The sequence below is a fragment of the Lutra lutra genome, chromosome 18 (genome assembly GCF_902655055.1).
Source record: "Lutra lutra chromosome 18, mLutLut1.2, whole genome shotgun sequence".
Lineage (NCBI taxonomy): Eukaryota > Metazoa > Chordata > Mammalia > Carnivora > Mustelidae > Lutra > Lutra lutra.
In genome coordinates, this window is record NC_062295.1 from 23173256 (window position 1) to 23309975 (window position 136720).

A 136720-nucleotide genomic window follows, 5' to 3' on the forward strand; every position below is an offset into this window, starting at 1 on the left:
ACCAACCCAGATCTGTCTCCCCCTGATCAACTTCCAGGAGGGCTGTACTAAGATTCCAGGGATCTGAAGAGCCCTCCATACCCGAAATGCAGAAAGCCCTCATCCCCCTGCTTCAGTCCCATTAATACAAGTGAGCAGTTGGAGACCTTATTCACAGCCTCATGGTGACATTTCCTTTGGTACTTTGTAGTTTGGTTTTACAAGCTGCAGCACTTAGGACCACAGCAAGCAGGTCTTAAAATGTTACTGAGTAACTGCCAAAAAGACCTATTACTCAGGAAGCGATTGGAACAAAGTACAGAGGTACTGAAATATTTATGGAATTTTACCTACCATATTGTCTTGAAGGGCTAGCAATAAATTAATACATGTGTCCACACCACATAATACCACAGTGGGATTTTTTTTTTTTTTAAAGATCCAAAGCTGAATTGCTTTCAGATACCAAGAATGCCTTGCCATTTTTAAATGCTTTCCGTTTTTAACTCGGATTGGCACGCTCCGACCCAATGCCCACTGAGTTCACGGACTCTGTCAAGCTGGTTTGACCTCTTGCCTTCCCGACCCTCTGGATCAGGTGCCCCAGTCGGTGGGTGGCAGGAGCTGGGAAGAGGAACGAATAGACGGCAGGGGGTGGGCAGTTGGGTACATGGAGGTCCGTGCGTGAATATGAACCTGGGTATCTCTGGAGCACGCGGGGCCTTAAAAAGTCAGAGAGACCTGGAGCAGTTGGATGGGGACCTGGTGAGGGGATTAAGCTGGAAAAGTGGGCGGGAGAAGGAACCGCAGCACAGCTCTCCTCAGTTCTCATTCCTGAGCAGATGCCCTGGGTACATTCATGGCCTCCCTGGCTGCTGTCTTTGGAACCCAGAAAGGAAGACGGAAGCCGAAGAAAGGCGGTAGGATCGCAGTGCCCTCTGGTGGCCACGAGGGGACTTGACATTTGGTTAGTCTTAGGTACAATTATTTTTATTGTCTATTTCTCCCAACCCTGCACCCCCACTAGACTATAAAGTCCATGAGGACAGGGACTTGTGTCTGTTTACTCATTGTTGATTATCCAGTGTCTAGAATAGTGCCTGGTACATAATAGGTGTTCAATGCATATTTATTGAACGAGTGGCTGGTAGATTTCCAACCCTGCTCCACCACTTTATGGATGTACGAAGCTGAGCAGTTCTCTTAACTTCCTAAGTCCTAAGTTTCCTCATGGGAAAGATGGAGATGCTCACCCCCACCCCTCATGAGCATGGAGGGAAAGAGACCTACCCGGACTGAGCAAGGGTGCTCAGTCAATGGGCGTTCCCTTCTCACCCACCAGCAAGCGCTGGTGAAGAATTATATGCTGACTGCGGCACCCAATTTGATGGGCACATTTGCCATAATGAGCATGGGCCTCCGCTGGGCACGGGGCAGCTTGGGGAAATCACCCAAACCTAATTCCGGGCTGGCCAGGGAAGAAGGAAGTGTAGCCGGCTAGAGTGATATCAGGTAAGGTATGAGATTCCTCCTCTTCCTATCCTACTCTCAACCTCTGGCCCCCACCTGCACATCCACACCCAACTCTTCCTACTGCCCTGAACCCATGGGGCTCCATCTGCCCTCTGGGCCTTTGCACACACTGCTTCCCCTGCCTGCATTCCCTCATCTCCAACCCCATTGCCACGACCCACATTTGAGGCTCTGAGGGGCAGCATCACCCTCATCCTGGGCTCCCTGAAACCGCCGTGGCCCCCTCACATGCATCCTTGTGCAGTGGACTCGGTCTACACTGCAAATATGCTTATCTCACTTTCCAGCTTTAGTCTGATTGTTCTCGGAATAGAGTCCAAGTCCTCCGACCTACCATCTTGTGGTCTGGACCCAGCCCAGCTCCTAGCCATCTCGTCTCTCTTGATCCCATCTTCAAATCTTCCACCAAACAATCCAAGCCATTTCCTACCTCTGAGCCTTGCAGTCCCCTCTGCCTGGAAATCCACTCCCTTGCAAGGAAGGCATGTGTTACTTTTGCCTGCCCAGGATCCCTTTCCTTTTCCTCTGATAATGGGAACCCCTCGCAGCTCTTGGATCTGGAGGTGCCAATAGGGCTGACCCATTTCTGCCTTTGAGGGTGAGCTTGATCCCCAGCCTTCTAGAGTTCTTTTCTTTTTTTTTTTTTTTTTTTTAAAGATTTATTCATTTATTTGAGAGAGAGGCAGGGAGGGAGAAAACACAAGCTGGGGGAGCAGCAGAAGGAGAGAGAGAGAGGCAGGCTCCTTGCTGAGCAGGGATCCTGATGCGGAGCTGGATCCCAGAACCCCAAGATCATGACCTTGAGCAGAAGGCAGCTGCTTAATGGGCTGAGCCACCCAGGCACCTCTAGAGTTCTTTTTCCTTTCTTAATTGGGATGCTGTGGGTGCAGTACACATTCCCCAGTTGGCCGCAGCCCACTTCTCTTCATCTTATTCCAGCTTCTTCCATTTATTTTATCTGCTTGGGTCCTGGAGGCATCTGGATTTGAGATTCCTGGTACACTTCTCCCTTCTGCCTCTGTCAGGCTCTGATTCCCTCCTAGATCCCAAGTGTTTTGCTTTCCCATTCCTACTGTGTCCGTGAATCCTGATTTGCTTATCTTGATGCCCAGAAGTACCCCTGGTTCTGTGAGCATTCAGTTATGCCCCTTGGGGGCTGAGGAGCTGAGGCTCAGAGATCTAACTAAGTTCCATGGAGCCAGGAAGTCTGTCTCACTGAGCATGACTCTTTTCCCTGGAGAAAGGACAGGAGGCCCCAGTGTGTATTAAAAGAGCACAGGTGCAGCCCCAGGGGGTGTCTCTGGGCTGTGTCCTGGGAGAATGGTCCCTTCAGGTCAGGGCATCACCAAAGGCAGTGGCTTACCACTTCTACCCAGTATCTTTGCTAGATTCATCCCCACTGTGTGCTCTGAGCCTGCCCACAGCTGTGGCTCACACGTAATTGCTGTGTGAGGGATGGTCTTGGCTTGTCTGCACTTTTCACATCTGAGATGAGCTCATTGCTTTCTTGATCTGCCCCATTCCTGGCAAGGGTCCGTAGGATTGAGGAAGGGGCCAAGGGATAGTTTACGTCCATTAAGGCAGACTGGGACCCGCAGCCTCCCCCTGGGAAAGGAGCTTTGTGGATGAGCTGTTTTCCTCTCCTTCTGGCAAAGGGCAGAGAAGACTGTCGGTTCTGGGAGGGGAGTACCTCTCCAGACTGGACCCTTTCCGGGAAGAGTCACCTCAGTGACCATTTGTCCTGGGGAGCTCTCCTGTCACGTTTCCTCCCGGAGACAGCCGAGAAGGGTAGGGAGGCCAGACAAAGGAGCAAGTGAGCACTCGGGTGTGTAGGAGTGGGGAGGCTGGATCTAGAGCCTCCGTTTAGACCCTTGAGTCCTGACTTACCATGAAAGGAAGTCTGACATCTGAATGGGGACCTCCATCTGCCCTATCCCTTACTCCCTCAACTGGCCTTTGCTCTGGCCCACGCTACCCTGTGTCCACCTTCTTCTCCCAACTAATAATAGCACTATGGAACCAGAACCGAAAGAGTACCAAATGGATGGTGTATGGTAGTCTGTTTGGGACCCCAGAAGTGAATGGGCAGCTTCTCACCTCCTGCCAGAGGTGAGAGGCAGAACACTTAATAACCAGTACAACATGGGCACCAACCATGTAGAATGTTCCAGCTGAATCTCAGACCTGATGCCACGAATGCTCAAATATAAGATATCATTGACCATAAAATGTATTTACTATCACTGGAAAAACTTGTCAGTGGAATTATGACTAATGCCTGCTTTCTTTCTTTCTTTCTTTCTTTCTTTCTTTCTTTCTTTCTTTCTTTTTAAAAGATTTTATTTAAGAGAGAGCATACCCATGGGCAGGGCAGGATTAGAGGGAGAAGTCGATGAGCTAAGGTAAGGCAGGGTACACTGGAGCAGTCCCTTCAGCAAACAGCTTGAGGGAGAAATCCAGGGCGGGGGCAGCCTGGGTCAGCATCCCCAGAGAGATGACGTCGATGTGGGGCCCGCAGAACCGAGGGAGGTTGACCAGCGTGATGCCCCCGCTGGCCTCCACGCCCACACCCGGGAAGCGAGCCTTCAGCGCTGCGGCCGTGGGGTGCAGCTCCTGCGGGGACACAAGCCAAGGGGAAGTGAGGGTTCCCCCACGCAGGCGCTTTCTGGGAAGCAGAGCCTGCCTCACCTCCGGCTTGAAGTTGTCCAGCAGAACGAGGTCCGCTCCCGCCTCGGCTGCCTCCACAGCCTCCTGCAGACTGCCGCACTCCACCTCCACCTTCAGGGCGAAGTCGGCCACCTGCCGCGCCCCCCGAACCGCCTGCGGGGTAGGTAGGGGAAGGGGACAGTGAGGACAGCGGCCCTGGGGTGGATAGTGAGAAGACCAGGCAGGCTGGTGGTTTCTCTCACAGGAGGTGAAACCACATGAAATGACCGCTTGGGTGGATCAGAAAAATGGCCAAACACCAGCCATATTCGGCAGCTGGACGGGAGTTCGGTTTGACTCGAGAATATGGAAACTGGAAAGGGGCTCTTTCTGCCCAGGGGTCCTGTCCTCCTGCTATAATAAAAACGCCTTCTTGCACCGAGAAAAAGATAAAAATAAATAAATAAAACTGGAAGGCGTCTTCGAGAACATTTTTACCTAGGAAACCAGTCCAGAGAGCTAGGGTGACCTGCCCAAGGTGCCAGCGCCACCAATACCAGGTTCCCTGGAAGCATGCCCTTCGCTTTTGAACATCAGAGCAGGACCCCGAGTACCAGTAGAGAAGAGACGGCCACTCGCCCATTTGGCAGATAGAGCTCCCGGATAAGAGGGATCAAGGGAGTCCAGCAGCCCTGACTCCCAGGCCATTACTGTTCCCCAGGGCGTGGTTGCGGGGGCGGGTCCCCAGTAGAGAAGGGCTGCGGCGGGGAGATTGGTGGGGAGATGGGAGCGGGGCTGGGGCAAGACCTCGGCTGGGCACATACCTTTTCCACGCCTCCGGCTGCCACCAGGTGGTTGTCCTTCACCATCACTAGCCCCCCTAGGTCATAGCGGTGGGCCTTGGCCCCGCCCACCAGGAGCCCGTACTTCTCCACCATCCGGAAGCCAGGCGTGGTCTTCCTCGTGCCCGCCACGTGCCCGGCCCAGCCCGCCTCCCTGGCGGCCTCCACTGCGGCAGCGGCGGCGCTGGCCACCCCACTGCAGCGGGCCAGCGTGTTCAAGGCCACCCGCTCCCCCAGCAGCAGGCAGTGGGCGGGGCCCCGGACCTCAGCCACCCTGGCCACGGGCACCAGCTTTGAGCCTTCGGGGAGGAACCAGGAGACCTGGCAGTTGACTCGGGCAAAGATGGCATCAAAGAAGGGCCTTCCAGCCAGTACCCCGGGGGACTTGGCCCACAGGACCGCCTGCGAGGGGGCCGCCCCCGTGACCAGAGCTGTGTGGTTGGGACCCGGGCAGTCCTCTCGGAGCCAGCTGTCTGCCAGGGCGGCCAGAGTGGTGGGGGGCAGCAGCAGCGCCAGGCCTGGGAGGGAAAGACGGAGACGGGGGTTACATTTTGGCTGCCGCTCTGGGAGTCAGGGGTGGTTGTCGAAACATTTAAGGACCAGCGAAACTGGGGGCTAGCCCATCAGGGTCAAGATCTGGGGGTCCCGGGAGAGGACCTTGTGGACTGCACGAGGTTGTCAGATTAAGTAAATAAAAACACGGGACACCGAGGTAGATTTAAATTTCTGGTGAACATCAAAGGTTTTTGTTTTTGTTTTTAAGTGTAAATGATACTTACAACATACTTACACTTAAAAATTACCTGTTGAGTATCTGAAATTCAGATTTAACTGAGTGGCCTATAGTCTGTGGTAAACCTGTACAGATACTGACCGACTGAAGGAGAAGACCAGTCACCTGCTGCCTTTGCCGCTGGCCAGGCAGGACGCCAGTGTGTCTGCTCCATAGCTGTGGAGACTGAGTAAAGGCAAGTAGGCTGAGGTCACACAGCAAATGGGTGGCAGAGTCCGACCCACCAGGCTGCATGGCCGTGGCCGTTGGTTCTTCTGCCTTTGCACCTCTTGCGTGGAGCACCCCGCCCCCCACGCCTGATGTTTCAACGAACTGTCCTCTCTCTAGAGATGGGGTCTGTACAAGGAACGTGCAGGGGTTAACTGGGCTTGAGCCATTGCTCTGTGAGGCACAGCTTCAGGAGCGTGGGCGAGTCCTTTCCCGGTAAGAAAAAGAGTAGTGCCGGGGCGCCTGAGTGGTTCAGTGGGTTAAGCCTCTGCCTTCCCCTCAGGTAATGATCTCAGAGTCCTGGGATCAAGCCCCGCGTTTGGCTCTCTGCTTCCCCTCTTCTCTCTCTACCTGCTGCTCCGCCTACTTGTGATCTCTCTCTTTCTGTCAAAAAAAAAAAAAAAAGAGTTTAAAAAAATAAAAGAAAAAAAAGAGTAGTGCCCACGGTGGTCTTTTCCGCGGGCATATAGCGGTCAACCCGCTATTAGGTCTGTTGAACGGATGGGTGAGCTCAGACACGGTGCAACATCTCCATCTATCGGCCAGGAGAAGACCTGCAGCCCCATGTGCTCGAGCCCTGGATGGACGCGGCGCCTCTGTGGAGGAGGGGGAGATCATTGGATGGCATGTTGGGGGATTTCAACTGGTTACTATGTTAGGCGGTTTTGTTTCGCTTCCTCACTTTTGCTCCAAGCTGAAGTTAAGACCAGGCGTTCTGGCTTGTTCTACTCTCAGAATAGGGCCCTTCTTGCCCAGCCTTTCTCCCCCAAAGCCAAGCACCCAATTTTCACCTCCCCCACCACCGGCGATTGTACCTGGGCCTCCTTTCCCACATTCTGCTCCAAGTGGCTTCCATTCCTGGCCCAGAGCCAGCTGTGCCCTGGCTGGCTGCTGGGAACAGTCAGTAAAAGTGACAAAGTCGTAGTTCCTATCTCCACTGTTCACCAGCCAGCCAGGGAAAAGGCCCCGGATATACAGCAGAGATGCAGAAGCTCCTACTCCATCCACACCAGGTCCAGTGATGTTTACTTTTTTTTTTTTAAGATTTTATTTATTTATTTGGCAGAGAATGAGAGAGCAGTGGGAGCAGGAGAGGGAGAAGCAGGCTCCCCGTTGAGCAGGGAGCCTGATGTGGGGCTCCATCCCAGGACCCTGGGATCATAACTTGAGCTGAAGGCAGACTTCAGCTGCTGAAGTCGCAGACTTCAGATTGAGCTGAAGGCTTAACCCACTGAGCCACCCAGGCGTCCCTGATGTTTGTTTTTTAAAGTGAACGTGAATCCTTCAACTGGTGAGACCATGAGAAACAAACTGTGGGGCACCTCTACAATGAAATTCTACTCAGCAATAAAGGAACCAACTACAGACATACACAATAGGGACACCTTTCGAATGTATTATTCTAAATAAAGAAGCCTGATTCTAAAGGCTACGTGCTATTTGAGTTCGTCATCCATATGACATTCTGGAAAAGGCAAAAAACCACAGCAAGAGATGAGACTAGTGGTTTCCTAAGAGTAGGGGAGGGGCTGGCCACAAGGAACGGCACCAGGGAGTCTGAGGTTGGGGCCAGACTATTCTGTATTTTTCTCTAATGGTGGCTACACCATTGATGTGTTTGTGAAGACCCACAGAACTATACACAGAAAAGGGTGAATTTTATTCCTTGTAATTATACCTCATTAAACCTAACCTTAAAATAAGACGATAAAAACTAAATCACTCTCCTGCCTAAAACCCCACATTCATCCTGTTAGCTCCAGCTGATCCTTCTCTCCATTTTTCATTGATTCTTTTGACAAATCATTCTTTTTTTTTTAAGATTATTTATTTATTGTGACCGAGATCACAAGTAGGCAGAGACAGGCAGACAGAGAGGAGGAAGCAGGCTCCCCGCTCGATCCTAGGACCCCAAGACCATGGCCGGAGCCGAAAGCAGAGGCTCCAACCCACAGGGCCCCTTGACAAATCCCTCTTGAACGCCTGCCCTGTGTCAGCTACTAATTGCTGGGGGACAGAGTGGGCAGCTCTCCCTCTTAGCTTTCAGGCCTTAGCCTATACTGTTCCAAGGCTATGCCTCTGCCCAGAAGTTCCTTCCCTTCCCCTCACCCCAGACGCTCCCATTCACCTCCACTCCTCTTTCAGGTCTTCTCTCAGATATCACTTCCTTGGCAGGGGGCTCTCGGAGACCCCCTATCAGGCCACGTGCTCAGTCAGCTCCTTGTTCTTCACTTATGCTCTATGCTAGGGGCCAAAATGAGTCATCCCAAGAGAGTTTTCTGCTCCATCCCGAGCGCTAACACACAGAACCACATAAATGTGCTCCTTTGATAGGTCAAGAATGGCCAAATATTGGTGATTTTGTATTGTTTTGCTTAATACTTGGTGTTCAGAGATACTTATCCAGGCAGAGAGACTGCACAGTGGAATGAATCAGAACCCAGACTCCGGGGCCCTACGGTCTGGGCTCGGCCACCTTCAGCTAAATGATCTTGGGCAAGGGACTGAAAGTCTCCGGGGCTTCGAAGGTGCCTCCTTTGTAACAGGGATAAGGAAAACAATCAGTTCACAGGGTTTTATTAGAATTAAATGAGTTACCATCAGCAAAGCTCTCGGGAACACGGGCGCTGGGTAGATGTGTTTGCTAAAGGATGACGGAGCCTTTACCAAGGGTCGAGGGAGCACAGAGGAAGAAATGACTAAGTGTCTGTGAGGAAGGAGGAGGTAGTTTTTGTGGCCTTGAAGGATGAGTAATCTTTGCCAGGCAGAGTTATGAGGTGATGGCGTGTGTGGGGGGGTGGCATTTTGGGCTGAGAGCAGGTGTTTGAGACAAAAAAGCAAGAACATAGAGAAATGCTGTAGGGCGGGCTTCTGGAGAACAATGGGATGGCCAGAGTGAGAAAAGCCTAAATTATTTAGCTGAGCAATTTGGACAGATCTTAGGGGCCATCGCAGAATTTTAACCACAAGGGAATTTTTTTTTTAAAGATTTTATTTTTAAGTAATCTCTACACCCAGAGTGGGGCTTGAACTTACCACCCTGAGATCAAGAGTCCCAAACTCTACCGACTGACCGTCTGAGCCAGCCAGGCACCCCAAGCAAGGGAATTACAGAATGATGATTTTGTTCTGGAAGGGTCACTTTAGCCACCCACTGGAGATAGGCTGGGAGGCAAAAGGAGGCTGAGGCAATCGGCCAGACAGAGACGAAGCCCTGAACTTGGGCAGGAACCGTGGGAATCGCAAGCAGGGGCAAAAGTGAGAGCTGTTTCTAAGGCAGGGTCTGCCGGAATGAGCATCTTATGGGATGTGGAAGCCTTGGGTCTCTGCCATGGGTTTAGCTGCAAACCTCCACAAGGCAACAGTCAGGGCAGAGGATGGGGGCAGACGGAGGCAGCAACCTGCACGCTTCTGGGGTGCCAGCCGTGGGCTCCGTGGTTCTCTCTGGTTTTCTCATCTGAAACTCACCACAGGGGATTTCTCCCATTTACAAGCACAGTAAGTGAATGTCAAGGAGGCTAGTGCACCAGGATGCAGCTAGGAAGCAGCAGAGCACGGGGGTGGGAGAGTGGGGAGGGGTGGGGAGAGACTTTGGCTCTGCAGATGTTAGGGCTGAAATGCCAGCAGGAAAATGTGCACTGGCTGTGCCCTGAAGGTGGGTGCTGGTGTCCAGACAGACAGTGGGTGAGGAATGGGGATTTTGGAGCCACTGGCAGACACGGGTGATGACTAAGCCCAGCGTCGGGTAAGATCAGCAGGTCAGGTAAGAAGAGGAGGGTTCTGGGAAGCACCAGTATTTATTTATTTATTTATTTATTTATTTATTTTTAAAGATTTTATTTATTTATTTGACAGAGAGAGATCACAAGTAGACAGAGAGGCAGGCAGAGAGAGAGAGAGAGAGGGAAGCAGGCTCCCCGCCGAGCAGAGAGCCCGATGCGGGACTCGATCCCAGGACCCTGAGATCATGACCTGAGCCGAAGGCAGCGGCTTAACCCACTGAGCCACCCAGGCGCCCCTAAGCACCAGTATTTAAAAAGAGAAGCAGCACCAGGACAGAGTGGGTGTCTGGAGCCGAGGGCTTCAAGAAGTAGGATGGGAGCAGACACAAGTAGAAGGAAGGCTGCAAGTGGGCATAAGCCTTAGCAGCGGGGAAGCATTGCTGGAGCAGTCTTAGTGCTGTGCGGTGCAGGCAGAAGACACAGTGTCATGGTCAAGGACTAGTACATGGGAGGAGAGGAAGTGGAGGTGGTGGGGGTGATCACTCTTCTTGGCAGAACCGAGAAAGCAGGGATCCACCTGAGATTTTCAGACTCTCTGCTGCTCAGCCCCAGCCCAGAGCCACTGAATCAGAATCTTTCAGGGGGTGGTTCCCAGGCATCCAAGGTTTGGGACACATCTCCTACCCCCGTGATTCAGATGCCCATGAAGGTTAAGAACCAATGCTCCCGGGGCGCCTGGGTGGCTCAGTGGTTAAAGCCTCTGCCTTCGGCTCAGGTCATGATCTCAGGGTCCTGGGATGGAGTCCCACATCGGGCTCTCTGCTCAGCAGGGAGCCTGCCTCCTCCTCCTGTTTCTCTCTGCCTGCCTCTCTGCCTACTTGTGATCTGTCGGTCAAATAAATTAAAAAAAAATCTTAAAAAAAAAAAAAAAAGACATATGTATGGGGCGCCTGGGTGGCTCAGTGGGTTAAGCCGCTGCCTTCGGCTCAGGTCATGATCCCAGGTCCTGGGTTTGAGCCCCGCATTGGGCTTTCTGCTCAGCGGGGAGCCTGCTTCCTCCTCTCTCTCTCTGCCTGCCTCTCTGCCTACTTGTGATTTCTCTCTGTCGAATAAATAAATAAAATCTTTAAAAAAAAAAAAAAAAGAACCAATGCTCCCGGGTGCCTGGCAGGCTCAGTTGGTACAGCGTGCAACTGGTGATCTTGGGGTGGTGAGCTCAAGCCCCACATTGGGTGTAAAGATTACTTAAAAAAAAAAACAAAAACCAGTGGTCACATAAGAAACACATATTGTGCCTTCGTTTACGTGAAATGTCCAGAAAAGGCAAATCAAGGAGGCAGATGTCAGAACAGTGTTTGCCCGGGGTTGGAAATTAACCTTAAATGGCATGTTGTTGTACTGGAGTGATGGAAATAATCTGTGGAGATGGGCGTGCAACTTAGCAAATTTACCAAAAATCATTAAACTGTTCACTTAGACAAAGGAAGCAAGAACCGATGAGCGGCCAGAGGCAGGAGCCATCTTGGAACACCAGTAAACCAATCAATCCAGACACTGAACAACAAAACTCAACGTCAATAAGAAAGACAAGCAGATACTGGGCGCTCCACCAACACCCAGCAATTCTCTTGCCCAAACAGCTAAGCCAGAGTTGGATGAGACATCCAGATGCAACGGCCAATTTGTAAGAAAACCAGAGGACGGAGGAACATGTTAAACTCTACCATGGGAACATAGCCAGCAAAGTTCACACCACAAGAAACTAACAGGACAACCTCATTTTTCCAACGAACATATTGCAAGGAAAACAAAAGATTAAAAGAATCTCAAAACAGGGGCACCTGGCTGGCTCAGTCAGTAGAGCATGAGACTCTGGATCTAGGAGTCGTGAGTTCGAGCCCCATGCTGGGTGCAGAGATGACTTGAAAATAAAATCTTTAGGGGCACCTGGGTGGCTCTGTTGGTTAAACGTCTGACTTCCTTTGGTTCAGGTCATGATCTTAGGGTCCTGGGAGGGAGCCCTGCTTTGGGTACCCTGCTCAGCATGGAGTCTCCTCCCTCTGCCCAACCTCTCTGCTTGTGCACATTCTCTCTCAAATAGATAAAAATCTTTGTAAAAAATAAGTAAAAATTAAAAGGAATCTTTTTTAAAAAGAGTTATTCATTTATCTGAGAGCAAGTATGCTCAAGAACACATAGGGGAGAGGCAGAGGGAGAGGGAGAGAGTCTCAACCAGACATGGGGCTCGATCTCACAATCCTGAGGTCACTACCTGAGCCAAAACCAAGAGTCAGAAGCTTAACCGACTGAACCACCCGGGTGCCACCCACCATCCCGCCACCCCCCGCCTAAAGAATCTTAAGACACGTGCTAACCAATCACAACATATGGATCCCATCTGGATCCTAATTCAAACAAATTGAAACCAAACTAGAGCATTTATGAGACAACTGGAAATCTGGACACTGATTGGATGTTTAATAACATCAAGGAAATTTTTTAAAAAATTTGGATGTAGGGGCGCCTGGGTGGCTCACTCGTTAGGTGTCCACCTTCAACTCAGGTCATGATCGCAGGGTCCTGGAATGGAGCCCCGCATTGGGCTTTCTGTTCATTGGGAAGCCTGCTTCTCCCTCTCCCACTCCCCCTGCTTGTGTTCCCTCTCTCGTTGTGTCTCTCTGTGTCATATAAATAAATAAATAAATAAATAAATTAGTTTTTAAAAATTTAGGTGTAAAAAAAATTTAGCTGTGATCATTGTATTGTAGTTGTAACAAAAAGAAAAGTCCTAAGGGTGTCTGGGTGGCTCGTCGGTTAAGCTGTCTGCCTTCAGCTCAGGTCCTGATCCCAGGGTCCTGGGATCGACTGCCTGGTCAGTCTCTCTGCTCAGTGGGAAGCCTGCTTCTCCCTCTACCCTTCTCCCCTAGTCGCGATCTCTCTCTTTCTTAAATAAATAAAATCTGGGGCACCTGAGTGGTTCAGTGGGTTAAACCTCTGCCTTCGGTTCAGGTCATGATCTCAGGGTCCTGGGATGGAGCCCCGAATCAGTCTCTCTGCTCAGTGGGGAACCTGCTTCCTCCTCTCTCTCTGCCTGCTTCTCTGCCTACTTGTGATCTCCGTCTGTCAAATAAATAAATAAAATCTTAAAAAAAAAATAAATGAAATCTTAAAGAGAAAAGAGGGAGGAAGGAAGGCAGGCAGGAAGGAAGGAAAGAAGGAAGGAAGGAAGGGGGAGGGGGGAGGTTGAGAGGGAGGGAGGGAAGAAAGAGAGAAGGAAGGAAAGGAGAGCGAGGACCCTCATTTGACAGAGGGTCAAGGAGAATTTTCCTTAAGATGAGCAAGGCAGCGATTCTCAACCTTGGCTGCACAATGGAATTCTCTAGGGGGCTCAGCAAAATGCTGATGCGGGGCCCCAATCCCAGAGATTCCAACGTAACTGGTCTGCACTGTGGTCTCTAGTAGCAGAGCCGAGAGCTTCGGGGCTGCAGAAAGGGAATCGTCACTGCCATCCACAGGCGCCTACCATATGCCAGGCCCTTGCCACATGGCCTCAGACTTGGCATTTCATCACAAATCCTACCCCCCGTTCAACCCGTGCATACCCACGTCATCCTGTCCACACCCCCCACACCCCACCCCGCCAACCTGCCAAGTGGCTCCACCAGCTGGGGTTACTCTCTTGGAGCTTTGAGACCCACTGCATGGCTTCTCTGTTGTGGAGTCAGAATGTTATCCGCTCCCTGTTCCATTTGTGAAAAATAAATTCGTCCGGTTGGCTTCAGGCCCCCACTCTCCCGCATTTCCAACAAAAGGGGAGCTTTGAAAATACATATCTTCTAACTAGCAGCTGCTACTGACAGGAACTTCCGAGAAGGGAGCGCTGTTTTTGCAGGAACCTGAGGAGATCTCGTACTGAAACTGTCATCTGGAGGGGACAGCTGTCACGCCCTGTCCTGTTCCCTCCCTTGTCGTTGTTATATGCAAAAGTTCTCTCAAGGTGCCTACACTTCACAGATTAACGTTTTACCCTGTGGGATGTACCCTTGATCTCTTAGTTGGCTGTCCAGAGCTTACTGAAATTGGCATCTCTGGAGGAAACCCTCTTACCCTGTTGGTGAGAAGGCAAGCTGGTGCAGCCACTTGGGAAAACAGTAAGGAGGTTCCTTAGAAAGTTAAAAATAGAGCTACCCTACGACCCAGCAATCACAGTACTAGGTATTTGCCGCCAAAGATACAGATGTAGTGCCCTGAAGGGGCACCTGCACCCCAATGTTTAGAGCAGCGATGTCCCTAATAGCCGAACTCTGAGAAGAGCCCAGATGTCCATCGACAGAAGAATGGATAAAGAAAATGTACACACACACACACACACACACACACTGGAGTATTTTTTTTTTTTTAAGATTTCACTTATTTATTTGACGCAGAGAGAGAGATCACAAGCAGACAGAGCAGCAGGCAGAGAGGGCAGGGGAAGCAGGCTCCCTGCTGAGCAGAGAGCCCAATGTGGGGCTCGATCCCAGGACCCTGGGATCAGGACCTGAGCCAAAGGCAGGGGCTTTAACCCACTAAGAGACCCTGGAGCCCCCACACACTGGAATATTACTCAGCCATCAAGAAGAATGAAATCTTACCATTTGCAACTATGTGGATAGAAAAAGGATATTATGCTAAGTGAAATAAGTCAGTCAGAGAAAGACAAATACCATATGATTTCACTCATATGTGGCATTTAAGATGCAAAACAGATGAACATAGGGGAAGGGAAGGAAAAATAAGATGGGAGGCAAGCCATAAAAGACTCTTTTTTTTTTTTAAGATTTTATTTATTTATTCACGAGAGACATGGAGAGAGACAGAGAGAGAGAGAGGCAGAGGCAGAGACAGAGGGAGAGGCAGGCTCCCCACAGAGCTGGGACCCCAATGTGGGGCTCCATCCCAGGACTCTGGGATCACGACCTGAGCTGAAGGCAGACACCCAAACCAACTGAGCCACCCAGGTGCCCTTCTTTTTCTTTTCTTTTTTTTTTTTTTTAAGATTTTATTTATTTGACAGACACAGCACAAGCAGAGGGAGTGGCAGGTAGAGGAAGAGGGAAAACCAGGCTCCCGGCTGAGCAGAGAGTCTGATGTGGGGCTCGATCCCATGACCTGAGCTGAAGGAAGACACTTCATTGACTGGGCCACCCAGGTGCCTCATAAGAGACTCTTAACTACAGAGAATAAACTGGAGGGGAGGTGGGTGGGGGTTGGGGTAATTCGATGACGGGCATAAAGGAGGGCACTTGATGTAATGAGCACTGGGTATTATATGCAACTGACGAATCACTGAATTCTAACCCCTGTTAATAATCATCACGTTAATATTATGTTAATTGACTATGTTAATTATATGTTAATCAACTTGGATTTAAATAAAAATTTAAAAATTGGCATCGCAGTTTCTGAGGGGATGCAAAGGATCTTGGGATCTTTCTCACACTTCTTTCTTTCTTTTAAAGTTTTATTTATCTAAGTAATCTCAGGAGGCTTGGGTGGCTCAGTCAGTTGAGCGTCTGCCTTCAACTCAGGTTGTGGTCCCAGGGTCCTGGGATGGAGTCCCGCATCAGGCTCCCTGCTCAGCAGGGAAGATGCTTCTCCCTCTGCCACTCCCCCTGCTTGTGCTTGCTCTCTTTCTTTCTGTCAGACAAATAAATAAAATCTTTATCTAAGTAATCTCTACCCGCAACATGGGGCTCAAACTCATGACTCTGAGATCAAGATTCGCATTCTCTTCCAACTGAGCCAGCCAGGCACCCCTCCTGCCCTTCTTTCTTTTCTTTTCTTTTCTTTTCTTAAAAGATTTTATTTATTTATTTGACAGACAGAGATTACATATAGGCAGAGAGGCAGGCAGAGAGAGAGGAGGAAGCAGGCTCCCTGGGGCTTGATCCCAGGACCCTGGAATCATGACCCGAGCTGAAAGCAGAGGCTTTAACCCACTGAGCCACCCAGGCGCCCCGTACCCTTCTTTCTTTACAAATAATGTAAAAAAAAAACAGATAAATTGATGATTCTGGAAGAATATAGGAAAATTTCCCCTCATGTCCACTTTTGCTGTTCTGTCTGGATGGCTGACTGATGTTTACTGTGTTTCCATGTGGCCCTCCCTGGATGGTGGCTCGGGGCCATGAGGGACTGGGCCAGAATCAAAACCCCCACACCTTCCTCTTTACATCAGTCACTTATCTCGTTCCTGTCTGGGATGGACGGGCCTACGCGGAGGCTCTATGAACGCCCCCAAGATGAGTATAGCAAGTGTTTGCTCTTACTTCTGTGTGTGATGACGTGGCCTGTGCGCGTGGCTGTGGGGCTGGTATGTTTTCCAACTAAAACCGAGTCAGCAAGGGGGTGCCTGGAGGGCTCCGTCGGTGCAGCATGCAACTCTCGATCTCGGGGTCATGAATTTGAGCCCCATGGTGGGTGTAGAGATTACTAAAAATAAATACATAAACTTAAAAAAAAAAAAAGATGGTTCTTCCCAATTTACATGAAAAAAAAATCAACTCAGAAGTTGTCCATTTTAAAGGTTTCACATTCCTAAAATTTTCTTAAAACAGGTGTCTGCTACCATTCGTCTAGGATAGAGTCTGGAAGGACATAATGTCTAATAATAATTATGGCTAACACAGGGATGCTTGGTGGACTCAGTCGAAGTGTGCGACTCTGGATCTTGGGATTGTGAGTTTGAGCCTCACACTGGGGGCAGAGGTCAGACAGATAGATAGATAGAAAGCAGCTGACACTTTCGAGGTCCTTCTGAAATCCTGTGCCAAGCATCTTACATATATTGGCACACCCGATCCTCACAACAACCTTAAGAGGTGGGTCCCATTGCTTTCCTCATTTTACAGATGAGGAAGCTGAGACATGGAGAGGCCACATAACATACCTGAAGTTCACAAAGTTCACACAGCTGGTAAGTGGGGGGTCAGGTCATGAACTCAGGCAGGATGGCCCCAAAGTCCCCTCACTGACCCCACCCCTCCCACCGCCATCATCTAGCACTAAGTGGTTTTTAAAAACTGCTATGTGCTTATCATGTCAACATTTGCAGAGTTCGGTGAGCCTCACCCATGGTTCCAGGGCTCTTGCCCTGGTGTATGGGAACATCGGGGTCGGGAGTCAGAAACACCTGGGTTGGGGGACAACCTGGCTGGCTCAATCAGCAGAGCATGTGACTCTTGATCTCCGGGTTGCGAGTTCAAGCCCCATGATGGGTGTAGAGATTACTTTAAAAAATAAAAGAAAAAAGAAAAAAAGTCTTAAGAACAATGTTTGGGGGCGCCTGGGTGGCTCAGGTGGTTAAGCATCTGCCTTCCGCTCAGGTCATGATCGCAGGGTCCTGGGATCGAGCCCCGCATTGATTCCCTGCTCAACGGGGAGCCTGCTTCTCTCTCTCCCTCTGCCTTCCACTCTCTCTCTCTCTCTCTCTCTCTCTCTCTCTCACTTTCAAAGAATAAATACATAAATAATTTTTCAAAGAAGAGGAAAGGAAAGCAATCACAGGGCCACAATGAGGAGGGAAAGAGGTGACTCGCCCATGCCTAGACAGATGTCTCTAAACCCCAGTGTGTGACCCTTGCCGCCCTGTTCTTCCTGCTATTTATTTGTTGATCCATTGGGCTGACACCAGATGGAGACAGAGGCTGGTAAGCCCCACAGCTTCCAGCTAAAGTTCTTTTCTTATCTACCCTTCTCTCCCCAGAGAGGAGAAATGACCTCCAAATAGGGCCCAACGGGACTGCCCATCACGCCAGTGGTAAACCGATCTACAGAATTTCAAAGCGGATTGCTTCATTAGAGTAGCCAGAGAGAGGGCTGAGCCACAGGATGAGGCCAGATGGAGTGGGCCCTGAATGACAGGAACAAGTGAGGGTTTTGTTCAACAGGCAATGGGAAAATCACGAAAACTTTTGGTCAGAAGTCACTTGGAAGTTTAGATATTTAAACTGTGACTGATGTTCTTGAAAGATACAAGATGGGAGGCTGTCGCCATAGCCAGGGCAAGGAGCAGTGGGCCTGGGGAAGGGTGGTGAGGGCCTCGCTCCCAATGTTGTAAAAGAAAGAGCACAGTACCGGCGTGCACACGCGCGCGCGCGCGCACACACACACACACACACACACACACACAAGACCAGACTGGCCGGCGCCTGCCCCGCCCCACTCACACTTTGGCCAAGTCTGACCTCCCTGTCTTTGCCCACCTGCCTGCCATCTGCTTCTGCCCCAACTCTGCCCTCTCCCCTCCCTTGGCCCCATGTCCCCAGCTTTCACTTCATCCTTTTGACTTGTCTACTCTTACCCAGGCTTAGTTCCTGTGGGGTCAGCGACCCAGTGCCTGCATGGAGTTACACACACATCCCCCAATGAAGCAAAGGAAGCCTCCGCCAGGCTGTTCCCCCAGAGGGAGGAGGGAACAGAAAACAAAGAGGTTTTGGTGGCGCTCAGGTGATGGGAAGTGCAGACCACAGGGCCACTGTTTGGATATTGGGGTATGAGGGAGAATGGACCGTCAAAGATGACCCTGCGGTTTCCTGTCCAAGTAGGAGGACGGTGAGGCAGGGACAGAAACAGAGCGGGTACGGGGGCCGGTCTTTGAGTCTGACACCCCAGGGAGATGTCCCGGTGGAGACGGACTCGCAAGGCTTCCAAAGATGGAAGTGGGATCTGGGCAGCGCTCATCGCTGGAGAGCTGGACGCAGGGAATCCGTATCAGGAGAACGACGACACCGAGGGATTTCTGTGCAGCAGGCTCTTTAGGTGTATTATCTCACTTAACCCTCCCCACAACCCAAGGGGAGGCAATGTTTTCACTTCGTCCCTGAGGGAACCTACGCACAGCGGATGGCGAGAAGCATTTTGTCCCAGGTCACACGGCAGCAGGTGGCAGGGATCGGACTTGAGCCCAGGCTCTGACTCTGAGGTCATTTCTATACCAAGAGCTCCTTTGAACCCCCCTGAAAGCTGCTTCCACAGGCCAGCCCGATGTTCCAGATGTGTGGGGCCAGCAGAAGCCCCAAGCAGGGGAGGCAGGTCAGAGCTGGGGAAGCAGCAGCCCAAGGAGGGGAAAGGGAAAATGCAGAGAGCTTAAGAAAGGGCTTCCTGTCCTCCAGGCACTGGCCAGATAGTCTGTCGTTTGTCCTCCCCACAGCCCTGAGAACTGGGAACTAAAACTGTCATTTTACAGATGCACGGAGAGGAGGCTCTAAGAATTCAGGTGACTTGCCTGAGGTCACACAGCAGGTTCATGGTGGAGCCCGGATTCAAACATGAGCCTTTTGACTCCAGACCCTGGCCCCTATCATCACACATAGGACCTCCTTAGTGACATCTCTCCCACCCCAGGCAGTGTCCCTGGGCTCAAGCCCCCTCCCCCACCGGGCTGCAGGAGGGACAGGACTTTGCCTCCCCTCCTCCCCTCCTGCTAGCAAGGGGCAAAGTCCAGAGCTGCTCCCCAGACAGGGCCTCCTCTAGACCACCCGGACCTTTCTTTTCCTGGGATTCAAGCCCCTTTCTCCCCAGAACTCACTGGGGACTATAGAAAGAGAAGAAGCTTTCTGAAGACAGAAGAAGTTCTTAGGGTTCAGAGAGGTTGGAGGGTGATAGAGGGGCAGAGAGTAAGTGGGAAGGAGGAGAATGGGTTTTCTGATAATGGGGGAGAGGGGTAAGGGACCCTGATTACTGGGGATTGGGAGGGAGGCAGGATAGGGGAGATGGTGATACAGGCAGGGACAGAGAAGAGAGGCCTGGGAAGCTCTTTTACCTTCAGGGTCCATGACGGCTTGGAGGCGCAGGGCTGGTGTGTCCACCGCTCAGATCCTGTGTTCCCAGAGGCCCAGAGTGGGGGTGGGGCTGCCAGAGGAAGGAGGAAGGGGCCGGCCTAGCCCGCCCTTCTCCAGTTCTCTGGAGCTCCCTCCTGCCCACTCCCAGGACCCCTGGTGGCTAGACATGCTGGACATATCTCCTCCTTTCGCTTTCTATACAGCACAGGAGGAACTCGCGCTTGTCTAACTCGAAGTCCCCTCTTCCCTGAGCCAGAAGCCCAGTTCCCTCCACACACCCAGCCTTCCAAAGGCCGTGAGGCTGCTGGTGTCAGCTGGAAAGCTTCTGGGTGCACTAGGAGAATCATGGGCCTTAGCCCTGGGTTCAGACTTTAATTCCATCCTTTTTGATCTTGAATACCTTTTTACCTTTTCTGAGCCTCAGTTTCCTTAGCTGTAAGATGGGATAATTCCTTCTTCATTGGCTCAACAGATAATCAAATGAGAAAATTCTGTGAATGACGGAGTAGAAAATCAACACTTCCTTTCCTTTAACTCCTCTTCCCAAGGTCCATCTTGCATCCCGAACTTTGCTTGCCTCAGTCTAGCCTAGGTCTCCAAACTATTTTCTCCTCGATGCCATTTTTACTCTGGTTTCTCTCTCTCTCTCTTTTTTAAGATTTTAAAAATTTATTTGACAGACAGAGATCACAAGCAGGCAGAGAGGCAGGCAGAGAGAGGGGAGGGAGAGAAGCAGTCCCTGCGGGGCTTCATCCCAGGACCCCGGGATCACCACCTGAGCAGAAGGCAGAGGCTTTAACCCACTGAGCCACTCAGGCGCCCTTACTCTGGTTTCTCTCTTAAAAGCTCTTTGCTGACTCTTGCAAGTCCTTCTTCCTACATCCAACCTCGAATTTCAGTGTCCCCTGGGTGAAGTGCGTCGTTTCTCTTTTCCGCCTCTGCACACAGATAAACTACATTTCCCAGCCTCCTTTGCACTGAGGCCACCACGTGACTGAATTCTGTCCAGTGGAATGTGAGCAAAAGTGATACCGCCACTTCCAGACCAGGCTCTTGAAAGCCTTCCCAAGATGCTGCCCTCTCTCCCCACTGGAAACCACAGAGCTTCAAAGTAGAAGGAGCCTGGGTCCCTGATTGACCTTATGGAAGGCTTGCTTCCAATACCAGCACTGGACTGTCACATAAGCAAGGAAAAAAACTTCTCCTGAGTTATACCCCTGAGACTGGGGTGCTGTTGGTTACAACAGCTCACCTGCTCCAGCTCCTAAGATTCTTGTCACGGTGCCCTTCCCATGCTGCACAGTGCAGGATATAATTTATGCATCGATGCTATTATTTAAATTGCTATCTAAAATCAGATGACTCTCAAATCTCTCTCTAGCTCCGCCTTCCCTTCCAAGTTCTAAAAATGAACTCATCATGTTCTCCCCCCAAACTGCTCATCTCTCTGCATTTCTATGTAATGTCATCCATATCTCCTCCACCTCCCAAGAAAGAAATCTTAAAGTCTGACCTCATTCTTCCCTCCGGCACCCAATAGCCAGTTAGTCTAAAATCTGGTTTTCTGAATAAGTGTATTTCAAACTTGACCTTCTTTTTCCCCTTAGGTCTGACCCCCCGCTATATCCAAATTGTACTGGAATAATATTCTCCCCTTGGGTTGTATTACCTTTAGGGCATTCTTCTAGATGCTAGGTTCACTCAAAAGACAGATCCAAGGGGCTCCTGCGTGGCTCAATTGAGAGTTAGACTTGATTTCAGCTCAGGTTGTGATCTCTGGGTTGTGGGACTGGGCCCTGCATTGGGCTCCATGCTGGGCCTGGAGCCTGCCTGGGATTCTATCTCTCCCTCTGCCCCTCCCAGACTGAGTGCATGTGCATTCTCTCTCTCTCTCTTTCTCTAAATAAAGGAATAAAATCTTTAAAAACGAAAACAAAAACAAACCAATACAGATCTAAGCTTGCCACAAGTTTACTTAAAACCATCATTCGTTCTTTCATTAATTCCTTTATCCCTCCATTCAGGAAACACATATTAGTGGGTACTGTGTGCGAGGACCTGGACCCTGGAATCACAAAGATGGGCTGTGGATTTGGAGGGGCTCCACTCTAATGAGTGAGGGACACTGTGCCATAATTACAGCCCAGTGTTGTGTGGTCACACGACACCCTATGGAAGAAATGCTGAGTCTAGGGATGCTTGGATGGCTCAGTCAGTTAAGCCTCTGCCCTCAGCTCAGGTCATGATCTCAGGGTCCTGGAATCGAGTCTCCCGTTGGGATGCCTGCTCAGCAGGGAGTCTGCTTCTCCCTCTCCCACTCCCCCTGCTCGTGTTCCCTCTCTTGCTGTGTCTCTGTCAAATAAATAAATAAATCTTTGAAAAAGGAAGTGTCTGCCGGGGTGGAAGCAGCAAGGGCGGCTTCACAAAGGCTGTGACATTTGAGCTGAATCTTGACGGTTGAGGAGTCTGGCGAGGAGTCAAGATATGTGTCCAGGGCATGCGGGGGGTGGGCTGGCTTCAGGCAGAGGCCTACAATGTGAGACTGAGGAAGTGCCTCTCTTCGTGGCCGACCTCCTGGGATGGACCGGTCCATAGTCCAGCCGGCCATCCACAAAGTCGGCAGGCAGGTACTGAGCACCCGAGGAAACTGAGGCACACAGACGCCCACTTGCAGCACACTGTCTGGAGCAAATAGATTGTCTTCACAGTGCCCTGGGCTGCTTCTGTCTAATGATTCTACCCCAGGTCTCCCCCAGAACTAGACAGCCGCCCACCTCATAGCATCCTCAAGCAATACCCTGTTAGGGTTTGAAAGTTTTCTCTTGGGTGCCTGAGTGGCTCAGTGTGTTAAGCCTCTACCTTTGGGTCAGGTTGTGATCCCAGGGTCCTGGGATGGAGCCCCGCATTGGGTTCTCTGCTCCATGGGGAGCCTGCTTCCCTTCCTCTCTCTCTGCCTGCCTCTCTGCCTACTTGCGATCTTTCTCTGTCAAATAAATAAATAAAATTTTTAAAAAAATTAAAAAAAGAAAGTTTTCTCTCTACTTTTGGCTGGGTCTGCTCTTGCTACTACTTTGGGAATCTTAGACTCTTCTGATTAAATTCCTTTCTTCTTTTGTTGACAGTTCCAGCTTAATCTGCCTCCAGGCACGGCCCCTGAGTTTTGGGGCTCAAAGATGGGGTCTGTTTCACACTCCCTCAGCAGAAGGGCTTGGAAGACTCAGAACTGACTGGCATCCTTTCTTGCCTGCCGCCCACACTTCACAGGGTCTGCCTGCCAAATGGAACATGGTCCGGGGTCAGAAATAGGGATGCAGAGGACACTTAGGTGTAAATATCCATTTTCAGAAATGAAATGTCCTTAGAATCATGCATGGACGCCCTTTCCCTGTCTGTAAAAATGAATTGTACTAATAGATTTCTCATGACCTTCTCTATCTAAATCCTTTTACCCTCTGGAATGTTCATTTTGTAGGACAAAGCTTGATTTGGAACCATAATCATAATGTGTACTTTTTACTGTCTGGACAGAATGAATTTTTTAAAAAAGATTTTATTTATTTATTTGACAGAGAGAGAGACAGCAAGAGAGGGAACAGAAGCAGGGGGAGTGGGAGAGGGAGAAGCAGGCTTCCCACAGAGGAGGGACCCCTATTCGGGGCTCGATCCCAGGACTCTGGGATCATGACCTGAGCCGAAGGCAGACGCTTAATGACTGAGCCACCCAGGCACCCCTGGACAGAATAAATATTTTTAACATTTTAAACTATATACACTCTCTGGGGCACCTGGGGCACAGTCTCCCCCCCCCCCCACCCCATTCCCCGCACCAAGAAAATAACATGGCATATTCAGGGAGTTACCAGGACTTTGATGAGCCTGGAGGGCACAGTGTTTGCACTGAGGACTGACCAGGCAGGGTCCAGATCCTGAAGGGGTCTTACCCTGCAAGGTCCATCTTGACTGCCGTAAGAGGTGCAGGGATAATCGGGACAGAGTGGCCTTTTAGAAGGATCACTGGGACCATCATGGGCAGAAGATGGAAGTGACTGGGGGGTCAAGAAACCCAAAGAGAAGACTGGGCAGGATCCAGGCAAGATGTGTTAGGGCCTGGGAGAAGGAATGGCTCCAAGGGATTATGGAAGAAGGGTCAGAGAACTCGGCACCCAAGAAGAAATGACAAGAAGGAGTGGGGGTTCGTGATGGTTCTGAAAAGCCCTGGAAAAGTCTAGAACAGACTTAGGTTTGGTGACCTTCCCAGTTCTTTCAGAACTGAACTCAAACTCCCTCACCCTTCAGAGACGGGCTTCAACCTGCCCTTCCAGCCTCCTCTCTTGAACCAGACCCCATCCCCTCAGTAAACACCTTCTTATTAATCTTTTGTCTAATTGTAAAAGTGATAGGCATTTATTATATAAAACTTGGAAATACAGAAAGGTATAAACAAAAAAAATTGTTCATAAATCTATCACCTGATGGATAAGCACAGTAACCATCTGAGAGATTCCCTTCAAATTGTTTATATAAATGTCTTGTTTTTGCATTTTATTTCCTTATTTTTTTAAAGATTTATTTGTTTATTTGAGAGAGTGAGAGCTCGAACATACGAGGGCAGAGAGGGGCAAAGGGAGAGAGAGAATCTCAAGCAGACTCCTCACTGACTGTGGAGCCCGACACGGGGCTTGATCCCATGACCCTGAGATCAGGACCTGAGCTGAAATCAAGAGTTGGACCAACGGGGCGCCTGGGTGGCTCAGTGGGTTAAGCCGCTGCCTTTGGCTCAGGTCATGATCTCAGGGTCCTGGGATCGGGTCCCGCATCGGGCTCTCTGCTCGGCAGGGAGCCTGCTTCCCTCTCTCTCTCTCTCTCTGCCTGCCTCTCTGTCCACTTGTGATCTCTCTCTGTCAAATAAATAAATAAAATCTTAAGAGTTGGACCAACTGACTGAGCCACACAGGCACCCCTATGTTTTTGCATTTTCATTACAAAATTAGATTCATACTTATTTACAGATTAGTAACTAGCTTTCGTTCCCAGGTAATGTTATATTGTAGACATTTTTCAAAGTCATTGCATAGGTTTTTGAGAACATGGTTTTTAGCACCATTCATTCATTCAAATGAATATTTACTGAGGCCCCACCACTTGCTGGCACCATGGCCACTGGAGCATAGCGGTGCCTCAAAGTCCTTGAACAAGACTCTCAACTAAGTCAGCTCTTGGGTTTTGGAGGTTCCTACCCTTCCCCCAGAAGCAGTGTCTCACTCCCTTTTTTGGGTGCACTCACAAAATTTTTGTCTGTACCTCTATTTGAACACTTTTCACATATCGTGTTGTTTTCCGGGCTGTCAGAGCCCTTTTGGGAGCCGTAACTATCCTCCCCCGCACCATTTCCTTCAGGATCTGCCCAGGACCCAGAAACCGGTAATAGTTCAGAAAAGTGATTGCAGGGATGCCTGGGTGGCTCAGTTGTTAAGCGTCTGCCTTCAGCTCAGGTCATGATCCCAGGGTCCTTGGATGGAGTCCCACATGGGGTTCCATCCTTATAGGGAAGCCAGCATCTCCTTCTCCCACTCTCCCTGCTTGTGTTCCCTTTCTCGCTGCGTCTCTCTCTCTCTCTGTCAAATACATAAATAAAATCTTGGGGGAAAAAAGTGATTGCATGTGTCCATTAAGAGGAGGTGGAGCTGATGGCTTTGGAGTTCGTGACAGTATTTTCTAAACCTGAAATCGGGGCACTTGGTTTGGCAAATCAGAAACAACAGTTGCCGTGTGTCTAAGGGACTTTGGGAACTCTCCCCTGTTGCTGGGGATAAGGCCTGTCCAAATAGCTCCCAGTGAACAGCTGTGAAAAGGCACTCAGCCCCATGTTCCCCAGCTTGGCTGGTGAGGGCTGCACTTTCGTCCCAGCTCAGCCTGTCTGTAGACCAACCACAGGTGGCACAAACCATGGTGGCTGTGTGGACCCATGGCCACCATTCTGTCCCTTCATCCCCTCCCCTCCACTCCCATTTGGGAACAGATGCACCCAGGCTGTTTCCAGATCCCTGCCCCTCAGGACCGGCATGGGGTAGTCACACTCTCCCCCTTCCCAAGGACCTCTCTTACTGTAGGTCAACCTATCCCTCAGCCACTGAGCCCCTCTGAGTCAACAACTTCCTCTTTGTAAATTTCCTCATGTCCTGGGGAAGTACCAACCGCCTCTGGCGCATGTGGGCCCCCAGGCTCTGGCCAGGGGTGGGGTCTTGTCCCTCTGCCCCCCCCATTGCATTCCACCCCAGAGCCATATGGGGAGCTCCTGGTTCTGGGGGCCTGCCAGTCTCACCGATTGCCCTTGAAGAAGGGAAGGAGCTCGCCCTCTCCCTGGGGAAGATGAGATACAAACACGGTACCTGGGTAACAGTAAACTCCCTGTCTTCAGTCTCTCCCCCTTCCTGGAGAGCAAGCAGACAGGGGCGGGGGAGGCTGAGCAGGACAGACCTGAGCCGAAGAACCACACTTGGGTCACACACGTGGACTTTCTCTCAGCCCCACCGTCTTTATTGGGCTGCAGACAAGTAAATCTGCTACCTCCACCCCACCTGAGCAAAGACGAGGCCCGATGTTCTTAGCGGTTCCTCAGGGTGGCCCCTCGGACAGCCCGTCCTGCGCTCCTCCCCACCCCTCCTCACGCCGCTGTACTCACCCCCACAACTTCACACATAGAGCCAGCCCGGCCTCTTGCACACCAACTGCACCCATGCCTGGACCCAAGCAGGCGCCGGGGTTTCTTAGAACTTGACCTGCCCGGAAACCCTTCTCACCCTTGCCCTTGGGAGGAGTAGCAGCGGCCGTCTCTGGCCGCCTCCGTCCGCAGGTGGAGGGAGGGTGGCATCGTGAGCCAAGGGCACACCTGGGAGCACAGCTGGGTGACTCCAGGCCCCCCCCCCCCCACAGAGCACGCAGTTAAAGGAGGGTCCTGGCCTGACCCAGCAGGACTGTCCTAATCTATGGGGCCAAAAAGTACTTTTCAGAGTGATCCGAGGTGGGAGTTTGCTTCCACCCTCCTCCCTACACTCTGGGGTCCCTGGGGAGTCCTCCGAGAAATCATTGATCTCAGAAGTTCATTACCGTGGAGACTCAGCAGGACTAAACATGGGGAGGGCGGTGGGGAGAAGTCAGAGTGGATGAGGAAGGGTGATGGATTCAGTCTGGAAGTGTCCCGTGGGTATAGGGCCCTGGGCTCCCGAGGTGGGCGCTGGCAGGAAGACTCCCACGGTTCAGAAGCTGGATGGGGTTCAGATGAACATGCTGGTGACAAGATGATTGGAAGAAGATGGAAGGTGGGAACTGGCCTCCGCTCTCGGTCCTCACAAGCACTGAGGGGCCTCGGCCTCCCCGGCTCCCTGGCACTCTGCAGCCTCATCATCCTTGCTGCCCACCAGCGGCTCCTCCTCCCCCTGCAGGCGCGGGGCTGAGCTGGCCTTCAGCTCCCCCAGCTCCAGGCAGCCCTGCTGAGACTTGCGCCTGTCGAAGAACGTGGTGAGGGTGGGCTGCCGGCCAGCCCCGTCCCCCACAGATGCTCCAGGGCCCTTCTCGCCCCCAGAGCCTCCTGAGGGGCCCACCATCAGGGCCTCCTCGTCGGGCACCGGGGCCGGCCCAGCCCAGGCATCCACCACCCCGTTGCGCTTGCCACCCCCACTTAGCGTCAGGGCTCCCGTCCTCCTCTTCTGCCGCTGGTGCCACAGCAGGATTAGGGCCAGGAGAAGGACTATCCCCAGGGCCACAAGCACAGCCACCAGCAGGGTGCCCTTTGTCCCCTGATCTGAAAGTTGGGTACTGCTTGTGTCTTTGAGGGACGCTGACGTAGTCACAGCGAGTATTTTTACCGTGGAAATGGGGGAGCTATGGGTCCCCTTGGGGATCCTCGGAGAGCCGGTTGCCACGGTGCCAGGGAGTCCACTGGTTCCGTCAGAGGGCTCCAGAGAGCTGGTTGCCATGGTGACAGGGGGTCTACTGGTTACATCAAAGGTCTCCAAAGTGCCAGTTGCCATGGTGACAGGGGGTCCACCAGTTACATCAAAGGTCTCCAGAGAGCTGGTTGCCATGGTGACAGGGGGTCTACTGGTTACATCAAAGGTCTCCAGAGAGCCTGTTGCCATGGTGACAGGGGGTCCACCAGTTACATCAAAGGTCTCCAGAGAGCTGGTTGCCATGGTGACAGGGGGTCCACTGGTTACATCAAAGGTCTCCAGAGTGCCGGTTGCCATGGTGACAGGGGGTCCACCGGCTCTGTCAGAGGTCTCCAGAGACCCAGGTGTCACGGTTCCATCAGTCACAACGTGGAGTGCCAGAGAGTTTCCTGGTGTTTCAGCAGGGTTACCGGTCGCATTAATTTCCAGGCTTGTTGACTCCGGGATGGGGTCCCTGGTGGCAGCAGTGGAAGCCTCAGGAAAGGACACCTCATTGGTTGTACGGAGGTCTGAGGAAGGTGGGGAGACCTCGTGCATGGTGCTGTTGCCCTCCTCAGGGACCTTTGTTGTCACAGGGTTGGGGGTTGCTAAGTCGAGGTTCTCGGCCTCAGAGAAAGTTGAGGCCAGAAAAACAGAGGACCCTCCCGGTACAGGCTTCTCTGAAGTGGCTGTGATGTCCTGAGGCTGTGGAATCACCTCTTGAGTCCAGATGCCCCCAAGGAGGAGGAGAAACAGGGTCACCCTCATGGCAGCAGGCGTGGGCAGGAGGGGGAACTGACGGTGGGTAAGCTGGAGAAATACACACATAGAAAATGCTGAGGGGGAGAACCTGGCCAGGCCCTCCCCTTCTGCCCACTTCCCTGCTAACTGCCAGGCCTAACTTGTGGTTTAACGGCTTTTTCCACCCTTGCTTTTACTATTATCAGAAAGAACAGGGGACAGACGCTGGCAGATCTGCCATCCCCTCAGACCCACAGGCCCCCTCAGGCCTGGGCTGCTTGTGCTCCAGCAATGGCCACCCTTCCCGCCCCTTCCCTGACCCTATTTGGCCCCGATAGCTCCTGGTCCTCTCTTCCCATATCTACAAGGGTCTTTCCAAGCCGAAGCATATTCCCAGGTCCGCAAAGGCCCCTGGCCCCCAGGTTGTACCCCTTACCAGCTCACACGGTGAGGGCATAAGGTTGGGGCCAGGCCAGCTCCAACTCCTCCTGAAGCGGGAACAGGACTGGGCAGATGGGCCCCAGGGGGAAAGGAAGTAGCCCTGGCTCCACCCACCCCACCCCAGCATCCTGCCCCACCCACAGTGCTCCCACAGCTGCCGTGATGATGGCTCCATCACTTGCTCTTTCTAGGTCTGAGACGGTGCGGGGGGAGGGTGCTCTGGGGTCTCAGCCGAGGCAAGAGGGGTCTGTGGCGGGTGGATCTGGAACGGGTACTTGGCCGGGAATTGGGATGGCCAGGGGTGAAGCGGGATAGGGATGAGGGTCAGAGCTGAGGTGATGCGGAGGCATGCTTGACAACAACGGGGTGCGGAGGAGGAGATGGGAGGGGAGGGTGGTTTCCTTTGCATCTGTGGTCCCCAAGCTGTTAGGCCCAAAGCCAGGGTAGCACCGTTTCCTGCCCCGAGAGTTCCCAGGAAGTACCAGGGCAAAAAGAGGCCCTGACTCTAGCTGGGGGACAGCAAAAGCCTTCGTAGACTGGCAATCCCTGGTGGGTCCAAGAACTGGGGGGGGGGTTCACCACCATGGCCCCCAGTCTGTGGGGTGCTTAACTAGACCAAGGTGGTTACTAAGCTCTCATTAGGTTACAATTTTATTTTTATGGAAGACTAATAAAGATATAGGACTCTATATGGAAAATATAGTCTGGAAAAATATCTATTGGGGCATTAATCTCGTTTCTTTAGACAAGTGTGAATAGGCTTCTTTATTTTCTTCTTTGGATGTCTGCTGTTTTCTGAATTTGCTTTAAATTTTTTTCTCCTCCTCCTTTTTTTGGGTATGTATGTGTATATATATTTATTTCATTTTTCTTTCTTTTTATTTTTTAAAAATATTTTATTTATGGGCGGCTGGGTAGCTCAGCTGGTTAAGTGTCTGACTTCGGCTCAGGTGATCCCAAGGTTCTGGGATCAAGTCCCATGTTGGGCTCCTTGCTCTGCAGGATGTCTGCTTCTCCCTCTGCCCCTCCCCCAACTCGTTTTCTCAATCCTTCTTTCTCTCTCTCGCTCTTTCTCTCAAAGAAATAATTAAAATCTTTAAAAAATATACATATTTTATTTATTTATTTGAGAGAGAGAATGTACATGTGCGTGTGAGAGGAGGAACAGAGGGTGAGGGAGAGAATCCCAAGCAGACTCCATGCTGAGTGCAGAGCCCAATGCAGGGCTTGGTCTTACCACCCTGAGATCATGACCTGAGCCAAAGTCAAAAATCTGATGTTCAACCAACTGTGCCACCTGGGCAGCCCTCTTTTTAATTTAATTTAATTTTTTTCTTTTCTCTTCTGATTTTTAAATGATTTTTTAAAAAGATTCTATTTATTTATTTATTTATTTATTTATTAACGAGAGAGAGTGAGCATAAGCAGGGGAAGAAACAGAGGGAGAGGGAGCTCCCGCTGAGCAGGGAGCCCGATGCTGGGCTCCATTCCAGGACCCTGGGATCTTGACCTGAGCTGAAGGTAGACCTTTAACCAACTGAGCCACCCAGGCACCCCTACTCTCTTCTGGTGTGCAAGATTTGACTTTCTGTGTATGTCTGGTTTTGCTTTGTTTTGCCTTTCTTTTTAAAAAAACAAAACTGATTTTCGTATTCTAAAGGCAATAGTATATGTATGTGATAAGTGATTGAACAGGGTCCTCTCAGGGCCCAGGGTTATACCCTTCTCTCAAGCTAAAGAGTTAGTCTGACGCAGATGCATGAGACCCCTGTGTCTGAGACAGAGGAATCTATTACTCACTGCAGAGCAAACAGCAGGAGCAAAATATTTGCATCAGTTCTCCTTTCCCTCAAGTCCCAAGGGGGTGACACAGAGAAGCTTGGCCTGCAGCTGAGGAACACTGAGCTGGGGGCATTTGCCTCTACTTGAGCAGGTGGAAAGCTAGCCTTCATCCCTCAGAGTTACTCACCACAAACACAGCCCTGAGAAATTGCTGGGAGGTAGAATGGCCGGAACTGGTGGTCTGGGCGTGCTCTTGGGAGGGCGCAGGGATGCTCAGGGCTTCCGGGGATCGCCTCTCCTGACAGTGGAGGATGGAATAAGAGGAAAACCTCCAAACTCTGCCTCGGGAGGAGCCTTCATTACAAAGTCGTGTTTTGTGTCTGTGTTTACGCAAACATATATGCTTGTCATCTGTCATATTAAATCTTTGGTACATCCTGTTCTGTACTTGCTGAACAAAAGAGAGAAGAAAAGAAGAAAGAAAGGGAAAGAGGAAGGAAAGAAACCATTCCATTGTCAGACACTTAGGTTATTTCAGCATCTTGCTGTGGCAAACAGAAAAGTACAAATAATTGGCTGGAAAGTAATTGAAGGTTAGATTTCTTTTTTAAATTCTAAAAAGTCAACAAAAATATTTGTAAGACTACACAAAGATTCCCAATTTTTCTCAATCTTCGAAAAATTACTAAGGTTGGGGGTGGGGAGCCTGGCTGGTTCACAGAGGGGCATAGGGCTCTTGATCTCGGGGTTGGGGGTTCGAGCTCTGCATTGGGCATAGAGATTACTTAAATAAACAAATAAAATAAAATAAAAAGAAAAAAAGGAAAAAAAACCAAAAAGCTCAGAGGAAAAGACATTTTAAAAAATCATTTAAAAAATAAGAAAATTACTGTAGCAAAAGGCATTTAAAAAAATTTTTTTAGGGGCGCCTGGGTGGCTCAATGGGTTAAAGCCTCTGCCTTCGGCTCAGGTCATGATCCCAGGGTCCTGGGATCAAGCCCCGCATTGGGCTCTCCGCTCAGTGAAGAGCCTGCTTCCCCCGCTCTCTCTCTGCCTATCTCTCTGCCTACTTGTGATCTCTGTCTGTCAAATAAATAAATAAAAATCTTCTAAAAAAATTTTTTTTAAAGATTTTATTTATTTATTTGACAGAGAGCGATCACAAGTAGACAGAGAGGCAGGCAGAGAGAGAGAGAGAGAGAGAGGGAAGCAGGCTCCCTGCCGAGCAGAGAGCCCGATGCGGGATTTGATCCCAGGACCTGAGATCATGACCTGAGCCGAAGGCAGCGGCTCAACCCACTGAGCCACCCAGGCGCCCCTAAAAAAATTTAAAAAAAAAAAGATTTCATTTATTTATTTGAGAGTGAGAGAGAGATGAGAGGGGAGGTCAAAGGGAGAAGCAGACTCCCCGCAGAGCTGGGAGCCTGATGTGGGACTCGGTCCCAGGATTCCCGGATCACAACCTGAGCCGAAGGCAGTGACACAACCAACTAAGCCACCCAGGCGCCCTAAAGCGAAAGGTATTTTTGACAAAATGTCATTCCAACCAGATTACCGCTGACAAAGTTGTGTGGGGCTCCATGTGGGGCGGCCATTCTGGGCAGAGTAGAAAGGAGGATGGATCCAGGCTCCAGCCTGAACGCTCAAGAAACAGGGCCTATCCCCACAAGCTGTAGACAGTGGGGTGGAGGGAGAGACGATGAGAATCTGAACATGGCGTGTTCACTGCCCTCAAGATATCCCAGGAGAGCAATACTGAGAAAACTCTGGGAGCAGCTCTTCGCCGGGGACAGAACCAAAAGTCCTCTGGTCAGGGTTCTAGCTGCTCCTCACTGCAAGCCCATTTTACAAATGAGGGGGTCACAGACAGAGAGATTACGTAGCCTGACCCAGAACAGGCCCGACTCAGTGCCAAGCACTTCCCATTGACAGAAACTTCGCTCCTCACAACCTCTCTGTAAGATACATATCATTACCCTCATCTCCCAGGTGAAGAAAGAGAGAAACATAACAGCTCAGAGACTTTTCAAGGCTCAGACTACCAGCAAGTGCTAGAGATGAGCTTCAAAACCAAGTTAGGGCACCTGGGTGGCTCAGTTGGTTAAGTGTCTGCCTTGGCTAAGGTCACGATCCTGGGATCCTGGGATTGAGCCCTGCGCCGGGCTCCTGACTCCTCAAGGAGCCTGCTTCTCCCTCTCCTTCTACTGCTCCCTCTGCTCGTTCTCTCTCTCAAATAAGTGAATAAAATATTAAAAAAACAAAAACAGGTTGGTCTAAGGATTCAAGGCCCAAGATAAAGATGACCCAGGTAGTACCAGGGTCGGGTACTTAATTACTACACTGCATTTAGAGACATGAACTCAATTAATGGAAGGAACAAGGACTTTAAAAAGGACTAGGGGCACCTGGGTGGCTCAGTGGGTTAAAGCCTCTGCCTTTGGCCAGGGTCCTAGGATCAAGTCCCGTATCGCATTGGGCTCTCTGCTCAGCAGGGAGCCTGCTTCCTCCTCTCTCCCTGCCTGCCTGTCTGCCTACTTGTGATCTGTCAAATAAATAAATAAAATCTTTAAAAAAATAAATAAATAAAAAGGACAAATCTAGAGCCACCACATAATTGACTCAAGTAAGAATGAGTGTTAGAGTTGTTGAGTAAAATTGAGACAGCAGTGCATGTGTAAATAATCTCTACAGCAGGCGTGAACTTACAGCCCTGAGACCGAGAGTTGCACGCTCTACCAACTGAGCCAGCTGGGCGTCCCAAACAAGTGATCAAACTTAACATCACCAGTAGTGGGGCAGGCCAACATCAGGAGACTCTAGACATGAAGCACCCAGAAGGACATCAGGACATCAGGAAGGACAAAGAAAGTCCTGGGACATTCCTCCAGATCTTTTTTAAAATTTAATTTTATTACTTTTTATTTTATTGTGTGTTTTTAAAAAAATATTTTATTTATTTATTTGACAGAGAGCATGAGCTGGCAGAGCAGCAGGGAGAGAGAGAGGGAGTCCAATGTAGGGCTCCATCCCAGGACCCTGGGATCATGACCTGAGCCAAAGGCAGGCTTTTAACCGACTGAGCCATCCAGGTGCCAGTATGTTCATATATTTTAATATTTTTCTAAGTCATTATTTCCCTCATTTCTTTAGCGCCTGACCTGAAATTTGAGAAGACTTCAACTCTGGAATATAAGAGCAAGAATGAATGTCTTCCAGATCTTTTTTTTTTTTTTTAAAGATTTTATTTATTTATTTGACAGAGAGATCACAAGTAGGCAGAGAGGCAGGCAGAGAGAGAGGAGGAAGCAGGCTCCCTGCCGAGCAGAGAGCCCGATGCGGGGCTCCATCCCAGGACTCTGAGATCATGACCTGAGCCGAAGGCAGCGGTTTAACCCACTGAGCCACCCAGGCGCCCCTGTCTTCCAGATCTTAATTCTCTTCTCAGTTGAAAGAAAGAAAGAAAGAAAGACAAGAAAAAGGCTTTAATTAGGGGCCTTTAACAAAAATGCTGGGTGGGGTCGTCACGCCTGAATTCAAGAACAAAGAAGACCCAGAAGGGGCTTCTGAGAACCACAAAGTTTTAAAGATGTACCCAAATGCCATACTGAAAATTCCATCACCAAACTGTCATTTGCTTAGGCATACAGCAGGGGACATGTTTAAAAAATAAAATAAAATATAAAATAAACTGGTAGTAAAGCCATGCAGAAGGTAGATGGATGTTCATTGTTTTATCCTTGCAACTTTTCTGAGTTTGAACATTTTCAAATTAAAACAGCATAGAAAGATCCAGAGTCTGGCTACTCTTGCTCACCTTCACTGAGCCTCCCTGGGCCAATCTCATCGCTGCTCCAAACCCTAAGACGGCTCCCTCCAGACTCCAGTCCTCAGAATGGTCAACAAGACCACTCCCTCCCTCTCCCGCCAGGATTCCCTCTGCTCCTGCCGCCCATTCTTGCTTCTGAAGAATGTCAGCCTTGGGGTCTTGGGACCGCAGCGGCCCCACTTGGAAGGCTCTTCACCCAGGTAGCTGGACGGCTCCCTTCCTCACAAGTTTTGGCTCAAATGTTACCTTCTCTGGATGGCTTCACCCTGCTTAAAATTCTACACCCCACCAATTCCCCTTCCCTCCATCCCACCCCTCCTTTCTCTCTGCCACACTTCACACCCTGTCATTTGCTGTACCTACCTTTTTTTCTTTTTTAAGATTTTATTTATTTATTTGACAGACAGAGAACACCAGTAGGCAGAGAGGCAGGCAGAGAGAGGGGGGGAGGCAGGCTCCCTGCTGAGCAGAGAGCCCGATGAGGGGCTTGACCGAGGGAGCAGGGCCTGAGCCAAAGGCCAAGGCTTCAGTTGAAGGCAGAGGCTTTAACCCATTAAGCCACCCAAGTGCCCCGCTGTATCTATCTTCTTATCTTGTTTCTGCCTTTCTGCCCCCAGGACGTAAGGTTTGTGGCAGGACAAGCCTGTCCTGTTACCAGCAGCCCCTGGAAAGTGCTTCTACACAGCAGGTGCTGGGGATGGGGGATGGGCAGTTGCCTGGCTGAGAGAAGGAGAGGTCATCCAGCAGGCCAGAGGGAGTGGGGCGAGGAAGGGGTGGAGGGGTGGGAGCCCCGGAAGGAGCTGGTGGTGGTGGTGGGGTGTGGTTTGAAGGCCCTGCCCAGCACCCACCCAGACTTCCTGGAGGCCATCCCGGGTGGCTGAAGGCTTTAGAGCTTTGGAGCACTGCACCACTTGTGTTCTATGAAGATATCTGCCCCCCACCCCCACCTCCACCCACATTCCTCACCAGGGTCTGGACTTGCAGCTCTGACCTTCAGCAGGTCCTTGAAGAGCCATTTCCTGCCAGACACCGCATCAGATAGGTTTGGCACAGGACAGCCTGTCCCCCCCCTCCCTGCTTTGAAGTGGAGTGCCAGAAGAGCCACAGGAGAAGGGACCGGGGCACCTGTGTCACCTCCTCTCTGTGTGACCTAGGCTCAGTCATTTCATTCCTCTGCCTCAGTTTCCTCATCTGTAAAATAGGGATAATAATGCTATTTTTCCAAAATTTGGGGGAGGATTAAATTAAGTTAGTGTGGGGCCCTTGGTGAGAACTTAGTGTCTAATAGCTGATGTAATAAGAACTGAATTGATAAGTCCGATTCTGATCTTCCAGGTCGGGTGGGGGGGGTGGTGTCCAGGGCGCCAGGATGTGGGCTTGCTTTGGGGCCCTGGGGCCCTTTCTTTGCATCCATAACCCTATCCAGGGACAGGACAGGCAGGCAGCCCTTGTTCTCCAGGGAATTTCCATCTGGACAGAGATGTCTATGTACTAATTATTCATTGGACAAAATTGTTGGTATTTTAAAGCAAAGTAATGATATTATAAATACAGAGGATTTATCACCAATGACCAGTCTTCCTCCCCAAGTCACGGTCTGGGAAAAAAAAAAATGTTTTTAACTATTCTAGTTTTAGTTCTTCCGATGGGTCCATATCCCTAAACAGGCTGCTAATTCAGCTAGTTCTTACCATACCCCCATTCTGCCTGCCATAATGTACCAGCTTCCAGCTTAGTGGCTGAACATTTGACCCACTGGCCCTGTCCCACTTCTCAGATCAGCTACATCCTTTTTTCAGGCCCTTTGCATCTGTAACTGAAGTTGCGTTATTTTATTTTATTATTTTAAATATTTTATTTATTTATTTGACAGAGAGACGCAGCAAGAGGGAACACAAGCAGGGGGAGTGGGAGAGAGAGAAGGAGGCTTCTCACTAAACAGGGAGCCTGATGCGGGGCTCGATCCCAGGACCCTGGGATCATATCCTGAGACGAAGGCAGACACTTAATGACCGAGCCACCCAGGTGCCTCTAAAGTTGTGTTATTTCAGATAGTAGCGCTGGCTATGGCCATCTGGTTAAGCTCCACAGTACAGTGGTTAAGGAAGTGGACTCTGGGGCCAGAGTTTCTGAGCCAGACCCAAGCTCAAGCACCAGCTGAGAGTGTGTGATCCTGGGCATCAATGTGGCCTTCCTGTGTCTGCCGTTGCTCATTCATGAGAAGAGGTTGACCAGGGCATTATCTGCCAGGCAGCCCTGTCCTGAGGGCTGAATGAGCTAGGACGTGGGCAGTGGTCAGAACAGTGCCAGCACTGTACACGTGGGCTGTAATGAAGCTGCCATTGTCACTTCGCAGCTTCCCTTCCCTTAGCTCTCTTCCATCCAAGATCTGTTATGTGTATGTTTGCTTTTATAGGGCTCTGGGTAGACTGTACTCGCGTTCTCTTCTGTTATTGTCTAGAGCTGTCCTACCCAAAACGGCAGTGACTAGCCACATGGGTTATTTTAATTTAGATCAGTGAAAATTAAATAAGATTTAAAATTCAGTTCCTCTGTTGCAAGTTACCTGCTACATTTCAAGTACTTGAAAACCACGTGTGGCCAGTGGTTACCTGACTGGATACAACCCAGTAACCTATTTGCAACCCAGTAATATATTTGCTGCATCTCACTGGCTGGTCCAGAATTTCAGTCTAACAATAAAAAACCATTAATTGTCTTTCCTTTTAAAGGTTATATAATTTGGGAAGCATCTGAGTGGCTCAGTCCGTTAAGCATCTGCCTTTGGCTCAGGTCATGGTCCCAGGGTCCTGGGATTGAGTCCTGTATCAGTCTGGGGAGTCTGCTTCTCTCCTCCCTTTGCCCTTCCCCTTGCTTATGTTTTTTCTCTCTCAAATAAATATAAATAAATAAATAAAATAATAATAAATAATAAATAAATAAATAAAATCTCTTATTAAAAAAAGTTATATAATTTTTTCTGTGCACAGCCAATACTTTACTATGATTATCCTGAATTATCCATCTTTCCATTTTTCCTAGAGTTTCTTCTTTTTTTTTTAAAGATTTTTAATTTATTAATTTGACACAGAGAGAGAGAGATCACAAGTAGGCAGAGAGGCAGGCAGAGAGAGAGGAGGAAGCAGGCTCCCCTCTGAGCAGAGAGGATGCGGGGCTCAATCCCAGGACCCTGAGATCCTGACCTGAACCCAAGGCAGAGGCTTAACCTACTGAGCCACCCGGGAGCCCTTTTCCTGGAGTTTCTAATTGCTTTTCATAATTCCTTTTTCCAAGAGGAGGCCTACCTACCCCCTGCCTCTTCCTGTTGCTACACAGCTTTATCCTAGAACCAGTGGTTATTTCTCTCCCAGGTGGGATCCCCCATTTCCTGTGCCTAACATCCTCTTCTTTCAAGGCTTAACCTCCCATTTTAATTTTTATTGTATTTGTTCATTTATTTTAAGTAAGCTCCACGGCCAAGTGGGGATTTACTCACTTTTGATCACAGAGATCAAAAGTTGCATCCAGGCACCCTCTCATTTTTGCTAGAGCACATCCTCAAACCATTTCTTAATGAAGAGACCTTCCTAAGAAGAAGGTAAACTTTTTGATTAATCTTTCCCCTAAATATGTCTTTATTTTATTCCTACACTTGCCTGATATAGAATTCTAAATTTAAAATTATTTATTTTCTAGTAGGATCTGAACACTTGATTTTACTGAGGAATAGTTTGGTGCTAATCCAAGAGTTTTTCTCAAAATAAAAAGGGTGGGGGCACCTGAGTGGCTCAGTGGGTTAAAGCCTCTGCCTTCGGCTCAGGTCATGATCCCCAGGGTGCTGGGATCCAGCCCCTGCCCCGCCCCCACCATCGGACTCTCTGCTTAGCAGGGAGCCTGCTTCCCTCTCTGCCTGCCTCTCTGCCCACTTGTGATCTCTCTCTCTGTCAAGTAAATAAATAAAATCTTAAAAAAAAAATAAAAAGGGTGTGGAGGGGGACTTGAAAATCCAATCTCTAAGTTAGAATGCCCTACTCCAGTACTGAAAGCCCCAATTAGTGTTTTAGTGGCTCACTCTGAAGGATGAAAGGACTTTGAAGAAATACCAGACATTCAAAGAAGCCTGGCAAAGTGGAAAGAAAGCACCAAAATGAAACTATCCCATCAACCATTCTGTCTCCCTCCCAGCTAAAGAACCCCAATTTGTTCAGAGATCTACCCTCCATGCATATCGAGAATAGTGAGCCCTCCTTCAGCCCCAGAGAAAGCCTGGTTAGGGGCACCTAGCTGGCTCAGTCAGTGGAGTGTGTGACTCTTGATCTTGGGGTTGTAGGTTTGTTCTTCATGTTGGATGTAGAGATTCCTAACAGAGGGAGAGAGAGAGAGAGAGAGAGAGAGAGAGGAAGAAAGAAGGAAGGAAGGAGAAAGAAAGAAAGAAAGAAAGAAAGAAAGAAAGAAAGAAAGAAAGAGTTTGATTAATTTAAAGGAACTACCTTTTAACCCTTGCCCATGATTAGAAAGGGAAATGTGACCCAGTTATAGCCAGTGAAATGAAGGAAGGGAGGCTTCTTGGAAAGTTCTTTACTTTTATTATTTTTATTTTTTAAAAGATTTTATTTGTTTATTTGAGAGAGAGAGAGAGAGAGAGAGAGCATGAATGGGGGAGTGGGAGAAGGAGAAGCAGACTCCTAACTGAGCAGGGAGCCCAATGCAGGGCTCCATCCCAGGACCCTGGGATCATGACCTGAGCCAAAGGAAGATGTTTAACAGACTGAGCCACCCAGGCACCCCAGTTCTTTGCTTTTAAAAGAAAACAAGGGCTACTGATTTCTCTCTTCCACTAGAGATGATTAAAGACACACCCAACAACTCTGGAAGGAACCAGCCCTTAGATGGTGATGTGAGTGGCAGAGCAGGGAGACAAAGAGCATGGGATCCCTGAGGCATTGTAAAAGCTGGATCAGCAGGCCCTGAATACCACCTGTCCCCTTCTGTGTACTTCCTAGAAGCTGGATCTCTAGTTATTCATAGTTAAGAGCATTGAGGCACCTGGGGGGCTCATTTGGCTGGGTGTCTCACTCTTGATCTCAGCTCAAGTCTTGATCCACAGTCATTGTGAGTTTAAGCCCCACATTGGGCTCCACATTGGGTGTGGAACCTACTTTAAAAAAAAAAAGAATGTAGTAAAGATTTATTACATGTATATAACAAACTGAAAAATAATCCTTGAGGAAACAGTAGAAGTTATATAAAGAAAACGGAAGGAAAGAAGGAAGGAAGGAAGGAAGGAAGGAAGGAAGGAAGGAAGGAAAGTTGGTCTGATATTCTTGGAGAAACTGAGAAGATATTGCTTCCTTAAAATATGAACAGGATGCTATTAAAAGGAAATAGCATGCAAGATTGAATTCTTAGAAATTAAAACTGTGATACTGAATTAATAAAAGTATTAGAATATAAAATCAAGAAACCATCCCCCAAAATAGAACCCTCCAAAAGTGGAAAATGGGGGAGAAAATATGAAAGACAATATGTAAGATCAAATTATTTTAGACAAAGCTATGTGTTATAACAAAGAGGTGGCCAAAAGAACAAAGTAGATTATTTGTCTTTAATGTAAACAAGTCCAAGTTAAGTGGTGGTGCTGGTGAGGCAGCTCTGTATTTCACATCACTCAGGGACCAGACCACTTCCTCCTCACTTTTTTTTTTAAATTTTATTTATTTTTTATTTATTTGGCAGACAGAGATCACAAGTAGGCAGAGAGGCAGGCAGAGAGAGAGAGGAGGAAGCAGGCTCCCCGCTAAGCAGAGAGCCCGATGCGGGGCTCGATCCCAAGACCCTGGGATCATGACCTGAGCCGAAGGCAGAGGCTTTAACCCACTGAGCCACCCAGGCGCCCCCCTCCTCACTTTTGTACCATCCACTGGTGCTTACATAAATCTACTATCTTGAGTTTTAACTGGCAGGAAGAAAAGAGAGTATGGAGGAGACATGCCTTGCCCACCTTCTTAGATGTATGCCTAGAAGTCTTTATTTTTTAAGATTTATTTATTTAGGTAATCTCTACACCCAACATGGGGCTTGAACTCATGACCCTGAGATCAAGAGTCACATGCTCTACTAAGCCAGCCAGGTGCCCCTGTTTGCCTGAAAGTCTTTTTTTTTTTTTAATTTTATTTATTTCTTTGACAGAGACAGATCACAAGTAGGCAGAGAGGCAGGCAGAGAGAGGAGGAAGCAGGCTCCCCGCTGAGCAGAGACCCCCCCCCCCCCGATGCGGGACTCGATCCCAGGACCCTGAGATCATGACCTGAGCCGAAGGCAGAGGCTTTAAACCACTGAGCCACCCAGGCACCCTGCCTGAAAGTCTTAAACATCAATTTCAAAACATTCTGTTGTTGAAAACGTACTCAGATGATCACGCCTAACTGCAAGGAAGGCTGAGAAATTAGGTACAGCCATGTTAGCAGTGGGAGAGGGGATGATTGGATTTTGGTAGAAAATGAGTAGTGCTCACCACAGAGAGACAGAAAATCAATTCAAGAGGCTCAAGCTAACCATACCAGGAGGAGACCACAAAAAAAGGGGGGGGGGCACCTGGGTGGCTCAGTGGTTAAGCCTCTGCCTTCAGCTCAGGTCATGATCTCAGGGTCCTGGGATCGAGTCCCACATCGGGCTCTCTGCTCTGCGGGGAGCCTGCTTCCTCCTCTCTCTCTCTCTGCTTGCCTGTCTGCCCACTTGTGATCTCTCTCTGTCAGATAAATAAAATCTTTAAAAAAAAGAAAAAAAAGGAAGAGGGTTAATTATCAGAGAAATAACATCAGACACTCACTCAGCTGAAAAACATGCACTTTCAGACAGATCCCAATAAAAGACTCCTTGGCTAAATTTATTCCTATGTATTTTATTTATTTATTTTTTTAGAAGAATCGGTAGAAAGTCATTTATTTATTTATTTATTTATTTATCTGAGAGACAGAGAAAGGGCATGCTGAGGGGCAAAGGGAGAGGGAAAGAGAGAATCTTTTTTTTTTTTTTAAAAGATTTTATTTGTCAGAGAGAGAGAGGGAGGGAGAACACAAGCAGGCAGAGAGGCAGGCAGAGGCAGAGAGAGAAGCAGGCTCCCCACTGAACAAGGAGCCCGATGCAGGACTCGATCCCAGGACCCCGGGATCATGACCTGAGCCAAAGGCAGCGGCTTAACCAACTGAGCCACCCAGGCGTCCCGGAAAGAGAGAATCTTTAAGGAGGTTCCACACCCAGTGTGGAACCCAACATGGGCTCGATCTCATGACCTGGAGATCATGACCTGAGCTGAAATCAAGAGTTGGACACATAACTGACTGAGCCACCCAGTTGCTCCTTCTTATATATTTTAAATTTTTTGATGCAATTTGTTCTTTTTTTTTTTAAGATTTTATTTATTTATTTGACAGACAGAGATCACAAGTAGGCAGAGAGGCAGGCAGAGAGAGAGAGGCAGAAGCAGGCTCCCTCCCAAGCAGAAAGCCCGATGCTGGGCTTGATCCCAGGACCCTGGGATCATGACCCGAGCTGAAGGCAGAGGCTTTAACCCACTGAACCACCCAGGCACCCCACAACTTGTTCTTTTTGATGGATATTGAAACATTTGTCCAATAAAAGAAGACTCATGCCCAGACACTTCACAATTCCCAAAGATGCCAATTGTGACTTCTCTTTCCGAAGGCATAGAAGGCACCTGAGTCCAAAAAACACAGGATGAAATCAGAAATGAAAAAAGAGACATTACAACTGATAATACAGAAATAACAAAGGATCTTGAGAGACTACAATGAACAATTACATGCCAACAAGTTGGACAACCTAGAAGAAAGGGATAAATTCCTAGAAACCTACAACCTACCAAGACTGAACTGTGAAGAAATAAAATATCTGACAGATTGCTCACTGGAAGGAGATTGAATCAGTGACCAAAAATCTCCCAACAAACAAAAGTCCTGGACCAGATGCTTTCACTCATGAATTCTACCAAACATTTAAAGAAGAATTAATACAAATTGCTCTCAAACTCTTCCAAAAATAGAAGAGGAGGGAATACATCTGAACTCATTTTATAGAGTGAAAGTTACCATGATACCAAAATCAGACAAAGAGACTACAAGAAAAGAAAATTATAGACCAATATCCCTGATGAACATAGACAAAAAAATTCACAACAAAATATTAGCAAACTGAATTCAACAATACATTAAAAGGTTCATATGCCATCATTAAGTGGGATTTATTCCAGAGATGCAAGGATGATTCAACATCCACGAATCAATCAATATGATACCACATTAACAAAATGAAGGGTAAAAATTACATGATCATTTCAATAAATGCAGAAAATGCATTTGACAAAATTCAACACTTATGACTAAAAAAAAAACTCTCAACAAAGTGAACATAGAGTCTAATATCTCAACATCATAAAGGCCATATATGACAAGCCCACAGCTAACATCATACTCAATGGTAAAAAGCTGAAAGCTTTTCCTCTAAGGTCATGAACAAGGTAAGAATGTCCATTTTCACCACTTTTATTTAACATACTATTGGAAATTCTAGATGGAGCAATTAGGCAAAAAAAAAAGATTTAAATAAAAATAAAATAGGTAAAAAATTAAAAAGGCATTTAAATCAGAAAGGAAGAGATAAAACTTTCTATTAGCAGATGTCATGATATTATATATAGAAAATACTAAGACCACCAAAAAACTGTTAAAACTAATAAATGAATTCAGTAAATTTGCAGGATACAAAATCAATATACAAAAGTCAATTGTGTTTCTTTCTTTTTTTTTTAAGATTTATTTATTTATTTATTTGACAGAGAGGGATCACAAGTAGGCAGAGAGGCAGGTGGAGTTGGGGGGAGCAGGCTCCCCACCGAGCAGAGAGTCCGATGCGGGGCTCAATCCCAGGACCCCAGGATCATGACCTGAGCTGAAGGTAGAGGCTTTAACCCACTGAGCCATCCAGGTGCCCTGTCAATTGCGTTTACTATACACTAACAGTGAATTATCAGAATGAGAAATTAAGAGAACAATTTATAATTGCATCAGAAAGAGTAAAATGCATAGGAATTAATTTAACCAGTAGATAAAAGACCTCTACACTGAAAACTATAAGACAATGATGAAAGAAATCGAAGAGGACACAAATAAATGGAAAAAAAAAAGTCCATGCTCATGAATTGGAAGAATTAATATTGTTAAAATGTCCATACCAACCAACATAATCTACAGACCCAATAATCAATTTAATCACATAGGAAAATTCCAATGGCCTTTTCACAGAAATAGGACAAACAATTCTAAAATTTGTATGGAACCACAAAAGACCCCAAAGAGCCAAAGCAACCTTGGGAAAGAACAAAGTTGGAGGCATCATCCCATCATGATTCCTATCTCAAACTATATTGTAAAACTGTAGTAATCAAGTATGATATTAGCATATTAGTATAAAAACAGACACACAGACCAACTGAACAGAATAGAGAGCCTAGAAGTAAACCCACACATATATGGTCAGTTAACTCATGACGAAGAATCTAGACTATACAAAAGAAGAAAGGTTAGTCTCTTCTATAAGTGGTATAGGGGGAACTGGGCAGCAATTAAAAAGAAAGAAAACAGACCCTGATCTTACACCATATACAAAAATCAACTCAAAATGGATGAAACATTTGGACATAAGACCTGAAATCATAAAGCTCTTAGAAGAAAACATAGAGGGTAAACTTGATATGGATCTTGGCAAAGTTTTTTTTGGATTTTACTACAAGAGCAAAAATAAACAAGTGGGAGGACGTCAAAAAGCAGAACCTAAAAGCTTCTGAACGACAAAGGAACCACTGGCAAAATGAAAAAGCAACCTACCCAGTGGGATAAAATTTTTGCAAATCACATATCTGATAAGGGATTAATACCCCAAATATATAAATAACTCATACAACTCAATAGCAAAAACAATTTGATTAAAGATGGGCAGAGGAGGGGCGGTGCATGGGTGGCTTGGTGAGTTAAGCATCTGCCTTTGGCTTGGGTCATGATCCCGGGGTCCTGGGATTGAGCTCTGCATTGGGCTCTCTGCTAGCGGGGAGCTGCTTCTTCCTCTCCCCACTGCTCATGCTCTATCTCTCACTCTCTTTCTCTCTCAAATAAATAAATAAAATCATTTTTTTAAAAATGGGCACAGGAGGGGCACCTGGCTGGCTCAGTCAGTAGAGCGTGCAACTCTTGATCTCAGGGTGGTGAATTTGAGCCCCACGTTGGGTGTGGAGCCTACTTTAAAAAAATGGGCAGAGGATTTGAATAAACATTTTCCTGAAAAAGACATACAGATGGTCAACAGATTCATGAAAAAGTGCTCAACACCACAAATCATCAGGGAAATGCAAATCAAAACCACAATGAGATCTATGAAATATGACCTTACACCTGTTAGAGTGGCTATCATAAAAAAGAAAGAAAGAGGGAGAAAGAGAAAGGAAGAAGAAAGAAAGAAGGAAAGAAGGAAGGACAGAAGGAAGGCAAAAAAGAAAGAAAGAAGAGAAGGTGAGGGAGAGGGAGGAGAAGGAGAAGAAGAAGAAAGAAAGGAAGGGAAAGATAGAAAGAAAGGGAGGGAAGGAGAGAGAAAGAAGGAAAGAAAAAGTGTTGGTAAGGATGTGGAGAATAGAGAATGCTGTGTGCCATTGGTGGGAATGTAAATTGGTGACGCCACTATGGAAAACTGTACAGAGATTTCTCAAAAGCTTAAAATAGAAATATCATGATTTAGCAACTCTACTTCTGGTATTTATCTGAAGAAAATGAAGACATTAATTTGAAAAGATATCCACACTACCATGTTTATTGCAGCACTGTTTATAATAGGCAAGGCATGGAAGCAGGCTAAGTGTCCATCAGTGGGTGAATGGAAAATACACATACACACTTAGACACACACACACACACACACACACACACACACACACACACACACACACTGGAATATTATTCAGCCATCAAAAAGAATGAAATCTTGCCGTCTGTGACAACATGGATGGACCTTGAGGGCATTATGCTAAGTGAAATAAATCCAAGAAAGACAAATACTGTCTTGGTCTCACTTGGTCTCACTCACTCTTGTTTTGGACTCTAAAACAAGACAAAACAAAAAAATGAATTCACTGATACAGAGAATAGATAGGTGCAGGTCAGAGGGGAGGAGAGGAGGGAGTTGGGCAAAATGGGGGAAGGGGGTCAAAGGTACAACCTTCCATGTGTGAAATAAGTAAACCCTGGGATGTAATATAGAGTTTGATGACTATAATTCATTATGCTGTGCTGTTTATTTGAAGTTGGTTGGAGAGTAGATACTAGTTCTCATCACAAGAAAAAAAAATAACTGTGTCACAATATATTTTCAGTAGACTATTGTGGTGATCTGCAAATATTAATACACTATATTGATACAAATACATTATGCTATATACCTCAAACTGATATAATGTTGTATGTCAATTTTGTCTCTATTAAAAAAAAAAACATAGATGATGAGTTAAAATAAAAATAAGAGAAAAAAAATCCGAGCCTAATAAAGGGCTAATAGAGGGACCAACTTCACATTTGACTTGGAGCTTCCTGGGGCTAACCCCGGAAGGGACAATTTACATGAAGAGATCCCTTAGTCAAAAAGGAGAAACAGGGTAGTTAGTTCCTCTGAGGAGTCCAGAACTCACTTCTAAAATTAGTTTTCATGACAGACCGTACCTCTTGCCAGTTGATGTCATGGCTGTGTTGCAGGTGGACAATGTGTCAGTTATGAGAGAGGGTCTGGGGCTTGGAGACAGACAAACAGGCTTGAAGGTGACTCTGCCAGTCATTAACTGAGTGCTCCTGGGCACATTTCATTTCTGGGCCTCAGTTTTCCTGCCTGCCCCCACTTTCTTGGAGATGTGGGGAGGGGCAGAGTGAGAGAGAGAGAGAGAGAGAGAGAATCCCAAGCAGGCTCCACACTGAGTATATAGCCCCACCCAGGGCTCCATCTCACAACCCTGAGATCATGACCTGAGCTGAAATCAAGAGTTGGACGCTTAACTGACTGAGGCACCCAGGCTGTCCTTCTTGCCCTTTAAAATGGATGGTGAGGGCGCCTGGGTGGCTCAGTGGGTTAAGCCGCCGCCTTCGGCTCAGGTCATGATCTCAGAGTCCTGGGATCGAGACCCGCATCGGGCTCTCTGCTCAGCAGGGAGCCTGCTTCCTCCTGTCTCTCTGCCTGCCTCTCTGCCTGCTTGTGATCTCTCTCTGTCAAATAAATAAATAAAATCTTAAAAAAAATAAATAAAATAAAATAAAATAAAAATAAAATGGATGGTGATGGGACGCCTGGGTGGCTCAGTTGGTTAAGCGGCTGCCTTCGGCTCAGGTCATGATCCCAGCGTCCTGGGATCGAGTCCCACATCAGGCTCCTTGCTGGGCAGGGAACCTGCTTCTCCCTCTGCCTCTGCCTGCCTCTCTGTCTGCCTCTCTGTCTGCCTGTGCTCGCTCGCTCTCACTCCCTCTGTCCCTGACAAATAAATAAATAAAATCTTAAAAAAAAAATAAAATCGATGGTGATGTCACTGTTCTTTGGTCACTCTCTCTCTCAAGTAAATAAATAAAATCTTTTTTTTTTTAAAGGGCACAGGAGGGGCACCTAGCTGGCTCAGTCAGTAGAGCGTGCAACTTGTGATCTCAGGGTGGTGAGTTTGAGCTCCATGTTGGGTGTGGAAACTACTAAAAAAAAAAAAAAAACGGGCGGAAGATCTGAATACACATTTTTCTGAAAAAGACATACAGATGGGCGACAGATTCATGAAAAAGTGCTCAACATCACAAATCGTCAGGAAATGCAAATCAAAACCACAATGAGATCTATGAAATCAGTCCTTACAACAGTTAGAGTGGCTATTAGAAGTAAAGAAGGAAAGGAAAAGAGTCACATAATCTGTTCATTTTTTCCACAAATATTTGTTGCACACTAACCACAGGCATGCGTTATAATAATGAACCAAATCAAGCACCAGTCACCCGTCTTCTTGAAGGTTACCTTCTCCTGAGGTGAGACAGACTCCAGAAAAGTACAAAATGTTAAGTATCGTGGAAGGTCATCAAGCAGGATAGGGGTGACAGGAATTGCCCCCTCCTCCAGGAAGGCCTCTCTGAGAAGGTGACATCTGAGCGGGGATCTGCAGGAAGTGAGGCAGCCCACCGTTACGATCCCTGGGGAAGGAAATTCCAGGAGAGGAGAAAAACCAAGTCAAAGGCCTTTTTTATTTTTTATGTATTTCTTCTAAGGTTCTTTTTCTTCCCCCCACTAAAGGTTTATTTAGGGACGCCTGGGTGGCTCTGCCTTTGGTTCAGGTCATGGTCCCCGCATCCTGGGATCGAGTCCCACATCAGGCTCCCTGCTCAGCAGAGAGCCTACTTCTCCCTCTCCAGCTCCCCTGTGCTTGTGTTCCCTCTCTCGCTGTCTCTGTCATAAATAAATAAAATCTTTAAAAAAATAAAAAATAAATAAAAGCTTATTCATTTATTTTAGAGGGGGAGGGGGAGGGGCAGAGGGATAGGGAGGGAGACAATCTCAAGGAGACTCACCACTTGCACAGAACCAGAGGGGCTCCATTCCAGGACCCTGAGAGCATGACCAAAATCAAGAGTCGGACGCTTAAATGACTGAGCCACCCAAGTGCCCCAAGGCCCTTGTTAAAAGTGGGTCACTCTTGGTGTTCTCTGAGAACCTCAAGGAGGCCGGTGGCTTGAGCAGAGCTCACCACAGGTAGAGGGTGGGAGGGGAGGTCAGAGAGGGAACAGCCATGTCCTGTGAGGGGATCTTAAGGACTTCTGCTCTGGGTCAAAGGACTGCTGTTGATGGACTCCGTCTTTGAAATGGCCCCTTCTGGCTGCTGCATGGAATCTGGGGGGAACAGGGAGGGGATGGTGGGAGCAGGGAGACCAGTAAGGACACTCCTGGACCTGGCCAGGACGGAGACCACCAGGTCTGAACCAGGATGATGGGAGACACGGAGAGAAGTTGCAGTTGTGAAACATCTTTTGAGGTGGAACCAACAGGGTTGTTTAATAGATTGGATGTGGGTGTGCAAGAGAGAAGATCAAGGACAACACCAAGGTTTTGGCCTGACAGACTGTAGGGATGGAATTGCATTTTCTGATATGGGGAGGCTGGGGTGGAGCGGGTTTGGGGAGGAAGATAAAGAGTTTATCTTCGGACTGCTTAAAGCTGGGAAGCCCTAGTAGACAGCCACGTGGGGGTATCAAGTGAGCAGTTCTGAAGCTCACAGAGGAGGTCTTCACTGAAGACATAAATTTGGGGGACATCAACATTTGGATGGTGTAAGGTTTTTTTGGTTGTTGTTGTTAGATTTTGTGTATTTATTTGACAGAGAGAGAGACAGAGAGAGCACACAAACAGGGGGAATGGCAGGCAGAGGGAGAAGCAGACTCCCCAATGAGCAGGGAGCCCGATGTGGGGCTTGATCCCAGGACCCTGGGATCATGACCTGAGCCAAAGACAGATGCCCAATGACTAAGCCCCCCACATGCTCCTGGATGGTGTTTAAAGCCATGAGTCTAGACAGGTTCACCTCAAGAGTGAGTGCGAAGAGAAGAGGCCCAGCACTGACATGTGAGATGGGTACTACTTCAATTACAGAGAGAACCATAGGGGCTCAGAGAGGACACACAACTGGTAAGGGGTAGAAGCCTTGGGGCTTGTTGGCCTGAGCTGGTTGTGATCTACCTTCTACCCCCCAGATCCATCCTCTGCTCTGCTCCATGACTTGAAGGTTCCTTTGCACTCTGGCTTCCCCTTGGGCTTGGCTAAAGGGAGGACAGGTTGGAGAGCAGAGGGAGAGGCAGAGCGAAGGCAGTCAGGACATTTCTTCCTTGCTCCCTTCCTAATGTGGGTCGCACCTCTGGCAGTGGCTTCATCTCTACACCCTTGTCTAGCATCTGTCAGGTGGCCCCTTGTGATAGTGGGACTTATCATAAGAACTATATATTTGGTCTCTGTCCCCATTTCTGACACAGAGTTCTCCACCTCATACACACACACACACACACACACACACACACACACACACACACACTTTCTCTCTCTGGAATTGGTGATCAGGATTTTAGCCCTCCTCCGCATCTCCAGCTTTCCCCTAGTTTCAGTGACAGCATTCTGTCCCCTTCCCCGACACTCCTGTCCCTTGTTGCTGGCCCCTGAGTGCTTCCACATTCCTTGTGGGTCCTTTCAACCATCCCCACCTCTACATGGAGTCCCTATAGTAAAGTCTCTAGAATTGGTTTGTGTGTATGTGTTTTTTTAAGATTTTATTTATTCATTTGGCAGAGAGAGGGAGAGAGCACAAACAATGGGAAGGAGCAGAGGGAGAAGGAGAAGCAGACCCCGCACTGAACGTGGAGTCCAACGCAGGGCACGATCATCAGACTCTGAGATCAGAACCTGAGCCAAAACCAAGAGTCAGATGCTTAACTGATGGAGCCAGCCAGGAGCCTGGGAATTGCTTTTTCTTTTCTTTCTTTTTTTAAGATTTTAATTATTTATTTGATAGAGAGAAAGAGAGTGAGCACAAACAGGGGGAGGGTCAGAGGAAGAAACAGACTCCCCGCCAAGCAGGGAGCCCCCAAGGGGTTCGATCCCAGGACCCTCAGATCATGACCTGAGCCGAAGGCAGATGCTTAACTCACTGAGCCACCAAGGCACCCCTGCTTTTTCAATATAAGCCTTGGAAAGCTATTTGAATTCTTTTTTCTTAAAAAGATTTTATTTATTTATTTGACAGAGGGAGAGGGAGAGGGCACAAGTAGGCAGAGCGGCAGGCAGAGGCAGAGGGAGAAGCAGGCTCCCCGCTGAGCAGAGAGCCTGATTCAGGGCTTGATCCCAGATCCCTGGGACCATGACCCAAGCGGAAGGCAGATGATGCCTAACCAGCTGAGCCACCCAGGCGCCCTGCTATTTGAATTCTTAAACTATGTGCAGTATTATCTTGATGGAAAAATAAACCATAATTTTAAAATAAAAAGAGACTTGGGGAGCCTGGGTGTCTCAGTGGGTTAAAGCCTCTGCCTTCAGCTCAGGTCATGATCTCAGAGTCCTGGGATAGAGTCCCACATTGGGCTCTCTGCTTAGCAGGGAGCCTGCTTCACTGCCCACCGCACCCCTCCCCCCACCGCCTGCCCCTCTCTCTACTTGTGATCTCTCTCCCTCTGTCAAATAAATAAATAAAATCTTAAAAAGATAAAGTAAAATAAAAAGAGACTTTTAAAAGGAGGAGTTTGCTGTAGAAAACAACTACTTTAAGAAGTTAGTTTGGAAAACAGTATTGGGATTCCTCAAAAAATTAAAAATACAATTATATATGATCCAATAATTCCACTCCTGGTTATTTACACAAAGAAAATGAAAACATTAATTTGAAAATATGCATGCACCCCTATGTTTATTGTAGCATTATTTACAATAAGCCAAGATATGGAATCAACCCAAATGTCCATCAATAGATGAATGATGAAGAAAACATGGTATAGATAGGCAATGGAATATTACTCAGCCATCAAAAGGAATGATATCTTGCCATTTGCAACCACATGGATGGATCTAGAGTATATTACACTAAGTGAAATAAGTCAATTAGAGAAAGACAAATATGATTTCACTCCTATGTAGAATTTAAGAAACAAACAAATGAACAAAGAAAAAAAAAGGACAAACAAAAACAGACTCTTAAATACAGAGAACAAACTGATGGTCTCCAGAGGAGAGGTGGGGGGAGGGGGAATGCAGGAAATGAGGGACATGTACTAAGAGCACATTGTCCCAAGACATCCTTCTGGTATGGTGGGTATGCCAGTCACTCTGGCCTATCCTTCAGGAAACTCCTCTGGACACGGACTGGCCTTGCCAGTGGAACGTGTGACTCTTGATCTCAGGGTTGTAAGTTCAAGCCCCACGTTGGGTGTAGAGATTCCTTAAAAAGAAAATCTTAAAAAAAAAAAAAAAAAAAAAACCAAAAACCAAACCCCCCCAAAACCCCAAAAAACAAAAAACAAAAACCAACTTCAGAAAGCCCCATTTTCCAGGTAGTGACAAGTTTATACCTGGATAATAATAGCACCCCTCAGCCCGTGTTCTAACGTGTATAGCATGTATATACACACCCATCCGTGTAACACATAACACCTTTGTCATCAGGTAATTAATATGTACGTCACGAATACATCACGTATATAAAAGTTAGCCTAGAGTCTAAGTGCACGTTACAGGGCTTAATAAACTGGCAAGTCTGGACTTCTCCAGTGCGCTCCCGGTTGATGTCATGTATCCAGCCTCCTCCTGGATCCTGGATTAGCTGGCAGCCGTAGGATCACAGGGAGCCCACGCCCCCGATATTAAAAGCCAGGTTCTTTCCTCCACCCTGCTCTCCCTGGCCTGCCTCTGCCCCACGTGGCTCGGGTGCTCAAGAACACAGAGAATAGCGCCCTCTGCTGACTTCCACGGAGAACTTTGGGTACGTTTGTGGAAAACCAGAGGCTGCCCGCTACCGTCTCTCTACTACCACTAATATTGGGGCACAGCATAGTGTAACCAAAAAGCCTGACCGGGGCTTCTGATCAGAATGAAGAAACAGGGGCTATATATACCTGATGTGGAGAACAGAGGCAAAAGAAAAATATTCAATTTCCTTACAACCTACTGCCCATTGACAAGTCTCTGGGACAGGCAGGGGGAACTTCCTCTAGGAACTCAACGTCCTTGATGTTAATACCTTGCTAAGGGCAAAAGGCAACATTGGCTTAACATTAGCCTGACCTCCAGGATCCTGTAAGTCTCTTTTAACATGTAAAAAATTCCTTTGGAAATATCCTTTATCTCTACTCCCCAAGATATATGGTAGCAATCATATTCCAAGCATATGACCCACCAGATACATCTGAAGGGTCTCATGACTAAGATTTTACTAGACAGTCATAAATGACCTTTTTCTAACAACAGCTATCCCCTCAAGGTCCTGGAAACCTTGCTTCCAAATTCCTTAGCAACTTCTAACCCCCTCCCAACCTGAAAGTCTATAATCAGTCCTTCCTCACAACCCTAGTGGAGCTCTTTCGGCCCATGGGTACTATCCCTGTGCTTTAATAAAACCACCTTTTAAAAAAATTTATTTTTTAAAATTTTATTTTATTTTTTCAGTGTTCCAAGATTCATTGTCTATTTTTTTAAAGATTTTATTTATTTATTAGACAGAGAGAGATCACAAGTAGGCAGAGAGGCAGACAGAGAGAGAGGAGGAAGCAGGCTCCCCATGGAGCAGAGAGCCCGATGCGGGGCTCGATCCCAGGACCCTGGGATCATGACTTGAGCCGAAGGCAGAGACTTTAACCCACTGAGCCACCCAGGCACCCCTCATTGTCTTTTTTTTTTTTAAGATTATTTATTTATTTATTTGACAGAGAGAGGTCACAGGTAGGCAGAGGGGCAGGCAGAGGTTGGGCGGGGGGGAAGCAGGCTCCCTGGGGTGGCTCCCTCTGCCCCTCCCCCACTCCCTCCCCTCCAAACCCTCAGTTTGTTTCTCAGAGTCCACAGTCTCTCATGGTTCGTCTCCTCCTCCAATTTCCCCCAACTCACTTCTGCTGTCCTTCACCCAATGTCCTTTGTTATTGCTTTATTCTCCACAAGTAAGTGAAACCATATGATAATTGACTCTCTCTGCTTGACTTATTTCACTCAGCATAATCTCTTCCAGTCCCGTCCATGTTGCTACAAAAGGTGGGTATTCATCCTTTCTGATGGAGGCATAATACTCCATAGTATATATGGACCACATCTTCTTTAAAACCACCTTTTTTGCACCAAAGACACCTTAAGAATTCTCTCTTGACCATTTGCTCCCAAACCCCAACATTTTCACATCTTAAACAAGAAAAAGAACTTTCGGTCCTTGGACAACAGGCAGTGCAGGATGGAGAGCCATATATCTTCCTTGGCTTCCTGCCTGGAGAGAATTTCCAGGCTGTAGCCCAGGAAGAGGGAACTCAGACAGACTCCAGCAGTCTCCCTGGGGTGAGGAGACCAAGTTCCACAGGGAGAATCCCCAGGACAGAGAGAGAGCGCTAGGCCTGGGCAGAGGTTGCCACACACCTTCAGGTGAGCACCAAGGGGGTTAAACAATCCCCAGGGTCTGCATGGGGTGGAAAGGGCTCATGGTCCCACCAGCCAGAGCAAAAAGATCACCAAATGCACAGGTGTCTAGTAGAGGACTCAGAAGGTCATTGCCGCAGCAATGGGGCCAAATTCACCCCAGACAGAAGCTATTCTGGTCTCATCTAACATGTAAAGGCAAACCTTGAAAGGATCAGACTGTTTCCAAGGCATTAAGACCCTCCAAACTTTTTGGATGAGGAACAGAACTATTTCCCAGAACAGAGTTCAAAATATTTAAAGGAGGACGTTTCCACCTATGGTTGAGTGAGGAGGTCAGCAAATCCTCTCGCCAGAAGCAGCTCTAATGCTGCACAAGGCAAACCAAACAGCCCGATCAGGGCTCTGAGATCCACCAAAGGCCGACCACAATCTGAGAAGCGAACCGTCTTGAAACCCACTCAACTTTGAGTTAGAACAGGGGGAGTCTCGCTTTCCAGCATGGGAGGTGCAGAGGTTCTGCCAAGGTTGGGGGTCGGGGGTGGGCTTTGAGGACTGGAAGCTTCCCTGCTGCAGGGGGTTTCTTTGATTTGGACGCGTGGACGATGGCCACGCCCCGTGATGTCGCTGGAGGAAGCGGCCATCTCAGTGGCAAGTGAGTGGGGACAGCTCACAGTGCTCTTAGCCTGACTTGTTGTGGTGGAGGCAAGCATGCTCCCTGCTGAGGCTGTGTGCTTTTGCAGGGCTAACCCTGGGGCTGCGTGCGCGGGCCGGGGCTGGGGTCAACTTGAAAATGGCCCGAACTTTGTACTCTCCCACCCACATAGAGATCATTGTCAGAGGACAGAATTCTCACTGGCTCAGGGTGGGTGGCTCAGTGGGTTAAGTGTCTGCCTTTGGCTCAAGTCATGATCCTAGGGTCGTAGGATCAACCCCCCTATCGGGCTCTCCTCTCAGCCTGGAGTCTGTTTCTCCCTCTCGCTCTGCTCCTCCCCCTGCTGTGCTCTCTCTTTCTGTCAAATGAATAAATAAAACCTTAAAAAAAATAATTAGCTGATCATGAAGCTGCACAGACATAGGGGCATTCCTAGGAATCCAAGCTTAAGAATAAAAACAAGAATTATTTTAAATGGGGCAGAGACAGCAGTGGCCACCCACCCTGGGGGAACCAGATTCACAGATTTGGCCCTGGCAAATTATTAAACAAAGAAACAAACAAAAGCCAGTGACAACAACAACCTGTAGAGGGCATCAGAATCCAGTCAAACGCAGGAAAAGCAGGTACTCTGTAATCTGTCTCTGACGGTCCCCAGATGTTGCAGTTAGCAAAGACTTTGGAACAGCTATTATAAAATATGCTCAAAGAACTAAAATAAAAAGACTCAAAGGAAAGTGTGACAACAAAATAAATAATCTTGATAAGGGCCTAGGAAAAAAATTTTTTTGAGAGAGAGTGGGGGAGGAGCAGAGGGAGAGGGGGACAAGCAGACTCAATGTACGGGGAGCCCAAAGCAGGGCTCGATCTCATAACCCTAACTGAGACGATGACCTGAGCTGAAATCAAGTGTTGGCTGCTTAACTGACTGAGCCCCCAGACGCCCCAGAATTTTTTTTTTTTTAAAGGAATGAAGTACTGATATGTGTACATTATGGATGAGGCTTCAAAACATGCTAATTGAAAGAATCTGGATACATAAGGAAAAATACTGGGTTTGGGTGTTTTTGTTTGCTTTTTTTTTTTAAGGGAGGGAGGAGAGGAGCAGAGGGAAAAGAGAATGTTAAGCAGGTTCCATGCCCAGCGTGGAACCCAATATGGGGCTTGATCTCATGACCCTAAGATTATGACTTGATCCAAAATCATGAGTGGGCTGCTTAACCAACTGAGCCACCCAGGTGCCCCCAAAAGGAAAAATATTGTATGACTCCACTTATATGAGGTACCTAGAATATGCAAATTCATACACAGAGGCAGAAATAAAACAGAGGTGATCAGGAGCTGGGGGAAGGGAGGAATGGGATGTTGTTTAATGGAGTTTTGTTGAGAAATGAATCATACATGTACTTAATGCTATTGAATTATACACTGAAAAAATGGTTACAAGGGAGGCGGGCCTGTCTGACTCAGTCGTTGGGAGTGTGCACCTCTTGATCTCAGGGTTGTAAGATAAAGCCCCACGTTGGATATAGAGGTTACTGAAAAAGAAAATCTTTTTGGGGGGCACCTGGGTGGCTCAGTGGGTTAAAGCCTCTGCCTTCGGCTCGGGTCATGATCCCAGGGTCCTGGGATCGAGCCATACATTGGGCTCTCTGCTCAGCGGGGAGCCTGCTTCCTCCTCTCTCTCTTTCTGCCTGCTTGTGATCTCTGTCTGTCAAATAAACAAATAAAATCTTTGAAAAAAAAAAGAAAATCTTTTTTTAAAAATGGTTAAAATAACAATAAAAAATAAATAAATTCCAGAGTTGAAAAGGACAATAATAACTGAAATTTAAAATTCAGTAGAGGAGCACCTTACTGGCTCAGTGAGTAGAGCACAATGACTCTTGATCTCGGGGTTGTAAGTTTGAGTCCCATGTTGGGTATAGAGATTACTTAAAAAATAAAATCTTAAAAAAATTCACTAGAGGAGCTCAACTACAGATTTGAGCTGACAGATGACCGAATCAATGAACCATCAATGATGGGTCAATAGAAACTATCTAACCCGACGAGGGGAAAAGGGAAGAAGAAGTGAGTCCTTACTCAGAAATCTGTGGAATGACATCAGGTATACCAGCATAAGAATAATAGGAGTCGCAGTAGGAAAGGAAAAGAGAGAGCAGAAAAAGATACTTAAGGAAAAAAATTGTAGAGCTTCCAAGTTGTGTTCCACTAGAGTTCCGCATACTGGGAAGGTAGCACACCCCATTTTCATGGGACCCGAAACTCCTTCCAGACCCCATCCTGTGTATTTCTTCATCTGGCTGCTCATCTGGTTATCTGTATTCTTTTTTTTTTTTCTAAAGATTTTATTTATTTATTTGACAGAGAGAGAGAGAGAGAATGAGATATCACAAGTAAGCAGAGAAGCAGGCAAGAGAGAGAGAGGGAAGCGGGCTCCCCACTGAGCAGAGAGCCCTATGTGGGGCTCGATCCCAGGACCCCGAGATCATGACCTGAGCCAAAGGCAGAGGCTTAACCCACTGAGCCACCCAGGCACCCCGGTTATCTGTATTCTTTATAATACCCTTTATAATAAAGCAGTAAACATAAATTAAGACTCAAAGCCACGAAGGTACTTGTCCAGATTCATACAACTCGTAAGTGGTGGAGCTGGAATTGAAACCTGGGACTCTGTGACTAGGAAACCAAAATCTTAACCATTTTGTCACAGAATACATCATCACGAGAACTCATAGATTACTTTATTAGGGAAAAGGAAGAAAAAAAAGAGAGAAACAATGACCAAAAACTTTCCAAATTTGATGAAAAAATAATCTACACATCCAAGAAGTGCAATGAATGCCACATAGGAACAATATGAAGAGATTCACAGTCAGACACATCATAGTCAAACCACTGAAGAGAAAACAATAAAAGCAGCAATGAAAATGACTCATTATGTGCAAAGAAGCATCGATACTGATCTACACGAACTTCTTGTCTGAAACAATGGAAATCAGTAGAATGACATATTCAAAGGGCAACAGACCAAAAATGAAATTAAGAAAGTAACTCCAAGAACAACTTTGTGCCAGTAAATTTCAATCGTATAGATGAAATGGACAGATTCCTTAAAAACAGCAAACTGCCAAAGCTAACTCAAGAAGAAATAGAAAACTTAAATAGCCCCACATATAATTAATGAAATTGAATTTGTAGTTAAATCTTCCCATAAAATTAATTAGAGCTCTGTGCCTAAAATAAAAGCATTATTTTTGGAACAGGCACAGACCTCTAGGCACTGAGAGGAAACCTGTCTAGAGGTCTGTGCCCGTTCCAAAAATAATGCTTTTATTTTTCTCTTTCATTCCCAGAAATACTCTTTCATCATACAATGTTTGCTGTTGTTGTTGTTGTTGTTGTTTTACAGGAGCCAACTTTCAAAATATTTGGAAACAGAAAGGATTCTCTCCCAAGTTTCTCATCATTGCTTTGCTGGTGAACTTGATAAAACCTATTGAATTCTTTTACATTTCCCATATACTGGAGATAATAAATGGAAATATTCAGGGGAAAAATTCCTAAAAAGAAAATTTCAGGTATAGATGGTTCCATTGGTAAATGTAGTAATTCTACATAGATTTAACATTATTCACATCAAACTCCAAAAACATTTTTTTAAGATTTTATTTATTTTATTTATTTGACACAGAGAGATCAAAAGTAGACAGAGAGGCAGGCGGGGGGCGGGGCGGAGAGTAGGCTCCCTGCCTAGCAGAGAGCCTGATGTGGGGCTTGATCCCAACACCCTGAGATCATGACCTGAGCTGAAGGCAGAGGCTTTAACCCACTGAGCCACCCCGGCGCCCCTCCAAAAACATTTTTTGAGAAATTGACAAGCTGATTCTAAAATCTGCATAGAAATGCCAAAGGACCTAGATTAGCCAAAACAATTGGAAAAAAAAAAAAGTTAGAGGATGTTCACTACTTGATGGACTCACTATAAAGCTAGTTATCAAGACAGTACAGTATTGGAGGGCACCTGGCTGGCTTAGTCAGTAGAACATGCAATTCTTGATCTTAGGGTCATGAGTTTGAGCCCCATGTTGGGCTTAGAGATTTTTTTTTTAATTAAGGGGAAAAAAGACTGTATGGTATTAGTATAGAGATAACTATTGAAATCAATGGAATAGGGGTGCATGGGTATCTCAGTCGGTTGAACATCTGACTCTTGATCTCAGCTCAGGTCTTGATCTCAGGATTGTGAGTTCAAGCCCTGTGTGTGGAGCCTACATTAGAAAAGAGAGAGAGAAAGGGAGAGAGAGCATGCACCTAGGTGGCTCAGTCAAAAGTTTGCCTTCAGCTTAGGTCATGATCCGAGAGTCCTGGGATTGAGCTCTACATCGGGCTCCCTGCTCAGCAGGGATCTGCTTCTCCTTCTCTCTCTCTACATCTTCACCCTTGCTTGTGTTCTCTCTCTCAAATAAATAAATAAAATCTTAAAAAAAATTCCAGTCAATGGGATAAAATCTGTAATCCGGAAATAGATGAACATATATGTGGTCAGTTGATGTTTTGCAAAGGTGGCAAGGCAATTTTTCAACAGCAGAAAGGATAATCTTTTCTACAAAAAGTACAGACACAACTGGCTACCCGCAAAAAAAAAAAAAAAGTGTATACAAAAGTTAACATGAATGGGGGCGCCTGAGAGGCTCAGTGGGTTAAGCCTCTGCCTTCAGCTCAGGTCATGATCTCAGGGTCCTGGGATCGAGCCCCGCATCGGGCTCTCTGCTCAGCGGGGAGCCTGCTTCCTCCTCTCTCTCTCTGCTTGCCTCTCTGCCTACTTGCGATCTCTGTCTGTCAAATAAATAAATAAAATCTTTAAAAAAAAAACCACAAGTTTAAAGGGGCACTTGGGTGGCTCAGTAGTTAAGCCTCTGCCTTCAGCTCAGGGCATGATCCCAGGGTCCTAGGATCGGCCCCCGCCTCAGGTTCCCTGCTCATCAAGAAGCCTGCTTCTCCCTCTGACCTTCTCCCCTCTCATGCTCTCTCTCTCTCAAGTAAATAAATAAAATCTTAAAATAAAATCCTTAAAAAAGAAAAAAAGAAACAGGCATTTCACCAAATATTCTGGCTGGACTTTAGGATCCCACAGACCCAGGTTCACATGCTGGCTTTACCACTTTCAGGCTGCGTGACGTTAGATAGTCACTTTACTTCACCTCTATGAGCCTCATTTTTCTCATCAGCAAAATGGAGGAAACTTGTAACTAAGTAGTAGGTAGTCAAGAAGATTAAACCTAATACTTCTAACTTATTTAGATACTTAAGAAATGCCCAGTGCCCATTTCTTCCCTTCCAAATACAGATAGGTTTAGTGACCGAATTTCAAGCCTGGGAAAAGCCGACGTTGTGTTTAAGCCAAAGAGGTTGAGACAGAGAAATGTGTCCAAAACAGGGCATTGGAGCTGCCACCCCTGGGGCTGCAGGGCAGAGATCCATGGTTGGTGGAGATCGGAAACCAAAAGCAAGAACAATAGCATCAGGACAGGAAAACCAGACGCTGCCCAAGCAAATCTCAGGCAACACAAGCGTCTGCTGTGGGTTGTACGGGCTTGTCGCATGCTGAGTTTACGCAGGTGGGGAGACCCAAGCCAGCCTCCTGGAGAACAGGGGACCTGGTGGGGACAGGGTAGCAGCAGCCTCCACTGGGCTGGAGGGAGATGTGTGCTGGGATGGCCCCTTGGAGGAGGCTAAAGCCGTCGGGGGAGGGGGGGGCGCAGCACCTCCCATGGAAAAGCATACCCTTGAACCTGGGGAATGGCCCAAAAGGACCAAGGGGCAGGCCTGGCCTCCAGGTGCAGTTCAGAAGTGGCTACTGACTGGAAGAAACATCCACACTTGGGCCTCTTACAGAACGTTTGCTTCCAAATCCACCCTGGGGTTGAGTGTCTAGAGGGGCTGGGCATCTCCAGGACTTCAGCTTGGTTCTTGCGGGGAGCAGAACGGAAGGCCAGCTGCTTGGACCCAGGCCTGCCACTGCCCGGGAGCCTGGCATTCAGTGACCCTGCCTGCCGAGGAGGCTTCAAGACAGCCAGGTGGGTCTGGAAGGGGTGACAGATGGATCAAAGGCATTGAGCCCCCCCCCCCCAACTCCATGGGCTTTGTGGAGCCTGACTCTTTGCTTATTTTAACTCCTTTTTGCCATCCTCCGTGGTCTTTGTCTCCCTCAAGACCCCACAGATGCCCAGGACAGACCATGACATCCTAAGCCCAGACTCGCCTTCTCCCACTCCTGCTAGTCTTCTGGAAAATGGTCTACCAAAGACAAAAGGCTGCATTTCAGAGGTTCTCATGTCATCAATACAGTGATGACATCTGCAGGTTTGAACTTGAGCCCCCCTGGAAATTTTGCCCATGGCCCCGGGGACACCCCAGTAAGAATGACCTTACTGACCCCTCGGCCTTGTTCCCTGAGACTCTTGGATCTAGATACCTGTACGCTGCCAGGTCATAGCTCACCCCTTTGGGGACAACAAATAACCCCATTAGCCCCAAGTTTCTGGTCTTGCTCAAGAGGGGAGTGTCCCACACAGGACCAGGAAAGACTTGGCTCGTTCCCTATTCATTCGTCAGGACTAATTTCCAGTCTCAAGCTAACTGGTGGAAACAGACCAGGAAAAACTGTTCCAGGTATGGCGTCAGGCATCTACGCTATTGGGCCCAGTAGAAGAAACGCTGACCAACCTGGGGGATGGGGAGTGGGTTAGGAAGCCTTGTAGGGAAAGGAGGCTTTGGACCTGATACAAAACACATATATTAATTGGTCTTTCCCAGATTTAAAAAAAAAAAAAGAGAGAGAGAGAGAGAGAGAAAGTCATCCCTGCACAGGCCTGGAGAAATGAAATGGCCTTGTTCTGGGAGGAGGCTGGAGCTTGGAGTCAGGGAAGGGAAGGGAGAAGGAAAGCAAAGGCAGACGTGGAGCTGGAGGGCTGGCTCAAACCGGACCCTGGAGACCTTCTCAGTCAACTTCAAGCTGTTGAAATTTATCTTGAGGGAAATGGAGCCAATATAAGTTTTCAGTAAAAGGGGTGGGACTTCACCTCCATGGTCTTCGTTCCCAAAACCCATAACCCGTATCTAAGCATGAGAAAATACCAGACAGAAAAAGCCTACATTTGAGAAATATTTTACAAAATACCTAGTCAAGTCTTCTCAGAACTGTCCGAGTCAGCAAAAACAAGTCTGAGAAACTGTCAGACCAGAGTTCAAGGAGACCTAACAATTGCATGTGAGGGAGAATCCCAGAAGAGATTCTGAAACAGACAAGGGGCCTTAGGGGAAAATGAGTAAAATCCAAAGAAAGTGTGAGGTTTAGTTAATGGTAATATAGTATACATCCATACGGTGGGATAGTATTCAATAATAAAAAAGTCTAGAGTACTGTTATGTATTACACAAATGAATCTCAAAAACTGGCCAAGTAGAAGTAGACGCAGAAGGCACGAGACCACATGTTTAGGAGTCCATTTGTATGAAATGGCCACAATAGGCAACTCTACAGAGACAGGAAGACTAGTGGTTGCAGGGGGAGGGGGGTGGCTGGAGGATGAGGAGGGTGGAGAGGAAGGGGGAGGGACTGCTGATGGGTGGGGTTTCTTCGAGGGTGGACAAAAATATTCTAAATTTGGACTGTAGTGATGTCTTACAACCCTAATGATATACTGGGGGAAAAAACCCACTTAATTGTACACTTCAAGTGGGTGCATTGCATCTCAACAAAGTGTTTGGTCAAAGTAATAATGTTCGTTCATTACAACAAAGGTACCAGTGAAAGAGGTTAATGAGGGAAACCGGCTGAGCTCACTGTACTATTTTGCATGTTTTCTGTAAATCTACAACACCACTGGGTTGTATAGAAGGCTTAAGAAAAATTACATATGTACATATCTACCCGCAGACGTGTACACACTGTTTAAGGAAGGGCAAGGGAGGGGCGCCTGGGTGGCCTCAGTGGGTTAAAGCCTCTGCCTTCGGCTCAGGTCATGCTTTCAGGGTCCTGGGATAGAGCCCCGCATCAGGCTCTCTGCTCAGCTGGGAGTCTGCTTCTCCCTCTTTCTCTGCCTGCCTCTCTGCCTACTTGTGATCTCTCTCTCTCTCTGTCAAATAAATAAATAAAATCTTAAAAAAAAGAAGGGCAAGGGAGTTAAGCGTGGATAAGGGCTTGAAACAGGGACAAGGCCACAGGGAGAGAGAACTTAGGGATGTTCGTGGGAGGGGAGGGGCATTCAGCTAGATGGGGAATGTAGTTTCTGACTACGGCTGTAACAAGCACAAATTCAGTGGCTTGAAAGACAAACTTTATTAGGATTCTAGAGGTCAGAAGTCCACAGTGGTTTCCACCGGGTTCAGACCCATAGGAGGGCTGCCTTTTGTGATGGATCTGGGGAGACTTTTCATGCCTTTGCCAGCTTCCATGGACACACATTCCTTGGCATATGGCCCAGTCTTCCATCTTCAAATCCAGCAGCTCTGTTTAACGCCTTCACCTCCCTCTTCGACCCTCCCAACTCTCTCTTGCTTTGTAGGACCCTTGTGATGACACTGGGCCCATCCACCTCAATAATCCAGAGTAACTCGTCCCCCAACTCAGTCACTGATTTAAGCACCTACAAAGTCTCTTTTGCCACAGAAGGTCCCATATTCAGATTCTCTTGAGGATATGGACATCTTTGGGGGACCACTGTTCTGCCTACACACAGCATCATCCAGGAGGTTGGGGCATCCTGGGTGGCTCAGTGGGTTAAGCGTCTGACTCTTCATTTCCGCTCAGGTCATGAGCTCAGTGTGCTGAGGTCAAGTTCCATGTCGGGCTCTGCATCAGGTTTTGCACTGGGCACGGAGCCTGCTTTAGATTCTCTCTCTCCTCCACTTTACCCCTCCCAGCCCAGCTGGCTCTCTCAAAAAAAAAAAAAAAAAAAGAACAAATCAAAAACAAAACAAAAAACCAACCCCTCAAACCAACAGTGAACACTGTGAGAAGACAGGGTGAGCTCTGGATAGGCGGAGCCTGAAGTGCCAGTGGTCTGTCCAAGAGCACCATGCCCTTGGCCTTCATCTCTTCACCAAACACTAAGCACCTCCCGCAAGTCAGTCACTGGGGCTATAAAGGAGACCAGTGTTTTGCTTTTCGCTTCTGAACATTTCTGAAATCAAGACGCACCTTTGAATCAATGACATCTTATAAAAGTAACCGGTAGGGGTTTCTTTCTTAAAGACAGAGAAAGACTTACTACAGGCGAAGGCATCTTAGAGTCAATGAACACCAAGTCTGGGCCAGCACTAGCGTGGACCCCGTTATTACAGAAGCTGGAGCCCTCACTCGAGCCCCGAGTATCCCCAGCCCGTCCTCGTCTTCCTGCTTCCCAGCCTGGCCCCTTCCACCTGGGGCTCTGGTGTTCAGCAAGCCTGCGCCAGATGCCAGCAGCGGCCTGGCCACACGTGCTCAGCTCTGCCACCACCGCAGGATCCAGGAAGCTGCCCCTTCCTTGTTCTAGGTGAAGGGACGCAAGGGTGTCTGGTGCTTCTCCACCTGTCTGCACACTGGAATCCCCTGGGAGCTTTTAAAAGCCCCGACCACCAAGCCACTACCTAGACCGATTCATTTAGAATCTGAGGAGTAATCTTACAGCTCCCCCGAGACCAATGAACAGGGAAGGTTCAACCTCACCTGGTTCGAGAAGAGGCACAAGGCAGCACTGGTGAGAGGCTGGGGTGTTGGGTCCAATTACACCTCCTTGTCTCCCTCCCGACCCCACACCCCCGAATCTCAATTCCTGAAGGGGATCAGCCCCCCAGTTAGCTCAGTTCCCTCAAGGCACTAGCCCCATACCAGGCACACTTGTGGGACCCCAGGAAATGGAAGCTTCAGGGCCTCAAAAGTGCCACGAAAGGTCTGGGAAAGAAGCTCCATGGGTCTGGGCCAGCCCCCTGCTTTGCTCTGAGCTCCAGGGAGGCACTGGTCTTTTTTGTGTCCGATCAAGTGTTGGCCCAGGTGGCCCTGAGTTTGCCCTTCCCCTAAGGAGCTTGAGACCCCTGGGGGGCCACTGTGTACCAGGCTTCCTACTCATCCCCAACAAATGTCCTAGCCCTTGGAGGCCTAAAATCTTCACTTCTGGTGCTCTACCTTATACTGGCTGCAAAGACAGACTCTGGGGTCCTAAAAGCCGAAGGCCGAAGACCAGCAAAAAAGGAAGCCTGCTCCAAAAATACTGGAAAACAGCATGTGAACAAAGGGATTTTTTCCATGGTGAGCAGAGTCCACTCTGCCCCAGGAGTGGTAAACAAAGGTGAGGTGGTTCAAGTGACCATAAACTCCCAAGAAGGAACTTAGGAAACAGTCATGAGGCGGGTCCAAAGGGGCTGCGAAGGGCCTTGGCTTCTGGTCATCAGCACAGCCAAGGCCCTAATGTACGACTAAAGGCTTTTATTGGAAAAGGAAAATTGACTGAAAAGTGGCCCCCAAATCCTCACTGCCTGAGGCAGCTAGGGCCTCCTCCAGAGAGTCCAGGAAAGAAGGGGACACCAAACTGGGCCCTTGGCCAGCTCAGGTATAGAGGTCAAAGTCAATGCGTTTGGAGTTGTAGAACTGTCCACCGGGAGGGTCCAGCTTCCGGCAATAAACACCATCTGCGAAGTAGCCTTCGTTCACCCAGGTCTGCAGGAAAGGAGAGCAGAGCTGAGAAAGGCCTGATACGGGTGGCGGGGGGCTGGGGGAGGGAGCAGCAGCAGAAGGAAGTAGGAAGGGGCTTACCTGCATCTGGGTGCTGGTGAAGGGTCCGTACAGCTCAGCATCCCCCGTGTTCTCCCATTTATATTCCCACATGACGTCTGCCAGACCATCTCCTGGCAACTCTGCTTCTAAAATAATAGGCAGGGCCATCTGAGTCTCAGGTGCCCTGCTCCCTGCCCCCATTACCCCTCCTCCACCTTTCAATCTTACCTCCCTTCTGGGTAGGAGTTGGAGTCTCTAGCTCCCCCTCTGCCACTTCGTCAGCAAACATGTCCAGAGAGGGTGGGGGTGTGGGCTCAGGGGGTCCCTGAGTCCGGGACCCCAACCCCTTCAGCCGCATGGCTAACCGTTCCCTTGTCTCCTGATATACACCAAGGTTGCCCCGGGCCACCATCTGGTCAGCCAACCCAGAGAGCCGATCCAAGCGCTGGGGGGAACTAGGCCGCCCAGCCCCCTTGCTGCCCCCTTTGCCTCCTCCTCCTCCTCGGGCCCCCAGACGCCTCAGTGCTCCAGCCACTGTCTCTCTTGGCAACAGCAGCTCCAGAAGGCCCTCCAGGAGAGCCTGGGCGCTCATTGGTGTCTGGCCCAGGCCGTCTTCCTCCTCTGAGTCTGACGGTGGGCGCTGATCAGGTGGCCGCTCCCTGATCTTCACCTAGGATATGAAAACCGGAAGGGGGCGTTGTTATCTCCAACAAACTGTGAGCAGGGCCTAAGCCCAGCATTTTCTGCCTCCAGACCCCCAGCCATGTCAACCCCTGGGCCACACCCAGTCAATGTTGTCCAGCCAGCTGTCTCGGATCTGAGCGTCCCGGTTCAGAAAGTAGTTGCCATCGGCATCAAAGTGGCCTTCCTCCATCTCTTCCTGCAGGTTGAAGGGTGTGATCCGCACACCTCCCTCACTGGGGAGTGTGGCTGCTTCCTGACCTGCACCGAAGACACAGGTGTCCCACACTGAGCAAGCAAAAAGACAAAAAAGCCTTCCCTGCCCCACACCCCCTGAAGCCCTATCTGTTCCTCCGGCGGCATCAATTGTTGGGTTTAGCTCACCCTCCACATCCTCTGAAGCCAGGATGTCATATTTGCTGGGCCCCTCATCGTCATCATCCTCCTCATCGCTGTCCAAAGAGTGCTTGTCTTTGAAGCGGCTCCCAGGACCCCCTGCCCCAGTCACAGGATCCACCAGCTGTGAGGAGGGGCCAGCGAGTGGAGAGAGGAAGATTACTAGCTTTCCCCAAAATACTCTAGGTGGGTTTTTCTTCAAAGCCTCAAACTGAAAATTCTCCAAACCCATTTCCCAGAGAACAATGGAAAAGCCAGCCCTTTCTGTGTTCTTTGTCCCCTTCTCTCTTCTAGCTTCTAGTTCCTTTTCCCTCTCCTCACTCCTCCCCACGTTGCAGGAGCCTGGCCCCCTCACCTTCTTCTTGGGGATACTGATTTCATCGTCATCATCCTCATCTCCGACGCCTTGGAAGGTCACTTTCCTCTTTGGCATGACTGCACAGAGGGGCCTTCCCCAAGCTGAGCCGAGGTGAAAGGGTGCAGATTAAGGGAACTGGGAGAGGCTGCTCACCACCGAAGGGCCCCAGCACAACAAATAATCACCTGGTACGCAGTAGATCCAGCTTGGGAGGAGAGGGAGCCCAGAATCAGGGACCGAAAGAGAAGGTGGCAGCCCGGAGGCCCCCGGGACTTGGTTTGGTCCAAAAGAGTTGCTGGAGACTGGCCAGAGAGGCTGACGCGCGGAGCGGCTTCCCACGGGCAACCCCCGCCCTTGACGAAAGGAAAGAGGCTCCCCCCACCTGCACCCCCCATCCCTAGCCCTCGCAGTCCTGAGTGCGACGGGGCTCCGCGGGCTGACACCCGCTCCTACACCTCCAGCTCCCTCGGAGACCGCGGGGCCCGGGCGGACCCAGGACCTGGCATCCGGGCCGCCCCCCTCCTCCCCGCGCCGAACTCCCAACTCCGCGGGGTAACCCCCAACTGCCCGGGGCTAACCATACAAAATCAAAGGGGCGGCAGAATTGTGGGGATTCGAGGAGCCCCACCGGCGCGCGCTCACCTAAGGATCCATGGGAGGCGGAAGGGAAAGAAAAAGAGAGAGGCTTTCACCAGGGATACGTCCGGGGCACCTGCCGCCATCACCCGGAAGAGAACTGCGAAGGCGCCTGAGAAGCCGGAAGTGGCTTCACCCGGGGTAGAGGACTCGTGGGAAACGGGCGGAAGTGTGCCCTGAGCGGGGAAGACCACTCCGCCCTCCCCCAGAGTGACGTGAGCAGCATGGGGCGACAATGGCGAGGACGGGGGACGTATGAACGCCTAGACCCTGATCAGAACGAGAGGGATGGCCGGATGCGGTTTCAACTCCCTCCTACAGCAGTTAGAAGCTCTGGGAGAAAGTGGGGGCGTACTCTGCTTAAAGGGGAGCCCAGGACATGATTGGAGGACCAAAATGGGACAGTGGGTGTCGGCCTGTTTCCTTTCCAGGGTTGAGTCACCCTTCCTCAGGGTTGCCAAAGCTTTGCGCCCCTCACCATCTCTTTGGGAATCCTGCCTTTCTTCTCAGGGTCCAGTTCTGTCCACTCCCACTCCCTAGGTCGGCCTTGCTCTTCTCCCTGAGTCGGCCCCGGATGGCTCTGGGGGCATTTACGGAACTCCGCTCTCTTTAGGACCCAGGGAAGTCATTTACCCCACGCCTATCCCCTGGGCTAGTTCCTGCCTTCCTAGGTGGGAAGTCACCGGAAAGGTGACGGTGATACCTGTGCCCAGTATTCAGGCCAGAAGTCTCTGGTGCTCTGATCTCAGGTAGGCCTGGAAAAGGGCAACAGTGCCTCTCTCAAACCACAGCCGCAGGTAGACGGGGGACCCAGGCCAGCGGCCCCTGCCCAGTCTGTAAACTGGCCCAAGGGGCAGAGCTGGAGGTGGGAGGTGTGGGTCCCAGTGCCGTGGGGGCAAGACCTCTACCTCTTGAGGACAGAGTCTTAATCTCACTGGGCTAGCACCACCTCTCTTTTCTGCTGCCCCCAGGGTTTACTCTCAGATTGGATTACCATGAAACTGCACCGGAAGTCCGTGCTCAGTTTCTTCCGTGGATGCAGAACACAGGCTCCAGACCGGGAGGGCATCTTGCTAAAGAAGGGAGCCCGAAATACCAGCTATCACACGCCGCTGGTCATCCTCCGGGGAAACCTCCTCTTCTACCTGGAGAACCAAGCGGACCACACACCCCTGGGCCTCATTCTCTTGGAAAACTGCCAGGTGGAGCCACACCTCGGAGCCACAGAACCCTATGCCTTTACCATCCTGACCCCCAGGGTTGAGGGCACAGGTGGGCGGGCCTACAAGCTGGCAGCAGAAAATCAGGAAGAGCTGGGAGCCTGGCTGTGGGCGCTGGCTGGGGCGAGCTGCAGGCAGCTGGTGGTGCTCCTACCTACCCTGGAGGCCCAGTACCGGGAGCTCTGCCAGGCAGCTGGCCAAGAGCCCAGCTCACCCCCAGAGGGCTGTGGCTTCCTAACCACCCTCAGTACCCCCTCCAGCTTCCAGGAGTTGCACGAGCACTTTGGGAAGGAGATCCGGGTGCTGCAGGTGGTACGTAGAAGGCCCCAGGCCAGTGACAATGGAAGCAACAGATCCCAGGCAGAGGAGGAGCTGGAGCTCAACAGCTGTTGATGAGGGACTGAAAGATGGACCAAAGGCCAAGAGGTACCCACCTGCCAAGACCAGCCAACTGCTTCAATAGACACCCAGATCCTGGCCTACTCCACTGTTTCCCACCCCCTGTCTGGTCCTTACTCTGCCCGCCATCATCAAATGACAAAGCAGGAGACAAGCCCAGGTACAACAGCAGGTTCTTTTCTGATTCCTCAAAGCGCCGCACAGGGTGGGAGTAGAGACAGAAGAGAATGTAAACATTGGGTTCCACCCCCTGGAGCTCAAGGGAAGACCCCTTCCCCAGAGAGGGGCTGGAGGGGAAACAAGGCGAAAGGCGGGGATCCTGGTGGAGACAAAGCAGGAGAAGCCTGAGAATACACAGGAAGGTGGGCGAAGAGGAAGAGAGCACGGAGGATGGCAGGCGGGGAGAGGGGGGACATTTCCTGTTCCAGCGCATGTCCCTTTAAATAAATGAGTGCAAGAACACTGAGGAAGGAGAACTAAAGGACAGAAGATAGAGCGAACACACCCACCCTGGACCCACCAGGTCCTCTGTACATAATTACAACAGAGATGTCCAGAAGTAGAGCGAGGAGAGCCTTGGCCCCCAGGCAGGAAGAGGGGGAGACCGGCAGAGCTGAAGAAGGGAAAAAGGAACCCAGCTCCACTCATGGATAAGGGGAGCAACTGGTATAAGAATCTGAAAACTGCTGATTCCCATTGCCAAGTCACCTCCGAGGTGACAAATGGCCAACCAGGACTGCACCTGGGACGGACCCCAGAGGGAATTGGGGCAGGAGTGACAGAGACCCCAGCTGGGCCCAACTGGAGGTGAGGGGCTCCAGACTCGTTCATGGCTGCCCCAGGCCGGGCCTGCTCTTGACTAAGGAAAAGGGAGGCCATGCAGTCCAGCCCCAAGACGAGGTCAGAAGTAAGCATCCTGCCGGGCCTCAGATGCTGAGGACCTGTCCCCACCATCCTGGGGGGCCGGGGGCCCATCTGCCTTTCGACGCAGCGAGAGCTTCCTGCCTTGGGCCTTCTTTTCCTGCTTCTGTCGTTCCTTCTCCTGCTTCTGTTGCTCCTTCTCCTGCTCTTTTTCCCACTTCTGGCGCTCCTTCTCCTGCCTCTCCCGTTCCTTCTCCTGTTTCTGCCGCTCCCTTTCACGTTCCTTTTCCTGTTTCTGCCGCTCCTTCTCCTGCTTTCGAGTCTCCTTGCTGGGACCCAGTGGGGTGCTGTTGCCGGTAGGCGAAGGAAGGGATGGATGCAGTCCCTCAGCGGTGACCACAGGCCCTGGGGCAGGCCCAGCACTGGCCCGGCGGGCAGGAGGGGGTGGAGAGGGGGCCCCCCCAGCTGCCCGGGAACCTCGACTCTTGAGGCCAGGGAGGCTACGAAGGCTGGAAGAGGGGCCCAGGGGTGGCTGCTGTCGCCGCCGCTCCTCATGGATGGCCCGGGAGCCATGTAGTCGCCGAGAGGGCCGATACTGCAGCTCCCCCCGGGTTTCCCGCCACTTCTTGAGCTGGGCCGTGTTCTCTCGCTCAATCAGTGCTTCCGTCACTGGGAGGGTGGTCACCTAGACCGAGAAGGACTGGGTAGCGGGATGAAGGGGAAGGGGAAGGGGAGGGCGGGGACAGGCAGAAGCCCTGAGCCGCCGTGGCCTACCTCGTGCACCAGGAAGTCCTCCTGCATGCACTGCTGGGGCAGGTTGCGCAGCTGCTCCATGGTCTCGTACATGCCCTGACAGGAGCGCAGCTTCTCCACTGAGCCCAGTGTGTGCCTCAGCAGCACCAGGGCCACCCGGAAGATGATCTTGACGCCTGGGAGGGCGGAAAAGAGAGAGTACAAGGGATCAGGGCTGGAACCGCAGCCCGTCCCATTCAGAAGGGACCTGCAGGCCCTATGCCCAGCTTACTGCCGTCCTCACAGATGAGGAAATGGAGGCCCCATGGAGGGAAAGGGGCTGCCTTGGGTTTCAGGTTCCCGGGAGGGAGTAGGCTCCGGGCTGATGGCAGAGCCAAGACCGCGCCCCAGTTTCTCCGGCCCTCACACCACATACAGGGAAGCCAAGGCCCCCGCGTACCTCCCGGCAGCACGCCCTTCTCTGGCAGCCACTGTGGAAACCCCAGGCCCCGCCGTGGGCTGAACGGGTGCAGAAGTACCTTCACAGAAGAACATGTCCCAAACGCGCAGCACGGACGCCCAGGGCAGGGTGCGGGCGAAGATGCACATGAACCACTCAGTCATGTAGAGCACAGGGTCGATGCGCTGCCGCCACAGGTGCCGGTGTGCCAGTGGGGAGGCCCGGCGTAACAGCGCAAAAAAGATCTCTCCGTCCAGCTGAATGGCCTCCTGCCGGCAGGAGAAGCCATGAGAGGGGGGTTATGGGGACCCCCTCAGGGTAGCCCTGTCCCTGGGAGGGGATCCTCACTTCAGTGGGAGAGGCGCAGAGCGGAGGGACAAATGGGCAGGACAAGGACCTCCCCACAGCCTGGGGCGCCCCAGCCTTCGCACACTCACCAGCCCTGCGCTGTAGTAGCCAGGGAGGTACTTGTCACAGATCTGCACCAGGCACCAGAAAGCTTGCTGAGGAGGGCAAGAGCAAGCGGGGAAGAGATGGGGCCTGAGAAACAGCGAGTAGAGTGCTCCCCGATCGCTGCCTCAGGCCCAGGTCCTCCCGGGCCCTCCCCTCCCAGGACCAGGGTATGCTGACCTCCGCGGGCATATGCATGAGCAGCACGGCGGCCACAGGGGCCTGGGCCTGGCAGTAGCCCTCATCGGGCCGGTAGATCGTGTAGGCCTTCAGGATTCGGTACAGGTCCTGCTGCCTGTGGGTATTGGGGAAGACGATGAGGGCAATCACAGGAGTTGGGGGCTCTCTGCCCCAAACTAAGCCTGCTCCCCCTAGCCAGCCCCATTCCAGACCCTGCCTAGACCCACTTCCAGATTAACCTCAGAGCTTTGCCACCACATGTCTCCACTGACATTCCTAGTGCTGCCCATCGAGATGAAGCCAGACTCCGACCATAACCAAAGCATTCCAGGCTCCAGCCTCCCACCCTGCCTTCACACCCCACATGCTCCCTACCCGTTTCCCCCGCACAGGCTGTGGTCTCTCTCCCTTCTTCATCTGCCACCATCCCGTAGACCTTCAAGGTCACCTTCTTCAGGGAGCTTCCACTGCCTGCAGCATCAGCCCTCCTGTCACACTGTCTGAATGCTTTTAGCACCCCAGGGCAGGGGCTTTCCCAGGGCAAGGCCCGCCTCATCTGCCTCACTGGACTGAATCAGGTCCCCACCAATGTGTCCAGTGGGCCCTGGTTCTTGGTGAAGGCCTGGGAAGCCAGCTGTGCCTCAGACCTTTCTCTTGTCTCTGCAACCAAAAGGATAAAGTCTCTGCCCTAGACCCCGCTCCTCTTTCTTGAAGATGCGCCATCACTGCATCTGGGAATCCCATTCTGTCAGCCCCACATTGGAAAAGAGAGGCCTTCATCAGTTCCAGTGGCTAATCACCAAATCTCAGCACTACCTCTTGAATTGCATTCGTGCCTGTTCCTTCAGCCTCCGCAGCCATTCCGTAGCACAAACCCTTATTTCTTACCCAGAAAAACATAAAAATGACCTCTTCTATCCCAACATTTAGTCACTGAAGTGTGATCTTCATATGTGCTTCGTTTGCATACCTCCCTGCTATTTTTCACTTAGTATTTTTTCTCCGCTTTGCAATGGCATCCGTGAAATGACAGGTTGGACGCACTAGTTATTTTATCTAATACCTATCCAAATAAACAGGAAATGCCACAAGCTCCCATGCTTCACTCACCTACCTACCTGCATGTGTCCCTGTTTTCTCCCCTGTGGCTCTGGGTGAAATGTCTGTAATCCTGGCCAAACACAGCCTTTCCTCTTCGGCACTGCACCCCATCCGCTCTCACCTACACGAGCCATCACCCCAGCAAGCTCCCACCTCTCCTGCACCATCAGATTTTCTCTCCCTATTAGATCATTCCCATTGGCATACCAACATCTGTTACTTCCTCTTGCTTAAAAAAAATGTCTCTTGGCCCCCCTCTGCCCCCTCCAAACACCACATCATTTCACTCCTTACCTACTCAGCAAAACTTCGGGGTACAGACTCGCTGTCATCAAGCTCTCTCCTCCCATTCTCCAGTCATGCTTTAACCTACTGCCCCGCACAAAACGGCTCTTATCAAGGTCACCAATGACCTCCACTGTGCTGAGTCCCGAGGTCAATCTGCAGACTTGATTTTACTTGACTCATCAGCAGGATTTCAAACAGCTGGACCTGAAACCCCTCTTCAATTTGCTTCTGAAATCACACTGCCCTGGTTTTCCTTCTACCTCTCCAGTTTCTGTTTCTAGTCTCCCTTGTTGGTTCGTTCTCATCTTCCCATTCCAGAAAATGCTGGAGCTGCAGGGCTCAGTCTTTGAGCTTCCTTTTATATCTACACTTGCTGCTCTGATGATCTCATCCAGTCCTATGGGTGAGATTTAGTCCCATCTAGAAGCTGACAACTCTCAATCTCCAGCTTACCTTCACTTTAAACTTCTCCCCAAGTCGCAGGCTTGGGTATAGCAGACATCCATCCAACTTACTTGGCATCTCCATCTGGACATCCAATCAGCATTTCAAGCCTCATATTCCATAACTGAGCTCCTGACGTACCCCTCAAACTTCTTTTCCCATTTTTCCCATCCACATCAATATATAACAATTCCATTTTTCTTGTTTCTCAGGCCCCAAACCTTCAGAGTCAGCCTTAATTGTACTCTCTCGCTTGCTCCCTCTTACTCCACATCCAATCCACTGGCAAATCCTTCTGGCTCTACCTTCAGAATCTACCCAGAACCCAACTACTTCTCCTCACAGTTCCATGGCTACCATTCTGGTCTATCATGATCTCACTCCTGGATTACAGAAATGGCCTCCTACCAGGTCTCTCTGCTTCTGTCCTTGTCTCCTTATAGTCTATTCTCAGCACAGCAGTCAGAATGATCCTTTTAAAACACAGATCTGATCACTTGTAACTCCATCTCCATTCTCATTCTCTATTCCCCTTTCTTGTTTTAAACTCCTCTTTCATACTTTCCACCATTTCACATGCAACATACTTTTTCTTTGGCTTCCTTATGTATTGTCTATCCCCACTAAAATGTAATAAGCCGCATAAGGGCAGGCGTTTTTGTCTCTTGTTAACTGCTGTCATCTGTGGCTAGACCAGGTCTGGCAGATAGCAGGAGTTAAGTATCTGCTGAAAAGATGAACCAACTAAAGAAGAAAGTCCACCTGAGAAGCACTTAATACCATCGTGCATATTACTAATGACTGATATATACACATCTCGGGGAAGCCTAGTATATACAACAAAAGTACAAGTGCCTGGCAAGTTTTTTAGGGCCTTTGGTGACCTGGCCCTAAACTGCTTCTCTAGCCTCAGCTCTACCCAACTGCACATCCCAGACAGAGCTTACATAAACCCCCAGCCAAGAAAAAACTGCCCCCTGCTCTGCTCCCATCTATCCTTCAAAACCCAGTTCAAATGCGACCTCTTCGGTATGTTGTTGTGCCTTCCTGTCCCCCCTCCAGCAGTCCCCCAAGATTCCAAGTCAGAATCTTCCTCCCAAGACATTTCCTTCAATATGGCTTGACACTCAGCCCATTAAGCACCACTCTCCTGCGAGCCCTGGAGAGCAAGAACCGCTTTCAACCCAGCCCTGTATCCACCTGGAGCCCTCTACCAATGTTTGCTGACTGACCCACGTGGTCAGGCCATATTACCCATGCCCCCCTCGAGCAGCAAACATCTCATGGAAAGGGAACTGGCGGTGCAGGTCCTTCTCAATCACATCCAGCCACTTAGGGTCCCCAGGCGCCCGTTCCAGCTCCTGCAGTGGGACAGCAGGGATGATCTCAGGATCTGGGGGGACTGATGATACCCTTCACACCATGTCACATCCCCATACCCTGGACACACCTCAAACTTGCCAGGGTTCTGCTCCAGGAGTTCCTTGCTATTGGACAGGTACTGCCAGGCCTTGGCTCTGAGGGAAGAGGGGATCCCCTTCCGGCAGCGCAGCTTCACCTAAGACAGAACGGCGGGCAGGGCAGCAGCTCCAGGGGCTGGCAGAGCCTCCAGGCTTTCCCCAGCAGTACTCAGGCTTCCTGGCACACCCCTCACACATCCCATTGGCTGGACTCCACTGGACCTGGCCTGGCCTTCTATCATCAAAGCTGCTCCTCCCCTCAGGCCCAAGTACCACCTGCCCCCAATGTGGTCTAGAGAGCAAGAACTAACATGGCTTCCCCGGAGCACATGAGCCCTCCCTGCCCCCTCCCCAACCTGCCCCATTGGTCTGCCCATCACTCAGCCTTCCAAACCTTCTGGAAACGCCGTGACAGCCACTTATCCCAGTTACTGAACATCTCCAGCCATTTGAGCTCCCGCTGCCGAGCCACATCTACAGGAATGGAGCTCTCTCTGCAGGATGAAGGGAGCATGGAAGAGGTCAGAAGCAGTAGTGTAAAACATGGACTGCTGGCAGAACCGAAGCAGGCCACCTCCCCAGTTTCAAATAAGAGACTGGATGGGGGCGCCTGGGTGGCTCAGTGGGTTAAGCCGCTGCCTTCGGCTCAGGTCATGATCCCAGGTCCTGGGTTCGAGCCCCACATGGGGCTTTCTGCTCAGCAGGGAGCCTGCTTCCTCCTCTCTCTCTGCCTGCCTCTCTGCCTACTTGTGATTTCTCTCTGTCAAATAAATAAATAAAATCTTTAAAAAAAAAAAAAAAAAAAGACTGGATGCAAAAGCATTTTGTGAGCTACCAAGCCATCAGGACATCTGGCCACTTAGCCATCCAAAAGCCTTGCTCACCACACTGAAAAGACTTCTCTTTGGAAGGAATCTCTATACAAAGGTTGAGCTCTCATGGTGGATCTCTATACATGCTGGGTGTGTTCAAATCCTGCTTACGGCACATACAAGTTTGGGGGGTAGGGTACAGAATATTTAAAAACCATGAGACCTGGGTCCAAGTTCTAGCTTTACCACTCATTCATTGTGTGACCTTGGGCAAGTCACTGAATTCTGAGCCTCAATTTTGGCATTTGTAACATGGAGAGGTCATAGGAGGTAGCAAATAGCAAGTGTTCAGTAACAACAATAATTATCCACAAAATAAAATACAGAACAAATATATTTCTCTGCTCCTTAGAAGCAACTATCTGAGTTTCCTCCTATCAGACTCTTGAGATCTCCTTGGCCTTCTACAATCCCCTCTACCTCCTCCTTCCTGAAATCACCCTCGATTCCCAAGTACATGAAGTTTTCCCTCCACAGTTTGCCCACTGTTCTGTCACAGCCTCACACTCAAGATGCCCCATGAGTCTTGAAACAGTTACTTGTAGGAGCCAGCACCAGGAGGTGAGTGGAATGGAAGAAAGAGCTTGAGTTTCCAGACAGACCTGAGCTCAAATCCCAGTTCCATCCATTAGAAGTTGGGGAATCTTGGCAAGTGATAACCTGAGTCTCTTCCTCTTCTATAAAAAAGGGGTGTCACCACCTACATCACAAAGTTATGAGAGGATTATTGAGAAACTATATAAAGGACTGGTAAATGGAAGGGCTCATTAAATATTAGTTTCTTTTGTCTTAGGAGCCCCTTAAACACCTCTCATTAATTTCCATCAAAAGTCAGTTCCAAACTCTGCTAAGGATCAGAAGAATAAGATAATATCTTTCCTGCCCTCAAGAAGGTCACAAGCTTGCAAGGGAGATAATTACAATGTGGTATGGGAAAGGCAATGATAAAAATTGCACAGAAGAGACACCGACTGGAGTAGGAGCAATGGATATCAGAAAAGGCTTCCTGGAGGAGGAGACATGGAGTTATAAGCCATGAAGGACGAAACAGAACATACTAAGGCAAGAAGGGGGGAGAAAGGCATTCCTGGCAGGTGGGAAAGCCTGAGTAGGAAGGGGGAAAGACTACAATCCATCTGTTCAACAGGACCACAGGACTAAGTACGTGGTAAAGAGTGGTGAGACAGAAGACCAGAAAGGCTGGCAAAGCCAGATACTAAGGAGCCTATCTGCAAAATAAAGCACTTGGGACTTTATCCTGTGTCCAGTGGGGAGCCACTACAAGCTTTTAGGGTAACATGTGCCTCAGTCAGTCTTGCCTCAGAAGTATATTCCTCCAGCACAGATGATAGATTTTATTTTTTTTAAAGATTTTTATTTGGCACAGAGAGAGCATGAGAGAGAGCACAAGCAGGGGGAGCAGCAGGCAGAGGGAGAAGCAGGCTCCTGGCTGAGCAGGGAGCCTGATGTGGGACTCAATCCCAGGACCCTGGGATCATGACCCGAGCTGAAGGCAGACACTTAACCGACTGAGCCACCCAGGTGCCCTGATGATAGATTTTAGAGGGACAAAATTACAAAGCATAGAAATAGCAACCAGCACGGTGCCTAGCACACAAGGGGGGCTCACTAAAATCCAATTCAATCCAAGTTCCCTAGGGCAGCATAGTACTGACAAGAAGCCCATCACACAGATCCAGATGTGAGTGGGGTCATTCACTCAACTACTTCCATCCTGTTTCTTCACCTATAAATTGGGTACAACAATGCCTCCTCTGTGCACGGGAAAACACCAAGGTCAAACTTCGGTGCCTTCCTAAGACCATGAATGTTCATGCTCAAAGATTTTCTATTTTTGGGATTATAAAACATGCTTAGATTATCCTCCCAAGTGCTTCCCCCAACCCCAGGCAGGTGCCCCCCCCCACCCCAACACGCACATACACAACTAAATCCTATTCATTCTTCAGCATTCGGACCAGCCTCAGCAGACTTCTGAGTGGGTCCCTTCCCTAGATGCTCAGAAAATCCTGTGATGATCTCTAGGCTAAACCTAACACATATCGAAACCAACTCTTTTTAAGTATTTGTTTCTCCCTCTAGATGATGAGCGCCTTGAAACAACTATTTTATCCCTAGTACCCAGCATAGGTCTGGCACCTGGGTGCTCAGGTGATGCTGGAGGCTGAACTGACCAGCAGGTGAAAGGGGTAGAGAACAATGCGAAGGATCCAGAGAGATGGAAGGAAGAAGTCAGAGGCAATCGCACTCCTACATCAGGAGTGACTCAGGCCCCTGGAGGGAACTAGGAAAGAGTAAGCCGGGCTAGAGAGATGAGGAAATGGGGAAGAGGCCTCCCCCAACCCCTTTCCTGAAGTAAGAACATAAGACTGCCCTTCTCTGTTCTGCAGAAGAGCCTTGCCTTCAGGGTCTCCCCTCCATCCACGACTTCCCCATCGTACTGCCCCATCAGACCTAGGGCTATGGGGGAGGGGAGATGCCTGCATCCCTCCTTTCCCCTCAGGGACCAAAGATCTCTACCACAACCCCTGCCCAGCCAGCTTTCCAGAATATCTGGCCCATAGCTGGAATTTTGCATCAAGGACCTGGGACGACCTTAGATATTGTATCATTCAACCTTTCACTTTATAGAGAAGGAAACCGAGGCACGGAAATAGGGAAGACAACAGCTCAAGAGCACAGGACACACTAAAAGCACAGCTCCAACCCAGAACTCCTGACACCTGGTCTGAAACTCTAACATGCAAGTGCCATCAAAACCTCAGGATGCTCTAGGCTTGAGAGGGAACACAGAGTATCTCACTCCTCTGCTGGAGCCACTCCCCTGGAGCCTCAGAGGAGGCTGGGCTGACAGAGTCTGGGCAAGGTGTATCATATCCTCCTCCCCAACCTCTGCTTCCCTGAAGCAGTCCCACTGGATGCCCACTGGGTACTCACAGACTGCCCGAATACTGGCTGCCCCCAAGGAAGCCATATTTGTCCGTCTTGCGCAGGGCCAGCCCGTTTATCTCCGAATCTGAGCCCATGGAGCTCACATCATCTGCCAAGGACTCCAAGGTCCCAGACATGAGGCTTACAGAGTCCAAGTAGCTCAGAGTGTCCGGGGCCTGCCCTCGAGGCCCAGAGATGCCCGGTCCCAGGCTGGACGTGGAGCCTAGGTCCTGAGAGTTTTCAGCAGGCTCCGGAGCGGGGGTGACCGTCACGACAGCTACCAGAGGCTCACACGTCCCTGAAGGGCCCGGGCCAGGCCCTGAGGGGTCCTGTGCAGTTGATGCTGATGTTGCTGCTGCAGCTCCATGTCCACTTGTCACCTGTCCTGCTGTCACTGCTGCAACCCGCGCAGTCACTCCTGAGGCAACTGTGGTTCCCGGCTTGGGGGCAAGCGGGGGTTTGGCGATCAGAGCCCCAGGAGCCGTTCTGGAAGGGGTCCTGGTGGGGGTCCCGGTAGGGGTACCTGGTCCAGGGACGGGGGAGGGTCTAGCCTCTTCCGTCTTCGGAGAGTCAGCCCCCGGGCCCAAAGCCATGGACATCTCGGTTCCTGCCACCGTCGTGGGGACCGGGGGTTCTGAGCCAGGGGAGAACTGCGCCCTCGCGGCTTCGGGTGAGGCCTCCAGCGTCAGCACCACTACTGTGCTGCTCGTGACGGTCGAGGCCGGGGCCGGAGCCGGGGCCGACGTCTGAGGGGTCTCCGGTGCCCAGGCGGGCCGTGCCTCCCCGGGGGGCACCAGGGTGACCGGGGCCGAAGTGGCCGTGGTCACTTGCGGGCCCGGGGCCACCACCACGATGGGTCCGGCCCGGGAGCCGCGGGGCGGTGGCGAGGGGGCCGAGGGGGCGCCATGACGGCGCGGCGGGGCCACCAGGGGCGCCGGGCCCGTCTCCATGGCCGCGGGCCTACCCTCACATCCCCTCGCCGGGGCGGCCGCAGAAGGCGCCGCCCCTCAGGCCGCTCCGCGCCGCCCGCCAAGGAAGGGGAGAAGGATAAGGGCGCGGCCTGGCGCGCGTCGGGGACGGGGGCGGCGCGCGGGCCACCGCCTGGCGCGCGGAGGCGTGGCAGGGGTCCCGGGGCGCCAGGCGCGGGGGTCCCGCTCGCGCCCTCTCACCCCTAGCGCTCTCTCGCTGCCGCCCCCTCCCTTCTGCTTCAGGCGAGCGGCCGACCTCGCGCCTGCGCACATGCCCCAGTGCCGGCTAAGCGGCCAGCGTTTCAGCGTTTCACGCCTGCGCGCGGGCAGTCCCATCGCGCTCCTTTTTTTCTCCCGCCTCGTCAGAGTGTTTGGACGAATAATAGGAAAAAGGGAACTGGGTTTCTGCCAATGGTTGGAAGGGTGGGTGGGGCTGGCGGTGGGAAGGGGCTGGGTAATTTGGAAAGAGGAAATGAAGAAGGGGAGGGCTATATGACCAATGAGAGGGCGAGTGAAGGCAGGAGGAGGCGGAACCAAAGAGATAACTAATAGAAAAGCGGGAAGCTGAACCTTCTGGCCAATAAAAATGGCTGGAGGGTGAGTGACCGCGGAAGGAGGCCGGTGCTGCGCGAGAAGAGGTGAGCCTGGCCACTGGAAACAGTAAAAAGGGAGCCAATGAAAAGGGGGAGTAGGAGGAGGGCAAGTTGACAGACAGCGGTGTCTCTTTGGGCGGTGACAGACAGCAACCGCAGTCAATAGGAAGAGCTGTGGAATTCTTTAGGTCTCCCAAGAAGGTCAAGAAGGAATGACAGCTGGGGGGGGGGGGGGGGGGGGCGGGCCAGGTTTGCTATTAATTTGCATCGTCAGCCAATGAGCGTATCCCCTCACTTAAGCAACACAGAGGGAAGATAGACGGCTGTCTCAGCCAATGGCAGCATCCAAAGGGTAGGGGAGCTGCCAGCAGGCGGTGCCAGCCCAGGGATATCGGTGACAACCGGAGACAAGCGCAGGAGGAGGTGACAGTTGGGGACAGCGCCGAGAGCAGGCGGGGGCCACGGACATTACAGCAGCCCTTAGCCAATAAGGGGGCCGTGCTGCTTTGCTTGAGTCCTTTTTGGGCTGCCATTCTCTTTCTCTCTCAAGTAAGCAAGCTGGAGCTTGAACTTACCCTGAGATGGAGAGCCGCAAGCCCTACCAACTAAACCAGCCAAGCGCCCCCGGGGTCCCATTCTCCATCCAGAGCCGCCTCACTCTGGTGGTGTGTGAGATCCCATCAGAGATCCAGTGGCCTGATCAAGTACCTTCACTTTGTCTCTAATTTTCATCTAGGCCCGCAACCAGCCTCAACATTCAAAGCCCAGACGACTATAACCAGAGCCCCCCAATCCTCTAAGCGTCCCATCTCCCTGGATCCTCCATTTCCTATGGGAATCCCAAGCCCTAAGTTCCTCTCCTCAGCAATCCCCCCCACCCCCATCTATCTCAGCTCCTCCCCAGAATCCAGGCTCTCATTCCTTGGACCTCATCCTCTCAATGCCCCCCGCATTGTAGTGGGTATCCTAGACCCCAAACCATGAACTCCTATATCTGTGTTCTTATTCTTTGGGGGATCTAGGACCCATCAACTCCTCTCCCATCACTGCCACACCTCTCTATAATCTCATTTTCTGCTGAGAAAGCAGACCCCAATCTCATGAGCCCCCAGCCTACCATACATCACAAACACAGAGTCCTGACTTTAGGAGTCCCTCTTCTCTCTGACCCCCATCTCTTTGAGCCTCAGGGTCAGAGGTCCCCAATTTCCATAAACGGTCCACCTCCTGAAATTTCAGTCAGGCCTAGCTCCCAATGTCCCAGGTCTTCCTTGGTTTCTGAGTTCTCTTAGGCTACTCACTCCCAGCTCAGACCCAGATCCTGTGTATTTCCATTCAGTGTCTGAGTTAGATATACAGCTCCTGATCTCCTTCTCCTCAATTTCCTCACTTTCCATTTGACCCAAGCTACCTGAGCACTTTTCCCCTTCCCCTCTTTGGAGTTTATCTCCCCTCGCAGAACCCAGGATTAAGTGGGCTCCTCCCTGGGCCTAGACCCCCATGGTAACCGTATAAGGTGAGACAGCTGTCGATTGAGGCAGGGAGGAGCCAGTGTAGGAGGCCAAGGGCAGCTGCTAAGTTTAGGGTGGCTCCTTCTCTTTTCTTAGAGACAACAGGTGGCTGAGCCCCAGTGCCCAGAAAAGAAAATGTCTTAGAGACATTGGCATGAGCCTGGAGGAGGGCAAAGGGAGGCGGCACCTTCCTCAGGACATCAGGTCCTAGAGGGAGCAAGAGAAGGAGGAGATGGGTGTACTTGCCAACCTTGGCCTCCTGGGGCTTCCTCAGCCACTATTTCCATGGAAGAGGGTACCTCAAAGTCATACAGTCAGCCGAGGTGGTTCTTGCCCGGAAGGGAGAAAGGAGCCACTGGCCATCCCAGCCACCTGGGAGGAGGTGACCAACTAGTGTCCCTCTTGGTGCTTTGACCTCCCCCTCCTCTGAGTTCCAAATTTCACAATAGGATCCAAAGAAATGATTATAGATGCATGTTAGATTGTGTTCTCCTGTTTCAAACTTTTCCAAGGTTCCCAAGGTCTCAATCCTCAGCCCTCTCAGTCTCCAGCTTACACCCTCTGCTCCAGTCCCAACACCATTCTGGCAACCTGATTTTTCACTCCTCCAGGGCTTTATCCATCTGTGCTCTCTGCTTAGTATGCCTGCCCTTCCACTTTCACCTGACTCACTTCTCCTGGCCTTCATAAAGTCATTGCCATACTCCCACACAGGGGCCCTGTACTTCTGCGCTCCTAATCAGCTATTATGTCACTTTCTCCCTTTATCTTGTCTCCACAGCTAGGCTGTAAGTGCATCAAGGCAAAGCATAAGTATTAATTGTAATGACTATATTTCATGAAATTGTTTCCAAATAGTGTTCCTAGCCACAAGTTCTGTGGGATGGGGAAAACAGGGCCCTGGGAGCTGAAGCACAAAGCCCAAGATCACAGTGCAGGCTTTCTGCTCCTGGCAGTCTAGCCTTTCACCCGGGTCATTCCATACTTGGCATCTTTTCTCGAAACATCCTCCCTGCCTTCACCAGAGGGGATATAGAAGACCTTCTTGATTCTTCAGCTTCCCCAGACAGTTGTCTCCCTTTCAATTCTACCAGCACCCCACACACATACATACACTTGACTGTGAATTCCCACAATGGGAGTGGGAGCTGTGCTTGCCAAGGGGCACCCATGAAGCACAGCCCAGTGCCTGGCATACTGTAAGTCCTCAGTAATTTTACTGGCTTTCAATCTGGATAGGGTGCCTGGCTGGCTCAGTTGGTTAGAGCATGCAATTCTTGATTTCTGGGTTGTAAGTTTGAGCCCCACACTGGGTGAAGAGTTGACCTAAAAATAAAAATCTTTAAAAAAAAAATACAAATACATGGAAACAGAAAAATGTTAATTTCAAAACAAGGAGTGTTTTTTAAATAAATAAATAAATAAATAAATAAATAAATAAATAAATAAGGACCCATCCCACTCAGGGGCACAGGGGCCTGGTCGATCTTCCTCCCAGTACTGTACCTCACTTTGGTTCCCCCTTTTGGGAAAGAGAACATCCTTTCCTGCCCAGGTCCTAGTGAGACATGCATCCCAAGACCCACTCCCTCCTCCCTTCCTGGGCTCCAGCTGCTGCTGGCCCTCCAAGAAAGGAGAGGCCCTGAGCTGGGCTATTTTGGTAACTGGGGTGGGCACCCACAAGGCTAAGGTTACCCTGGTATGTTGAGGGCTCCCTGGGGCAGGACTATATAACCCCAGAGGGACAGGCACAGGCTGACTCTACTCCTTTCCAGCCAGAGCCATAGCCTTGCCCCCAGGAGACTGAAGACATGGTAAGAATCCCCCAGCCCCTACCCAGATCCTTCTGACCTCAAGGCAGCCTCACTTTTTAAAAGAAAGTAGCCGATTCCCAGTCCAGTAAGAGGAAACAGATGAATCCTCTCTTTCTTGGCATTGTTAATGAGGAGCATACAGAACCATGGTCTAAATCTGCCTAAGTCTGCCAAGGATCATCTGCCCAGACTCTCCACTCATAGGAGACCTATCCCTCTCAATGCATGCTCCATAGCTTCCTGCACTCCCCCTTCCTAAAACCCTCTGGGATCATTCAGGCAAGGATTCCAACTCCCATTTTATAAATGACAGAGCAGAGATTCAGACAGGGTGAGTGAGTAGATCAGGGTCACACAGCGAGTCCGGGACTCAGAGGAGGCAAGCCCAGGGCACTGAGAAGGGGACTTGTTGAGTCCCACTTGTTGGGAAGGATGGAGGATAGGAATGTGGGGTTGCACCAAAGCATGTCCCCTCAGCAAAGAGGTCATAAGGAGGGGAAAGCCTAAAACCAGAAGCGTTGCTTTTAAAAAATGACTCAACTCAAAGAACCATGAATCTAATCCATTGCCTCCAAAGAGGAGGAGGCATTAGCTCGTGGACCCCTTTGCCCATTCCTCACCCCCACCCCAACCCCAGGCACCCAAGAAGGCCAAGAGAAGGGCAGTGGCAGAGGGCGGAAGCTCCAATGTCTTCTCCATGTTTGACCAGACTCAGATCCAGGAGTTCAAGGAGGTGAGTAAGGGGAGAAGGGAGACTGAAGACTGACCAAAGGCACCCCCTGCCGCCCCTCCCCCCAATACTGCCTCCCTGGAATGTGCACCTGTTTGGGGGGAGGGGAAGGGCTTAGAACTCCTTGCTCCCCTCCCCATTTGGCATGCAAGGGAACAGCTGGCTGGGGACCAGAATCTGATCTGCCTGGGGTAAAGATGCTGAAGCCTGGCCACGGGGGACCTAGCCTCTCCTTGCCCCTGCCTTCCACAGGCCTTCACGGTAATTGACCAGAACCGGGATGGCATTATCGACAAGGAAGATCTGCGGGACACCTTCGCAGCCATGGGTGAGCCCCTTATCCCACCTGTAAAGATTCAAGGCTTCTGAGTATCAGGAATTCAGAAGCCTTGGGTTTCAGCCCTGCCGGCTCCACGCTGGGCCTCAGTCCACCCAGACGAAAAATGGGTGGGATGATCTGAATTTATGGGAAGGATCAACCCTTGGCCATGGGACCCCACTCCAGCTTCCCCCACCCTGCTCCAGGGCGCCTCAATGTGAAGAATGAGGAGCTAGATGCCATGATGAAGGAAGCCAGTGGTCCCATCAACTTCACCGTCTTCCTGACCATGTTTGGAGAGAAGCTCAAAGGTGAATGAGGTGTCCGGGGTCTGAGCCCCCAGCTGCCTCTCCCCAGACCTTTCAGGGACAGACCCTTCAGCGACTCTTGAGCTTCATGTGCCTTCTGATCCTCCAGGTGCCGACCCTGAGGATGTGATCACTGGCGCCTTCAAGGTCCTGGACCCTGAGGGGAAGGGCACCATCAAGAAGCAGTTGTAAGTGACGCCTCCAGCTTCTCTGGCACACAAAGCCTCCTTAAATTCTTTTTTTTTTTAAAGGTGTTTTTTGTTTTGTTTTGTTTTGTTTTAGATGTTATTTGTTTGAGAGAGAGAGAGCATGGGGGCAGTGGGGATAGAGAGAAAGGGAGAAGCATGCTCCCTGCTGAGCTGGGCTCCATCCCAGGATCCCAGGATCCCAGGATCATGACCTGGGCCGAAGGCAGCTGCTTAGCAGACTTAACCCAGGTGCCCAAGCCTCCTTAAATTCTTACCAAATGTTAGGTATGATGGAGGGGCTAAGGGAAAAATTAGGACTGTGGAAATGGGCAATAGGATTACATTTTCACAGCACATATAGGAGGGGAAGAGCAAAAACTGGGAGTCCAGACTCTTTGGAAGACCAGTGAGGGATCTAGAGTGACTTCGGTTTTCAAGCTGATACTAGGAATGGCAACCAGATGAGGTGGGAGGGAGTGGAAAGGAACCATGAAGCCCAATCTCAACTCCCCATATGTCACCTCTCTCCAGCCTGGAGGAATTGCTTACCACGCAGTGTGATCGCTTCTCCCAGGAAGAGGTGAGCAGGGGAGGGGGCCCGGGAGAAGCAGAGGGAAGGGGGAGGGCAGCATACAGAACCCGTAGGAGACGCCCCTGCATCTTTCCCCAGATCAGGAACATGTGGGCAGCCTTCCCCCCCGACGTGGGAGGCAACGTAGACTACAAGAACATCTGCTACGTCATCACGCATGGTGACGCCAAGGACCAGGAGTAGGGGACCCTCTTAGGCCTCAGCTGGCCAACGCCTTGCAGCCACCCCCATCCCGACTCTAATAAAACTAAACTGGTCTCTGTTTCTTAGCGGTGGCGCCTTCAGTGCGTTTGTGGGAGAGGGACTCCGGTGGGACAGCGGGGCTGAAATACCGCCCGGCAGGAAGCCAGCGCCCAACAAATGAATGATTCGTGGCCCAGAGGTCTGGGTGGGGCGGTTCCGTTCCACCCGCTACACCCGCCACTTATTCCCTCTGGGAAAGGAAGACTCGCGTGGCCTCAGGGAAACTGCTTTTATTTTTTATTATTTAAGATTTACCGATTTATTTATTAGAGAAAGCGCGCGAGCAAGGCGGGGCGGGGGGGAGGTGCAGAGGGAGGGGGAGAGAGAAAATATCTAGCAGACTCCCCACTGAACAGGGAGCCTAGGGCCGCTAGATCCCAGACCCTGAGATCGTGACCTGAGCCGAAATTAAGAGTCCCACACTTGAACAGACTGAGCCACCCCATCCCTGAAATTGCTTTTATGGAAGCCACAACTTGATTGAAAAGCGGCGGGCTGGGGACCAGGGACGGGGCGGGGGGCCCGGGGCGGGGCTGGAAGCTGGGGCGGGGACAAAGGCGGGGCTACAGACTTAGGACAGGGCAAATCTGTTAGCCCGCGAGCCGCCTGCCGGGGCGGGCCTCTCGGGCTGGGGCTCCAGGATTGGTCAGGAGACCGACTGAAGGCGGAGCCGAGGTAAAGCAGGGCGGGGCGGGGTCCTCAGAGAGCGTCGGATTGCTCTCCCTGAGTCTGGCTCTGCTGCATCTGGGCCTGCATCTTCTCCAGCATCTCTTGCATGCGGCGCAGCTGTACGGGGGCAAGATTGTAGGCGTGGGGTCGGGGAGGCCAGAGAGGGACTTCGAAGAGGACTTGGGGCCTTAGGGGAAGGGGGTAGAGAGATCCTTGCTCACCTCTTCGTCTTTCTCGCGGATTAACTTCTCGGTGTCTGCCAGAGGCAGCATGGGCAGCGGGATCTCTGTGGCGCTCTGGCGGGAGAGCTTACTAGGGGGCGGAGGGAAAAGGGACAGGGAATCAAGGGCGGGACACTCCGTTGTGGGTCGCAGAAGCGGGGCGGGGCGTGGGGCGAGGTTGGGGTCTAGGAGGCAGGGCCCTGTCTTTTCAATTGCCGTAAGCAAAGTGGGCGGGGAAGGATTCTGGGAGAGTGGTCTGGGTGGTGGAGGCCGGGTCCGGGACTGTGAGGGCCGGAACTTGAGAGCCCTTGGGACTCAGGTCGGGCTCTCACCTACGACTGGCCCGATCACGAGCCCCAGGCCGGGCCAGGCTCTGTAGGCAGCGGGCCCGGTAGCCCTCGTAGAGCAGATCGTGGGTCACCTCCTTCAGGTCCTGCAGGTGGGTCTGCACCAGCATCCGTCGCAGGTTCAGGAAGTCGCAGTGATGTGGGTTCTCCACTGCGGGGCGGACCGGCGAGCGTCAGGAAGCTTTGAGTCCAGCCCTACTAGTCGGGTCGGGTCTGCCCCGAGTCCTGCCCCCGCTCTAGGTGAGGGTTTTAAGTCCGAGGACCCCTCTTTTGGCTCTTAGGACTCCCAACTTCATATGGTGAATGCGGTTGACTCAGAGGCGTTCTGGGCTCCCTGTTGGCCTCAGAAGCCGCGCCCACCTTACTCACCCTCCACGGTGCCCCAGGAATAGCGGCGTCCCCTCACCGGATGGGTCCCCCCGTTCCTCACAACCTCGCAGGAACCAACCACTGCGAAAGGGATGCTTTCCTGGAAGGCAGGAGTCAGGGATCACAGTTGGAACACGCTCCCCCCACCCCGCACCCCGCTAAAACCTTATTGTCAGCCTCCACCTCCACATCCACCTCCCTCGCTTCTTTGCGCCTTCCTCCTTTGCCTCTGCACCTTCATTTCTGCATCCTGCCTCTTGAAGTCTTCATCCTCATCAGAGTCACAATCAGGGAACTGGTAGATGTTGATCTCCTCCTCTTTCAGCTGGTCCCGGATCTAGGAGCAGACATGCACAGACGATGAGAAACAGAGAGGCGGTGAGCTGCAGACATTGCTTGGCTGGACCCAGTGAGACACAGGTCCCGGGTGGTCAGAGACAGAGAGGAAGACATGAAAGAGATAGTAACATACAGGATGCCCCAGACCAAAATCTCAGAGGGGCGCCTGGCAGGCTCAGTCAGTAGAGCATGTGACTCTTAATCTCAGGGTTCTGAGTTTGAGCCCCACATTGGGTATAGAGATGACTTAAAATCTTGGGGCGCTTGGTTGGCTCAGTGGGTTAAGCATCCAGCTTGCTTTCAGCTCACGCCTTCATCTCAGGGTCATGAGTTCAAGCTCCGTGGTCGGCTCCATGCTGGGCGTGGAGCCTACTTAAAAAAATAAATAAAAATCAAAAATAAAGAAATAATCTTAAAAATAAATCTCAGACAATGAGAGAGATATAGATGGTGAAAAAGAGACAAAGACATCCTAAGAGGGATGACTGAGGCCTAGAAAGATTGTAAGATGAGGGAGACACCAAAGGCCCTGGAGAGAGAGTCCTAAGCAGAAAGAGTGGGAGGGGCCTCTGAAGTCACAAGGTGGGTCATCCTCCCAGGGCTGGAGAGATGTCAGGAGTCATTAAGTCTTTGCTGCCACCCTCAAATAGGCCTTAGCCAAGTATCCAGTCTGGGGATTGTATTCCGGGCCTCCAGGGACACAGCTCCTTCAGCCTTCCTTGGAAACTTTCTCCCACAGTGTAGCTTGACCTGTTAGGCTTCCCAAAGGCAATCCCAAGATCAAAGAAGTCAAAGCCGAGCTCAGATGTGATAATGACTTCTGGCTTCACATGGGCCAAAGCAACCAAAGGTTACCAGACACACCTTCTGCTTGAGGGCCTGGGTTTCCTTTGGCATCAGGGCATCTGCTTTGCCAATGACCGGGATGATGTTGACCTTTTCATGCACTGCCCGGAGGAAGGCCACATCTAGGGGCCGGAGCCTGCATGGAAAGATTGGTCAGGGCTCAGCCTTAGGCCACAGAAACCCTCCTTGCCCCTCCCCAAATACCCCCACCCCTCAGGGTGTCCCCCAGACCCTCGGCCAAAGGGGGAGATGAAGTAGAGGCAGCAGTGAACACGGGAATCCTGAATGTTCTTCCGGTTCAGGCCGCTCTCATCCCTCAGATACTGCTCGAATTGCTCCTCGATGTAGCGCACCACAGGCTGCCAGCTGGGATGTGGGGTGAAGGAGTACAGTCAGAGAAGAGTGGCTGCAGGGCAAGGAAGGGGCAAGGCCAGCCAGGACTACGGGGGTGGGAACTAGTGTCTTGGGCTCCAACTAAAGACATCAGGAGAGATCAGCAGGGTGTAGTCAGATGTAGGGAAACACGGGCACTCTGGGCCACGTGGCCCCTGAAGCAGGCCCCACCTTCTGGGGAGGGCAGGGGCAGAGCAGACCAGCCCTGGAACTGAGCCCTTGTCTTCACAGAGAAGCCACATCAGGCAGCTTAGTCCCCGCTCCTTCCCCTGCTCCTCACCAGTCTGAGCAATCCACGGAGTCCCCAAAGCCAGGTGTGTCCACCACAGTCAGCTTCACTTTAATACCCCCCTCCTCGATCTCCACACCCCGGCGCTCAATGGTCAGCGTTTGTGTCAAGCGAGCTGTGGGGACGGGGAGAGGCCAGGGAGCTGGGTAAGGGTCTGAGCCGGGACTGATTTCCCTTCTCAGAATTACAGTTGTCCCACCCATTTTTCAGAGGAGTCTCAGAGAAAAGCAACGAGCTGCCCAAGTCCCCAGAAAGTCAGGGGAAGAGCCAAATGAAAAGAAAGAGAGCACAGCCTGGGGATGGGAGAGACAGAGTCTCTGGAGAGGATGGGAGGAGGGTCTTACCACTGGCCTCTGGCAGTTGCCGGTCCTCGTAGAGATTGGTGAGAAACAGGCTGTTGATGAGGGTGGATTTTCCCAGGCCTGACTCCCCTGTAGACAAGACAGACCCTCCCACCTGATCAGGGGAAGAGATAGCCAGGGTCTCTGGAGGAAGCCCACTCCCAGCCCCCACCACTGATCCCCTGTCCAAAACCCATCAGACCTGCTACCATGAGTGTGAAGTCAAAACCCTTCTTGACGGACTTGCGGTGCAGCTGGTTGGGGAGGGCGGCGAAACCCACATACTCCTTGTCCTGTTGGTGGGAGGGCAGACAGTATGAGGCTGCTGGGAGCGTCAGGCAGGGCCCGCAGGATAACCTGCCCTTGCGGGAGAGAAGTCAACCTACTGTGGCTTGACCTGAGCCTGGCTACTCTGGGGATTGGGGGCTGAGGGCAGAGATGCCTGTATTCTGGGGCAGAAGGACTTACCATGACCCTGCTAGCTGTCGCTGCACCTGTTGTCTCTCCCCACTTCCTCTGGTGGGGCAGGAAGTTGAGTGTGGCAAATAAGGGGGAGGGCAGTGTAGGAAGCTGAGGTGCTCGAAAGGGTGGGGAAAGCCAAGACCAAGAATACCTGGAGTTCTCACTTCCTGGATCCCTTTGGCTATCCCCCCATGGGAAGCTTTGGCACCTCAGTTCTCTGCATACCCTTATTCCAAGCCCCTACTCTAGCCCCATCACCCTAGTGGGAGGGAGGGGTGTAGGCAGAGAGGAAGGAAGCAGATTGGTGTCTCTAACAAGTGAGATGAAGGCTTTGACTGGGATGGTTAAAAAAAAAGTTCCCAGGGTCTAAGTGGACCAAAAGTCATAAGAGGATTAGAGATGGAGGGGGCCATCAATTTTCCTTACTAGCTCGGGCAACTGATTCTTTTTCTTTTATTCGTGCAATTGATTTTTTTTTTAAGATTTTATTTATTCATTTGGGTGAGAGAGAGAGCACACTACACGTGAATAGGGGAGGAGGGGAAAGGAGAGGGGCAGAGGGAGAGAGAGAAGCAGACCCCCAGCTAAGCAGGGAGCTCACCTTGGGGCTTGATCCCAGGACCTTAAGATCATGACGTAAGCTAAAGGCAGACACTTAACCACTGAGCCCCTCAGGCACCCCTTTGTGCAACTGATTCTTTTTTTTTTTTAAGGTTTTTTAATTATTTATTTGACACAGAGAGAGAGAGAGAGAGAGATCACAAGTAGGCAGAGAGGCAGGCAGAGAGTGGGGGGAAGCAGGCTCCCCACTGAGCAGAGAGCCCAATATGGGGCTCGATCCCAGGACTCTGAGACCATGACCTGAGCCGGAGGCAGAGGCTTAACGCACTGAGCCACCCAGGCACCCCTGTGCAACTGATTCTTTTTTTTTTTTTTTTAAGATTTTTTTATTTATTCATTTGACAGAGAGAGAGAGAGAGATCACAAGTAGGCAGAGAGGCAGGCAGAGAGAGGAGGAAGCAGGCTCACTGCTGAGCAGAGAGCCCGATGTGGGGCTCGATCCCAGGACCCTGAGATCACGACCTGAGCTGAAGGCAGAGGCTTAACCCACTGAGCCACCCAGGCGCCCCTGTGCAACTGATTCTTAAAAGGACTTCAAGTCTTTGGACACCACTGCCAGAGAGACCTTCCATTAGAATCCTGGCCAAGGCAGTCCCCTGATGTACCTCCTTCAGGGCCTTCCCAGTAATTTCAGAATTAACTCTGAGTTCTGGCCTGGGAGCCAGAGCTTTCCACATCTGACCTCATCAACCATCCCTCACTCCTCCTTGGAGAGTGCCCACATCCTTCATTCTGTCCACATTGAGCTTTTCCTTCTGCTCTTCCAGATCTTTCAAGGGTTTGATTCCAAGATCTCTGCTTGCTCCTCTAGGAAATCTTGCCCAATTATGCCAGGAACAGTCGTTTTCACTCCTCCAAACTCTCTAACACCTTCCACAGACCTTTCCCCAATGCTTGCATTTGTTTATCTGGCTATCTCTTCTACTGGCTGAGCTTTCTGAGGTCATGGACCATGTCCTCTTCATTTCTGCATCCTCAGTGTCTTGCCCTGGGCCTGCCACAAAGCAGGTGTGGGGAATAATATCCTAGATGAATGTGTGCATGAAATAATGAGTGAATGAAGTTGGTCATGGCCCAAGGCTAGCAAAACATGTAAAAGGAGCCATGCTTTGGAGGCAGAAAGCTCTGCAAACCTCAGTTCTCCCGCTTACTATGGGACCTTGGGTGAGTCACTGCCTCTCTAAATTCCATTTTTCTCCTGGTAAAATGAAATACACACATTTCCACCTGGTTTTCAGGACTCCCGAGTAGTTTTGAATGCCATGAGCTTTGGAGTCCGATCAGCTGTATACACGAGCCCTTTATGAACTGTAGGCTTTAGCCTTTATTAACTGAGTCACCTCTCTGAGCCCCTAAAGCTAGTCTCCTCCTAGGGCCTCGAAGGCCTGGCTTGAGCTTGATCGTGTCTACTGCTCCAACCTCATTTTCTTTCTCCACTCCTTGTGGTTCTATTTATTATTTCCCTGTTACCCGCTGTTGTGGACTCAATTATGTGTCTCCCCCCATCCCCCAGTCCCAAATTCATGTGCTGGAGCTCTAATCCTCAATGTGACTTGGAAAGAGGGCCTTTAAGAAGATAATTGAGGGGGCACCTGGGTGGGTCAGTTGTTAAGCATCTGCCTTCAGCTCAGGTCACGATCCCAGGGTCCTGGGATCGAGTCCTGCATCTGGCTCCCTGCTCAACGGGAAGCCTGCTTCTCTCTCTCCCACTCCCCCTGCTTGTGTTCCCTCTCTCGCTTTCTCTGTCAAATAAATAAATAAATAAAATCTAAAAAAAAAAAAAAGAAGAAGAAAAAGGTAATTGAGGTTAAATGAAGTTGTAAGGACCCCTGATCCCATAGGTCTGGTGTCCTTATAAGAAGAGACACCTGTGATCTCTGCATAGGTGCAGAGGAAAGGTCACATGACCGCATAAAGCCACTGTAAGAAGGTGGCTCTTTGCCACCCAAGGAGGCCAGAAACCAGCCCTGCTGCCGCTGGGAGCTGAGACTTCCAGTCTCCAGAACTATAAGAAAAATCAATGTCTGTTGTTTAAGACTCCCAGCCTGTGCTTTTTTGTTATGGCAGCTGGAACAGACAGGTATACATCGTAGCTCGTTCCTATCCCTGACCCTAAGGCAACCACCCTAATGTGCTTTGTGTATAGTTTTTTGGTTTGTATACATTTCAAAAAAATGTGTAGTAACATTACATGTTTACACAAATGGTCTTATACATACATATGTGTATATATATACACACACACACATATATATGAATACATATTTGTTAACTTTTTCATTCAGCACTTTTTAAAACTTTTTAAAGCTTTTTAAAAAAGTAATCTGTACACCCAATGTGGGGCTTGAACCCATGACCCCGAGATCAAGATTGCATGCTGTTCTGTTTGAGCTAGCCAGGCACCCCCTTCTGCACTATTTTTTAAGATCCATCCATGTTGCCATGTGTGTATCCGTCCTTACTCAAATTTATTTCTATCACTGTCCCCTTCATGTAACCTTGGACATCAAGTCCAGGACCTCTCTGGGTCTTACTTTCCTTATCTATCAAATGGGGGATTGGAATCTCCTGCCACATTAAACTCAGAAGTTGTTCAAGGGTCAGAGGATTTTTTTAAAAGATTTTATTTATTTATTAGACAGAGACACAGCGAGAGAAGGAACACAAGCAGGGGAGTGGGAAAGGGAAAAGCAGGCTCTCCGGGAAGCAGGGAGCCCAATGCTGGGCTAGGTCCCAGGGTCCTGGGATCATGACCTGAGTCAAAGGCAGATGCTTAATGACTGGTACCCCCGCGCCCCCACCCCCACCGTCAGAGGATTAAGAGATGTACGAACTTGCTGTGTGATCTTGGGCATCCTTTACTTCTCTGTGACTTCAATTCTTTATCTGTTAAATGTTAAATTAATAATTGTACCTCTTAGGTCACAATGGGGATTATATGGTCTAATGAACATAAAGCTCTTAGTTCAGTATCCAGCATTTGAGATGAGCTCCCACAGAATGCTAGTTACTGCGAGCATGACTTGAGCGGAGGGCTATGACAGTGTCATCATCCCAAACCTAGTGACTGCTCCTTGCTGAGGATCCAAACAGGGACTCAGGGTTTTGGCCTCTGGGGAGACGGAGACAGCCACCCGTAAGTGTGCCACAGAGCACGGGTGCTAAAAATGTCGTGCAACAAGGAGATAAACAGAGGACTTGGAGAAGCCAAGGGAAGGGATAATTATAACCCTCCTCACTCTACCGCAGCCCTTCCTCCTGTATTTCTTATCAAGCTGAGCAGGCCTAAGGTCTTAATTAAAACTCGGAGCTCCTCCCCTCTGGGGGACACAAGTACGATGGACCCTTGACCAGCACTGGTTTAAACTGTGCAGGCGGGGGCACTTATATAAAGATTTTTTTTCCCCATAAATATGTCCCTATAAAGGTATTTTCTCTTGTGGTTTTCTTTCTTTCTTCCTTTCTTTATTTAAAGAGCTTATTTATTTATTTGACAGAGAGACACAGCGAGAGAGGGAACACAAGCAGGGGGAGTGGGAGAGGGAGAAGCAGACTCCCCGGGGAGCAGGAAGCCCGACGCGGGGCTCCATTCCAGGACCCCAGGACCATCACCCGAGCCAAAGCATAATCAACTGAACCACCCAGGCGCCCCATTATTAATTTATTTTTAAAGAGATTTCATTTACAGGGGCGCCTGGGTGGCTCAGTCGTTAAGTATCTGCCTTTGGCTCAGGTTATGATCCCTGGATCCAGCTGGGACAGGGCTGCTTCCATAATTTGGCTATTGTAGATAACACTGCTATGAAAGTCAGGGTGCATGTATCCCTTTGAACTAATGTTGTTGTATTCTTCAGGTAAATACCTGGTAATGCGATTGCTGGGTTGTAGGGTAGCTCTATTTTTAACCTCTTGAGGAACCTCCATACTGTTTTCCACAGTGGTGGCACCAGTTTGCCTTCCCACCAACAGTGCATGAGGGTTCCCTCTTCTCTACATCCTCGTCAAGACCTGTTTCTTGTACAGTTGATTTCAGCCATTCTGACAGGTGTGAGGGGAAATCTCGTTGTAGTTTGTTTGTTTGTTTGTTTGTTTGCTTCTTTTAGATTTTATTTATTTATTTATTTGACAGACAGAGATCACAAGTAGGCAGAGAGAGAAAGGGGGAAGCAGGCTCCCTGCTGAGCAGAGAGCCTGATCAAGCCCTGGGGCTCGATCCCAGGGTCCTGAGATCATGACCTGCACTGAAGGCAGAGGCTTTAACCCACTGAGCCACCCAGGCGCCCCTCATTGTAGTTTAGATTTGCATTTCCCTGATGATCAGGGATGTTGAGCATCTTTTCATGTATCTGTTGGTCACCTGCATTATCATTTCTATAGGTGTTGATACTTGGATTGACTCCGGTTTTTCTCAGTTGACGAACAATGCTGGCCTGGGTTGGTCATGTTTGTGGAGCCATCATTGTGTACTTGTCCAACGGTTTCCTTAGGCCTTTCTGTAAGGGGAATTACTGAGTCAAAGGAAGTCACATATTTGAGGCGTTTGTGCCTGTTAACAAATTGCCCTACAGAAAAGGCTCTTGGGGGCGCCTGGGTGGCTCACTAGGTTAAAGCCTCTGCCTTAGGCTCAGGTCATGATCCCAGGGTCCTGAGATCGAGCCCCGAGTCGGTCTCTCTGCTCAGCAGGGAGCCTGTTTCCTCCTCTCTCTCTGCCTGCCTGTCTGCCTACTTGCGATCTCTGTCTGTCAAATAAATAAATTTTTAAAATCTTAAAAAAAAAAAAAAGAGGGGCGCCTGGGTGGCTCAGTGGGTTAAGCCGCTGCCTTCGGCTCGGGTCATGATCTCAGGGTCCTGGGATCGAGCCCCGCATCAGGCTTTCTGCTCAGCGGGGAGCCTGCTTTCTCCTCACTCTCTCTCTGCCTGCCTCTCTGCCTGCTTGTGATCTCTCTCTGTCAAATAATAAATAAAACCTTTAAAAAAAAAAAAAAAGAAAAAGAAAAGGCTCTTGGCTTGTAGAGATAACATGAATTACGGGTAGCACAATATTCCATTTACACACTTATTACTCCAGTGAATTATGTCCATTCATTCATGCAGTAAGTTTTGGGGCCTGTTCAGAGAAAAATCCTACCTTGAGAGTCCTATGGAGTAACATATAGTAGATAGACATCTTCGCATTTAATCATCTGGATTAGTTTTTTTTCATCTTGCCACCAACCTTATATTCCCAGCAGGCATCTCTAGAGGGGCTTCTGCACCTTTGGACCCAAATTCAAGTTCAGACCCAGTAACTCCACGCTTTCTCTTCCCAAAGTCAAAGGTAGCTCTGTGATGAGTATGGCGTGCGGGCTGGCCACCCTTCAGGGGAAGGTTCCTCCAAGAGGGGCTAGCTCTCTGTCGTTTGGTACCCTCTTACCTCTGTTTTCCAGCTCAAGTGCCTGGCACCTGTTGGGGCTCCAGGAAATGTTTGTGGAACAAGTGAATAAACGTACTGTTCTATCTTCAGTTTCCACTGCTTTCCAATTATGTGAACTCATGACACATTAAAACACAACTATTCTGTCTTCCTCTCGGAGAATAGGTTTTAACCATCTTTGGATCTCAAACTTCCTGCACATAGTAGGTTTTCAATTAGTGTGTAGGCAGGTGTTCATTTCATTCCCTCTGCCTGGAGTTCATTCAAACCCCGCTTCAACCTGCTCTGGACTTTGCAGAAATCCGAGCTGTTCTGAAAGGTTTAGCTCAAAAATGCCAGTTTCTTTCTTGGTTGCTCCAGTCAAAAGAGTAAAAGCTAATATTTTTGGCTAAGCACTTTATACATATAACACATGTGAATTCCTAACCACTCAAGTTAGCTATTATCATCCCCATTTTACAGGTTAGGAAACAGAAGAAATCTCCCCAGGGTCAAACAGTAGTAAATGACAAGGTCAGGAATCAGACTGCAGGAATGGCCTTAAAGACAGAGTCCACAGCCACCAACTCGACAGATCTCTCTCCACTCCCATCATATTTTTCTCATCAGGTTGGTAGAGAATCTGGCTCATCACCCGCACATCTCCATATTCTACTGGACCAAGAGCTTCCTGAGTTTCTTAGTATTTTCAGCGCTTAGACAGTGTCTAGATATTGGTTGGTGATCCCTAAGTATGTGCTGATTGATTTGTGGTCCTGGTTTCTGTCAGTGTCTAACATCCATGCACACCAGGCACCCAGAACCATGCAGACTCATTCCCACAGCTTAGAGTTCTTCCTGCTCTCCCACACTATCTTGTACCAGTACATGGAACTCTCTCATGCCCTCACAATTCTTTTTATTATTATTCATTTGAGAGAGGTAGACACAGATGGAGAGAGAGAGAGCACAAGCAGGGGAGAGGCAGAGGGAGAAGGAGAAGCAGACTCCCCCCTGAGCTGGGAATCCAGCAGGAGGCTTGATCCCAGGACCTGGAGATCATGACCTGGGCCCAAGGCAGACGCTTCACCATCTGAGCCACCCAGACGCCCCTCACAATTCTTTTTCATGATTGGTGTGCTTACCACATCGAACCACCCAAGGACAAATCTTACATGTGTTTCATCTCTTTATCCCAAACTCTTGGCTTAGCATTAAGTGCTAATTAAAAGTGAATTAATATACAAACCTCAGTCACCCCTCCCTATCATCAGATCATCAAGGGACACTTCCAGGCACTCCCCTCTTCCCCAAAGGCAAGCTTGCTCAGAGCACAGATACCTGGGAACACAGACCCAGCCATGGCAGCCAGCAGCCAGTGGCTGCACCAAGCTGGGAATCAGGGTTTAATGTTTTTAGGTTCTCCCTGGGTTTGGCCTTTGTAGGTCTGTTGACCTGTCCCCTAGTCTCCCCGTGGGCTCTTTCTTTGTGTCTCTATCTCTTTGTCTCTGCCTGTTTCACTGTCTTTTGTTCCTCTGCCTCTTGGCCTGCTTCTCTTCGGATTCCCTTCCTTTTCTTATAGTTTCTCCGACTGGGCTTCATAACTATCTCTTATGTTTCTACAACTCTTTGTCTCTGGTGGCCAGTCTCTTGCTCCTGTATTTTTAGGCCGTCGCAGTCTCTCGGTCTCTCTCTCTCTCTGCCTTTGTGTCCTCTCTGACTCGGGGCTCTTAGGTTACGACTTTATGAGTCTCTGGCTCAGGGTCTCCGCTCCGCGACCCTCTCCCCATCATTTCTCTGGAGTCCCCCTCTATCCTCTAGCTGCTGCTCGGGCCTCGGTCTCCCCTAGCCCAGCCCCCCTCCCCACTCCACCCCCGGCCCTAGGCCTCTCAGACCGGCCCCGCTTTGTTTCCTGTGTCTCGGCGCCCCGCCCCCGCCCCGTCTGGGGTCTCCGCCGCCCTCCGCCGCCCTTTGTTTGGCGTGGTCTCTCCCCCACCCCTTTCCCTGGGTCAGTCTTCGGATCTCTCTTTGTCTCTCCGGGCCGGGGTGGCTGGCGCAGTCGGCCAGCCCCGGAGGTCGGCGCCGGTGGCCCGACACAGCGATAATTAGGAAGCGTCTTCGGCCCTCAACACCCGGCTCCAGCCCAGGAGGTACACAGTTAATACCACCGAGTTCGGGCCACTGTCCTCGGCTTAGAGTAGCTCTGTCCGCGGCTCGCGGCCTCCCGCTGGCCACCGAGCTCCGGAGGACGCGGGCGGCCTCCACAGGCGCGCAGCTCCTCCCAGGTCCTAGAGCGGCTCGGTGAGGACCTGCGCTTCCGCTTCCCGTCCCCGCCCCCGGCGGCCGCCCCCGGGACGCCTGGGTCCGAGCCCCCTCCCCATTTGGCGCGGAGCCCGCATCCCGGGGCCGCCGGCGGCTCGGGCAGCGGAGCCCAGCCGGGGAGCCCGTGAGGGTGCCTGGGTGACATAGCCGGAGGCGGCCAGGAGGAGAAGGGGGCGCTGCGGGCCGGAAGGAGCAGCAGGTGCAGGGGCGGCCGGCGGCGCGGGCGGGGGTCACCGGGAACCGCGCCCCGCACCTCGGACCTGGCCGCTGCCCGGTGCTCGCGGTGGCCGGCAGAGGGCAGCGGCAGGGCGCCGCGGGCCGCACATGGCTGTGTGACCGTGGGATTGTGTCTGTCCCCTTGCTCAGGGCGGTGTGCGGGCCATGGAGCGCGCGGTGGAGCCCTGGGGCCCGGATCTCCAGGGCGCAGAGGAGAGGGAGCAGCTGAGAGGCGCCCGCACAGGTGAGGGCCGGGGCGGGTGCGCCGCCAGCGGCAGGTAAAGGCCGGGTGGGGACTCCGGTGCTGGGCTGTGTTTGGCCGAGACCCAGAAAAATCGGACTTGAACTGTGCTTCTAGGGGGAGGGGGAGGGGAGCAAAAACCGAGGTTAAGGAGCCAACGTTTCTGAGCACCTACTGTGCGTCAGACCGTGAGGGGCTCCATCTCAAGGACTCTCCCGGCTCCTCGACAATCACCAGCCTCACTGCCTCTGCCCTACTTCAGGCCTCGTTTTATCTCATCCTGACAATTGCAACAGCCTCCCCACACCCCTGTTCTCTTCAGTGATGCACTCAGCGGCCACATTGATCCAAGTCCAGATTTAATCGTTTCCCTTCTCAAAAACCTTCCCTAGCTCCCTTCTGCCTACTAATCAAAAGTCTAGTGTTCGATCTAGTCCTTACATGCTTAATCTAGTCCCAACATCCCTTTCCAGCTTTATCTTCCATTCCTCTCCATGGTTTACTCTTTTCTTTTGTTGTGAAAGCGTGGCCCTGTCTCCTTATTTCCTCTCTCTCCTGTGACAGCAGTTATTCTGAGCCCACAATTATAATTATTTGTGCTTGATCGTCTCTCTCCTACCAATCTTATGCATTTTGAGGGACAGGCATGTGTCTGAGTCCTCTCAGGTACACGCAAGATGATTGAAGTAATAAATTACAGGGTGGGCTAATATAAGAAGATATAATAGAAATAGCAAATACTAGGTTTTCCAAATAGAGACAGTATAACGTGGTTAATACAGGCTTGGGAATTATACAGAACTGAGTTAGAAATGTGGCTTTGCTACTTTCTAACCTTTATAACCTTGAGCAAGTAACTTAAATTCTCTGAGTCTTCCTGTCTATAAAAACGGAGTAGTAACCGTATTATCTCGTAGCATTGTTTGCAAGGATTCAGTGATGCCTAGTTCGGTGACTGGCACACGTTAAGGGCACATGTTAAGGAAATTACCATTGTTAATGAGAGGCAGCAATAATAAGTGTTTCAGAAATTCAGAGGAGAGAGAGGGAGAGCATCCTTGTGACCGCAGATTGTCAAGGAAGCCTGCTGGAGAAATTATCATCAAAGATAGGGGCTGAGCCAAAGGGCAGGGTCTATTGCTCCCTTTTCTTTCCCCAGGTATAGGGAGTGAGAATGTGGAGATTTCTCAGCCGGATGAGTTTGAACATACCCCACAGGAGGATGACTTGGGGTTCAAGGAAGAGGAAGATTTGGCCCCAGGTCATGAAGTAGGAAATGCCTCTCTCAAACCTGAAGGCATCCAGACCTGGGATGACTTGTGGGTCCAGAGAGAGGGACCAGGAAAACCTCAGGCTCGGGACAGAGGTCCCCGGCTCCTGGGAGAGCCACGTTGGGGCCAGGCTAGTGATCGGGCTGCTGTGTGTGGTGAGTGTGGCAAGAGTTTTCGGCAAATGTCAGATCTGGTGAAACACCAGCGGACCCATACAGGGGAGAAGCCCTACAAGTGTGGGGTCTGTGGCAAAGGCTTTGGGGATAGCTCTGCCCGTATAAAACATCAGCGAACTCATAGTGGTGAGAAGTCCTACAGAGCCCGACCACCAGCCCAAGGCCCCCCAAAGATTCCTCGGTCCAGGATCCCGGCTGGTGAACGCCCCACTATCTGCGGCGAGTGTGGCAAGAGCTTCCGGCAGAGTTCTGACCTGGTGAAACACCAGCGGACACATACGGGTGAGAAGCCCTACAAGTGTGGCATCTGTGGCAAGGGCTTTGGTGATAGTTCTGCTCGCATAAAGCACCAGCGGACACACCGGGGGGAGCAGCCTCCCCGGCCCGTGGTGCCCAGACGGCAGCCTTCTCGAGCAGCCACAGCAGCCACCCAGGGACCCAGGGCCCAGGACAAGCCGTATATCTGCACCGATTGTGGCAAAAGATTTGTGCTCAGCTGCAGCCTTCTGAGCCACCAGCGCAGTCACTTGGGGCCCAAACCCTTTGGCTGTGACGTGTGTGGAAAGGAGTTTGCCCGGGGCTCAGACCTGGTGAAGCACCTGCGGGTGCACACAGGAGAGAAGCCCTACCTGTGCCCTGAGTGTGGCAAGGGCTTTGCTGACAGCTCTGCCCGGGTCAAACACCTCCGCACCCACAGTGGGGAGAGGCCTCACGCCTGCCCAGAATGTGATCGCACCTTCAGCCTCAGTTCCACCCTTCTCCGCCACCGCCTCACTCACATGGAGCCCCAGGACTTCAGCTTCCCAGGCTACCCCCTGGCGCCCCTGATCCCCAGCCCACCCCCCAGCTCAAGCCCACCCCCACCTCCCCTTGGCACGAGTCCCCCGCTGACACCTCGAAGCCCTTCACATTCAGGTGATGGGCCGTTTGGCCTGCCTGGCTTGGAGCCAGAGCCCGGGGGCCCCCAAGCTGGGGAGCCCCCCCCACCACTGGCAGGGGACAAGCCCCACAAGTGTCCTGAGTGTGGCAAGGGCTTCCGCCGAAGCTCGGACCTAGTGAAACACCATCGCGTGCACACAGGGGAGAAACCCTACCTCTGTCCCGAGTGCGGCAAGGGTTTTGCTGACAGCTCAGCCCGAGTCAAGCACCTCCGTACCCACCGTGGTGAACGGGCTCGGCCACACCCACCATCCACTCTCCTGAGGCCACACAACCCCCCTGGCCCGGCCCCCACAGCCCCTCGACCCCGAGCCCGAGCCCAGCCCTCCGGACCCAGCCAGCCCCATGTGTGTGGCTTCTGTGGGAAGGAATTCCCCCGGAGCTCAGATCTGGTCAAACACAGGCGAACACACACTGGGGAGAAGCCATATAAATGCGCAGAGTGTGGCAAAGGTTTTGGGGACAGTTCTGCCCGCATCAAGCACCAGCGTGGGCACTTGGTTCTGAGGCCCTTTGGGACAGGGGATGGTCGGGCAAGGCCCCTCAAGGAGGAGCCACCAACAGGACTGGAATGATGGGGTCCAGTGAAGATGGAAGCCCAGGAGACCAAAGGGAGGGTGTCTGCTGCTTAAGCAGAGACTAAAGGGCCGGGGAGGTGGTGGGAGGGAGAAGGAGGGGAAGAAGTGGGAGAAAGGAGTGAATAGATAGAAATAGAGATTGGAGACAATGACCTTGAAGCTCAGGAAACTGTCCTGGCTGGGCTCAGTCAGGACCTTGACGGTATGGTCTATACCCCCAGCTTCTAGAACACTGCCTCATATTCTGAATAGTGTAGGCACTCAATACTTATTGAATGAATAAACTGGCCTTAGCCTGAGGGCCCTAAAAAACCCTAAATTTTGCTGCCTCTTAACCTGTTAAGAATTGATCCCACCCAACTTTGCCTCTAGGAGACCAGCACCCTGGCCAGCACCAAACAGGGTTGTTTTGACTTTATGAGCCACAGCAGTGAGACTTCAGGAGTTTGGGGGTGGTAGAGAGGCAGGGGGCATCTTGAACCTTCTGATGGGAAAAGTATTGCTATGTGGATTGCAGTATGCAGTCTTAGGCCACTAGACATGGTCTTAGCCAGGAAGGGTGCTGTTGGACAGCCCAGACCTTCCTGCCCTGGAGAACCCCAACCAGCCCTAACACCTGGACGCTGGCCGAATAGACCAGAAACAGCAGGAGGAGCAGTCATATACTCGATGCCAAGCCCAGGTCCTGGTGGATGGCAGCAGAGACAAAGTGGCTGGGTGAGGGCAGGACTGGAGTGAGGAGAGGCCAGGGAAGCTCCAAGGCAGGACAGCCACATCTCTGTGTATCTCCTCGCCAATAAACTTTCTTGTCTGAAGCTTGGACTCTGCTTGTGTATGTGTACGGGGAGGGGGTAGGGGAAGGTGTCGAAGCCTCACCACTCGGGGTAAACTTGTGAGGGTCCCTTGCCCTCTTCGAGCCCGTCAAATAAAGAAGTTGGAATAGTCAGCCGCTTTCCAGCTAGTTGGAAAAAACGGCCATCAGGTCTGTCAGCTGATGCCCCAGACCTGAGTTCTGGCTGTCCACAGGCGCCACCTACGTCACAACGTCGAGCGCGACCCCTAAAAGGAAAAACACTCGGCGCCCCGGGGTGGTGGGGTGGTGGGGTGGGGAGAGTAGATCGGGGAGCGCCGTTGCTATGGCGACAGGTGGGGGAGGGAGAAATGTGGCCGTCTGTCTAGTTCAGGCACGGAGGTCCCCCACATTGAGGCTCTGCCTACTGGGAAATCCCGCCTCCCCGAGGCCCCCCCCCCTTTTTTTTTTTTTTGGCGAGAAGCAGGTCATTTGACTGCTTAGCCCAAAGGGAGGGCAAAGGGGATGCCTCTTTATCCCCCGGAAAAAGCAACCATATTTTCCCAGCGACCTATGCGTCATCAAGAGCAAGACTCCCAATTCCTAGCTTTTTCCGAGGAGGGCGCCAGTAGGAAAGAAAGCAAAGAGGAACGGACCTGATTGGCCAGTGACAAAAAAGACGAGGATAGTTCACCCATCTAAGAAATGAAGTGCAAGACCGCTCCGCAACTTCGCGGGTTGGGCGTCTGGGCTGGTCTCCGTGGGGTATTGGTCCCTGGACAGAGGCTCTCGCGAGATCTTAACAACGGGCCCGGCTTCCCTAGAAACCAATGGAAGCCGCCTACTGCGCCCTTCCTCTCGAGCTTCCCACCCCTGCCAAGTTGTTCTACACACTCGAAATGCTGCGTTCAGGCCTGGGGTCCTTGGCGGCTTCGGTCCTTAGGGGCACACGCACCCATAGGCCTGAACGGAGGCCTTTGGGGGGCGTCTGGAAGATCGCCCCTGCTGGTTTCCGTGTTTCCCCACCCTACCAGTCTCCGGCAGTGATCTTTGTAAAATTACATCTGTTTGTGTCGCTCCCTATTAAAAACCCTGCCGTAGCTCCATATGTCTCCTCTGGAAAATGTAGCTCCTTGGCATTCAGGTTGGCATTCAAGGTCTTCCATTTGTGTGGTTTCAGCCCTGTGCTTCCTAAATATTGCTTATTTTACTTGGAATGCTCATTCCCTCCGCCACCCCACCCCCGACCTGTTCAGCTCTCCAAGTCAGACCACTTCAAGCATTGCTTTCTCCCCGAAGCCTTCCCTGAACCTCCAGCCTGAGTTAGAATCTACTTCTTCTGAGCACTTGAAACATGGAGAACTTCTTGAGGATGATTACCAACTGTGTGCTGGGTGTGGGGGTTCCGAGGATGAGTAACAGTCTCTGGCCTCAGTTTCTATGCAGAAGACAGACGTTGGCCAAATAATTACAAGTGTAGAAAGGACTATGCAGGAAGAACAGCTACGGAAGAGAGTCCTAACTGATTCCAGGGCCTCTCCAAAGAAGTGGCAGCTATGTTTAGCCCTACGGATTGACTTGGAGGAGTGAGGGATGGTATAGGAGCTGGAGTCTTCTAGGCAGACAGAAGAGGTTGCTCCCAAATCCTTGGGCATTCAAGAACTGAAGCAAAGTTCTAACGGATCTGAACTCAAACAGTGAAATGTCCCAGCAGGAGCCTGGAACACAATAGGCCTCACTAAATACTTTGGTGCACAGTGTCCTTGGAACATGATATGGTCTTCACAAGAGTTTACAGTCCCACAAGCTGCTACCTCCGTGTCAATATGTCATCTTTGAAGGTCGTTCACATTTATCTCCTCAAAGAAGCCCGCTCCCGATAACCACTCCCTTCCCAAGGGGTTATTGTTATTCATTCATCTTAATATCTGCCAGAACATTTATAGACCTACTGCTTTTCCTTTCATACATATATATTTATATTTATTCATATAAAATATATATTTTAATTACAATCTTTTTTTGCTAGACTATGAGATTCTCAAGAACAGAAACTGAATCTGAGTTCAGGTATATACTTGTACATGTTTGTAGAACAAGTGGACAGAAGTCCTTTTCTTCTTTTCCAAGCATCTATTCCAAAGCCCTCCTCTGGCAGGACACCCTTCCAGGGGTGACTTTTCACTGTTCCCGTCTGAGTCTTCTCACTGATTGAATCAGGGCAAGCCTTTTGCTAGAACTGGGGTTCCAGGCATAACCTGGCCCCTTCCCACATCTCCTCCATCTCTCATGTTACATTTCCCCTTGCTAACTCACTTGGCTCCAGCCATACAAACCTTCTTTCTGTTCCTCAAATATGCCAAGCTTATTCTCACCTTAGGCCTTTGCAGGTTTTGGTGTTTTTTTTTTTTTTTTAATTTTTAAAGGCTTTATTTATTTATTTGGCAGAGAGAGAGAGAGAGATAACAAGTAGGCAGAGAGGCAAGCAGAGAGAGAGAAGGAAGCAGGCTCCCCACTGAGCAGAGAGCCCAGTGTGGGGCTCCATCCCTGGAGTCTGAGACCATGACCTGAGCGGAAGGCTGAGGCTTAACCCACTGAGCCACGCAGGCACCCCATGGCCTTTGCAGTTTTGTCTAGAACACTTTTCCTCCAGATTTTCAAATGCCTAATCCTTTCTCATCATTCCAGATTCATCTCAAGTATTATTTCCTGAGATGCCTTCCCTACGCACATGAAAGAAGCCCGCAAGGGGACGCCTGGGTGGCTCAGTTGGTTAAGCATCTGACTCCTGATTTCAGTTCAGATCATGATCTCACGGTCTTGAGATTGAGCCCAGCATCGGGCTCCATGCTCAGCAAAGGGTCTGCCTCAGCTTCTCTCCTTTTCCCTCTGTCCCTCCTTCCCCTGACTCTCTCTCTCTCCTTCTCCTAAATAAATAAATAAGAAAGCCCCCAACCATACCCACTCTATCGTATCAACTTGCCCTATTAATTACATTATCTGCAATTATCTTGTTGATTTACTTGTTTACATTTTTACACTCTTAAAAGTGCCGTAGCAGCCAAGCTTTTTGTCTGTTTTGTTCACTACTCCATTTAGGCATCTCCAATACCTAGGATGGTACCAGGCACATAGCAGGGCCCACACAACCACAGTGGAGATCTTGAGTGTGAATATCGAGGCATCTGTCCCTTTTTCCTTGCTCTGAGGAAGAGCAAAAGTTTGACCAGATGTAATCCCAACATCCAAATTATGCCCTGGCCTCTGAAGACTGAGACAGTTTGAGAACTGGCTCTGCCACCAATTTCTTCATGTAATTTCATGTCTGAAAGATAATTTGGTGCGACAGAAAGATCATGAGCTTTGGAATCTGCTACTTACCAGCTTTGTGACTTCAAGCAAATTACTTAAGTTCTCTAAGCTTTGTTTCATTTGTCAGAGGGAGACAATATTATTATTATTTTTTAAAGATTCCATTTAGGGGCACCTGGGTGGCTCAGTGGGTTAAGGCCTCTGCCTTCGGCTCAGGTCATGATCCCAGGGTCCTGGGATCGAGCCCCGCATCCGGCTCTCTGCTCAGCGGGGAGCCTTCCTTTCTCTCTGCCTGCCTCTCTGCCTGCTTGTGATCTCTGTCTGTCAAATAAATAAATAAAATCTTAAAAAAAAAAAAGATTCCATTTATTTACTTGACAGAGACAGAGAGAGCACAATAGGGGGAACAGCAGAGGGAGAGGGAGAAGCAGGCTCCCCACTGAGCAGGGAGCCAGATACAGGACTCGATCTCAGAACCCTGGGATCACGACCCGAGCGGAAGGTAGAGGCATAACCATCTGAGCCACCCAGGGGCCCTGGGAGACAATATTATTGATCTCCACAGGGCTGTTATAAATAGACATAAGGATCGCAAGCACTTACTGAATGTTATTCCTCTTTCCTTTCTGAATCTTAGGTGCCCCATTCATAAAATAGGAGAATTGGGTACCTTTTTCAAGAGAACTGGAAAATACAGATCTTTATACAAAATATCCCAATTTTTAAGTGTGGGAAATTAAAGTGTGTAAAAGACCACTATTTTTTAAAAATGAAACTTTTAAAATATTTATAAAACTCCTGATTGATTTTTTTTTTTGGGGGGGGGGGTCAGGGAGCGTGTGCACAGGCAGACAGAGTGGCAGGCAGAGGCAGAGGGAGAAACAGGCTCCCTGCTTAGCAAGGAGCCCGATGTGGGACTAGATCCCAAGACGCAAGGATCATGACCTGAGCCGAAGGCAGCCGCTTAACCAACTGAGCCACCTAGGCATCCCTCCTGATCTCTTTTTTAAAAAGATTTTATTTATTTATCTGACATAGAGAGAGATCACAAGTAGGCAGAGAGGCAGGCAGAGAGAGAGGGAGAAGCAGGCTCCCTGCTGAGCAGATAGCCGGATGCAGGGCTCAATCCCAGAACCTTGGGATCATGACTTGAGCCAAAGGCAGAGGCTTAACCCACTGAGCCACCTAGGCGCCCCTAAAACGAATTTTTAAAAGTAAAAATAACCTGAAGGCCAAACAAGATACTTCTGTGGACTGGATCTGAGCTACTGGATTTGGGCTACTAATTTTCCACTTAGCCTATCAGTTGTCAGGAATGTTATGACAACCCTTACTGTGTAACTTAAGCAAATCCGTTTTATCTCCCTCAAGTTCATTTAGCTCACCTGTAAAATGGACCCACCCTTACGAGGATCAAAGATCAGGTGTGTAAAACGTTTAGCATAATGCTGGCGAGTAGTAGGCACACCACCCAGTAAGTAGCAGCGGTAGCTTGGGTGGCTGTTGATTTGGGAAGTACATATTCAAAAGGGGCAAAACATCCCATAGGCAAGGAGACTGGGAAGGCGACGCCGGGAAAGGAGAAAAAATGGGAGAGGGAAAAAGAGGGAAGGGAAGAGGTGAGCAGGCAACAGGGTCCGCCCTCCAGGCGGGGCGCCAGCGAGAGGCCCAGGCCGGGGCGGGAGCGCACGTGGCCTATTTTGGGCGGAGCAGAAGCGCCTGGCCGCAGCGGAGACCTCCGACGCGGCCACAGGAGACGAGCCTTGAAGGTAGGTTACATCTGGTCTGCGAGGACCTTGGACGCCGGGATGGGGCGGCCCGGGGGTTCCTGGGAGTTGGGGTACAGCGAGGGGCGCCAGATCCGGGCTCGCCACCCTCTTGGGGCAGTTCTGGCCGGACGCCTGGGTCCTCTGGGCCCCTCCCCCGAGGGGGCGGGGTTAGGAGATCTGACCAATGAGCGGCCGATCGCGAGGCCCCGCCCCGCCCCGCCCCCGGAGCCGCGGCCTCGCAGAGTGCCCAACCGCCCGGCGCCCTGGCCAGGGGCTGTGCGAGCTCGGAATCTGCGGCTGGTGAGTGCGCACCCCCCCAGGGTCTCCGCCCGATCCCGCCCCCAGCCCGTGCCCTGGAGCTCTGGACCGCTGGCCGGGGCGCCGGGGAGTGACTCAGCGCGGGGAGGGTGGCGACTTGCTGGGGCTGGAGATTCGAACTATTCAGGGCCTTGAATGCCGGGATGAGTGGGGAGAACGAGTGTCTTCGGAGCTGGTCCTGGGGTGGAGGGAAGAGGGCAGTGCAGGGCGGGCAAAGCCAAGGCTCCACCGCCTTGCTGGGGTCAGGGCCATGGGGCGGGGGGCAGGGTGGTGGTGGTGGGGGGGTGCAAGTCCTGAGCTTTTGACCCAGCGCTTCCCCCTAGGACGCCAAGATGCCTGGTGAACAGCAGACGGAGGAAGAGGAAGAGGAAGAAATGCAAGAGGAGATGGTGCTGCTGGTGAAGGGTGAGGAAGATGAGGGTGAGGAGAAGTATGAGGTGGTGAAACTCAAGATCCCCATGGACAACAAGGAGGTACGTGTCCCACCCGTGGGGGCTTGGTCCCCCTTAAATCTGGTCAGGCCCAGCCTTCCTTAGAGAAACCAGCGATCCAGCCCCTACTTTCCTCTGAGTCTAAGACGAAGAATCTCAGGGTTGGTGGCTCATCCTTCTCCCCTACTGTCCATAATGCCGTCATAGAGATGTCACAGGTACTGTGCTAGCTGTCCTTGGTTCCCTGTGGAGCTTGATGTCTAGCGGGATGGGACTGATGAATAACCACGCAGCTACAATCCTGTGTGATGGGTGCAGGCACAGGAGGCATGGAAGCCCAGAGCTGGGAACTGTATGCTTGGGGGTGGGGGGAGTGGTGGTTAGGTAGGCAACAACAACAGTACCAAGTGGCCCTCAGTAGCATTTGCTATGCACCAGACACTGTTCTAAGTACTGCAAATCTGGAACGTAGGTAGTATTTGTTCCCTTTTACAGGTGAGGAAACTGAGGCCCTGGAGCCTGGACCGTTTGGTGACTGGCCCAAGGTCTCAAAGTCAGTAAAGGGGCAGCTTAGCTGAGACCAGTGGGGATCTGAGATTTAGAAGGAATGGCCCTAGTCATCACTCAGGGAAGTGGGTGGGGCACTGGGAGAAGTGAAGGCGGGTGGTTCAGTCATGCGGAGCATGGATGAGAGTAAGGTGGTTGGCAGGCTGGGTGGGACCTTTCCTCTGGGTTTTATCTTGAGGGTTTTGAAGGTTTAAAGAGAGGAGTTTTAAGGAGATCTGAATATGAGTTAGATTTCCCTTTGGGAGATCCTAAATGCTACTAGGCATGTTTTCACCTCCCAGAACCTTATAAGACTTACCCCCCTGCCAGAGGAGCCCTGTGTCCATCTGGAGGACTCCTGTTGATCGGGGTATCTGGGCCCAGGCTCCCTCCCATTTCTTCCTGCAAGGGGCCAGTTCTCTGGGAAAGACGGTTCTGCTGCCCCCTAGTGGGTATGGTGGGCCCTGGGGGGAGGGGGCTGGCTGCTTTGGCAACCAGTTGCAGTCAAAATAACTGTTGAATTCCGTTTTCCTGAGGCCTCCTTGGCCTGTCATTCTAGCACATCCTGCCTCTTCTGGCTCTATGGATCCCCTGATCTGACCTTTGGCCTATAAGTTAAGAACCCAGACTCCAGGGGCACGTGGCCGGCTCAGTCGGTAGAACACGTGACTTTTAATCTTGGGGTTGTGGGTTTGAGTCCCATGGTGGGTGTGAAGATTACTTAAAAAAATAAAATGTTAAAAAAAAAAAAAAAGAACCCAGACTCCAGAGCTTAGGTAGACTTCCAACTCCATCACCTCCCAGCTGTATGGCCTTGGATAAGTTTCTTTCCCTCTTTTTGGCTCAGTTTCCTCTTTGTAAAAGGGAAATCATAACAGCATCTACTCCTTGAGGTTGTGAGGACTAAATGAGTTAGTATTTGAGAAGAGTTAGAACCGTGTCTGGTGCATAATAAACACTATGTAAAAATTTGCTGCTGATAGTCCTTCTTCTCCTTGCGGTTCAGGACCTTGCACGAGGTCATCCTTCTGGAGATTTTTCAACTTGTTTTTATCAAAGAACCTTCTGGGCTGAACCCCAGGGCTGGGAGTGAACAGAGAAGCCAGACTGAAGGCCTAGACAGAGGACTGGGGGCAGACAATGGGGAGGCTTCATGGAGGTGACTTTTGACTTGATGTTTGAAGACACCGTGGTGATCTGGCAAATACAGAAGGAGAAAGGGTATTCCAGGAGGAGGAATAGCAAACACAGAGGTTCAGCGGAGATAAGGCCAGAGAAGTCAGGGGGAAACAGTGAGTAAAATGGCATTGGAAGCCAGCATAGGAATTTAGAGCATCAAATTGGGGGAGGGACATGGCTGGATTTTCTATTTAGAAGAATCACTGGCTATTATGGGGAAGACCAGGCCAGGGAACGCTGACAGCCTGCTCTAAGGTTGTGATAGCAGTGGAGAAAAGATGGAGAGAAGGGGATATTTGGGAACCCCGACTGGGCTGGCTGGAGGTGGGGAGTAGGCATGTCTAGTCATCAAAGGTATGGAGGGCTGGACTCCAAAGGGTATCATGTAGCGATGAAAAGCATTGGTTCAAATCCTAATTCTGTCATTTACCAGCTTGGCCTTAGCTTTCTCCTCTGTAAAGAGGGGTAATGAAAGTTAAGGTCCTCGAATACCAGCCTGAGAAGTATCATCTGGGTTACTGGGTTTGGGGAAGGAGGCTGGAATTGAGGATGGCACACAGACATCCGACTAGTATTTAGTACTGTGCCCACAGCATAGCTCATTAACTTGCTGTGTGGTCTCCCTGAGACTCAGTTTCCAAAAATGGTGATCTCGAAAGCTCTTTCCAAGGCTGACATTCTGTGACTTCTTGCTATCACACAGTCCCATGGCCACTCATTGTCCAGAATAGACCTTAATTATGCCACATTCAGGGCCTGGAGAACCCTCTCGCTGCCTATGAAAATCTAGTCTATCTTTAATAAGTAGAAGAGATTTTCTCAGAGGGCCCTAAGCACATCCAATCCTGCCTCTTTTTGCTTAAACCCTTGAGTGGTTTCCGGTTTCCTTCAGGCTAAAGTCTCAGCTCCTAAGCCTGGCATTCAAAGCTCTTCACCCTCTGACCCCCCATCCTGGCTATCTCTAATCACTCAGTCCCCATCCCATGCCCTGACTTCAAACATACCTGACCCTTTCTCATCTCTAACTCTGTGCCCATGTGGTCTTTCAGCCTGTAAAGCCCTCTTCCCCCTTTCCACCTGCTTTCTCCAGCAGTAGCCCTTGTCTCTTCTAGATCAGGTTTCTTCACTTTTAACATGCATACAAATTACCTGGTGATTTTGTTAAAAATGAAGGTTTTGATTCTACAGGTTTGGGGTCGGCCTTGAGATTCTGCATTTCTAGCAAGTTCCTAGGTGATGCTGATGTTGCTGACCTGTGGACCACAATTCCTGTAACTAGGAGCAAGAGAATAGGGTCATTATTTTATGCTTTGTACCAAGAAGGGGAGATGAGATCCTGACTGCTAAAAGAGCCTAGGGCAGAGAGACAAGCTGTGTAGGTGATCTCCAACTTGTCAGAGAGAATTGCATCATGGCTAAGAGAATAGGTATTTTGGACAAGGACAGACTCTCAGTGCCAACTCTGGCTCTGCCATTGATGAGTGGTAGGGCCTTGGGTAATCGCTTTATTGGTGGGTCTTATTTCCTTGTTCAAAAATGGAGCAGATAGTACCTAACCCAAAGGGTTGTGAGAGTTTAAAACGAGAACATGGATGAAAAGCCCTTAGCACAGTTCGTAGCATGTAGTGAATTATCAGTGATGGCAGCTGTTGTTCTTAATTTAGGAAAGTAATGGCTAGGGCGAAACAGACATGTTTGCCCGATTTAAACAAACAAACAAAAAAAACCCTAAGCAAACAAACAAAAACATAAGCAGGAAGACAAAATCACAAACTTCAAATACTTGGATTTTCCCATTATGATAGAATATTGATATTGATTATATACTCATAGCACCTCTCATTATAGTGCAAATACCATTTTAATGTTCAAGTCTACTAGCTGTAGAATTTAAGACATAGAAGGGCCTTTAATGATCCCCTAGCCAGGTATTTGCCAAGCTTCAGTGACGTGTACATTGCCCACCTGTTGTGCTCCTTTATTTAATGCTTTTCGTCAGATAGATTCTCATCGTTTTGTTAAATAAACCTGCCTTCGTCTACACAATAACATGGATGGAATTGTGGATTTCATGTGATCTATTGTTTTTCTAATGTCCATGAAAATAGACACATGATTATAAGAAGATAGTTTCCCTACGTAACACCTATAGTCCTCTTGCCTCTTGAGGTTTGCATGCTTCAAGTTGGGAAATTTTTATCTCCCCTAGCCTACCTCCCCTTCCTTGGGACACTGAGGCAGGGGAAGGGAGTGACTTGCCCAGAGTCTTAATGAGCTCGACCCTGCCTGTCTCACCAAGATTCTTCCTGGAGTGTTCCTGGCTGGCTCAGTTGGTAGAGCATGTGACTCTTGATCTCATGTGTTTGAGGGTCATGCAATAGAGGCCCACGTTGAGTGTAGAGATTACTTAAAAAAAAAAAAAAAATCTCCCTGGAGGCATCCAAGGCCCCTCTTCTTGAAGCTAGAGATACAAAGGCTACTCATGTGAAGAATTCCTTTCTCATTAAGGCAGTGAACCCAGCATAAGGAAGCCCGCAGACTCGTCAAAGTCATCTTACAGAAGGGTGCCAAAGAAAATGGGCCAGAAAAATGTAAATATAATAAGAAAAATCCTCGCCACAGTGGCTGACATGTTGAAATAAAGCCAACAGATGTCAAAACCAGGGCAAGATTGGAAAGTATGACCTTGAATTCAGACTGTGCCAAACCTGCTGTGGGGAGTTTCTTGATTTAAAGTATCAAGTTGTATTTTAACCTTGAATCCCTCTTGGAAAGCACCAGGGACTTGGAGTCCAGCCTCTGTCTCATCTCGGCTGTTCTAGGTGGGGAAGTACTGTAGCCTACAGGGTAAGGGTGATTGCTCTAGAGTCAGGCACAACTCCCCCTGGCTTTTGAATCTAACTCAATGAGCCTTTGTTTTCTCAACTCTCAAAAGATAACACCCTATTCAAGAGGTTGACAGGAAGCTCTAATACGATAATGTACATAAAATAGCATTGTCAAAGCCTTACGAGGTAATGTTATCACTGTTACCATTATGTATACTGTTTAAACGAGAGTTCCCATGGCTGGTCACTAATTTCCCAAACTGCCTTATTTTCCAGTTTCTGAGTTGGTTACAGAAAAGCTGCCTTTTTACAAAGGATCTTGAAAGGCTTGAAGTTGCCCTCCTTGCAACTTCAGAAAGAAAAGAGCCTTACTGTTCCTTGTCACTCATCCTCTCTTAACAGTTTCCTTATCTATAAAATGAGAACAATACTAACTGCTTTGTGGAGACTGAATATGAGGAGAAGCGAACACTTTCTTGTCCTTAATCTGTGCCAGGCATTTCTTTTCTTTCTTTCTTTCTTTTTTTTTTTTTAAAGATTTTATTTATTTATTTGACAGAGATCACAAGTAGGCAGAGAGGCAGGCAGAGGGGGGGCGGGAAGCAGGCTCCTTGCTGAGCAGAGAGCCCAATGCAGGGCTCGATCCCAGGACCCTGGGACCATGACCTGAGCTGAAGGCAGAGGCTTTAACCCACTGAGCCACCCAGGTGCCCCTTCATTTGGTTTTGAATTAATGTGCCTGTCTGGTTCACGGTAGGTGTTCAGTATATCACTTTTGCTGGGACGAGCATTCTTTTTTCTGAGAAGGGAGCAACGTGCCCCCAATATTCCTCTTCACTCTGCTGTTGGTACAAAATGTTTTCTCTTCCCCTGCCTCTTACAAAGCATTTCTTTTCTTTTTTTTAAAATTTTATCTCTAAAGGCTCAGACCTCATGAAACTGGCTCATTTTCAAAATTTTCCATTTCAGGCCTTGCTTTCTTCGCCACTTAAAAAATGGTAGGTGCTTGTTCTGAAAAGTTTATTAAAGAGCCTGGACTTTGTCCCAGCCTGACTTCTAAGACATTATGCCCTCCTGGCTCTCCTGCCTCACTGCTGGCTGCCCATCTTGCTCCCCGAGATTCTCTCTGCCCATTCCTGGGTGATCTCATCCAGACTCAGCTTTAAAGACCATTGATAGGTTGACAGCTTCTCAGTTAACATCCCTAAGCACAGGTCTCTTTCAGCTCCAGATGTGTCCAGAACTGCAGATATGCTCCGAAGTAAATTTCATCTACCACCTTGCTTCTCCCACTGCTCTCATCTCTGAGAACGGCCATTTTACCTTTGCAGTGGCCAAACTCAAAAACCTTGGGAGTCATTTTGACTCCTTTCATTACACCACCTACCCAATCTATTATCCAATCTGTTGTCTCAAACTGCGAAATATATCCTGAAGCAGATCACCTACCTTCACTTTCCACCTGTCACCTCGGTCTGAGCCACTGTCTTCTCTTCAGAGATGGCTGCGGTACAGGTAGCCTCCTCACTGGGCTCCTGCTTCTGCCCTCTCCCCTGTTTTCTGTTCTCAACTCCAGCAACCTGAGGGTGACTTTTAAAATGAGTTTGGTGTGTTCAGATCCCTGTTCCAAACCACCTGACATCTCTATTGGCTCCCCATCTCATTCATATTACTTGGCCCTAAGCTAAGAGATCCTCTCCAAGACCACTTCTTCCATCATTCTCCCCCTCAAGCATTCTGCCTTAGGCACTTTTTCAAGCCATTCCTGGAACTCAACAGGCAGACTCCCCGCGGGGCCTTGCTGGTCCCTCTGTAAAGTTTCTTAACAGTCCTATTTAAATGTGCAGCACCCTCCTCCCTGCCCCAATACCAGCACTCTGTCCATTTTTCCTGAAGCAGATTTTTAAAATTTGATGTTGAATCCCCATTGCCTAAACAGAGCCTGGCACATTGTACGCGGTCAATAAATATGTCGATTAGTAACGAATTGCTAGAATGACACTAGGCCTTGTGTACGTGTGTTAACGTACTGTCTCATTTAAAGTGCACAACCGCCCCGAGGCGGGCGCCGCCGCTTTTTCTATTTTACAAACGGGAACTGAGAGGCTGCAGCTCGCGGACACCCTGGCCTCCGGTTCCCGCGCCCGGAGCCCGGCAGTCGGGGCTGACGTGTCCCCCCTCCCCCTCTCCCCGCAGGTCCGGACGAGCGAGGCGCCCGCGCCGTCGGCCGACCCGGCGCGCCCACACGCGTGCCCGGACTGCGGCCGCGCCTTCGCGCGCCGCTCCACGCTGGCCAAGCACGCACGCACGCACACAGGCGAGCGGCCCTTCGCGTGCACAGAGTGCGGCCGGCGCTTCTCGCAGAAGTCGGCGCTGACCAAACACGGCCGCACGCACACGGGCGAGCGGCCCTACGAGTGCCCCGAGTGCGACAAGCGCTTTTCGGCTGCCTCGAACCTGCGGCAGCACCGGCGGCGCCACACGGGCGAGAAGCCGTACGCATGCGCGCACTGCGGCCGCCGCTTCGCGCAGAGCTCCAACTACGCACAGCACCTGCGCGTGCACACGGGCGAGAAGCCGTACGCGTGCCCGGACTGCGGACGCGCCTTCGGCGGCAGCTCGTGCCTGGCGCGCCACCGACGCACGCACACGGGCGAGAGGCCGTACGCATGCGCCGACTGCGGCACGCGCTTCGCGCAGAGTTCCGCGCTGGCCAAGCACCGCCGCGTGCACACGGGCGAGAAACCGCACCGCTGCGCCGTGTGCGGCCGCCGCTTCGGCCACCGTTCCAACCTGGCGGAGCATGCGCGCACGCATACGGGCGAGCGGCCCTACCCGTGCGCGGAGTGCGGCCGGCGCTTCCGTCTCAGTTCGCACTTCATCCGCCACCGTCGCGCGCACTTGCGGCGCCGTCTCTATATCTGCGCCCGCTGCGGCCGGGACTTCAAGCTTCCCCCTGGCGCCACGGCCGCAACGGCCACCGAGCGCTGCCCAGAGTGCGAGGGCAGCTGAGCCGCCGTTCTTGTCGCCGAAGGGCTGCGAGCATCCGGCTTGGGGGAGGGGGCGGACACGCGGGGACCCCTAACTGGGGCTGCATTAAGTAGGACGTCCCCAGCTCACCACCCAGGGGCTGGGAAAGGGTGGGATGGCAGGCCTGGCTGCCTGGCAACTGGGAGGCAGGGAGAATCCCCTCACTGGGACCCCCGGAAACAGTGCCCACTCCCCATCACTACAACCCTTTGACCCTTGTTAGTGAATAAAGTATTATATCCTTGCCCCACCGTGCCTGTGAGTGAGGTGGGGGGCGAGGGAGGAGGAAAGCTGGCGTTTTACTCAGGCTTAAGTGACTTATAGAACTAAGTGGGGCTATAGGCCCAAAGGGGTTCCCCGACTTTATGTGTGGGGCGCCCTCATAACTTCAGGTCTGGAAGGCTCCACAAATGGAGCACATTCTGGTCAAACAGCCGCTGCATTGTTTGGTGAGCAGTAATGAACTTAAGTGTAGGAGAGAGAAGATAGGATTGGAAGTGGTGGCCACTGTTACATCCCAATCTGGGCACGCTGAGTGTGAGGTAAATGCATGGGAGTCAGGTGACTGGAAATGGCTTGGGGATATAGGGTCTGGAGTGCACAATACCACCACTGGAGGAGGGTACCCAAGGAGTCTGACAGAACAGCCAGAGGTAGAAAGAAAACAGAAGTGTCCTGTCTGGGAAATCTGGAGGAAAGTGTTTCACGGAGGGAGTGGTCAGTTCTGTTACACGCTGTATCTATAGTTCAGGGAAAGTGGTGAGAGGAGGAGGAGGGGGTGAAAGCCATCTTTGAGTGGGCTAGAGTATAAATAGGAGAATGAGGAAGCCCGGTGGATGGGTGTAGACAACCCATTTTAAGAGGCTTGGCTGTGAAAAGCAAGAGGGAAATGGTTGGAGGTTCGTTGGGTTTGTTTTTCAAGAGGGAGGAAACTCAAGTCTGCTTTACATATATGCTGTTGGCCAACCTGGTAGAAAGGACGAGAATTGGTTATATAGAAGAGAGGGGAAATAACTCATGGAAAGTATATACGATAAGAGACCAGTAGGGAGAGGAAAGGTGGGTTTGGGAATACAAAGCTGAAGCAGTTCTAATCCGGACTGTGTTTTACCTGGGAAGTAAGAGGTCACTGGTTAAAAGGGAGTGAGGTTGTTAGTAATAGCAATGAGACCAGTAAAGAGGAATGCCTCATTTTACTGATGTGGAAATAGACTCCTAGGGGTGGCAAAAGTAGTTTGAGGGTTTTTTCCCCCAGCATCACTCCACAGTGGAGGGGAGGCCATGGGTATCCTCAAAAGGGAAGTGATGTGCCTGAGGTCTCACAAGAGGTAAATCATACACACCCCACACTATCTTTGTCCAAGTGGAAATTGGCCTTGAGAGGACAGGGGAGGAGGCAAGAGGCCCTCTCCAAGATGAGAGAGATCTCTGTTCTCCACATCAGACACTTGACCCCAATTTGTGATGAGGCCCAGGGAGAGGGGCATTAGGCTCTCACAGCGTTGGGGTCCTGATAGGCAAGGATGGGTTTTAGGCCCAGGCCCCTCTTAACTGTTGACATTCCCTGCTCAGGGCCCCTGAAAGTTTTGAGTTGAAAAAGCAAACAGAGAACCACAAACTTAGAAAGTCCCTCCTATGTGCCACGCATTGTCCTCAGCGCTACATTTAAAAATAACTTAGACCCTACAACCCTATAAGGTAGATACCATTATTTTCATTTTAGATGAGGAAACCAAGGTGCAGAAAGATGAAGTAATTTGATGAACATCATCCAGCTCGTAAGTATCAAAGTACAGCATTTGAACCCAGACAGCCTGGCTCCAGAATCTGGACCCTTATCCAACACTACATACAGATTCCAATCTCCTGTAGAGGTCCAGAAGGGATAAAGGAATTGCATGGCACCACACCAGGATCTTGCTGGAAATCTGATCTCTCTGCCCTCTAGGTGGGAGGTACCCAAGAGAAACATGGCAGCTGGGCTCAGAGGCATCCCTGGTGCCCCTCTCTAGTACCTGCTGAGATAGAGTCTCCCCAGTCACTCCAGAAGAATCTAGAAGTTGCTAACCAAAACTTAATGAGAGTGAAAAAAATAACAGGAGGCTGTCTTCTGGAGGTTTTCGGGCCACAGGCCTTAGGAAGTCCGAAGGCCCCTGATCCATTAGGAAAGGACTAGAACAAAGTTCCATGGCCAGGCCATACTCTGCTTCTCAGATGCCATGCTGGGTTGCAAAGTCCTGTGCCCATGTTTCTAGGTTGAGGCCTGGCCTGTGGACTCACGGTCACAGTCTTCAGGCCCCACAGCTTGGTCTTCAGAGGTGGCCCCATGGGGCAAGTCTGTATACTTGAGGGCAGAGCCGCGGGACAGATGTGCTGGGTAGCGCCGGCGGTTGAGGTCCATCTTGGAGAGCACCGCTCGGGGCAGATCCACATGGCAGCGGGCTGCTAATGCTACCAGGTAGATGAGGACATCACTAAGCTCCTCCTGAAGGGCCGCCCGTTCCCTGGGGGGCCAGGCTTGGGGGCCAGGCTCTTCATCGGGCTTCCATTGACTGGGGGCAGAAAACAGAGATAGACACAAACACAGATGCTAGCTAAGATGATGGGCTCTGCCTCTCTTAGGAGCACCCCAGTCCTTGCAGCAATGCATTCCTACCTCTTAGGAAGTTCTTCCAACTCAACCCACCTGGGCCCTAGGCAGAGTGAGGGTGGGAAGAAGACCCCCGAAGGTAATTCATCCAGACCTCTGTGTCCCAACCTGAGCCGAGGACTGGCCAAGAGAACATTTCACTTGTTAAGACCCAATTCTACTTCTCCCCAGCCCTAGCCACTGTGACTCCAGACTAAGTCCCAGAACTGGACCACTGTGAAAGCTGGCTAACTCACCTTCTACTCTTGCCCAGTACCACCTTTTAAACCCACAAATTACATTTTGTCCCTCTGCTGCTATAATTCCCCCAACCGTACTTAGAATAAAATCCAAACTCCCGACCATGCTGTACAGGTCCACATGAGCTCTCTCTTCCAAAGTCATTATCCACCCCTCCCCGCTTCTCCCCACCGAAAACCACTCTGGCTTGTTCTGTCTGGCAAACGGGTCAAACTGTCACAGGGCCTTTGCTCCCTCTGCTTTAAATGCTCTTCTCCCTGCTCCCCCCAGATCCTTCCCATGGCTGTTCCTTCCCGTTCTTCAGGTCTCAGCACAAATGTCCCCTCCTCAGAAAAGCCTTCTCCTTCTGTTACTTTCTTTCTCATCACCTTGTTTTATTTTCCTCATAGAATTTATCACAATTCCTGACCTTTTAAAATTAGTTGAGCGGTGCCTGGGTGGCTTAGTCAGTTAAGTGTGGACTCTTGATTTCAGCTTAGTTCACAATCTCAGGGTTGGGAGATCAAGCCCTGTGTTAAGCTCTGTATTGGTTGTGAAGCCTGCTTAAGATTCTCTCTCCTATGGGGCGCCTGGGTGGTTCAGTGGGTTAAAGCCTCTACCTTTGGCTCGGGTCATGATCCCAGGGTCCTGGGATCAAGCCCCACATCTGGCTCTCTGCTCAGCAGAAAATCTGCTCCCCCCCCCCCCCTCTGGCTGCCTCTCTGCCTACTTGTGATCTCTGTCAAATAAATAAATAAAATCTCTGTAAAAAACAGATTCTCTCCCCCACCTTGCCCTTTCCCTGCTCGCTTTCTCTAATAAATAAATCTTAAAAAAAAAATTAGTTTATTTATTGTTAGTCTCCTTGTACTGTGAAGGCAAGAACCATGCCTTTTTTTTCCCCCGAAGATTTATTTTTAAGTCATCTCTACACCCACAACCCTGGGATCAAGAGTTGCATATTCCACTGACTGGGCCAGCCAGGTGCCCCAGGAACCATGTCCATCTTGTTCAGGGCTTCATTCTAGAAGCCCTAGCACATCGCTGATGCTCATTCATCTGTAACGAATGAATGGCTTGCCCTCACACATATCTCTGTGCTCTCATGTCTCCATCCCCAAAGCGAATGCCCTGGTTTAGGCCTGCCTTACCACCTCTTGCCTGATCTGTATCAGCCTCCTCATGGGTTTCCCCTGCCCCAATTCTCTTCGTGACCCAATTCACCCTGCAGAAAGGGATCTTTCTACCTGTCAAATCTGGTCAGGTCTTCTGTCCAAACTCCATCACTTCCTAACTTCAGCTCTGTCCCTCTGAGTTCGTATTGGCTCCCCTCTCTTCCACAGCCCCATCACTCGTTCTGTAGATATCTACTGCGGTACCCCAGGCATGTGGGACATGGCAGGCAACAAAACAGATACAATATCCTTGCCCTTCCTTGAAAAGCTTACCCCGAAGGACTTTCAGAATCTCCCTGAATTCAACTTGCCCATTCCCACTTCACCACCTTTGCCAATGATTCTCAAGGCTGGCATGCACTGGGAGGTCTTCCAAAAAATACCCTCCTTTCCACCCCAGAGGCTGCCACCATCCTTTATGACCTGGACCTGCCTTGCTGTTTTCACACTTTTCTTTCCAGAAGACTGGATGCCCCAAGAGGGCAGGGGCAGATGAGTCATCCCTATCCCCAGGTACAGAGCCCAGCATGGATATTTAATGATCAGATAAATGTTCCCCTCCCACATAACACACAGACTATTCCAAGAAGACTTCATCTACTCACAAGAGTTCTGCCAGCTCCCCCACTTCCCCCACCAAGGCCAGTAGGAGGTTCCGAGGCTGGTGGAACTGGCCCCAGTCTCGTTCAGCAGCAAACTCAGCATGGAGGCGGCGGCTAGAAAAGAAGAAAGAAGTGGAAGACCTGGTCTTGGGTTCGAGAACCCAAGAGAAGACAAAGAGCCCAGGCGGGCATCTCAGTGATATATAATGGGGGCATAAGTATCAGGAGTTCTGCAACAAATTCCTTGGATGGCCTCAAGCAATCATTCTTCTCTTTGGGACCTGGACTTCTCATCGATAAAGAGGGTGTGCACTGCGCAGGCCCTCAACTCTGCCAAAAACTAACAATACCCTCTCTTCCATTACTGCACCTTCTACTGCTGCTTCTGCAGTTTCCTCCACCTGGAATATTCCTCTCCCTGCATATCGAATTTTACAAAGTGCAGCTCCAGGGACACTTCCCCTGAGAAGCCCTCCTTGACTTCCTCCAGCAAAAATAATATCACCCACCTTTCAGCACTGACATTTGCCCTCTTCCTACCACCCACTCCTGGAGGGCAGAGGCCGGACAGAAGCAGCATCGGAAGCAGCTGCCCAATTTCCCCAGGGCTGGTTCTAATATTACTCACCGGGCGTCACCATTTCCCCTGCCTCTGGTGTGCATCACTATGTCCAATTTGCAGATAAGGAGGTTACATGACTCTCCAGAGATCAGCCGGCCGAGCCGGGACCCCAGCAGAGCCTCTAGCCTTCTTCCAGACCACGTGGAGAGACCCTCCCCAATAGGCGGGAGAAAAGGGGCGACCTCCCCAGGCTGGGTAGGGACGGCTTACATGTCCTCGAGCGTGGGCTCCGGACTGAAGCTGAAGGGGCCGGTAGCAGCAATGCCGTCTCCCTCCGTGCCCCCACGCGCGTCCCCATTCGCCCGAGACATACCGCCCACGACGCAGCACTCGGGATGCACACGGAACAACACCGCGCCAAGCTCGAACCCCGCCTCCAGGGCTCCTGGCCAATCACAGGGGTTCACGACTGCTTCCGGGGCGGAGCCGCAGGAAAGGCCAATTAATTAAGTGGACTTGACTGCAGCCCGCCCTTTACGCCCACGGCCTTGGGTTCCTCGGTCTTGGCCGAGCATCTTAAAGGTATAGAGACCAGATTCGGCCACCAAGAGACAATGGACCCAGGGCGAAGAGGGCGCAGGCGCGTCTCTTCTCTTGTGGGCGCCAGATGGCGCCAAAGAGAACTGACGGAGCAGGGAAGAGAGTGGGGCCCCCTGAAACCCCAGAAATGGAGAGTTCAAGCGAGAAAGGGAAATTTATTATAAGGATACAAAAGTGTCTCCAGGGTTTAGGAGCTAGGGTGACCATTCTAAGCATTTTACCTATTTAATTCTTACAACAGTGATGATAGTATCGTCATCTTCCTCATTTTACAGGTAAGGAAACGGAGAGATTGAGTAATTTAACTCAACAGCTAATAAGGCGGTAGCCAAGTTTCCATTCTAGGTAATTTGGTTTCAAAGTCTCTTACTAACCCCTACATTATAATGCCTCAGATGATAATAAATACTATGGGAAAAAATTATTTAAACACTGAAAAGTGGGGGCAACGTTAGATTGCATGGTATAGGGAAGATCAAGCATTGTTGGTTACCAGCTCAACTGCCTTTTCCCCTCCTGCCTTCTTGCACAAGAGTGATTTTATTCTGGTGTTCACCCTCCTCTCCTTGATTGATCATGTGGCCCCATTGCCTGGCCTGATCAGTCTATGGGTGAGTATATGGCCTAGTTCTTGACAATGAGAAGTTGGGAAGTCTGTTGGAGACTTCTGGGAAAGATTCTGAGTTCTTTTGTTAAAAAAGCACAGGATGTTTCTACCTTTAGATATTAGTACATGACGGAATCTTTGTGGGGAGTGCTAGCCCAGAAACTGGGGTTGGTTGATAGGAAGTTAGAAAGGACCTGGATCCTTGATAACATCGTTGGGACGCTTATTATCCAGAAAGGTCCTAATTTAAGACTTTGGTTATGTAAGAAAATAAATCTATTGGTCAAACCACTTTTAGTTGGGTTTTCTGTTACTTGGCTTTGAGAAAGCGACATTTAATCTGAGCAAAAATCAAGGAGTATAGAGATCTAGGTAGAGGGAGCACCAGTGCTTAAAGCAGGAAAGTCTTGGCATGTTCTAAAGACAAAAAGAATTCCAGTGTGTCAGGAATGTAGTGAGCAAGTGGGAGAGTGGTTGGATGTGATATTAGGGAAGTGACAAGAGGCAAGATCAGATTGATCAACCATGGATTTTATTTCATACTTTATTTTGCATTTTAAGTATTATGGAAACCCTTTGAAGGGCTTTGGCAGGGGAGTTATATGATCATATTTTTGAGTTTATGAGTCCTCTGGCTGCTGTGTTAAGAATGAATTGGAAGAGGGCCAGGGTAGAAACAAGGAAAGGAGTTACTGCAGTTGTCCAAGAGAAAGATGATGTTGACTCTGGGCCAGACCGATGGTGAATGAAGATGGAGAGAAGTGGGTATATTGGGGAGATATTTTTGGAGGTAGATCTATAGGCTTTGTTGATTTTGAATTAGAGGTGTGGGAGAAAGGATAGAGTATGGCTTACAAGTTGTTTTTTTGTTTGTTTTTTAGTTTACAAGTTTTGAGTGTTGAGCAACATGGTGAATGAGGGTGACACATACGGGATGAGGAAAGTGAGGTTCAGGATTGAACACACATGGCATCAGGAGTTTGGTTTAGTACAATGCTAATTGAAGCTACATATCAACTTGGCAGGTGGATTTATGAGACGAAAGTTTAGAGGAAAGATGAGAGCTAGAGATTCACAATGGGTAGTTTCCGTCATCAGACAGTACTTAAAGTCGTGGACTTGGAGAAGAATGACTACTACAAGAATCTAGATAGACAAGACTAAGACTAGACTAAGACTAAGATTAGATTAATGTTTAGTAGTTGAGCAAAAGAGAAGAGGCAGGTGAGATGACACGAAAATTGAGAGTGTGGTTTCATAGTGGCTGAGAGGAAAGTGTTGCAAAATGAGTGGACATCTGATGTCATTGGATGCTACTGAGCTGCAGGATAAGAAGAGGGCACAGAAGTTGCTGCTGGATTAGGCAACATGGAAGTTGGATATGGGAGTTGGGAGAAAAGAGGGAGTCCTGGGTAACTCCTGGGTTTCTGGCTTGAGTAAATGGATGGATAATTTTGTCATTTGCTGAAATGAAGACGCAGAAGACCCAAGAGTTGGGGTGGAAGGGAAGATAATGAATTCAGTTCAGGGTCTGTTGAATCTGAGTTGGCTCTAGAACATCTAGATGATGTCTTGGAGGCAGATGTACATACAGGTCTGAAGTTCAGAACATTGAGCTGCTTCTCAATCTGGGAACTGAAAGTACTTTCCATAGCACCTACCCTGATGTTTGCTAACTTCTCCAGACAAGAATCCAAGGTCTTTTATTGGAATGCAAAACACAGCTTTCTCAGGAGTCCTCTGCAACTCAGATTTTTGAAGTCAGGAACCAGGACTTGTAGAGCACACAGGTCAGATGGTCCTTGGTGATTGACAGGAAGGAGGAGACACTCTCTGCGGGCCTGCCTCTGCCTTCCTCCTTGGGGCTCCTGACTGGTTTGTTAAGCTTTTGTCAAGCATCCTGCAGAACATCCCAGTTTTTTGCTCCATGGCATTGTCCTTGGAAGACCAAGCAAACCCAGCTCCAGCACACACAGCACATTGTTGGAGGGGTGGGGAAGACCTTCATGTGGGAGAGGGAACAGACCCGAACTTACAATTGGCCCCATGATCTGGACCCTTCATGCAGACTTTTTCTGTACCCTCATCCCCACATCCGTTCACTTTTCTGCATTCTCCCCAGACACATTTTAGCAACCCAACCTCTCTGCTTTAGTAAGGGCCTCAATGTGCTTGGTCTTGGCTTTTGGTTCACATTTGTGATTAGCCTTTACAAGCGTATCCCTTTAGGGACTGGGTGCCCTAGTCTTTTCGACCAAAGGTGTTTTCCCAGTTATTTTCCAGCTATTATTCCCTAATAAATGTTTAATGACAGGATGGGCAGGCTGGGACAAGCAAACATAAGCATGTACACACTGTCCTTCTGCTACGCAAGAGTTTGGCTGCCTTCACCACTGGAGCCAACCATGAGCAACTGATCCCAGGACAGCTTTTGAGAAACCCTAGAGTGGGGGAGGTTGCGGTGATTGGAGAACAAGGTAGCAGAGACCCATAAGCTGAGTGGTTGGTGTTGGGGTAGGGGAACCTGGCAAACTAAGGGTCAGGTGATTGGGAACCCAAGCACAAATGTCTTTGGGAAGATTGTTTCTTTTCTCTGAGTCACAGTTTCCCTATCTATGTAATGGGGCTCTGGCCTAGCCGGCCTCCAACGACCCTTCAGGTGTGTGCTGGGAGGGCTGGGACAATGTGTATTTAGTTTGTATCACAGTGCTGTTCTTATTGGAGGTAGAGCCATTGACCCTGTTGGTTTTGAACTGGGGGATGGCAGAAATGATGCGCTATAATTAAAAATATTTGTTCTTACTAAGCTTTTCAGGGGGAGTCATGACAGAGGCTTTGAGAAATCTCTAGATTAGCCCATTCAGTCTGGGGAGTCCCTAACACCTTTAGGAGCCCTTCTTAGGGCACCTCGCTGGCTCAGTCAGTAGAGCATGTGACTCCCGATCTCAGGGTCATAAGTTCAAGCACCACTTTGTGTGTAGAGCTTACTTAAGAAAAAGAGAGAAAGAGAGAAGTCCTTCCCCAGTCTATGTATCCAGTCTTATTTTCCTAAACCCATGCTGAAATCCAGCCAGATGATCCCCACTCTCCTCCTCCCTAATTTTGCTCATATATTGAATACCCATTCCTTCTCTGCATATCCAAACCCAAATTCTATTCATTCTGCAGAGGCCTGCTTTGAAGCCACCTCCTCTTGGCAGCTTTCCTAAACTTCCTCCAAAAAGGAAATATTTGACCTTCTATAGTACTTAATCCACTCTAGTCCATATGGTGCTTACCATTCTTGGTCTTGATTTTGGGATGATGGGTATCTCCTTTTAGACTGAGTCTCCTGAGGAACAGAAGCAATGTCAGGCTTTTGTTTCTCCAGGGCCTGATACTTGAATAGATCTAATAAATACTAATTTATAACAGCGTGTCTCATGGGATCCCCTCCATGACTTCTCTGCAGTAGGTGGGTATGGCTGTGCCTGTTTTACAGATGAAGAAACTGAGGCCCAGAAACTTATCTGAGATCACCCAGAAAGGTGAATGCTGAAGCTCACCAGCACCCCCCAGTGCTCCTCAACAAGTGAAAGAAATCTCCCTACCCCCACAAGAGTGTAAAAGAGGCAGCTCAATATTTTGGGTATGTGCTTAGGTAACCTTGCTACTGCCTTTTCTTCTGTCCTTCTGTCTCTTCATCTTCTTTCTCTTCCTTTATCTTCAACGTCCTCTCCTTTTTCTTTTCTGCCTTTGGCTTCCTTTTCCTTTTCTTTTTCCTTCCATCACCTTCCTTACTTCTATCTGTGATTCTATCTGTGATTCTGTTCTGATTTCTACCTGAGGTCCTGTCCCCTCCACCACCTGCTGCCTCTGTTTTGCTGTCCAGCTTCTCCCCAAGGAAAAGATGGATGCCTATCTTGCTGTCAACCCCTAACCCTTTCTAGGTTAACTAAGAGGACGCAGGCCAGGGATGCTTCCCTCATTTTCCTCCCCTTTTGTACGGTCCACTCCAACCAGTTAGAGAGCTGTGTATGTGGACAAACAGAACTGAGGCCTAAATTTCTTCTCCAAAGCCTTGAGAGATTGGTGATACCAGGCTCCACTGCTAGGAGACATCAAGAGCAAGGAAAGTGTGGACATTGAGGGTGCTAGGGTCCCCAATGTGTATCCTACTCACTCACTTTCTCACTCATTTATTCTATATATCCTGAGTACTAACTATGGACCGGATAGTGTTCTAGGTATTGGGGGTAGGGAACATCCCCTGCCATCTTGGAGCTTACATACTAGCAGAAAGGGACACTTAGAAAGTAAACTAACACATTCTCAAGGTAATTACAGATTAGGGTTAGAGCTGTGAAGCCAATAAATGATGTGAAGAGTTGGAGATTTGGTAGGTGTTGGCTAATGTCAGAGAAGGTTTTATGAGGTTTAATTTTAGCTGAGACAGGGTTGAGGGTGAGCCTGCCAGGTAGAGAGCCGAGGTGAGACTCCAGATAAAGGGAACTGCAGAGTACAAAGGATATCTATTTGTTTGGAGCTCCACAGGAAGGCTAATGGGCTAGAGTTTAGTGAGAGAGGGAAGGTGAGTGCCATGAAATGAGGTCGGACATACGTAGCAGGGATTGTATGGAAAGTGATTTCAGAGCTTTGAGTAGGAAAAAAGCTGATTGAATTTTTAAAATTGATTTATTGTTGTAGTTAGATAGTATTTACAACTATGTCAATATTCATTGCTGAATACTATATATGATTACATTTCATTTGTCACACAAGGTTTTATTTTTTGTTGGAGTTGATAACTGCCTCATTTTTTTTCATTTGCTAGTTTTCTATTTAATTGTTACTAATTCTTTTTACATCTTCCCTTAACCTTCCAATGTAATTTTTCACAAAATCAAAAATATCAGTGCTCAAACAGGCCCATTTTCCTTTCCTGGGAGCCTTCAGGCTCCTCTTCCTGAGTGATGTGCCTGTTCCAGGCTGCTCGCTCTCTAGACATGCCATAGAGCTGTTACCTTGAAACCTCCCTTCACCTTCTTCTATGCCGGCTTGAGTTTCCTGAACCTCATTTTCCTCTTTCCCAGTTTGCCCCTTTATTTTCCTAGAGCACATTGTCTAGTAGTTTCTTGAGAAAGAGTGTGTGGGATGAAACCACTTACACTTTGCATGTCTAAAAATATCTTTATTCTGCTTATTTATAAGATGTGGCTGGGTATGGAATTATACAGAGAAAATAATTTACCCTCAGGATTTTGAAGGGATTACCTCATTGCTTTTAGCTTCCTTTTCCCTGTTGAGAAATCTGATACCATTCTTATTGCCAGAGCTTTCTATGTGCTCTTCTCTTCGCCTAGATGGTTTGAGGAGAGCATAATGGGGGCATCTGCCTGGCTCAGTCAGTGGAGCATGCAACTCTTTTTTTTTTTTTTTTTTTAGATTTTATTTATTCATTTGACAGAGAGAGAGATCACAAGTAGGCAGAGAGGCAGGCAGAGAGGGAGGAGGAAGTGAGCTCTCCGTTGAGCAGAGAGCTTGATGCGGAGCTCAATCCCAGGACCCTGAGATCATGACCTGAGCTGAAGGCAGAGGCTTAACCCACTGAGCCACCCAGGCGCCCAAGGAGCATGCAACTCATCTCGCCATCGTGAATATGAGTCCCACACTGGGTATGGAGTTTATTTAAAAATAAAATCTTAAAAAAAAAGAAGAAGAAGAATGGACTCTGGACTCACACTGCCTAGCAGTTGGCCTGTGCAATTTTGGATAAATTTCTTAATCTCTTTGCACCTCAGCTTCCTCATTTGCAAAATGGGGTTGTTGGCAGTTCAAAGGAATATATATATATATATATATATATATATATATATATATATCGCACTTCTCTTTATCACTGGTATTTTATAATTTAATAAAAATTAATGTATGTCATGTTTCATTCACTATGTTGGGAAGTCAGGAGATATGTGGTATTTACAACTTTTTAAATTTTAGAAAATTTTCTTATATCATTTCATGTATTTTTTTCCTTCCATTTCCTTTATTATCTCTTTGGAATTCCTCCTAGATGTTGAACCTCTGGGCTTTCCTCTAATTTCCATACATTTTTTTTTTTCTTCTATTGTGCATCTTTTTGTTGTTCTACTTTCTGATAAATTTCTTCAACTTTATCTTCTAAGTATTGTACTGAATTTTGAAAACTTTAGCTAAATTTTATATTCTAAATGCTTCATTCTCATTATCTTTTTATGAACACTATCTTCTTTACCTCTTTTTTTCTTCTTCTACTCCCTGTTTTATCTCTTTACTGAATTTTTTGTTTTCTTTGACTTCTTTTCAAGTTAGAGGCTTACCTCAAATGTCTGGTGATCCTTGACCGCTTATATTTAAGAATGGGGCATGGAGGGGCGCCTGGGTGGCTCAGTGGGTTAAAGCCTCTGACTTTGGCTCAGGTCATGATCCCAGGGTCTTGGGATCAAGCCCTGTGTTGGGCTCTCTGCTCAGCAGGGAGCTTGCTTCTCCCTCTCTCTATCTGCTTGCCTCTTTGCCTACTTGTGATCTCTGTCAAATAAATATCTTAAAAAAAGAAAAAGAAAAAAAAGAATGGGGCATTGAAAAGAATGTGCCTGAGTGAAACTTCTCAACTGGGAGGCTTCCTGGTACAGGGATTTTCACTGGGGACTCACCAAATGTTTATATAGGTCTTTTTTTCTGGGCACATTCTTTTTCTCCAGAGAAGCAAAGGCAGTATAAGCTTCCCAGACAGTGTTTTTAAGGGGGTAAGTGGGCTGGGGCAGTCTCTTTCAGCCTTTATTCTTATTTTTGGTCAGGCCCCTGTCCTTTACTGTGGTGTCCCCAGCTTTGTAGTATTTTTAAAATTCATTTTTCAGAAAGTAAACCTCCCTTTACCTACAGAGGTAAGAGGCAGTCATCTGGTTATGTGACATGGGGGAGAGGTTTATGAACTTCAAAGATATAATTACCCTGTATAGAAGCTTTCAAACAGTATCTGTCTTTATCCCCACCCTTGACCCGTTAGTACCTCCAAAGCACATCTCCTTGCTTCCTGTTAGTATTCCCCAACTCTGAAGGCATTTACTTTGGCTTCCTCTATTCTGCTAAGTCAGTTACCCTTCTTCCACCTACTTTAAATCTTCCAAGAAGTGTTAGGCCCTTTCTTTTCCTCTCCCATCCGCTAGCCCTTGGGTTTTATGCCTGTTTTGAGTCCTTTGCTATCAACACAGGGAGAGGGGTGCAAACCTAAATCTAGGTGTTAAATCCTCTGTCCAGAATCCGGGAAAACATTTGCGCTCTCCACTTGCCAGACTCTAAATGTATCAATTGGTTCATTTTATAAGACTGTAAAAGAGTCAGAATTCCAAGAATCCAAACATTAGCCACAAGAATTTTTCCACAAAGTCCTTTTTATTTCGCTAGAAATTATTTTATTGATTAAATCACCAGGAATTTTCAACACAAGATCGAACGTCTTAATGACCACCAAGGTTTGGGCTCTGGGGCTTGTTCTGCCTCTCCCAGTCCTTAAAGGGGTTTAGAGAGAGAGACGTCATTAACAGAGACCAAATGAGATGGTCGCAGGTCCTCCTTTCCCAATCATTGGACAAGCTGCTCAATTCTTGTCCAGAGCAGGAAAGAGCCAGTACTTCAGAAAAATCTAATAAAGAATTTGACAATGCAATGTAAGATCTCTCTTAATTTAGATTTATCAACAATATTGGCCAAACTTATTTGCTTCTGATCTAAATCATTTTGCAATTTACCTTTTTTTATTATTTATTTATTTATTTATTTTTTGGTGTGTATGTAATTCTAACAAATAACCTCACTCCCTGTGCAGGCATGAATCAACCCAGTGCCAAGAAAAAAAATCCCTCAAACCAGAATAGCTTTATCTTGCTCTTGGAAAGAAGTAACAGAGGTTTTTCTGCTTTTCTTCCAGATATGAGATGAACAAACCTCCCCCTGAAGTCCAAAATGTTACTTCTGGCCTTGAAATGTGCAGCTTATGATGGGCTGATTCAAATCACCTCGAAAGGGCCACTGGAACTACTATGCAGGCAGCCTTCTTTGGAAATTTCTTCTTAAAATAAAGTTCTGAGAATCGTTCATGATTGTGTACAAAGGCTCTAAGGTCCAAACAACTTCTGCTATTCCATCTCATGAACTAGGCTCAGAGGAGGCACTGGAATTGTCAGGAGCAAGAGCAGTAGCAGTGGCCCCACGAGGTAGGACCTCAATAACTCGAGGCTTGTCAATGATCCGGGCTGTCCGGTTTCCCTTTTCCACAATACCGACGATCCATGCTTGGTGACCCTCTCCATACTTGGAAGATTTGATTTCAGAACAAAAGCGAGCTGCCTGTTCTCTTGGCAGACAAATCAGTAATCCCCCAGAGGTTTCCGCTGAGGTTCCTTGAAGGAGCCCAAAGCGCCCACTGGCCTTGCTGATGGCAGCCATCTTGGCAATAATTGGCAGATTATGAATTACAAACGACACCTCATTTCTCTGTTGTTTTGCAAGGTTCTGAGAGTGTCCTAGAATGCCAAAGCCTGTGATATCTGTGGCTGCGTGTGCATTAAACGTGTGCATTAAGCCAGCAGCAGTTCTGTTCAGGGTCGCCATATTGAACATGGCTTCCTGATAAGCCAGCTCTACCTCTTCTCTGGAGACCACCATATTTATTTTATTCCATCTCTCAGGATTATCTAGCCATTGGTGGGCATTGACAGCAACTTGGGTTCCTAAGGGTTTGGTTAACACGAGCACATCCCCCACAACTGCACTGTCGGGCATGATGAATTCATTGGGCTGACATACCACAGTGGCAACCCCACCGACGATAATCCAAGGGTTTACCACCGTTTGTCCACCAGTCACTGCAGTCCCTCCTTCCTCAGCAGCATCGCGAAAGCCTTTGATCATGAGTGGTGTTATCTTTTCTCGTTCCTCCTCGGTCATACTCTGGCTGACGCTGAGTAACATCAACATGTTGTCACATTCGGTGATGCCCATGGCGTAGAGGTCACTCAGCACGTTGGCACACGCTATGCGCCCCATCATGTAGGGATCTTCCACCAAGGGGTAAAAGAAGTCCGTGGTCTGCACCAGCGACAGGCCCCCGTGCCTCAGCGGTATGACGCACGAGTCCATCCCAATGCCCAGGGCTGGAAAGGTGGGGTTGGGTTCGGCCCCCGCCGCCAGGCCGCCTTCCTGGGCCGGCTCTTCATGGCCTCCCACCAGGCCCAGGCCCAGCGCGGGCCGCACGTCGGGCCGCGTCAGTCCCGCCAGGAGTTTGAGCAGTGTCTCCTGGGGGACCTTGCAGCCTCAGCCCTTCATGCCAGAGAAGCCCGTCAGCCGCCAGCTCGGGCTGAAGCCCAGCGCCTGGGGCTCGAAGGGCCGGTAGCTCGAGAAGCCCCGGCCCAGGGACAAGCCCGCGGGGCCCGAGCCTTCCGCGGCCGCCGCCGCCACCACCTCTCCGCCGGCGCCCGTCACCGCGGCTTCCGCCATTGCGCCTGCTGGTCAGGGAGGGAAAAGAGGAGAGGAGACCCCCCTTCTATTTTCTACTCCAGTTACCACCGACTAACAGATATTACCGCAGAGAGTCCCCCCGGCACGACTCGCGCCGCCGCATCCACGCCTCGCCGCGCCGCGCGCTCCTTGCCTTCCTGAGGGAGGGGCCGCCGGCTCCCGTACTTATAGTCCTAGTGATTGACAGCCGTGCCATCCAATGACCACTCCGCTCCCGAGAGGCGGGTTTCCTTCCGTCTAGCAGATAAATTACAAATCAACCAGCCGCTTGCGAAATCGGTCCCGGTGACATTACCCGCCAGCGCTGCGGTTCGCTCCCCCAGTTGTAATTTAAACGCTCTCCTGGCAGTGGCTGACGGAACTTTCCTCCCCTAGAGACAGTTTACCAAGGGCAGCATTTTCGAAGATGAGGAAGATCGGTCACTTGGCAGATCTCACGCAGGTCGGAATGGTCCGAGGGTCATTTGACAGCGCTCGTGACCAGTCCAGGATAGGAAAACAGCCCAGGGAAAAATTCGGAAAGAATAATGAGAAATTAGATAGGAAGTTACTACCATTAAGCAAGCAAACACTAGCAACAAAATAATGAAATGTTAAAATGGGCTTCAAAGAATTTTGAGATTCAGGGGCGCCTGGCCGTTTCAGTCGGAAGAACATGTGACTCTTGATCTCGGGGTCTGAGTTCCAGCCCCGCATTGGGGGGTCGAAATTACACTTAAAGAATAAGATCTTAAAGTCTTCTAAGACTCGTAAGTCCAGGGGCACCTAGGTGGCTCAGTGGTTTAAGCCACTGCCTTCAGCTCAGGTCATGATCTCAGGGTCCTGGGATGGAGCCCCACATCGGGCTCTCTGCTCAGCAGGGAGCCTGCTTCCCCCTGCCTCTCTGCCTACTTGTGATCTCTCTCTCTCTGTCAAATAAATAAATAAAATTTTTTTAAAAAGACTCTTAAGTCCACCACTAACTGTGAGTCACTTTCCCTCTCTGGCATCAGTTGACTTCTGGACAACAAAGTGGCTTATCTTGTTCTGTTCTAAAGTTTCTATAGATCTTTAAGTTAGTATATATGATAATCTGTAATGTATCCATTAAGAGCAATTTGCCAATATCTATTAAGAACACAATTTTACATAATACCTTTGACTCACCAGTTCCAATTCTAGGACTTTATCCTACAGATGCACTCAGGAGCTGTGAGTGGGAAATGATAGAGTTCTTTTATTTTGTTTTGTTATTTCTGTGCTGCTTGTAATATTAACATACTGGAAAGAACTTAAATGTTTATCAAATGTGATTAAAATAAATCATGGTACATTTATATAATAGACTACCCAAGCAACTCTAAAACAGAATGAGAAAACATTGATGTAATTATATTGATAATAGTTACAATTCTAAGAGGTATCTTTCTAAATGCTTTAGTATATTAACTAACTCAGTTCTTACAAAAACCTTTGAGTTAGGATTCTTTCCACGTTTTACAGATAAGGAATATAATGCACAGAGAGATTAAATGACCCACTCAAGGTCATAGCCAGTTTAGAATGGAGCTGGATATGAATCCAAGCAAACCTGTTCCAAAGACCACCAGGTTATATCGTCTATGATGTTTGTTAAGAGAAACAAGCAAACTTCTGAGCAGTATTTATAGGATACTATTATTTGTTGTAAAAGGGGGAAATGTATGCAATGGCATATTTCTGGGAGGAGAATCACCAGAAACTGGTGAATTGATTGCCTCTGGGGAGGGAATGAGGTGGTTTTGGATGGGAGATTCTTCACTGAATTATCTTCTTGTTCCTTTAACATTTGGACCTTAAATTTTTTTTGAATTTTTTAAAAAAAGATTTTACTTATGTATTTGTCAGAGAGAGCGCGAGTGAGCACAAGCAGGGGGAGCAGCAGGCAGAGGGAGATGCAGGCTCCCTGCTTAGCAAGGGATTATGCTCTGAACCAAAGACAGATGCTTAACCAATTTAGCCACCCAGACATCCCTTAAAGTTGTTTTTTTAAAATATTTAAGTGTATTACATACTTAAAACAACAACAACAACAACAACCTGCCTATGAGACTATAAATTGGTACAACCTTTTTGTAAAAGAGTTTGGCTTTAACTGCTTAAATCAGACATGTGCAAACCCACTCCCCGTCAGTTCTAGCCATAAAACATGCCCTAGAGAAACTCCTGCAAAGGTGCCCAGGAGACACGTGCAAGAATGTAGGAGCTCTGGAGATTGATTACACAACAATGTGAAGAATGAACACTACTGAACTATACACTTAAAAGAGATAAGATGGTAAATTTTACGTTATATTTTACCACAATTAAAAATGTAAAAACATAGGAGATACTTATAGCTCTTCTCGTAAGTCATTACATTTAGCTTTTATTATTCTCCAGTACAGTGTGAAGGCATGGAGTAAACTGGAAGAAACTCAAACATTAAAATTAGACTGAGTTGCAGTCTTGGCTCTCCTAATGACCTTGGGCAAATTGTCTAACCTCTAGAAACCCCACTTTTACTACCTATAAAATAGTCCTTTCACCTGAAGATAATGATAGACACCAGATGGAGTGTTTATGAGAATTAAATTTTTAAAATATGTGTGAAGCTCTTAACATGGTTCCTGGCCGTTGGTAAGCTTAACATAAATGACAGAACCTAGTATTGTACACCACTGTTAATGTGGATATAGTAGGGGCTGGAATTTAAATTCACAAAACTTACAACATCTTGGAATTTTTTTTTAATAAAAACAAGTCCCTTTGTCTTCCTAAAGAAAAAGAAGACTGGAAGACCAGAACACTGGTCTTCCGTGTGTCTGTTAACAGGGAACGCATAATAAACATAAACATAAACATAAGCAAATCGTCGTATAACTACCCAACGGGATATTGTTTATCTGTGAAAATGAATGATAGGTCTAGACATCGTCAATATGGATAATCTCAAAGATAAAATGTTGGGAGCAAGAAGCCCGTTGCAGAAGAATCCATAAACTAAGATGCCATTTATACAAAGTTTAACACCAGGCAAAGCAATAATATATTGATAAGAGATGCAAAATGATTTAAAAAAAAAGTTTTTAAGAGTAAGAGAGTTGGGATCGGGAGGGAGACAAACCATAAGAGACTCTTAATCTCACAAAACAAACTGAGGGTTGCCGGGGTGGGGGATAGGGAGAAGGTGATTGGGTTATGGAAGGTATGTGCTATGGTGAGTGCTGTGAAGTGTGTAAACCTGGCGATTCACAGACCTGTACCCCTGGGGCTAATACTACATTATATGTTTTAAAAATTAAAAATTAAAAAAAAGAGTAAGAGAGTGGATGATTAACAAAATTTAGCATAGGAATTATCTCTGGGGAAGGGGGCCTAGGGTTCTGTTTTCTGTTCTTGGTCTGGGGTGTAGTTACATGATGTTCTTTAAACCATGCACATCTATTTTCCCCATGCTCTTTTTGTAAACTGCATGTCAACATTTAAAAAAAAAAGGAAAAGTTGCTATATTTCAGAATTAAAAATACTAAAGGGAAAACGAAATAATGAAAAAACAAGATATATGGAAGCAAGAGACTGCTGGATTTTTTCTGAACGTTGGATTAGCTGTCAGTGAGCTGCCTGCCCTTGAAGAAAAGATACAATCTTTGTACATCTTAGTTTCCCCTTCTGTAAAATGAGGGTCATCTCTGCTTAGGATCTGGTGTGAGGATCATATGAAAATCTCCACTATGAAACCTTCTTTGTAAAATGTTCAGTATCGGGGGCGCCTGGGTGGCTCAGTGGGTTAAAGCCTCTGCATTCGGCTCAGGTCATGATCTCAGGGTCCTGGGATGGAGCCCCACATCGGGCTCTCTGCTTGGCGGGGAGCCTGCTTCCCCCCACTCTCTGCCTGCGTCTCTGCCTACTTGTGATCTCTCTCTCTCTGTGTCAAATAAATAAAATCTTAAAAAAAAATAAAATGTTCAGTATATTGTACCTGTGACGGATCTTCTTATCACTAAGGGAAAAATGAAAACGCTCTGCTTACATCTGTAGTCACCTCACCTGGGTTAAAAAGTGATTAAATCAGGTGCCCCTGTTTATATGCTCTCTTTGTTCTTTGGACTTTCTCCTCTTGGCATTTATGACAGTTTGGAATTTTTTTTTCAAGATTTAATTTATTTATTTGACAGAGAGTAAGAGAGAGCAAGCAAGAGAGCACAAGCAGGGGGAGTTGCAGAGGGAGAGGGAGAAGCAGACTCCCTGCTAGCAGGGAGCCCGATTCCTGGCTCAGTCCCAGGACCCCGAGATCATGACCTGAGCCTGAAGGCAGACACTTAACCAACTGAGCCACCCAGGTGCCCCTCTTTTTTTTTTTTTAAGATTTATTTATTTATTTGAGAGAGAGAGAGAGCAGAAGTAGAGGGGAGGGGCAGAGGGAGAGAGAGAAGCAGACTCCGCACTGAGCAGGGAGCCCTGATGGGCTGGATCCCAGGACCCTGAGATCATGACCTAAGGCAGCCACTTAACCAACTGGGCCACCCAGGCGCCCCTGAAATTCTGTATTCATGTGATTACGCCATGACTGTCTGCCCCACTGGTCTGTAAGCTGCATGGGGCCGGGGCTGCCCTGTTGCATCCACCCTGGCTGCCTTGGCACTTTACATGGCAATGACATTTGATGAACAAATACATCATTTCATGCAACACAATGTGCTGAGCTCATATGATGAGCTTGCACTTCATCTCCTCATTAATGCTCATAGCAAGCCCTAGGGAACTGGCATTATTAGCTCCATTTTAGAGATGAGGAAACTGAGGTCTCTAATAGGTCAGGAGTCCTGCCCAGGATCACCTAGTGAAAATACAAACCTAGGTCTGTTTGACCTGAAGGCTTGTGCTCTA

General features: G+C 49.5%; 11 protein-coding genes across 20 annotated transcripts; 4 read left to right on the top strand and 7 right to left on the bottom strand.

Moving 5' to 3' along the window:
• Positions 1-3834: 3834 nt before the first annotated feature.
• Positions 3835-19719, bottom strand: QPRT (quinolinate phosphoribosyltransferase). 3 transcript variants are annotated; one of them, XM_047714224.1, is made up of 5 exons: positions 19528-19719; positions 15951-16028; positions 4983-5518; positions 4201-4332; positions 3835-4125 (listed from the first exon to the last, which is right to left on the bottom strand). In XM_047714224.1, the coding sequence occupies exons 1-5, from the start codon at positions 19538-19540 to the stop codon at positions 3910-3912; spliced, it is 975 nt and encodes a 324-aa protein (XP_047570180.1). In that variant the 5' UTR covers positions 19541-19719; the 3' UTR covers positions 3835-3909. The 3 variants fall into 3 exon arrangements, with proteins under 3 accessions (XP_047570180.1, XP_047570182.1, XP_047570181.1); XM_047714226.1 differs by lacking the exon at positions 15951-16028 and having other exon boundaries at positions 19528-19708; XM_047714225.1 differs by lacking the exons at positions 15951-16028; positions 19528-19719 and adding an exon at positions 5899-6318.
• A 6344-nt stretch (positions 19720-26063) lies between these two features.
• SPN (sialophorin) lies at positions 26064-28831 on the bottom strand. Of its 2 annotated transcripts, XM_047714541.1 has the most exons (3): positions 28652-28740; positions 27522-28284; positions 26064-27467 (listed from the first exon to the last, which is right to left on the bottom strand). In XM_047714541.1, the coding sequence occupies exons 1-3, from the start codon at positions 28670-28672 to the stop codon at positions 26893-26895; spliced, it is 1359 nt and encodes a 452-aa protein (XP_047570497.1). In that variant the 5' UTR covers positions 28673-28740; the 3' UTR covers positions 26064-26892. The 2 variants fall into 2 exon arrangements, with proteins under 2 accessions (XP_047570497.1, XP_047570496.1); XM_047714540.1 differs by having other exon boundaries at positions 26064-28284; positions 28652-28831.
• Positions 28832-64590: 35759 nt separating this feature from the next.
• CD2BP2 (CD2 cytoplasmic tail binding protein 2) lies at positions 64591-67091 on the bottom strand. 4 transcript variants are annotated; one of them, XM_047713341.1, is made up of 7 exons: positions 66971-67091; positions 66326-66533; positions 65959-66094; positions 65678-65835; positions 65122-65563; positions 64933-65039; positions 64591-64857 (listed from the first exon to the last, which is right to left on the bottom strand). In XM_047713341.1, the coding sequence occupies exons 2-7, from the start codon at positions 66401-66403 to the stop codon at positions 64726-64728; spliced, it is 1053 nt and encodes a 350-aa protein (XP_047569297.1). In that variant the 5' UTR covers positions 66404-66533; positions 66971-67091; the 3' UTR covers positions 64591-64725. The 4 variants fall into 4 exon arrangements, with proteins under 4 accessions (XP_047569297.1, XP_047569298.1, XP_047569299.1 ...); XM_047713342.1 differs by having other exon boundaries at positions 66326-66429; positions 66971-67078; XM_047713343.1 differs by lacking the exon at positions 66971-67091 and having other exon boundaries at positions 66326-66429; positions 66514-66608.
• A 69-nt stretch (positions 67092-67160) lies between these two features.
• Positions 67161-68598, top strand: LOC125090566 (sesquipedalian-1-like). Of its 2 annotated transcripts, none has more exons than XM_047713346.1 (2): positions 67161-67179; positions 67936-68598. In XM_047713346.1, exon 2 carries the CDS (start codon positions 67960-67962, stop codon positions 68575-68577), a length of 618 nt encoding a protein of 205 aa, XP_047569302.1. In that variant the 5' UTR covers positions 67161-67179; positions 67936-67959; the 3' UTR covers positions 68578-68598. The 2 variants fall into 2 exon arrangements, with proteins under 2 accessions (XP_047569302.1, XP_047569300.1); XM_047713344.1 differs by lacking the exon at positions 67161-67179 and adding an exon at positions 67197-67713.
• A 141-nt stretch (positions 68599-68739) lies between these two features.
• Positions 68740-79657, bottom strand: TBC1D10B (TBC1 domain family member 10B). Its single transcript, XM_047713339.1, has 9 exons — positions 78390-79657; positions 74954-75053; positions 74550-74657; positions 74354-74460; positions 71267-71381; positions 71074-71139; positions 70716-70905; positions 70219-70373; positions 68740-70129 (listed from the first exon to the last, which is right to left on the bottom strand). The coding sequence occupies exons 1-9, from the start codon at positions 79331-79333 to the stop codon at positions 69485-69487; spliced, it is 2430 nt and encodes an 809-aa protein (XP_047569295.1). The 5' UTR covers positions 79334-79657; the 3' UTR covers positions 68740-69484.
• Positions 79658-83121: 3464 nt separating this feature from the next.
• MYL11 (myosin light chain 11) lies at positions 83122-85675 on the top strand. Its single transcript, XM_047714466.1, has 7 exons — positions 83122-83269; positions 83907-84002; positions 84252-84327; positions 84525-84629; positions 84736-84814; positions 85346-85394; positions 85485-85675. The coding sequence occupies exons 1-7, from the start codon at positions 83267-83269 to the stop codon at positions 85587-85589; spliced, it is 513 nt and encodes a 170-aa protein (XP_047570422.1). The 5' UTR covers positions 83122-83266; the 3' UTR covers positions 85590-85675.
• Positions 85676-85993: 318 nt separating this feature from the next.
• On the bottom strand, positions 85994-98586 carry SEPTIN1 (septin 1). Its single transcript, XM_047714587.1, has 13 exons — positions 98514-98586; positions 97935-98394; positions 89932-90124; positions 89666-89756; positions 89467-89553; positions 89114-89237; positions 88672-88806; positions 88459-88576; positions 87491-87592; positions 87256-87355; positions 86872-87037; positions 86540-86630; positions 85994-86435 (listed from the first exon to the last, which is right to left on the bottom strand). The coding sequence occupies exons 1-13, from the start codon at positions 98584-98586 to the stop codon at positions 86349-86351; spliced, it is 1827 nt and encodes a 608-aa protein (XP_047570543.1). The 3' UTR covers positions 85994-86348.
• ZNF48 (zinc finger protein 48) lies at positions 98256-102496 on the top strand. The gene is made up of 3 exons (XM_047714394.1): positions 98256-98459; positions 98627-98720; positions 99877-102496. Exons 2-3 carry the CDS (start codon positions 98642-98644, stop codon positions 101676-101678), a joined length of 1881 nt encoding a protein of 626 aa, XP_047570350.1. The 5' UTR covers positions 98256-98459; positions 98627-98641; the 3' UTR covers positions 101679-102496.
• Positions 102497-107403: 4907 nt separating this feature from the next.
• ZNF771 (zinc finger protein 771) lies at positions 107404-116130 on the top strand. Of its 3 annotated transcripts, none has more exons than XM_047714215.1 (3): positions 107404-107552; positions 108194-108343; positions 115051-116130. In XM_047714215.1, exons 2-3 carry the CDS (start codon positions 108203-108205, stop codon positions 115864-115866), a joined length of 957 nt encoding a protein of 318 aa, XP_047570171.1. In that variant the 5' UTR covers positions 107404-107552; positions 108194-108202; the 3' UTR covers positions 115867-116130. The 3 variants fall into 3 exon arrangements, with proteins under 3 accessions (XP_047570171.1, XP_047570170.1, XP_047570172.1); XM_047714214.1 differs by lacking the exon at positions 107404-107552 and adding an exon at positions 107562-107852; XM_047714216.1 differs by lacking the exon at positions 107404-107552 and adding an exon at positions 107903-108111.
• Positions 116131-117944: 1814 nt separating this feature from the next.
• Positions 117945-121529, bottom strand: DCTPP1 (dCTP pyrophosphatase 1). Its single transcript, XM_047714217.1, has 3 exons — positions 121363-121529; positions 120534-120644; positions 117945-118436 (listed from the first exon to the last, which is right to left on the bottom strand). The coding sequence occupies exons 1-3, from the start codon at positions 121461-121463 to the stop codon at positions 118136-118138; spliced, it is 513 nt and encodes a 170-aa protein (XP_047570173.1). The 5' UTR covers positions 121464-121529; the 3' UTR covers positions 117945-118135.
• An 8179-nt stretch (positions 121530-129708) lies between these two features.
• Positions 129709-131981, bottom strand: SEPHS2 (selenophosphate synthetase 2). Its single transcript, XM_047714416.1, has one exon. The coding sequence runs from the start codon at positions 131810-131812 to the stop codon at positions 130463-130465; it is 1350 nt and encodes a 449-aa protein (XP_047570372.1). The 5' UTR covers positions 131813-131981; the 3' UTR covers positions 129709-130462.
• Between the last annotated feature and the right edge of the window lie 4739 nt (positions 131982-136720).

What these genes read in the sequence shown, in the direction of transcription:
- SPN (XM_047714540.1), bottom strand. Translation starts at nt 28,831, where the DNA reads ATGGAGCCATCATCACGGCAGCTGTGGGAGCACTGTGGGTGGGGCAGG. An exon ending in TGCCCTCACCGTGTGAGCTG is followed by an intron (nt 28,285 to 28,651) that starts GTAAGGGGTACA and finishes GTATTTCTCCAG; the next exon opens with CTTACCCACCGTCAGTTCCC.
- CD2BP2 (XM_047713341.1), bottom strand. Translation starts at nt 66,403, where the DNA reads ATGCCAAAGAGGAAAGTGACCTTCCAAGGCGTCGGAGATGAGGATGAT. An exon ending in GGCTTCAGAGGATGTGGAGG is followed by an intron (nt 65,836 to 65,958) that starts GTGAGCTAAACC and finishes TCTTCGGTGCAG; the next exon opens with GTCAGGAAGCAGCCACACTC. An exon ending in GGCTGGACAACATTGACTGG is followed by an intron (nt 65,564 to 65,677) that starts GTGTGGCCCAGG and finishes TTCATATCCTAG; the next exon opens with GTGAAGATCAGGGAGCGGCC.
- LOC125090566 (XM_047713346.1), top strand. Translation starts at nt 67,960, where the DNA reads ATGAAACTGCACCGGAAGTCCGTGCTCAGTTTCTTCCGTGGATGCAGA.
- QPRT (XM_047714224.1), bottom strand. An exon ending in CAGCCGGAGGCGTGGAAAAG is followed by an intron (nt 4,333 to 4,982) that starts GTATGTGCCCAG and finishes CCTACCCCGCAG; the next exon opens with GCGGTTCGGGGGGCGCGGCA. An exon ending in TGGACAACTTCAAGCCGGAG is followed by an intron (nt 4,126 to 4,200) that starts GTGAGGCAGGCT and finishes GTGTCCCCGCAG; the next exon opens with GAGCTGCACCCCACGGCCGC.
- DCTPP1 (XM_047714217.1), bottom strand. Translation starts at nt 121,463, where the DNA reads ATGTCTCGGGCGAATGGGGACGCGCGTGGGGGCACGGAGGGAGACGGC. An exon ending in GAGCCCACGCTCGAGGACAT is followed by an intron (nt 120,645 to 121,362) that starts GTAAGCCGTCCC and finishes CTTCTTTTCTAG; the next exon opens with CCGCCGCCTCCATGCTGAGT. An exon ending in GGGGAGCTGGCAGAACTCTT is followed by an intron (nt 118,437 to 120,533) that starts GTGAGTAGATGA and finishes TTCTGCCCCCAG; the next exon opens with TCAATGGAAGCCCGATGAAG.
- MYL11 (XM_047714466.1), top strand. An exon ending in GTTTGGAGAGAAGCTCAAAG is followed by an intron (nt 84,630 to 84,735) that starts GTGAATGAGGTG and finishes CTGATCCTCCAG; the next exon opens with GTGCCGACCCTGAGGATGTG. An exon ending in GGCACCATCAAGAAGCAGTT is followed by an intron (nt 84,815 to 85,345) that starts GTAAGTGACGCC and finishes ACCTCTCTCCAG; the next exon opens with CCTGGAGGAATTGCTTACCA.
- SEPTIN1 (XM_047714587.1), bottom strand. Translation starts at nt 98,586, where the DNA reads ATGTGCGGCCCGCGGCGCCCTGCCGCTGCCCTCTGCCGGCCACCGCGA. An exon ending in GGGCAGCGGCCAGGTCCGAG is followed by an intron (nt 98,395 to 98,513) that starts GTGCGGGGCGCG and finishes TATGTCACCCAG; the next exon opens with GCACCCTCACGGGCTCCCCG. An exon ending in GGCAGGATGCAGAAATGAAG is followed by an intron (nt 87,356 to 87,490) that starts GTGCAGAGGCAA and finishes CCTGCCTTCCAG; the next exon opens with GAAAGCATCCCTTTCGCAGT.
- ZNF48 (XM_047714394.1), top strand. Translation starts at nt 98,642, where the DNA reads ATGGAGCGCGCGGTGGAGCCCTGGGGCCCGGATCTCCAGGGCGCAGAG. An exon ending in GCTGAGAGGCGCCCGCACAG is followed by an intron (nt 98,721 to 99,876) that starts GTGAGGGCCGGG and finishes TTCTTTCCCCAG; the next exon opens with GTATAGGGAGTGAGAATGTG.
- ZNF771 (XM_047714214.1), top strand. Translation starts at nt 107,592, where the DNA reads ATGGGGCGGCCCGGGGGTTCCTGGGAGTTGGGGTACAGCGAGGGGCGC. An exon ending in GAGCTCGGAATCTGCGGCTG is followed by an intron (nt 107,853 to 108,193) that starts GTGAGTGCGCAC and finishes GCTTCCCCCTAG; the next exon opens with GACGCCAAGATGCCTGGTGA. An exon ending in TCCCCATGGACAACAAGGAG is followed by an intron (nt 108,344 to 115,050) that starts GTACGTGTCCCA and finishes CTCTCCCCGCAG; the next exon opens with GTCCGGACGAGCGAGGCGCC.
- TBC1D10B (XM_047713339.1), bottom strand. Translation starts at nt 79,333, where the DNA reads ATGGAGACGGGCCCGGCGCCCCTGGTGGCCCCGCCGCGCCGTCATGGC. An exon ending in TGTCACGGCGTTTCCAGAAG is followed by an intron (nt 74,658 to 74,953) that starts GTTTGGAAGGCT and finishes GTTCTGTCTTAG; the next exon opens with GTGAAGCTGCGCTGCCGGAA. An exon ending in GCTGCTCGAGGGGGGCATGG is followed by an intron (nt 71,382 to 74,353) that starts GTAATATGGCCT and finishes CAATACCCACAG; the next exon opens with GCAGCAGGACCTGTACCGAA.